A 121,896-nucleotide genomic window follows, 5' to 3' on the forward strand; every position below is an offset into this window, starting at 1 on the left:
GCCTGTTTCCTATTCGGTACATATATGGAAGCGAAGGTGTACATTTTGCTCAGTATATGTCCTTTCAGGAACAGATATCGGCCTTGGGGGTCGCTGGAGACCGCCAGCTCTTGGAATTCTAATTTTGCAGCCAGGAGGATGGCTACTCCGGCTTTGCGTTGCATCGGGTGGTTACAGAGGTAGGTCTTCGGGTAAGTTTTATTCTGAAGTTTCGGGGTATGTTCAGTCCTAAAATGCGTTTCTTGTCGTAGTGCTACTGAGATTTGTTTCTTCCTCAGGTCACGCAGTAGGTGGACTCTACGTTCCGGGATGTTGAGTCCCCTGCAGTTGAGAGTGAGGATGGTGATGGGTTCTGGTTGGTATGTCATGGTCACTGCAGTCCTAGTGGCCGTCCCTCGGACGGCTCGTCAGGGCTCCCCCTCCCTCTCTTTAGCAAGGGTTCCGCGGCGGCCCTAGTCCCTCGCCCAGGCCCGGCAGGTGGCAGCGGGAATGCAAGGCGGGTCGACTCCAGGTCCACTGGGGGGTAGGTATGTGCGTAAAAGGATAGGGAGGGGTGGGTGTAGGTTTGGGCACTGAAGAAGGTGGAGGTGGTGAGGAAATGTGGGTTAGACGAGGTAGGTAGGGATTAGTGCCCTTGGAGTAGGGCGTCACCACTGGGGTGGAGAGCAGTTTCCCAGTAGATTTTTGTCCTCTATCAGAGGAGTCCCGTGCAACAGTGGGGTACTCTAGGGGTCTGTCTCAGGTACCGGCCTGGGATGCAGTCCCCTTATGAGTTCCACCGTCCAATACAGTGCGCGGGTTTGGGTTGAGGTACGTAGCCTAGGTACAGGGCCGGCCTTAGGCATTTAGACGCCCTGTGCGAAAAATCTTCACAGCGCCCCCCCCCGTCATCCATGTATGCAGGGCCGGCCTTAGGCATTTAGACGCCCTGTGCGAAAAATCTTCACAGCGCCCCCCCCCCGTCATCCATGTATGCTGTAATGTTTGTGTTGTCTGTGTATGTGATAGTAGGTGTGATGACTGTGTGTGATATGTATGCTATGTGTGATATTTGTAATGGGTGTATTAACAGTGTGTGATATGCGTGTATTGGTTGTATGTGACACACACAGAGTCAGACGGCCATACACACACACACACACACACAGACACACAAAGGCAGACAGTCTCACACACACACACACAGGCAGACAGTCTCACACACACACACACAGACACACACAGGCAGACAGTCAGTCATACACACAGACACAGACAGTAATACACACAGACACACACAGAGGCAGTCAGTCATACAGACAGTAATACACACAGACACACACAGAGGCAGACAGTAATACACACACACACACACAGACACACACACAGTCATACACACAGACACACACAGAGGCAGACAGTCATACACACACACACACGCAGACAGTCATACACACAGACACACACAGGCAGACATAGGCTTGCGCAGCCTATTGCATTAGGGTGTGCACCCTAAAGCACAAACACACGCCGCGTGTATATGTATGTGTGTATATATATATATATAGATATATATATATATATATATTTATTTATACACACACACACACACACTGCTGTGTGTGTGTGTGCGTGTAAGGGCGCTGTGTGTGTGTGCTGTATGTGTGTGGGTGCTGTATGTGGGTGTGGGTGCTGTGTGTGTGCTGTTTGTGTGGGGATGCTATATGTGTGTGTAGGTGCTGTGTGGGTGCTGTGTGTGTGTGGGTGCTGTATGTGTGTGTGCGCTGTATGTGTGCTGTGTGTGTGTGGGTGCTGTATGTGTGTGTGCGCTGTATGTGTGTAGGTGCTGTATGTGTGTGTGTGTGCGCTGTGTGAGGGTGCTGTATGTGTGTAGGTGCTGTGTGTGTGGGTGCTGTATGTGTGTGTTTGCGCTGTGTGTGGGTGCTGTATGTGTGTGTGGGTGCTGTATGTGTGTGTGGGTGCTGTATGTGTGTGTGGGTGCTGTATGTGTATAGGTGCTGTGTGTGTGGGTGCTGTATGTGTGTAGGTCCTGTGTGTGCTGTGTGTGTGTAGGTGCTGTGTGTGTGGGTGCTGTATGTGTGTGCTGTATGTGTGAAGGTGCTGTATGTGTGTGTGTGCTGTGTGAGGGTGCTGTATGTGTGTGCTGTGTGAGGGTGCTGTATGTGTGTAGGTGCTGTATGCGTGTGGGTGATTGTGGGTGGTGGAGGTGGGGGTACATGACTCAATATCCCCCCTCCCTTCTTACCTTATGTAGGGACGGGGGATTCTTGTTCCTGCTGCCTTCCCTGGTGGTCCAGTGGAGGTGAGGTGAGGTGCCGTTTAGTTAATATCCCCCCTCCCTTGTTACCTTATGTAGGGAGGGGGGACCATGCTACCGCCATCCCTGGTGGTCCAGTGGAGAGTGAACTCTACCCTGCGGGGCTAGAGTTCTCTCGCGAGATTTGAGCGTTGCTGCGGCAATGCTCAAATCTCGCGAGAGGAACCCGGCGGAGCTGCTGGCAAGAGCTCCGCCGGTCCTCTCCTGCCTCCCTCCCTGCCTGTGGGTCGGTGGGGAGGGAGGCTGAGAGCAGAGCCGGCGCTCGGACAGCGCCGGCTCTGCATGAGCCGACAGCGGAGATCCTGAGATCTCCCCTGCCGGTCTCAATACATAGGCGTGCTGCGGGGATTAGGGTGTGCCCAGGCACACCCGGCACACCCCGTGTGCACGCCTATGCAGGCAGACAGTCATACACACAGACACACAGAGGCAGACAGTCATACACAGACACACAGACAGTAATACACACACAGAGGCAGACAGTCATACACACAGACACACACAGGCAGACAGTCATACACAGACACACAGAGGCAGACAGTCATACACACACACACACAGACACACACAGGCAGACAGTCATACACAGACACACAGAGGCAGACAGTCATACACACACACACAGACAGTAATACACACACAGAGGCAGACAGTCATACACACACACACACACAGACAGTAATACACACAGGCAGAGAGTCACACTCACCTGACAATCACAGTTACCTGTGGAGGCAGTGCAGCTCCTGGTGACTGTTTGGTGGGGAAGCAGGGACTCCTTCCTGCTTCCCCTGCATCAGTTTTCCGGCGCTTTTAGCTCCGCCCCCACCGCACGGTAAGCTCCACCCCCGCTGCAAATTTAAAAAAAAAAAAAAAAAATTTTTTTTTTTTTTTAAAATCCCGGCCGGCTGTGCGGCCGCACGGCGCCCCCTGCTCCATGGCGCCCTGTGCGGCCGCACAGCTCGCACACCCCTAAGGCCGGCCCTGACTCTGTAAATAGTGGTGAGGTTAAACACAATGGTGTGACTAGCCCTTCCTATATTTTGAACATGAAACCGGTAATGTTAAAAAGATTCGGAAGATTTGTTTTTAAAAATGCTTCAAAATGTTGTGTGTGTTTGCCCAGAGCCATATAACTAAGGTTCTGAGATGTGCTAGTCAGTCACTCTTCAGACACACAGGCAGGGCCGGCCTTAGGCATTTAGACGCCCTGTGCGAAAAATCTTCACAGCGCCCCCCCCCGTCATCCATGTATGCTGTAATGTTTGTGTTGTCTGTGTATGTGATAGTAGGTGTGATGACTGTGTGTGATATGTATGCTATGTGTGATATTTGTAATGGGTGTATTAACAGTGTGTGATATGCGTGTATTGGTTGTATGTGACACACACAGAGTCAGACGGCCATACACACACACACACACACACACACACAGACACACAAAGGCAGACAGTCTCACACACACACACACAGGCAGACAGTCTCACACACACACACACAGACACACACAGGCAGACAGTCAGTCATACACACAGACACAGACAGTAATACACACAGACACACACAGAGGCAGTCAGTCATACAGACAGTAATACACACAGACACACACAGAGGCAGACAGTAATACACACACACACACACAGACACACACACAGTCATACACACAGACACACACAGAGGCAGACAGTCATACACACACACACACGCAGACAGTCATACACACAGACACACACAGGCAGACATAGGCTTGCGCAGCCTATTGCATTAGGGTGTGCACCCTAAAGCACAAACACACGCCGCGTGTATATGTATGTGTGTATATATATATATATAGATATATATATATATATATTTATTTATACACACACACACACACTGCTGTGTGTGTGTGTGCGTGTAAGGGCGCTGTGTGTGTGTGCTGTATGTGTGTGGGTGCTGTATGTGGGTGTGGGTGCTGTGTGTGTGCTGTTTGTGTGGGGATGCTATATGTGTGTGTAGGTGCTGTGTGGGTGCTGTGTGTGTGTGGGTGCTGTATGTGTGTGTGCGCTGTATGTGTGTAGGTGCTGTATGTGTATGTGTGTGCGCTGTGTGAGGGTGCTGTATGTGTGTAGGTGCTGTGTGTGTGGGTGCTGTATGTGTGTGTTTGCGCTGTGTGTGGGTGCTGTATGTGTGTGTGGGTGCTGTATGTGTGTGTGGGTGCTGTATGTGTGTGTGGGTGCTGTATGTGTATAGGTGCTGTGTGTGTGGGTGCTGTATGTGTGTAGGTCCTGTGTGTGCTGTGTGTGTGTAGGTGCTGTGTGTGTGGGTGCTGTATGTGTGTGCTGTATGTGTGAAGGTGCTGTATGTGTGTGTGTGCTGTGTGAGGGTGCTGTATGTGTGAAGGTCCTGTATGTGTGTGTGTGCTGTGTGAGGGTGCTGTATGTGTGTAGGTGCTGTATGCGTGTGGGTGATTGTGGGTGGTGGAGGTGGGGGTACATGACTCAATATCCCCCCTCCCTTCTTACCTTATGTAGGGACGGGGGATTCTTGTTCCTGCTGCCTTCCCTGGTGGTCCAGTGGAGGTGAGGTGAGGTGCCGTTTAGTTAATATCCCCCCTCCCTTGTTACCTTATGTAGGGAGGGGGGACCATGCTACCGCCATCCCTGGTGGTCCAGTGGAGAGTGAACTCTACCCTGCGGGGCTAGAGTTCTCTCGCGAGATTTGAGCGTTGCTGCGGCAATGCTCAAATCTCGCGAGAGGAACCCGGCGGAGCTGCTGGCAAGAGCTCCGCCGGTCCTCTCCTGCCTCCCTCCCTGCCTGTGGGTCGGTGGGGAGGGAGGCTGAGAGCAGAGCCGGCGCTCGGACAGCGCCGGCTCTGCATGAGCCGACAGCGGAGATCCTGAGATCTCCCCTGCCGGTCTCAATACATAGGCGTGCTGCGGGGATTAGGGTGTGCCCAGGCACACCCGGCACACCCCGTGTGCACGCCTATGCAGGCAGACAGTCATACACACAGACACACAGAGGCAGACAGTCATACACAGACACACAGACAGTAATACACACACAGAGGCAGACAGTCATACACACAGACACACACAGGCAGACAGTCATACACAGACACACAGAGGCAGACAGTCATACACACACACACACAGACACACACAGGCAGACAGTCATACACAGACACACAGAGGCAGACAGTCATACACACACACACAGACAGTAATACACACACAGAGGCAGACAGTCATACACACACACACACACAGACAGTAATACACACAGGCAGAGAGTCACACTCACCTGACAATCACAGTTACCTGTGGAGGCAGTGCAGCTCCTGGTGACTGTTTGGTGGGGAAGCAGGGACTCCTTCCTGCTTCCCCTGCATCAGTTTTCCGGCGCTTTTAGCTCCGCCCCCGCCGCACGGTAAGCTCCACCCCCGCTGCAAATTTAAAAAAAAAAAAAAAAAAAAAAAAAAAATTTTTTTTTTTTTTTAAAATCCCGGCCGGCTGTGCGGCCGCACGGCGCCCCCTGCTCCATGGCGCCCTGTGCGGCCGCACAGCTCGCACACCCCTAAGGCCGGCCCTGACTCTGTAAATAGTGGTGAGGTTAAACACAATGGTGTGACTAGCCCTTCCGATATTTTGAACATGAAACCGGTAATGTTAAAAAGATTCGGAAGATTTGTTTTTAAAAATGCTTCAAAATGTTGTGTGTGTTTGCCCAGAGCCATATAACTAAGGTTCTGAGATGTGCTAGTCAGTCACTCTTCAGACACACAGGCAGGGCCGGCCTTAGGCATTTAGACGCCCTGTGCGAAAAATCTTCACAGCGCCCCCCCCCCGTCATCCATGTATGCTGTAATGTTTGTGTTGTCTGTGTATGTGATAGTAGGTGTGATGACTGTGTGTGATATGTATGCTATGTGTGATATTTGTAATGGGTGTATTAACAGTGTGTGATATGCGTGTATTGGTTGTATGTGACACACACAGAGTCAGACGGCCATACACACACACACACACACACACACACAGACACACAAAGGCAGACAGTCTCACACACACACACACAGGCAGACAGTCTCACACACACACACACAGACACACACAGGCAGACAGTCAGTCATACACACAGACACAGACAGTAATACACACAGACACACACAGAGGCAGTCAGTCATACAGACAGTAATACACACAGACACACACAGAGGCAGACAGTAACACACACACACACAGACACACACACAGTCATACACACAGACACACACAGAGGCAGACAGTCATACACACACACACACGCAGACAGTCATACACACAGACACACACAGGCAGACATAGGCTTGCGCAGCCTATTGCATTAGGGTGTGCACCCTAAAGCACAAACACACGCCGCGTGTATATGTATGTGTGTATATATATATATAGATATATATATATATATATTTATTTATACACACACACACACACTGCTGTGTGTGTGTGTGCGTGTAAGGGCGCTGTGTGTGTGTGCTGTATGTGTGTGGGTGCTGTATGTGGGTGTGGGTGCTGTGTGTGTGCTGTTTGTGTGGGGATGCTATATGTGTGTGTAGGTGCTGTGTGGGTGCTGTGTGTGTGTGGGTGCTGTATGTGTGTGTGCGCTGTATGTGTGTAGGTGCTGTATGTGTGTGTGTGTGCGCTGTGTGAGGGTGCTGTATGTGTGTAGGTGCTGTGTGTGTGGGTGCTGTATGTGTGTGTTTGCGCTGTGTGTGGGTGCTGTATGTGTGTGTGGGTGCTGTATGTGTGTGTGGGTGCTGTATGTGTGTAGGTCCTGTGTGTGCTGTGTGTGTGTAGGTGCTGTGTGTGTGGGTGCTGTATGTGTGTGCTGTATGTGTGAAGGTGCTGTATGTGTGTGTGTGCTGTGTGAGGGTGCTGTATGTGTGAAGGTCCTGTATGTGTGTGTGTTCTGTGTGAGGGTGCTGTATGTGTGTAGGTGCTGTATGCGTGTGGGTGATTGTGGGTGGTGGAGGTGGGGGTACATGACTCAATATCCCCCCTCCCTTCTTACCTTATGTAGGGACGGGGGATTCTTGTTCCTGCTGCCTTCCCTGGTGGTCCAGTGGAGGTGAGGTGAGGTGCCGTTTAGTTAATATCCCCCCTCCCTTGTTACCTTATGTAGGGAGGGGGGACCATGCTACCGCCATCCCTGGTGGTCCAGTGGAGAGTGAACTCTACCCTGCGGGGCTAGAGTTCTCTCGCGAGATTTGAGCGTTGCTGCGGCAATGCTCAAATCTCGCGAGAGGAACCCGGCGGAGCTGCTGGCAAGAGCTCCGCCGGTCCTCTCCTGCCTCCCTCCCTGCCTGTGGGTCGGTGGGGAGGGAGGCTGAGAGCAGAGCCGGCGCTCGGACAGCGCCGGCTCTGCATGAGCCGACAGCGGAGATCCTGAGATCTCCCCTGCCGGTCTCAATACATAGGCGTGCTGCGGGGATTAGGGTGTGCCCAGGCACACCCGGCACACCCCGTGTGCACGCCTATGCAGGCAGACAGTCATACACACAGACACACAGAGGCAGACAGTCATACACAGACACACAGACAGTAATACACACACAGAGGCAGACAGTCATACACACAGACACACACAGGCAGACAGTCATACACAGACACACAGAGGCAGACAGTCATACACACACACACACAGACACACACAGGCAGACAGTCATACACAGACACACAGAGGCAGACAGTCATACACACACACACAGACAGTAATACACACACAGAGGCAGACAGTCATACACACACACACACACAGACAGTAATACACACAGGCAGAGAGTCACACTCACCTGACAATCACAGTTACCTGTGGAGGCAGTGCAGCTCCTGGTGACTGTTTGGTGGGGAAGCAGGGACTCCTTCCTGCTTCCCCTGCATCAGTTTTCCGGCGCTTTTAGCTCCGCCCCCGCCGCACGGTAAGCTCCGCCCCCGCTGCAAATTTAAAAAAAAAAAAAAAAAAAAAAAAAAATTTGTTTTTTTTTTTTAAATCCCGGCCGGCTGTGCGGCCGCACGGCGCCCCCTGCTCCATGGCGCCCTGTGCGGCCGCACAGCTCGCACACCCCTAAGGCCGGCCCTGACTCTGTAAATAGTGGTGAGTGTTAGGACCTGCAGAGGAGATGTTACTGCAGTCCCTTGTTCCTTTTCCAGCTGCTGAGTATAAGTGACCATAGCTCCAGCAGGGGGTAGAGATGAATACAGCTTCACGACAATCCTTCCCAGTAGTTAGAGTATCCTTTCCCCAAACATGAGCCAAGACTTCATGAAGGGTGTAACAGAACTAAAGCTTTATTGAAACAGGCTGGCTTTTATGGGGGTCCTCATGCAAGAGGACCTCCCAAAACAAACAAACATATTACCAATCACTGTACAGTATTTTCTTACTACACGCCCCTTCCTCTGCCTGGAAGATAGTGAGATAAGTTAAAGGTTAAATCAATTATCTCCAGGCAGAGGGCACACATTTTACCCCAACATTGGAACACCCCTTTCCCCACAAGGTATCCCCACAAAATACATATCCCCGGATAGCCCCGATCTGGGAGGCAAACATATCCAAATTTCGCCCAGATCGGTTCAGGGGTTTTTAAAAAGTGTGGAAGTCTTAGTTTACCGACCACACACGAGGCTCCTGCCCAAAATAGTTCCACGAATTCCGTGTGTGGGGTCGGTCGCTTGGGAAAAAGGGCGCAAACTGTCAAAAGTCCCGAAAATACTCTCCTGGCTCATAGGAGCGATTGTTCCCCTGGTCCATACGGGGATAACTACCGAATGCCGCTCTTCTGGGTGTTCGGCAAGTTGGAGAACCGGCCGTCCGGTAGTTTTCAGCGGTACTTCGCACGGTCGAGTGTCCGATTTTAGTTCCGGACACTCGACGACCAAGTCCCGCTGACTCGCCTCGTGCGGACAAGATGGCCGCCGTTTTCTTTTCCTCGTGGCGTGCGGCTATACAAACAACGGCCACCCAGGGAACACTTAATTGTCGGTGATGCAAACTGCCGAACGGAGAGCTATTGTTGGCCGAAAAAGGGAATTAAACACAAAACATAGAAGAAAAAGGTAGCTGGGGTCTCTTTTCTTCACATTACTCCCCCTTAGTTCCATGGATCGGCATACCCGCCTAGACCCTGCCGGGTTGGCTAGGGGATGTCCGGGTGGTAGCATTAAGAGTCCGAGTCTGTCTGACGGGAAAGTCCATCCGCATTACCGTTCTGTTTGCCCGGACGGTACTGCAGTGTAAAATTGTATGGTTGCAACGCTAAACTCCAGCGTAACAACCGGGGATTGTCTCCCGAGACTCGGTTGAGCCAAATAAGAGGGTTGTGATCAGTTAGTAGCGTAAAAGCTCGGCCGTAGAGGTAGGGTTGAAGCTTCTTTAAGGCCCATACCAACGCCAAGCATTCCTTTTCTACGGTGGCATAGCTAACCTCCCGAGGGAGTAACTTCCGACTGAGGTATGCCACCGGGTGTTCCATGCCATCTTCCCCCACCTGGCTCAGCACGGCTCCCAGCCCAAACATGGAGGCATCTGTGTGAACGAGAAAGGTCTTATTAGGGTCTGGGGCCGCCAATACTGGAGCTTTGCTCAGAGCTGCTTTGAGACTTTGAAACGCTGCTGCACACTCCGGGGACCACGATACCTGCTTGGGTAGGGCTTTTTTGGTTAGATCGGTGAGGGGCTTGGCTAGGGTGCTATACTCGGGGACAAACTTGCGATAGTACCCTGCTGTGCCTAAGAAAGCTAGGACCTGAGTCTTAGTGCGGGGTTGGGGCCAATTTGCTATGGCCTCTATTTTGGCGGGCTCGGGCCTCTGTTTACCCGAACCTACCCGATGCCCCAAATACTGGACTTCTGCCATGCCCACATGGCACTTCTCGGGTTTCAGGGTAAGGCCGGCTTCCTGTAATTTGTGGAATATCAAAGCCAAGTGCCCCAGGTGAGCTTCCCATGTGCCGCTGTAGATGGCGATGTCATCCAAGTAAGCACATGCGAAGTCCTGCATTCCTTCCAGAAGTCGGTCCGCCATCCGCTGAAATGTAGCCGGGGCATTCTTCATCCCAAACGGCATAACCTTAAATTGGTATAGCCCGAATGGGGTGACGAAGGCTGACTTAGGGATGGCAGCCGGGTCTAGGGGAATTTGCCAATAGCCTTTACATAGATCTAAAGTAGTCAGGAAGTGTCCACTAGCCATGCGATCGAGCAATTCGTCGATCCGCGGCATAGGGTAGGCATCTGTGATTGTCCTGTCATTTAGTTTCCGATAGTCAATACAGAAGCGAGTGGTGCCGTCTCGCTTCGGTACTAACACTACCGGAGACGCCCAGGGACTCTGGGAAGCCTCAATAACCCCTAGTTCGAGCATTTCCTGGAGTTCCTTCCACATGCTCGTGCGTACTGCTGCTGGTATACGATAGGGCTGTTGTCTCAAGGGGTTTTCCCCCTGGGTCTCTACTCGGTGTACTGCGGCGGACGTGTATCCGGGTAGAGAGGAGAACAGCCCACCGTATTCCTGGAGCAGGTGCTTAGCATCGGCCTGTTGAGGGGGGTCGAGCTTGTCTCCTAATCCCACTTGTTCTACCGTCCCGGGGTTAGCCGCTAGTAGGTCTGGTAAGGGGAGTCCCTCACTATCGTCTGTAGATGGGGCGCATATGGCAGCCACATCTTCCGAGCGTCCGTGATAGGGCTTCAACATGTTGACATGAAAGGCCCGTCTTACTCTTTCATCTGAACATTTGGCCACGATATACGTGGTGTCACTAATCCGCTCGACTATTTTAAATAGCCCTTGCCAGGCTGCCTGGAGCTTGTTCTTTTTGGATGGTCTGAGGGCTAACACCCTTTGCCCTATGTCCAGGTTTCTATCTCTGGCCCCGTGGTCATACCATTGTTTCTGGCGCTTCTGGGCCGCCCGCAAGTTCTCCCGAACGGACTCGGTGAGAGCTTGTAGGCGGTCCCGAAACTCCAGCACGTATGGCAGGACTGGGACTCCCTCCTCTCCTGTGTTGCCCTCCCAGTGCTCTCGTATGAGGTTCAGGGGTCCCCGGACTTTTCTCCCGTAGAGGAGTTCGAAGGGGGAGAACCCAGTGGACGCCTGAGGCACTTCCCGGTAGGCAAACAGGAGGTGAGGTAGAAACTTCTCCCATTGACCGTAGGACTCTGTGAACGCCGTGAGCATTTGCTTAAGCGTGCCGTTAAATCGTTCACAGAGGCCATTGGTCTGTGGGTGATAGGGGGAGCTGAATAAAGGTTTAACCCCGCAGCTCTGCCACAACTGTTGCGTTACAGTTGCCGTGAACTGGGTCCCTTGGTCGGAAAGTATTTCCCGGGGAAACCCTACTCGGGAAAAGATCTTAACTAGGGCCTCTGCCACCGTCTCCGCCTCAATGTTGGAGAGCGCCACCGCCTCAGGGTATCTGGTGGCATAGTCCACCACCGTGAGTATGTAGCGTTTTCCGGAGGAGCTGGGTTTGTTGAGAGGCCCCACCAGGTCTACTGCTACCCGGTAGAATGGCTCGTCGATGATAGGTAGGGGTCTTAATTTGGCCCTAGGGTGATCCCCCCTTTTTCCTACTCGTTGACAGGTATCACAGGTTCTACAGTAAGACTGCACATCGGTGGATATTCCTGGCCAGAAGAACGTCTGGGTAAGGCGGTCCTTAGTTTTCTTGATACCCAGATGTCCGGCTAGCGGGATATCATGGCTGAGCCTTAGAAGCTCCGCCCTGTATTTCCGGGGTACTACCAGCTGCCTCTTTATCACTTGTGCTGCCCCCCTCCCCACTCCCCCGGTAACCCTGTACAGCAACCCCTTATCCCATTGGAATCCCTCGTGGTTATTCCCTTCTCTGGGTGTCCCTACTGCCTTCCTGTAACCGGCTAAGGTGGGGTCTGTTTGTTGGGTTTGGCCAAAATCTTGGGGGGTACCCCAGAAGGGGATAGGGTTAGGGGCGACTAGGGGGTTTTCAGTTCCTACCTGTGGTTCCTCGGAGTGTGTTGGTCCAGCTCGGCGGGCTTGCGCCCTAGTGGTCACTGCGCAGGCTCCGGCAGGTTCGGATTGTATCAGCTTTGAAGTTAGGCACCCTAAATCATTCCCCAACAAAACGTCGGCTGGTAGTCCCGCCATAATGCCTACTTCCATCGGCCTGTCACCATGGCCCCAATTCAGCTGTACCCGAGCAGTGGGTATCTTGTGGATGGCACCCCCGGCCACCCGTACTGCTACAGTCTTGTTGGTGCGAGCCTTGGCAGCTACGGTATGCGGCTGTACCAGCGTAAGGGTGGCGCCCGTGTCTCGGAGCCCCTCGGCTTCTTGACCGTCTACGGTGACCAACTGTCGGTGGTGGACTCGATTGTCTATTTCAGCTTGGGCTAGGTCTACCTCATGTAGGACAGCCCACTGTTCGGAGTCGGGTGTTGGCTCGCCCACCGGGGTGTGCTGATAGTGGTGAGCTGCCGCCCTCGGAGTTTGTGGGGGCCGTTCCCAGCTGGTTCGGCTCCGCTGAGGGCAGTGGATCTTGAAGTGCCCGGGCTGATTGCACTGGTGACATACCGGTGGAGGTTTCCGTACAAAACCAGGTTGGGGTGTGGGTGGTCTGGGGTTGGTCACAGGTCCTGGTGGTGGAGCACTGGACCTTACCAGAGGACGGTTCCCACTAGCTTCCCCCTTTCGGCCTTCGTGATGCTCGTCCGCCAGCTTGGCTGCGGCTTCGATGGTAGCCGGCTTTCGGTCTCTGACCCAATCCCTGGTGTCTGCCGGGGTGTGCTCAAAAAAATGTTCAAGTAAGAAGAGCTGTAGTACCTCTTCCAATGTGGTGGCTAGGCAGCCTTGTATCCAGTTTTGGGCCGCTCGATATAGCCTAAAAGCCCACTCAGTGTAGGAGTCTCGGCCACCTTTCCGTAAGGCCCGAAATTTCTTTCTGTAAGTCTCTGGGGTCACAGCATATCTAGCAAGCAGAATTTCCTTTACCTTGGCATAGTCATGTATGGCTGTGTCAGGAACTGCTCTGTAGGCCTCGGCTGCACGGCCCGTGAGCTTGCTGCTTAGGATCGATGCCCATTGCTCTGATTCCAGACCCTCCAAAGCGCATTGACGTTCGAAATCCTGCAGATATGCGTCAATCTCTGTTTCTCCGTCCGCAAAGCTTTTAAATGCAGCATAGTTAATTTTCTTTCGCTGTCCTCCATTTATAGATCCTGTTAGTGATGCGTTGTCTGCTTGGATCAAGCTGGCCTGTAGGGCACTGCGTTCTGCATTCACCTGTGCCAGGATTTGCGTTATCGCCTCCGGTGGTGGGTTCGGCCCATATAAATTTAGCCTCCACATCACCTTCCGCTGGAACTCCGCTTCCTCTCGGCTGACGTCTGTCACGCTGCTGGTTTGGTCGCCCTCCATTAGTTCGGCTATGAGGGTAGCTTTTCTTTTGTTGCTTGCCACCTGGCCTCGGGCTTCCAGTAGATCTTGTAGCGTCGTCTTTTTTAGTTTCTCGTACTGCTGGGCCATTCATCAGTTGTCTTTCTGCGTTCCATTCAATCCCGTCGCTTGCCACCAGTTGTTAGGACCTGCAGAGGAGATGTTACTGCAGTCCCTTGTTCCTTTTCCAGCTGCTGAGTATAAGTGACCATAGCTCCAGCAGGGGGTAGAGATGAATACAGCTTCACGACAATCCTTCCCAGTAGTTAGAGTATCCTTTCCCCAAACATGAGCCAAGACTTCATGAAGGGTGTAACAGAACTAAAGCTTTATTGAAACAGGCTGGCTTTTATGGGGGTCCTCATGCAAGAGGACCTCCCAAAACAAACAAACATATTACCAATCACTGTACAGTATTTTCTTACTACACGCCCCTTCCTCTGCCTGGAAGATAGTGAGATAAGTTAAAGGTTAAATCAATTATCTCCAGGCAGAGGGCACACATTTTACCCCAACATTGGAACACCCCTTTCCCCACAAGGTATCCCCACAAAATACATATCCCCGGATAGCCCCGATCTGGGAGGCAAACATATCCAAATTTCGCCCAGATCGGTTCAGGGGTTTTTAAAAAGTGTGGAAGTCTTAGTTTACCGACCACACACGAGGCTCCTGCCCAAAATAGTTCCACGAATTCCGTGTGTGGGGTCGGTCGCTTGGGAAAAAGGGCGCAAACTGTCAAAAGTCCCGAAAATACTCTCCTGGCTCATAGGAGCGATTGTTCCCCTGGTCCATACGGGGATAACTACCGAATGCCGCTCTTCTGGGTGTTCGGCAAGTTGGAGAACCGGCCGTCCGGTAGTTTTCAGCGGTACTTCGCACGGTCGAGTGTCCGATTTTAGTTCCGGACACTCGACGACCAAGTCCCGCTGACTCGCCTCGTGCGGACAAGATGGCCGCCGTTTTCTTTTCCTCGTGGCGTGCGGCTATACAAACAACGGCCACCCAGGGAACACTTAATTGTCGGTGATGCAAACTGCCGAACGGAGAGCTATTGTTGGCCGAAAAAGGGAATTAAACACAAAACATAGAAGAAAAAGGTAGCTGGGGTCTCTTTTCTTCACAGTGAGGTTAAACACAATGGTGTGACTAGCCCTTCCGATATTTTGAACATGAAACCGGTAATGTTAAAAAGATTCGGAAGATTTGTTTTTAAAAATGCTTCAAAATGTTGTGTGTGTTTGCCCAGAGCCATATAACTAAGGTTCTGAGATGTGCTAGTCAGTCACTCTTCAGACACACAGGCAGGGCCGGCCTTAGGCATTTAGACGCCCTGTGCGAAAAATCTTCACAGCGCCCCCCCCCGTCATCCATGTATGCTGTAATGTTTGTGTTGTCTGTGTATGTGATAGTAGGTGTGATGACTGTGTGTGATATGTATGCTATGTGTGATATTTGTAATGGGTGTATTAACAGTGTGTGATATGCGTGTATTGGTTGTATGTGACACACACAGAGTCAGACGGCCATACACACACACACACACACACACACACAGACACACAAAGGCAGACAGTCTCACACACACACACACAGGCAGACAGTCTCACACACACACACACAGACACACACAGGCAGACAGTCAGTCATACACACAGACACAGACAGTAATACACACAGACACACACAGAGGCAGTCAGTCATACAGACAGTAATACACACAGACACACACAGAGGCAGACAGTAATACACACACACACACACAGACACACACACAGTCATACACACAGACACACACAGAGGCAGACAGTCATACACACACACACACGCAGACAGTCATACACACAGACACACACAGGCAGACATAGGCTTGCGCAGCCTATTGCATTAGGGTGTGCACCCTAAAGCACAAACACACGCCGCGTGTATATGTATGTGTGTATATATATATATAGATATATATATATATATATTTATTTATACACACACACACACACTGCTGTGTGTGTGTGTGCGTGTAAGGGCGCTGTGTGTGTGTGCTGTATGTGTGTGGGTGCTGTATGTGGGTGTGGGTGCTGTGTGTGTGCTGTTTGTGTGGGGATGCTATATGTGTGTGTAGGTGCTGTGTGGGTGCTGTGTGTGTGTGGGTGCTGTATGTGTGTGTGCGCTGTATGTGTGTAGGTGCTGTATGTGTGTGTGTGCGCTGTGTGAGGGTGCTGTATGTGTGTAGGTGCTGTGTGTGTGGGTGCTGTATGTGTGTGTTTGCGCTGTGTGTGGGTGCTGTATGTGTGTGTGGGTGCTGTATGTGTGTGTGGGTGCTGTATGTGTGTAGGTCCTGTGTGTGCTGTGTGTGTGTAGGTGCTGTGTGTGTGGGTGCTGTATGTGTGTGCTGTATGTGTGAAGGTGCTGTATGTGTGTGTGTGCTGTGTGAGGGTGCTGTATGTGTGAAGGTCCTGTATGTGTGTGTGTGCTGTGTGAGGGTGCTGTATGTGTGTAGGTGCTGTATGCGTGTGGGTGATTGTGGGTGGTGGAGGTGGGGGTACATGACTCAATATCCCCCCTCCCTTCTTACCTTATGTAGGGACGGGGGATTCTTGTTCCTGCTGCCTTCCCTGGTGGTCCAGTGGAGGTGAGGTGCCGTTTAGTTAATATCCCCCCTCCCTTGTTACCTTATGTAGGGAGGGGGGACCATGCTACCGCCATCCCTGGTGGTCCAGTGGAGAGTGAACTCTACCCTGCGGGGCTAGAGTTCTCTCGCGAGATTTGAGCGTTGCTGCGGCAATGCTCAAATCTCGCGAGAGGAACCCGGCGGAGCTGCTGGCAAGAGCTCCGCCGGTCCTCTCCTGCCTCCCTCCCTGCCTGTGGGTCGGTGGGGAGGGAGGCTGAGAGCAGAGCCGGCGCTCGGACAGCGCCGGCTCTGCATGAGCCGACAGCGGAGATCCTGAGATCTCCCCTGCCGGTCTCAATACATAGGCGTGCTGCGGGGATTAGGGTGTGCCCAGGCACACCCGGCACACCCCGTGTGCACGCCTATGCAGGCAGACAGTCATACACACAGACACACAGAGGCAGACAGTCATACACAGACACACAGACAGTAATACACACACAGAGGCAGACAGTCATACACACAGACACACACAGGCAGACAGTCATACACAGACACACAGAGGCAGACAGTCATACACACACACACACAGACACACACAGGCAGACAGTCATACACAGACACACAGAGGCAGACAGTCATACACACACACACAGACAGTAATACACACACAGAGGCAGACAGTCATACACACACACACACACAGACAGTAATACACACAGGCAGAGAGTCACACTCACCTGACAATCACAGTTACCTGTGGAGGCAGTGCAGCTCCTGGTGACTGTTTGGTGGGGAAGCAGGGACTCCTTCCTGCTTCCCCTGCATCAGTTTTCCGGCGCTTTTAGCTCCGCCCCCGCCGCACGGTAAGCTCCGCCCCCGCTGCAAATTTAAAAAAAAAAAAAAAAAAAAAAAAAAAATTTGTTTTTTTTTTTTAAATCCCGGCCGGCTGTGCGGCCGCACGGCGCCCCCTGCTCCATGGCGCCCTGTGCGGCCGCACAGCTCGCACACCCCTAAGGCCGGCCCTGCCTAGGTACCTATCAAGGGTATGTCGTCTAGATCTGTATGCAGGTCGTGTCCGGTCTCCCCTTTTGCCCACAGGTGCATAATGTCTGCAAACTTATTAGCATTCCATAGTCAATTGAAATAGGTTAATAGCGAATATCTCGTCAAAACAGGCCGCAACAGAACAATAACAAGAAGCATTCTTCCAATAACACCCCCCCCCCTCACCCCTCCCGGCCCCCCCGCCCCCGCCCCATCACGTTTGTGTAGGTGGCTCTATTTGTGTATGAGGCCCAATGTGTTGGTTTGCGGCTGGGATCACCCTGAACCCTGAACAGTGCGGGGAAGGAGTTCCATGGACCCGGAACCTCAAGAGGGGAGTTTTTTTTTTTCAAAGTCCCGCTAGCGGTATCAGCCTTCGGGCCTGCAGCGGGATGGGGACTGGGTGTGTGTGTGATTATAAGCGTGTGTATGAGTATGGCCGCCCCTCTCCCCCCCCCTCGATAGGGGGGAGGGGGGCGCGGGCGTGTCTGTGTGTGTGTAGTTGTGTGTGTTTGTGTGCTTATGTGTGTGTGGGTATGTCCTAGTCTCCAGTGCTATGCTTGGTTGTAGTGAGTATCCCTCACGGTGTTTATCCCCCCCATCCACCCCCCCCCCCAATCGATGGTGTAGCCCAAGTCCCCCAGTCAGCAGAAGCTGGGTGCTCGTGGCCTCCAGTACGTTCAAGTGTGGGCCATCCCAGTAAGCTTCTGCTTGAGAGATTAGTTCGCTTGGTCAAAGTGAGGTCCCAGCATTCTGGTTTCAGAGCTGTCATTGCAGATGTGTCCCTTGGGCACCCCGTTCCTCCCGAACTCCCCCCCACCCCCCAGGGCACTCTAGGTGGATAGCCTGTTTACACTGGTGGTTGAGGCCTTAGTGCCTCGCGTGAAGACCGGGAAGGAAGGGACCCCAGCCGGGTGCCCAGGCCAGCAGATACGTTGTGATGATACCATCCCTTAACCGCCATGCAATCAGGGGAGGAGGTGAGGTCTTCCGGGGCAAACTGGGTCTAAGTTGCTGTCCATATTAGTGACTGGTGGGTTGGGCTGGCGGGGTTACCAGCGAGGTGGCCGGGGTCAGTGTACCGGGAGGGGTACTTACTCCGCTGGACGTCCCTGTTCTGGACGGCGTCTCGTGGGGGCCCTGGTGGAGATCCCCCTCTCCGTCTCCGGGGTATGCGCTGTGGTCTCGGTCTTTGTCCCAGCGGATCCAATATCCAGTTGGGGACCGAAGTGGGAGGCAGCCCCAGTTCCTCTAGGAGTCGTGGTACTTCTTCCGGGCTCTTAGCAGAAATCCACCCGTCTTGGTGTCGTGCCTGGAGGGCAAATGGGAACCCCCATTTGTATGGGATGTTGCGCTCGCGTAGTAGAGTGGTGACAGGTCGAAGTGCCCTTCTTGCGTCCAGCGTCATGGGAGAGATATCGTTAAACAGGGCTACTTGAGCGCCCAGGTATGGCCATGTTGGTTTTTCTCTAGCTTTGTTCATTATCATTTCTTTAATGCGGTACGAGTGAAGGCAGCATATTAAATCTCGTGGGCAGGGCCGTTTGAAGGAATTTGGGGGCCCCAAGCAAAACGGACATGGAGGCCCCCACATGCACGCTCAAGGTCTGGGCCCCCGGCGCCTGAACCCCCTGCCCCCCCCTCCCCCCCCCCGAGTCCGCCCACAGGGATGCAGTGTCTGCAGGGCCGGTGCAAGGATTTTTGCCGCCCTAGGCAAAAGTAAAGTTTGCCGCCCCCCATGTGACATCACAGTGCCCCACCCATATGATCTGCCATGTTAACTAACACAGTGCTGCAGTGCCGCCGTGTTTACAATAAAAGGCCTGCAGGGACAGGCTATAGACACCAGAACCACTACATTAAGCTGCAGTGGTTTTGGGGACTATAGTGTCCCTTTAATGTGAGGTAAATTAGAGATTAGTGCCACGAATAATATACTAGATTGCCTACTTACAACCAGATGAGGATGATGATGGGCTTCAGCTGCCGTCTGGCTCCACTGGTCTGGTGTAGAACAGGCTCTCTGGAGGCGGTTTGTAACTGTGGTCACAAAAATCAATGTTCTGGGAGAACGGGAAGCAGCTCCATTTTTTGAGGGCCATTTACACAGCTCAAGGTCTGGGTCCCAGGGTCCACCTTCATGTTCCACCAATGAGTTTGTTCACAGGGGTGTGTGTGGGGGGGGGGGGGGGGATGTCCTGATGTGTGTATGGAATGCATTGTGTGAATCTGTGTTTGTATGTGTAAGGGCTGCAAGGTGAGTTTGTGTATGTATGGGATGCAGTGTGTGTGTCTGTAAGGCAGTGTTTCCCAACCCAGTCCTCAAGGCACACCTACCAGTCCAGGATTTAAGGATTACCCAGTTTTGTCTAAGGGTTTTTTAGAAAAAAAAAGAAAACCACCTTAGACACAACTGGGTCACCCCTAAATCCTGGACTGGTAGGTGTGCCTTGAGGACTGGGTTGGGAAACACTGCTGTAAGGGATGCACTGAGTGTGTGGAAGGGGTGCATTGTGTGTTGCTGTGTGTAAGGGATGCATTGCTTGTGTATGTGTGTCTGTGTGTAATGCATTGTGTGTTTTTCTGTGTGCAAGGGGTGCATTGTGTGTGTGTGTGATGGATGTCAATCTCTCCCCCTACCCCCGTCAATTTCCTTCTTCTCCCCCCTCTCCAATTTCCTTCTTCTCCCCCCCTCCAATTTCCTTCTTCTCCCCCTCCCTCTCATTGCCTTCTCCCCCCCTCCAATTTCCTTCCTTCTCCCCCTCCCTCTCATTTCCTTCCTTCTCCCCCTCCCTCTCATTTCCTTCCTTCTCCCCCCCTCCAATTTTCTTCCTCTCCCCCTCCAATTTTCTTCCTCCCTCCCCCCTCAAGTTTCCTTCCTCCCTCCCCCCTCAAATTTCCTTCCTCTCCCCCTCCCTCAAATTTCCTTCCTCTCCCTCAAATGTCCTCTCCCCCTCCCTCAAATGTCCTCCCTTCCTCTCCCCCCTCAAATTCCTACCTCTCCCTCCCCTCCCTCAAATTTCCTTCCTCTCCCCCCTTCGAATTTCCTCCCTTCCTCTCCCCCCCAAAATTTCCTCCCTCCCTCTCCCCCCCACTCCCTCAAATTTCCTCCCTCCCTCTCCCCCCCACTCCCTCAAATTTCCTCCCTCCCTCTCCCCCTCCACCCACTCAAATTTCCTCCCCCCCCACCCACTCAAATGTCCTCCCTTCGCCCCCCCCACCCACTCAAATTTCCTCCCTCTCCCCCCCACCCACTCAAATTTCCTCCCTCTCCCCCCCACCCACTCAAATTTCCTCCCTCTCCCCCCCCACCCACTCAAATTTCCTCCCTCTCCCCCCCACCCACTCAAATTTTCTCCCTCGCCCCCCCTCCCCACCCACTCAAATTTTCTCCCTCGCCCCCCCTCCCCACCCACTCAAATTGTCTCCCTCGCCCCCCCACCCACTCAAATTTTCTCCCTCCTCCCTCCCCACCCACTCAAATTTTCTCCCTCCCTCCCCCCCACCCAAATTTTCTCCCTCCCTCCCCCCCCACCCACTCAAATTTTCTCCCTCCCTCCCCCCCACCCACTCAAATTTTCTCCCTCCTCCCCCCACTCAAATTTTCTCCCTCCTCCCCCCCACTCAAATTTTCTCCCTCCTCCCCCCCACCCAAATTTTCTCCCTCCCTCCCCCCCACCCACTCAAATTTTCTCCCTCCCTCCCCCCCACCCACTCAAATTTTCTCCCTCCTCCCCCCCCCCTCAAATTTTCTCCATCCTCCCCCCTCCCACTCAAATTTTCTCCCTCCTCCCCCCCCTACCCAAATTTTTTACCCAGCGGGCGCGCGAGGGAGCACTCTCCCTGGCTGAGTGCTTCCTCTTCAGCTCCCTCGCGCGCCGAATACTGATGCCGGAGCCGGAAGATGACGTCATCTTCCGGCTCCGGCATCAGTACGGTGCGCGAGGGAGCTGAAGAGGAAGCACTCAGAGAAGAGTGCTCCCTCGCGCGCCCGCCGGGTGTCAGCAGGGCCAGCCTCTGGGGGGCCCTGAGGTGATCGGCTGCTGGGCCCCCCAGGAGAAGAGGCTGGCCCAGTGGGAACATACCGGGGTCGCAGGGCCCCCTGCGACCCGGTATGTTCCCACTGAATGTGGGGCCCGGACGACCTGAGCAGTCCGGGCCCCCCAGGACCGCATGCACCTGCCGGCTCTGCTTGGGGCCCCGGGCCAGCTCGGGGGCCCAAGCAGTTGCTTGTTTTGCCTGTCGGCTAGCGACGGGCCTGCTCGTGGGCCTTCCTCCAGTGCGCGGGGCCGAAAAGCCCTGTGGGCCCTGTCAAATTTAAAGTGTGGTGGGGCCTCGCGCTGTAGTATGCTGGTAAACAGCGCGGATAGCAGCTCCTCTGCGTTCTCTCCGTTTTCCGATTCGGGAATGCCGCGGACTCTAATGTTGCAGCGTCTTCCCCTATTATCGAGATCCTCCATAGTACATCTCATGGTGAGTATGAGTTCACCTTGTCGGGTGATGGCCCCGTCTGTCGCCGCAATCCTGCCCGCATGTGTTGCAAGGGAAGTCTCCAGGGACTGGATGCGGCCCGCATGTGCTCCGACCTCCGTGCGGATTCCCGCTATCTCCGCCCTAAGTGCGTCTTCGCACTTAGGGCGCGAAGACGCGGTAGTGTGTGATAATAGATCCGATTTGGTAGCATAGACGTGGCTATAAGGCGGAGTTCTTCTCCGATGCGGTCCAGGGCTGATGGTTCGGTGTCGGCCGTCGAAGCTGGTGATGGCGGCGCGGGACTTGACGGGTCGGCCTCACTGTCCGGTCCCCCACGGGACTGTATGTAGCCGTCCATCGGGCCTTGTCGGGGTCTCTGTTGTGTGCCCCTCAGGGTTTGGGGGTGATCTGAGCGGCGGTTGCGGCCCATTTGTCAGCTATGTCGTACTATGGATTGCTTGTTAAGGGCTTGGTGGAGTGTGGCACTCAAATTATGCGTCCATCTTGTTCAGCTTCCAGGCCACGCCCCCCAATAAAAACAATTTTAAATAATATTAAAATAAAAAAAAATTAAAAATAATAAAAATGACACCCCCACCCAGTTCACACACACTACACAAACACACACTCTGCATTCAAACAAACACACACACTCTGCATTATATACACACACTCATACAAACACACACTCTGCATTATATACACACAAACTCATACAAACACACACTCATACAAACACACACTCTGCATTATATACACACACACACTCTGCATTATATACACACTGCATTCATACAAACACACTGCATTCATTATATACACACACACACTGCATTCACACAAAAACACACATTCTGCATTCATTATATAAACACACTGCATTCACACAAACACACACACTCTGCATTCATTACATACACACACTACACAAACACACACACACTGCATTCATTATATACACACACTGTAAATAAATATTCAATTAATGTAATTTTATGGGGATCTAATTTTATTTAGAAATTTACCAGTAGCTGCTGCATTTCCCACCCTAGGCTTATCCTCGGGTCAATATGTTTTCCCAGTTTTTTGTGGTAAAATTAGGGGCCTCGGCTTATATTCAGGTCGACTTATACTTGAGTATATACAGTAACTGGAAGAGCACCTGTAGGCACAGAATTTTCAAGCAACCCCCAACCCTCCCTAATTTAAAAATTTGCTTTCGAGCATTGTATGGTGCAATAGTGGCTTCGGGGGGCGTGGCCTGCAGTCCGACCGGCATGGACGTGTGAGTCCCGAGCTCCTCGCCACCTAGCTAACATAAGCCGCACTTAGCCCGACAGCTTACCTCAATGGGCCGCACAAAGAAGCCGGAGAGCCAGCAGACCCCCAGGGCAGCACCGCCGACGCCGTCTGTGGGACCGATGGACGGGTTCCTCCAAACCCCGCAGGGACCGAGCCGCGAGGCACATGGCTCCAAGATGGCGCCCGTTTCCCCAGCTTCACCCAGCTCGGAATCTGAGCAGCTCACACTGGCTGATATCGGAGCTGAACTCAAGAGACTGGCAGCTAACATGGTGACAAAGGCTGACATGCAGTCCCAGACAGCCACCCTCACAGCTTCCCTCACATCCGCGGTCACAGCACTGCGCACAGACCTGGAGGAGCAAGGAGGCCGCATCCAGACCTTAGAGGCACAGGCCCAGGCAGCGCAGCACCAATCTTCTGCAGCAGACACAGCCCTGACAAGACAGGGTAACATGCTACTAACACTGCGCAGACAAGTGGAAGACTTGGATAACCGGAGCCGCCGCTCAAATATCCGGGTAAGAGGGGTACCGGAGAGTGAGGGGGTGGAGAACGTGGAGGAGCTGCTTACTGCACTCTTCCTCCAAATCCTGGGGACATCAGCGCCACCAGACATACGTTTTGAGCGGGCACACAGGGCCCTAAGACCTAGAATAAGAGATGGGGACCCCAGAGACATTATCTGCTGTTTGCACTCATTTCCCCTTAAAGAACGCATCATGCAGCGGGCCAGGACCAGACCCTCTTGGCGTTATCAGGAGGCAGAAGTCTCCCTATACCATGACCTCTCCCCTGCCACATTAGAAGCGAGACGCGCTCTCAGACCAGTCACCACAGCGCTGAGGGAACGCAATATCCCATACAAATGGGGCTTCCCGTTTAGCATCCAAGTGAGACACCAAAATGAATGGGTCACCGCACGCTGGCCAGACGAAATACCGCGCTTCCTCCAAAGGCTAGACCTCCCGCCTGAAAAATATTATTATATACTTTAAATGTATTTAATGTGTTGATATAAATATTATAAGTTTTATTCGGATTGCTTCAAGAACACTGAAATTGAGAAGCCATACCTTGGCCTATAGAGTATTACAGACTTTCATTGTATAGGAATGGAGACCACATCTGGTTCACTTTAAGAGTGATGTTGAAGGGCTTGTTTATAGTAACCTTTGACCTAGCCTTGAAAGCCTGAATTCCTTTGAAGACTCACATTTCTACAGGCAATTATTCATTACATCATGTATATAGAAGTTCTTTGTCTTACATAGCTTGCCGCCAAATATAACGTATGACTTTAATCATAGATTTCAAATGATGCTAAGTAACTCCCCTTTTTCTAAGATAGCCACTTATTTTAAAGTAAGGCAATCTTATGTATACTCCCCTCTGTAACTGAATTTTAAACCCATAAAACTGATTGTAGTTTAGAATTTCGTGGCCAATACCTTTAACATCAAAAATGGATAACAACTGGAAAATTGCTCTCTGTATTGGACAAAGAATGTTAAAGACATTTGTTATTACCAGATGGATTGTTATGTTTGAATAAACATAAGTTAACTGCAAGATATTTGATTCGATTGTTATGAAAACTGATATGTGACAAACAAAGATTTCACGGAATGCCAATTTCCTACATTTAATGGTGGAGAATGCGGGCACCAACAACAGCAAACTTTTGAATTAAGCCTGAATTATGACTGCTACAAGCTACAAGAAGATTACTAGAAGAAGATAAGAAAATCACTGAAGAAAAGTTGAAATTGTTCCCTGAAGAAAAAGCTTTAGTACCCGGCTTGAAACAGGAGAAACACAAGTGACTGATACAGCAGGATGGCATCCCAAAAATCCTTTATTTAAACATTCAGTTTTACTATGCGAAAATAGAGTTGCGCAGGGGGAAAAATCGTTCGAACGTGGAAATGCTCAGTACTGACGGAAGAATATGACGATAATATATTGATAATATATTATAATTTTGACGATAATAATTGAGATGACAATCTGGATCCTTTTATCCATACTTTATTTATGAAGAAATAAATGTTATGACGAATTGCAGATCGAAGATGGCATTTCGGAGGATTCTCAAGAAATAACTACATATTCCAAAAAGTATTCTTCCATCAGATGATGCGCACACCTGTGGAAATCAAATACTTCAAGGGTATGTGTCTTTAACATGTCTGTAGAAGTTGCTCATATGTATATTGAAACAAATCGTATTAACTGTTTAGTTAATTATGGATTGGCAGCAAAAGACTGCTGTCAAATGTAACAGGATCTGTCTGTAAAAGAGTTAATCCTGAAAACGCTATTGTGTATTGAAATGGTTAGACAGATTAACTGGTAATGAGCAAAGCAATGTGGTTAAAAGGGAAAGAAAAAGTTGCATTACTGGCAAAAGGCTTTCTGGAAACTAAAGATTCTATAAAGGAATGGTGTCAACTTAAAAAGACCAGTAATTGTTATGTTTGTAATACATCGAAAAAAAAAAGAAATGTGTTGTTAAAAACAATTGAAAAATATATGTGTTGTTGCAAGGTCTAGTAATTTACCTAGCCTCTAGCTAAACTGTAAATCTCCTTAAAAGTGTTAAAAGAAGGAAATCGCCCCCATGGCTCACTTTTGAGAGTGCATTGGATGCAACATTAGTTGAAACAAAAACTCAGACTCTCGGCAGTTGTTGAAAGGTTTAAGTAATGTCAAGGAAATTAAGATTTTAATATAATGAAAGAAATGCTTAAGAATCAGACTGATCTGTTAGACAGAACCCTTAAACAATTTCTTACATGTCCAAGATTAGACTTTGTTACTAATTTTGACAATTTGCAAAAATTGCTAGTCTGGGGAATGTTACAGATATTTTGTGGAAAAATCTGAAAGATTTGGATTAAAGTAGAAGTTGTGTGAAAAGGGCAGAAGAGAAGAAAAGATATAGGAAAATGGGGAAATTGTGCAAGGAAAAGGGTCAGATGGACACTCTCAGATTAGCCAGATTGATTAAAAATGTGTCTAAATATGATGAGCAGAGAGGACCTTTTTACAATATGAGGGTTTTTGAAGGTGAAACGAATAAACAAAAATTTAGTGATGTGGTAGCCACCAGATGTCGTTTGATCTGGCTGCCAGTCTCATTAAGTGAATGGGTTAAAATTAACTCATTGATGTGTTGGAGGATAAGGAATGTGAAAAGCCCAGAGTTTAGTTGCAGGAATTGTTTCCAAATATATTGCTAATGGTTGTACAGTGTGCAACTGGTTTGAATAGTTTAGAATTTTCTATTTTTGATTAATTTAAATGGAGAAAATTATGATATACATGTTTGTGCTAATTTAAGGAATAAGGCATGGAATTGATTAATGATAAAAAAGAAAAAATAGTTTACTATGTCTAAAGAGTAACACAGGCAGAGTGTTAGTGAATATGTCTCTATAATATCAGGGTAACCAAATGAGCTAGATTAAGAGATTTTGCTGCTATGAAAATTATGAAATCCTTGCAATTGTTAAAAAGGAAAAACACAGGAATAACTAAAATGTTGCACAGACACACTTTTGTCTAGGGATACTTCAGCAGGACTGGCCCCTATTAAAAATGTGTCTAGTGAAGAAGGTAGAAGGAGAAATGAGGTTATTAATTGAATATGGTAATTTTAGAGTGAGGTTTAAGGAAAGACCACAAAATTAACAAAATTACCAGGGTACTAAAAACTATTCGGCCACACCCCAAGATAGATATTATAGGGTTTTATTAGAGTAATTCTATGGTATGCTATAATTGCAACCAATAAGGTCATGTTAGGAGATATTGTCCTAAATATGAAGAAAAAAACTTACCCAGTGAAAGGGAAAGAAAATTGAATTTCCCAGACCATAAGAATCTACAGAGAGTGGCAGCTGTAAAAACAGAGCATACATCTTCAACCAACCCCCCCTCACATATCAAATTCATGTGAAGAGTGTATACTGATGTTAAGTGCCATTGAAAGAAAGGTGTCACAAATCGACAAGTAAAATCTGCCTAAACTCACCAATAAATAGGGATGTGAAACCCCTAGCTATTATCAGATCTATCATGCTGATAACGAAGTGAAGATGGGCGACCATATATTTATGGAAGACTAGAGGGAAAAATAACAGAGTTTTATTAGAAACAGGAGCAGGAATGACTCTAATAAAACACGCTTGCCTTTAAAAATTTAAGTTATTAAATTTGGTTTTATGGCAAGCTTTAGGTGAGAGCAAAACAGGTTGAGTGGTTAAACCTAATAATTTAAGATAGTTTAGTCATGATATAACTGTAAAACAGAGTGAAGTGTCACCTTCTATACAACAAGATGATGAGGTTGTACCATATCTTAAAACTAAATACCCCACAGTGTGCTCTAAGTCTAAACAAGAGTGTGGGATAGTGAATTTGCAAGTTGTAATTGTAGTTCTAGACCCCCTGCAGTTAAACAATATAAGATCCCAAAGAATAAGAAGAAGGTGTGAATCAGGTGATAAAAGCATTAGTATCTCAAGGAGTGTTGAGAGTGGGTAATTCCAAATTTAAGTCACCATTTGGCTAATAATCAAGCCAATGGCACTTATGGTTTAATTGTAGACACGTATGTGGTGAATAAGTAAATCTCATCAGATATCATGGCGCAAATAAATGCTAATGTTAAGTACTTTCTGTATTGGATATAGTCAATGTGTTCTTTTCTATACCATTCAATCCAGATAGCTAGTATTGCTATGCTTTTACCTTTAAAAATCATCAATATCTGTTCCAGGTGTTGCTACAGGGCTTCCAATCCTCACCAGCTTACTTTCATAAAGCAATGGCTCAAGTATTGGAACCCCTGGGGTATGGGAATAAGATTTTGCAATATATTGATGATCTGTTAAGTTCAAACAGTAACAAGGGAAGAGCATGAGCAGATACTGTGTGATAATTGTCAAACACTGGCAGATAATGGGTTAAAACTGAACACATTCAAAGTGCAGATCTTGAAGGAAAGATTTACTTTCCTAGGAGTTAATATAGATCCAGAATGTAAAACGCCATGTACAGCAAGGGTTAAAGCATTGCAGCAATTGCCAAGGCCAATGACAGTGTATTATCTACAGAAATGTTTAGGCTTGATAAATGTTAGCAGAGAATTTATATATGATATGGCAGGGATAGCAAAACCCTTATGCAATATGCTAAAATATAAAAGATAAGATCATCTGGACAGGGGAATTTGAAAAGAGTTAAATCTGTTAAAAGATGCTCTCACACAAGCGCCTGTGCTAGCTGCTCCCATTGAAACAGTACCATATATTGTTCAATGTTATGCAGGTGTCTCTTCATTAATAGCAGTTTAATGCAAAGGTAGCATGAATCTTTACGAATGCTGGGATATTTTTCTAAAATTATGTATCCAGTGGAAAGATGAATGTTTTCCTATGTAAAACAGCTCATGGCTGTATGATGGGCTTTAGAAGCAACACAACAAATGGCAGGATTTGGACAGATAAATTTACAAACCCCCCAAATATCTAAAACTGTTACAAAATTGTTCTGAGTTAGGAGTATATAGCCAGTTACAAAATAAACCACCCAGGGTAGAAACCAGTAAAAGATATGCTATTCCTGATTTGATGTCAGAAGGAAATGGAAATATAATCCAGATCTCCTTTTGAGAAGCAAACAATACAAGGGATTTCTAGTTTGTATGTGGAGGGACAAGATTTTATGTTGATGGATCACATCACACAGGTTATGCCATATATGACGATTAAACAAAAGAATTGCAAAGATAGACTGCCAGGCCATATGGCTGCTCAGAAGCGGAGTTAGAGTCTGTAAAGGAAGTTCTAGAATAACAGTATATGACCCAGTGAATATAATCAGTGACAGCAGTTATGTAGTTAAAGCTTTAACACTTCACCTCCCAATATGGAGAATAGAGGAATGGTAGATTCTCAGGATAAAGCTTTAAAACATGCAGGTATTCTGGCAGAACTGTTTAATTAAGCAGAAAATAAAGGTTTAACTTGTTGTTGTGAAACAGACTTGTAGATCAGGAATCAAAGGAAACTTTGTCTGAGAAGTTGTAATACTTGGAAAATGTAATGAGTGTAACTGTTAGTAAAAGACAAATAACAAATACCCTATAAGATCAGATAGAGAATGGAAGGATGTAGCTTTCAGTATAGAAAGAATGGATCTAGATACTGAAACTGGCATGTACAGGGTTAAACACAATGAAACACAAACATTTGTACCTAGTGGCTTATTACAAGGGCTGAATGTATTCAATCATCGTACACAGGGCATTTGGGTACAGGACAACTATTTAAGGTCCTGCAAAATAAATTGTATCATCCTAATTTAAAACAAAAAGTGTATAAATATATTGCAGAAGTGTCTCATATGTGTTCAATTAATCCAAGACCTAAATACAAGAAACCAAAATTGCAGAGAGTTCCTTTGGCAAAAATACCATGGTACTCTATATAAATTAATTTCTAAATTAAAATGAATAAAATAAAATAGAAATAAAAATGCTTTAAGATAAGAGTAATTGGTTAACATATTTACCAGGAGTATTAATGTCTATTCCTGCAAATCCAAACTCAAGTGTCACCTCATGAGTTAGTGACATGTAGAACTATGTAATCACTTTCCCTAATAAACCTTTTGTTCCAAGTACATTCAACGTTACAGCAGAACATGCTGAATAGTTGAAAGTATTACAGGAACATCTATTGTTAGAATTGAAGTTTGCTACTTCGAATGTCGTCCCTTATGGTAAACTATGTGTTAAAGTTGTACAGCGCTACGGCATCTGATGGCGCTATATATGTAAAAATAAATTAAATACATATAAAGAAGTAACACAGGGAAATTATGCAGATATGTTTAAGCCAGGTTATAAGGCAATGGTAAATCATTTAAAACACCAGGTCTATGAAAAGCAAGTTGGGAAGGTCCTTATGGTCCTTATGTTAGTCTAAGAATAAAAATTAGGACAAACTGTGTTATAGGTTTAAAAAGCAAACATTGGTACAAAGTGTAATAAATCAATTCTTGTGTCTAGTGATCAATGTAAAAGAAATGTACTAAGGTATAAGAAATTTACTAATGTATAAGAAATTTACTAATGTATAAGAATAGTAAACTGCCATCTGTTTTTCATTACAGAACCAATACTGTTTTACATGGACAAAAACCTGTATGATTTTAAATAAAAGGACAAATTGTTTGGACTTTCAAAGGACATTATGGACTTTCAAAGAGACTGTGCTTGTGGATTCGATTGGAGAGGACAATATTTCATGGACTAAATCAAACCGATTGTGTTTTCTGGTTAATATAAACTGTATACAATTGCACAGCATAATAACTATGATACCGTTATTATTAATGTTAGGTAAAATCAATGCCCAAGGTAAATTAATGAATTAGTGAAAAATGTAAAGGTAATTGTAACAAGAATTTTGTTCTTAGGAGTTCAGAAATGAAAGGGTTAAAATGACTTGCTTCTCCCTCTTGGAGTGTAAAAAGCAATACAGACAACTGGAAATGGCTGTGTTAAAAGGCCTTTCCTTGTAAACTGATACTTAGATCAATATCAGAAAACAAAATTAAAATCCCATAAATAATTGGTATAAGTTATTATGATGCATTATATTTACATAAAGCATCAAAGAGGGGCTTGAAAAATATTATTATGTACTTTAAATGTATTTAATGTGTTGATATAAATATTATAAGTTTTATTCGGATTGCTTCAAGAACACTGAAATTGAGAAGCCATACCTTGGCCTATAGAGTATTACAGACTTTCATTGTATAGGAATGGAGACCACATCTGGTTCACTTTAAGAGTGATGTTGAAGGGCTTGTTTATAGTAACCTTTGACCTAGCCTTGAAAGCCTGAATTCCTTTGAAGACTCACATTTCTACAGGCAATTATTCATTACATCATGTATATAGAAGTTCTTTGTCTTACATAGCTTGCCGCCAAATATAACGTATGACTTTAATCATAGATTTCAAATGATGCTAAGTAACTCCCCTTTTTCTAAGATAGCCACTTATTTTAAAGTAAGGCAATCTTATGTATACTCCCCTCTGTAACTGAATTTTAAACCCATAAAACTGATTGTAGTTTAGAATTTCGTGGCCAATACCTTTAACATCAAAAATGGATAACAACTGGAAAATTGCTCTCTGTATTGGACAAAGAATGTTAAAGACATTTGTTATTACCAGATGGATTGTTATGTTTGAATAAACATAAGTTAACTGCAAGATATTTGATTCGATTGTTATGAAAACTGATATGTGACAAACAAAGATTTCACGGAATGCCAATTTCCTACACCGCCCATAGCGGTACCAGACTGGATACTGGAGCCGCTGGACCGGGAACCCAGGCCCCAAAGACAACCACGATATGCACGGAGGGGCCCTAGAGAGAACCGGATGCAAGAGGCGCCCCCACACCCAGCTAACCCGGAGGAATAGTCGTCCCCCGATGACATCGACCCCGACACTATGACACAGCTCGACAGTCGGTGGTCTGAAACACGAATAGTTGCCCATGGCGTTTTCCCACTTTTTACCGCTTCCAGGTCCAAGACGTCCAGCACACCGGAGTTTTTGGGGTGACCACGCACCTTGTGCCCTTCATGCTCTGGGGTGGGGATTGGGAGGGATGTAATACCTTGTTGACTACGGGGAACAGATCCGATGGCCCCTGATTTGCATAGCCTACCTGTCCACATCCAATCCCGCACTGTATCACCTGCTCACGGCTTACGGCCCAAGGGGGGGGCACCGACTCAGGACTACTATTGGGAGGGGGGAAAGCTTGTGATAGCTACATGGGAAGCCCACTAGGGCTGATTATCCTTGGGCCGGTCCGTCTGATTTACCCTACAGCCATTCCTCCCCTGGGACAGCGCAGGAAACCGGTCCGGTGCTACACAGCCTTGCTGACGGAGATCCCACGAGTAGGAGGACTCCTGCAACCAGGTTTGGGGGGGGAAGGTGGACATTATATGAACAATACGTTTTGTGACTGGGGGGGGCACAGATGGGAGGGCGGGACGCTCAAGATAGAATAAATGTACATGGGGGTTGCCATGAGTCCAGGGGGCTACAAGAAACCAAGTTCTTAGATCGACAACTCTTAAAAGGGACGTTGGGAGAGGATAGGGCCTGGGACCCCTCCACTAAACGCTTGATATAGTAGGACCATAGACATAAGGGGGGTAGCCGGGGGTTAACGTCAGCGACCCTGCCCCAAACCCAACGAGCCCAGAGGGGGTTCTACACATACTTAAAAAAAAAAAAAAAAAAAAAAAATGATAATAAATAAATAAATAAAAAAAATATATATAATTAATTTAATTAAAAAAAAAAAATGCTAAAGTTAAAAAAGTTACACAGTGATGGGATAAGGGGGAGGCACATGCGTAGTATAGGGGACATGGGGAATGTAGGAGAGGATCCATGCTCCTCTCATTTTGTGTATGTTATGTTGTGCTGTCCATGTGGGGAGGAAATGTTATACGGTATATGATATGCTTTTTGTACAGGTTGCCAAGACACCAGACACGTCAGCTCCTCTTTTGCGATGAATGGTAATGCACTCACCTCCCCCCCTGACTCTGCCCAATACCCTCTGGACGACATGACATCCGCGGCACACCGGGATCTCGCCCTGCCCTTGCTCCTGAACCTAGACCTAAACTCCACCCGAAACAGCTGTTAGCCTTGGTCGCTAACCCCTGACCGAACATGCATATGACGCCCCTGACCACTAGTCTGATTAGACGCACTAAACTACCCAACCCTCCCGACAATCACCACTCAACCCCCAGAGGGTGTAAACGAGCCCCAACTTTATTCCGCGGCCCCCCGCCCCATATTAACCCGGGAGGGGAGACATACTGGGGGACTCCACGGACTGACATACCACTCTCCGCCCCCACACGTTACCCCCCAGACTTACAACGAATAATGGCGATAATGATGATCTCTGACGACCCTAGATAGGGCCCACTGACTACACTTCCATGGGCATTACACATCCACACATTCACGTGGTGGTGGCACACCTGTTAGGTAATCTCGGACTCCTGACTCTAAAACGATATCTAGACAACACACCCTGATTGGGTATTTACAAATAAGGACACAACCACTAACCCCCGACAAGTTCGCGTGAACAAACTCAATCCACGGAGAGTTGGTAGTTGGCGGCCGTTGGACATCCCCCGAGAGGCCCGACTGCCAACTGCTGCCGTGGTCACGCGAACCAACCCTCCTAGGAGGGAATTTCGACACCTATCTTTTGGTGCCGTAACCGTCTCTCCATAGGGACGAATAACTCATCACCACTTTCTTACCCCCCGCCCCCCCCCCCCCCCCTGCCTGCACGTTCGTGCAGTCAGGAATCTCTTCACACTCCGACTTTATCACATCTCTATTCCCTACTCTATCCTTCCTGTGATTCTTATCCAGCCAACCCACACCTACCTCCCCCCCCCCCCCCCCCACCATTGCCACAGTGCCCACGGACCTCACACGGGGTACTACTCGGCAGCAGGCTTTGCCTGGAAAGGCGCACAAGCAATAGAAGACCACAACTCGCTACTCGCGCACGACACGCATGGCTTACATTCCTGATCCTCTACGAGTTACGACCATGAACTGCAGAGGCCTAAATATACCAGAGCGCAGATCGCAATTACTTCGAGAACTAGCCTCTAGACATATTTCGGTCGCTTTCCTACAGGAAACGCACTTCAGAGAAGGACATGCTCCACAGCTGAAAAGCAAACACTATCCCAACACGGCCCATAGCTATCACCCGACTGCTCGTAGGGCAGGCGTGGCGGTCCTCATCCACGCTAAACTGCAGTTCAGGGAAACGGAACGAATGGCCGATCCTAACGGCAGGTACTTATTCCTTAAGGGCGATATCCAGGATCGTAGATACACATTTGCGACACTCTATGTACCGAATACCAACCAGTCGCACTTCATACGTAGAACCATCTCCAAACTCTCCTCGTTCACGGAGGGCATATTGATAGCTGGCGGAGACTTCAATGTACCACTCATCCCCCTACTGGACTCATCCACGGGTCACAGCTGCATCTCCCAAGGAGCCCTCCGTAGTATACAGACATCACTTAAGAACCTCAGACTGGTGGACTGCTGGCGTGCAATGCACCCAGCAGACAGGGAATATACCCACTACTCCGTGATACATAAACGCTATGCGAGGATTGACTATATCTTTCTCCAGCAGGAACACCTCGACGCCATCCAAAAAGTAGACATTGATTCAGCAAGCTGGTCGGATCATGGACCTCTGACCCTCCAATTGGACTCCCCCAGAGTGCGCCCGTCCACATGGGCGTGGAGGCTGCAGGACTCTCTGCTTTTAGACCCTGCGGTGAAGGAACAGATCGCTAAGGAACTTACATCCTATTTTACATTAAACGCCACAGACGAACTGCCCGCGACGACTATATGGGAAGCTCACAAAAGTGTACTCAGAGGCACGTTGATGCACCTGGCCTCCAAAAAGAAAAGGGAATCTCGAGCACATGTGACGGAATTACTTACACGCATAAATGCCCTCGAACTACAACACAAACGCTCCCACCTTGAAGAGACATATAAGGAACTCCTGGAAGCCCGAAGATCACTGCATACCCACATAACTAATCGTTATTACGGTTCCTTACAACGCTCGAAGGCCTTCTTTTACCAACACGCCAACAAGGGGGGGAGGCTGCTGGCCAAAATGCTAAAGGGACCCCAGCATTTAGCATTTTGCAGACGGCACAACCACGCAATTCCCGGATAAAATAGCCTCCGAATTTCGCTCATTCTACGCCTCGCTGTACAACACCCCTGGACCGACACTCCCGGATGCAATAACACACAGATTAGACAAAATAAAGGACTACATCGCGTCGCACGTGGGGACACGGCTGCAGCAAGGGGAGGCAGAGATGTTAGACGCACCGATCACAGAAGCAGAAGTGGCGGAGCGATTAAGGCTGCCAAGACAGGCCGTGCACCAGGCCCAGATGGCTTCACTTTAGACTACTATAAGAAATTCCGATCCATATTGCTCCCGAACCTCACCAACGCGTTCAACGCCCTGATAAACGGTGCCCAGTTTCATCACGAGTCCCTGGCAGCGACTATAACAGTCCTCCCGAAACCGGGGAAGGACCCCGAACAATGCAGCAGCTACAGACCAATCTCACTGTTGAATGTAGACGTGAAGCTTTTTACCAAAATCCTATCCACCAGGATTGGGGGTATACTCCCAACACTGGTCCACGCAGACCAGACGGGGTTCATCCCAGGAAGGGAGGCAAGGGACAGCACCCTTAGAGTACAGTCCATCCACCACCTGGCGACGAGGTCGAACGACAAACTCCTACTATTGTCCACGGATGCGGAGAAGGCGTTCGACCGGGTCGACTGGACGTTCCTTATGACCACACTTCGAGAAATGGGCTTTGGTGAAAACATGCTGAAATGGATCGATGCGCTATACCGCTGCCCCAACGCGAAGGTGAAAGTGAACGGGGCACTCACCGAATCCTTCCAGATTCATAACGGGACGAGACAGGGATGCCCACTCTCTCCCATGCTCTTCGCCCTAGCTCTTGAACCGTTCCTAGAGGCAGTGCGCAACTCAGACGACGTCCCGGGCTTCAAAAACGGCGTTACAGCACACAAGGTAGCTGCATACGCAGATGACCTCCTATTTTTTATCACAGAACCGGAAGCGACGATGCCCCGCCTAGTTGCCATGCTCACAGCCTACGGGGAGGTTTCAGGATTCAAACTGAACATGAACAAATGCGAAGTACTCAACATTAACACACCGCCTACCCAGGTAAGCGCGCTGAAACAACAGTTCCCATTCCGATGGTGCACAAACCGCATGCGATACCTAGGCATAACACTGACCAGAGACTTAGGCGACATGTACCGGACGAATTATGTACCGCTGATGCAACGAATACAAAAGGATCTGAAGGCATGGGCATACCCCCACATATCATGGTTCGGGCGGATTGCAATACTAAAGATGAATATTTTACCGAGGCTACTATACTTATACCAGACAATCCCGCAAGCCCTACCGACAGCGTATTTTACATCACTCCGATCTGCGATGGGGAAGTTCGTTTGGAACGGGAGACAGGCACGGCTCCGACATGAGACCTTATGCTTGCCCCGAACGCGGGGGGGGCTGGCGCTCCCTGACCTCCGCAAATACCATCACGCGACAGTCCTCCAACGTGTACTGGAGTGGCATTCCCAACCGGCACACAAACAATGGGTCGACCTAGACAAGGCCCACATAGGCCCCTCCTTCCTGACATCCATCTGGAACTCAAGGAGGCTGCCAAGAGCGACTCTGGAACCGACCTCCACTGTAGCACAGACACTGAAAACGTGGGATACCATCAGGAGAGCACCGCATGTGTCTCCAACGCCGAGCCCGATGACTCAGATCCAACATAATCCTCTGATAGGAGGGGGTCTGCTGACGACGGCTCTGTCCTTCCTGGGAGAGGGAGAATCATTCCCCATACACAGAGTACTGAACAACGCAGGCATAATCCCCCTGAGGGAACTATTAGAGGGCAACCAGCCCACCAGCCTCCAAACCTTCCGTTACATGCAGCTCAGATCGTACTATCAGACGCTCCCGGGCAAGGAAACGCTACATCGGGACTTAACATGGTTCGAAACACTCTGCGACACCAAATCCACCCTAGATAAGTCGATTTCACTGTTGTACCAACACATGCTAGTGGGACACCTCACCAACAATGACCAGTTCCGCAGACACTGGGAACGCATGCTTGATACATCCTTCACCACGGCACAATGGGATAAGATCCTCATACTGCACCATAAATGTTCGTCAAGTTCCCAATATCAAGAAACCAACTATAAACTTCTCTCATTTTGGTACAGAACGCCTGATAGCCTACACAGGATATTCCCAACTATACCGGACACATGCTGGAGATGCGAGGATGAGGCTCGCCGCTACACATATGGTGGGACTGCCCACTCATTAAACCATTTTGGGAAGAAGTACAACGGAAAATAAGGGAAATCTTGGGAACGGATGAAATCCTAACCGCGGAGGCGGCCCTCCTACATTCCACAACAGACCCCATAGGGGCATACAGGAGAAGCATTCGTAGACACCTACTAAACGCGGCCAAAGCGCTGATTCCACTATACTGGAAACAGACGAATATTCCTACAATTACGCAATGGACGGAACGAGTAGAAGAGATATATAGAGCAGAATCAATACAGGCCACCCTTCTGGGTCTCGAGGATAAGAATATGGAGAGATGGCGCCCGTGGCTGCTTTATGTGGCAGACCAAAGCTCAGACAGGAACGTTCGTCTGCGGACCCGAGGAACCCCGCACCCACATCCGAATGGAGATTGAGCCAAGCTACGATCCACGCGATGCCATGGGCACGGGCAGTGGAAACCCCCACCCACCCACCCCACCCCATCTATCCCTCTTTTCAAACCGCTGTCTCATCTTACTGCCCCCCCCCCCGCCTCTGTATCTCCCCCTTCTATCTCTCACTTAACATGCCTTTCAGTACTCGGACAAAGCTCAGTGACTTAATCGAAAAACAGAAGTAGCTCGATACAACCCGAGATTACTAACGGTTGCTTCACACACTTGCATTCACTCATCAGATTAGAGACACACACCTCAGCCACGGTTTCACAAAACACGAACATGGAACAACCCCACACAGCAAATGACCACTAAATATGACCTGACTATCACAACCGCCTTATGGGAAAAGCGAACCATAGGCGGATTGACCGAACCCGAAATACCCTACAGGCTGATATAACATTCGAACTATCAGACTACCTAATGCCTACGCCACACCTTGGTCACACATGTGCCTACTCTGACGGGTTAAGCTTACTCTCGCACCATTCCTTTCTAATGCACATCGCGTCCCAATTGTTATCCATACAATATTCACTGGGAACTGCATGTTACCAATACTATGATTACCTGTTCAATTTAAAGTTACTTGTTATTATACACAGTTCAGGACACGTTCCGAAATGTCTGTGCTGAACGAAGTCGTTTTAAACTTAAAAGCAGACGAAACTCAAGCCAATTAGGCCACATGACGACATTTCATGCTTGTCTTGACAAAAGCTTTATATCGGACTTCATGTCAATGTCACTTGTTTATCCTAAGCTTTATGTTACTGTTATATGTGTTTCCATGAGACCTGCGTGTCTATTACGTTATATCTTGACCATCCTGCTGTAATTTGAACTGGAGACACTAATAAAGCTTGTTGAATACAATAGTGGCTTCGGGTGATGTGATCACATAGTGTCTCCAGTAGTGTGGAGTAGGTCGAGACCAATTGAGATCGTTTATGTTGTGTTTCTAGTGTTGTAATTTTTTGAGGTCAATCATCTGTTGTTGGGATTCCCTTCTTTTTCGTAGCGGTTAGGCGGATTTGGGTGCCTCGGATTACGCTTTTGTAGGCCTCCCAGATGGTGGTTGCTGTTAGTTCATCAGTTGCATTCAGGTTGAAGTATGCAGTCAGTTCCGCAGATACCGTCTCCCGCGTCACTGGGTCCAAGAGTAGTGAGTTTTGTAGCCACCAAGTACGTACGGTGGGTCGCATCTGTGGATGAGTCCATCGTCATCTTGACTGGGCCGCGGTCAGACCATAGAGCGATCTCGATCTCCACTGATTGTATTGTAGTCTAGCCTAGCATATCATTTATGGAGTGTCGAGTAATGGGTATATTTCTTGTCCTCGGGGTGAGTCGCCCTCCAGCAGTCTACTAGTCTTAGGAGGGATGTTTGTATGTTTTCAGTGCTCTCGTGGAACGCTGCTGTTTCCTGTGGAGGAGTCCAGCAGCGGGTGCAGAGGGACCTTAAAGTCACCTCCCACGATCAGGTTCCCCTCAGTGAATGATGAGCATTTGAAAAGGGTTCGGCGAATATATTGGGCTTGGTTATTGTTCGGCACATGTAGTGTCGCGAATGTGTATCTGCGATCTTGGATTTCGCACTTCAGAAATAGGTAGCGGCCCTGTGGGTCCACCATTCGGTCTATTTCTCGGAAGTGGATTTTCGCCGCAAGGAGTATCGCAACTCCTGCCTTTCGCGTGTTGGGGTGGTTGCTGAAGACCATAGTAGGGTATTCCCTATTTTTCATCGAAGGTGCGAGTCCTTCTTTGAAGTGGGTTTCCAGTAATAGAGCTACTGAGATGCGGCATCTGTGTAGGTCTCGGAGCAGTTGTGTTCGTCGCTCTGGGATATTCAATCCCCTGCAGTTCAGGGTGAGGACCTTGTATTGATCAGGGGTGTAGGCAGTGTGGGTATCATTCACCTGTGAGGGCCCCGTTGGGCGTGGGGAGAGGTGCGCAGGCATGTATCTTAGCCCCAGTGATGGGCCTCCCGCACCCTCAGTCTGACTATTAGGACGAGCGTCTGTTGGTCCGTCCCCACCTCCAAAGGTGGGACGGGAGGGAGGGGGAGAGAGGCCGGGGGGGGGATGGGAGTTGGCGGGAAATAGGTCAGAGGTGGGTGGGAAGTAGAGGTGTGTTGGTCGGTGTCTCAAGGGAGAGACGGCCACGTCTCCTGAGTGTTGGTGATGTGGGGGTTTGTGTGCCTGCGGTGGCAGTCGGCGACCTGGCCCACCGGTTATCAGCCAGCAGTGTCCGTCGGCGACTCCCCGCAGGGTATCGGTGCCCACACGAGCGTGAGTGGGGGAGGTGACAGCCAACGGGACGGTTACCCAATTCCCAGACAAAATCGCGACGGAATTCAGGAACTTCTATGCATCCCTTTATAATATCAACCAACCCGCCCAACGGGAGGAAGATGCAGACAAACCAAACAAGATACAAGAGTATCTGAGGACGCACATCACGAAAAAGCTCCAACCAGACGAAAGAGAGTCACTAGAGGACCCAATCACAGAAGCAGAGGTAGCTGGAGCTATAAAAGCTGCTAAAACAGGACACGCACCCGGACCAGACGGATCCACCTTAGAGTATTACAAAAAATTCAAACCCATACTCCTCCCAAAACTCACTCAAGCCTTTAACGCCCTCACAACAGGAGCCCAATTCCACCCGGAGTCATTAACAGCCACCATTATGGTTCTCCCCAAGCCAGGGGAGGCCCCCTGAATTATGTGGCAGTTACAGGCCAATTTCCCTTCTTAACGTCGATGTGAAACTCCTCACAAAAATACTATCCAACTGACTGGGCTCCCTACTGCCGAGGCTCGTCCACCCAGACCAGACCGGATTTGTACCCGGGAGAGAGGCCAGGGACAGCACCCTGAGAACACTATCGATTCAACACCTGACGCGCCATCCAAAGGCTCACACCCTCCTCCTGTCTACAGATGCAGAAAAAGCATTGGACTTAGTTAACTGGTCCTTCCTCATGAGCACACTAAAAGAATTGGGCCTGGGCGAAAACATTATGCTCTGGATTACAGCACTCTACAACCGACCAAACGCACGGGTGAGGGTTAACAGCGCCCTAACAGGCTCATTTCAAATACAGAACAGCATGAGACAGAGCTGCCCACTCTCCCCCATGCTTTTCGCACTTTCCTTGGAACCCTTCCTAGAAGCAGTCTGAAACTCGGAGGAAATACAGGGCTTATCGTTTTCGGGGCAAAATTCAACACACAAAGTGGCTGCTTATGCACATGATCTCCTTTTCTATATCACTGACCCGGAAAACATACTACCCAGACTGATGCCACTACTAAAAGAATACGGAGTACTGTCAAATTTTAAATTAAACCTGGCAAAATGCAAAGTGCTTAACCTCACGGTGCCAACACCTGTATCCAAAACCCTGAAATGCCCATACCCCTTTCGCTGGTGTTTGACCCACGTGCGCCACCTCGGAATAGCACTCACAGCAGATTTGTCAGAACTGTACCAGACAAATTACTTACACCTCCTCCAACGAATACAACAGGACCTGAAGAAATGGACATACCCCCACTTATCTTGGCTCAGCAGAATTGCGGTACTGAAAATGAATGTACTACCTAGAATACTCTATCTATGCCAAACACTACCCCTGGCCCTACTATCGGCATTCTTCTCATCTCTACGTACCGCCATGATCCGCTTCATGTGGAATGGAAACCAGGCACGAATACGACACGACCTCCTGTGTTTACCGAGAACATGGGGGGGCCTGGCACTCCCGGATATGCGCAAATACCACCAAGCAGTGGCGTACATACATGCCACTGGGCCAGCCTCTTCTCCCAGGGGGCCCAGGAGCCGGCCACCTCAGGGCCCCCCGAGGCTGGTCCTCGTGTCACCCGGCAGGCAGGCTGGCGGGCGCGCGAGGGAGCACTCTCCCTGGCTGAGTGCTCCCTCTTCAGTTCCCACACGCAGAGCACGCATGCCGGAGCCGGAAGATGACGTCATCTTCCGGCGCCGGCATCCCTACGCGGCGCGCGAGGGAGCTGAAGAGGGTGCACTCAGCCAGGGAGAGTGCTCCCTCGCGCACCCGCCAGCCTGCCCGCCGGGTGACACCACTGGACCCCAGGGAATCCCCTCAGCACTCCCACAGGTAAGGAGGCTGGGGGGTTAAATAAAAAAAGTGTGTGTGTTAGTGTTAGTGTGTGTGTGAGTGTTAGTGGCCGACAGGGTGTGTATTGCATCCCCCTGCGATACCACCAAGGTTCCTGACAGCCCCCAGCGGTATTTTATGCCATGATCCCGGAGTGACCGGGTGATGGGTGCGAATTTACGCCGTTCGAGAAGGACAGTGAAAGGCAGGTCTTCGTAGATCAAGATCCTATTGTGTGCGATCACCAGATTAGGGTTTTGCCTAGATCGTGCCATGATTGCGGTTTTCACTGCAATGTCCCTTGAGACTACAATCCTAAAGGCCGACACTAGTGGTGGCCGTTCACCTTCTGTCCGGACTCCCAGTGCCTGCAGGACTTTAGTGGCATACTCAAGTATTTTTTCGTCGGTGGCGCGTTTCCAGCGAGGTCACCGTGCGTGTAAGTAGTTGTACTTGGTGTGTGAGGGCAGTGACCCGGGAGTCGGTGTTAGTAATCTGTTTCCCTCTCTCCTCCTCTCGGGATTCTATTGCTCCCATGCGGTGGTTCAGGCCTCCTATTTCCTCCTGGACTCCTGCGAGGTCCGCTTTCCACACCTCTCTCAGGTCCCGCAGGAGGTTTTTTATGTCCCCCTTAGTGGATGGGGACTGATCGGAGTCGGATTCCGCTCTCTGGTGCACTCCGCTGTGGGTCTGATGAGTTTTATGTGTCTCATCCTCCCATGAAAGCTCCGAGTCACTTGAGCTGCGTGGCTCCGCAGGCGCCATGTTTGTTCGGGCTTGCTGCGGCGGCCTGCAGAAGGACAGCCTGATGTCTCTGTGTTTCTGACCCTCCGCTGGGGCCGTTTTTCTGTGTTTTTTGCCCATCTCACTCGGAAGGGTGTTCTAGGTGTCTAGAAGGTAGGTTTTTGGGCTCTGGCGTGATAAATAAAGTCAGATTTTGGGTCTCTGGAGCGGGAGCTCTGCAAGTATGCGACCGCTCAGTAGCTCAGCTAGCCACGCCCCCCTGAAAATGTATTTCAATTGTATGTGTAGAGAAGAAATGCAAGATATCAGGATAAAATCATGGATCCAGAAGGAACGGCAGATGAACAATCAATTTGGAAAGCACAGGTAACAGGTCTAATAATATGGAAAGTATAAACATTTACCCTTTGATTTATGACGCTGCATTAACAGCCATGCCGAGTTTTACGTTTCCTTACTACATGCAGTTCTTGTAGTAAGGCTTCTTCATCATCTTTATTAACTTGATATATTTAATACTAAATGTTTTTATTTTCAAATGAAGAAGTTAGAGAAGGAAAGGATTTAAATTAAACCAATATCAATGATGTTTGGAGTGTTCCTTTCATGGAGTTACCTTTATTTATTAATTGGAATTAGATAACACTGTAATCATAGTGTAGATGTTAGAAGGTAATTGAGGCCTACATTCTTTTATATTAGCTTCCCTAACTTCTTTGGAAATGGAATGTTGGGTTTGGAGGTTAGAAGTTTAAACTTTCTAAAATCTCTTCTCTTATTTATAAATGTGAAGCACCCTTAAGGTTATTTATTATAGTGAGAATTCATGTATGTACGTAGTGGGGAATCGTGATGCAGCCTAGAACAAAATCTAACCCTATTCAACCCCCCAGTAACGACAGACCACTTAGTATGGATGAAACAGGCCACAGCATTTATTATCACAAACTAAGTTACTGCATAACACATCCATAACTTTATTTATGAAATCTCTTCTTTTCTGTAACCAAAGCGTTAGACATAAATATACATAAATTAACATATATAACTCCACACATAGTGTTATACAGTGACCCAACCGTCCTTGCCAATAAACATAGAGTGGTTCCTAATCACCACTCCCTCTCACCTCCCCCCTCGTCATAAAAATCATATATTTCCAATGCCTGCCATCAGCCGACCTTATCCACGCTCGATGGGCACGAGACCTCAGGCAACCTAAAGTTTAACCTTTGAAGCAGGGGAGGTTTGAGACCTTAAAAAACGTGTTCATCTCATTCCATATACTTAAACGTAACTTCAAACTCAATTGGCAAGGACATACCCCCGCCGTTTTACACCTAAAATCAGCGGGGGACCCCACCACAACCAGCCATGGCCTGTTCCACCACTTCCTGCGGCGCTAGATTAACATAGAATAAATACAGCACCAGTAAATGAAATAACAATTCGGGACACACACACACACACACTTTCAAGCCATCCAATCACAGTGCTCTGTGTCATTTTACACAGCGTGGGAAAGTTCAATTTTCCCACGCTGTGTAAAATGACACAGAGCACTGTGATTGGATGGATTTCAAGCCATCCAATCACAGTGCTCTGTGTCATTTTACACAGCGTGGGAAAGTTCAATTTTCCCACGCTGTGTAAAATGACACAGAGCACTGGGTGGGGGCCCTAAAACATATAGGACTCTGAGAACTCTGGTCAGATCCTAAGCTGTCGGCTGCTTAGGGAGCTCTGTGGGTTGTGTCCCAGTGTCAGCAAATGAGAGCCCAAGCTACTGAAGGATGCTTGCCACCTTGGAAGCTTCTGAAATGTTCAGAATCCGAGATTCACGTGGTATTAAGAGGCTCCTCGGTGCTCTCCACTTGTAGGGTATTTTGTGTTTCCTCAGTCAAGGGTCGCAAGGACCTACGCCAATACATGGTGGCCTTTGAGATGTCAGGGTAGAACAGCAATGAGTGCTGTCAAAATGGAGAGGGGACTTTCTCACAAACACACCCTACTTCAAGAGTGTACGTGACGTAGTTGCAGTGGTGAAAGGTTTAAAGTTCATTATTTGTCTGCACTAGACCGGAAATAATGGCAAAATCCCACACTTAAGCATAATAATATAACTATTACTATTTTAACGCTGCCACCACCAAGACAATTTATAAATGGGGTGCCTTGATCCACCCGGTTACTTAATAAAAAAAAACACCAAATATAACTTAGCACAACATTTAAGAAATTGCAAAACACTAATTAGTCTGTTCAGGTAATGTGATTATTTACCAGACTAAGGCAGAACTTAAATTAAATAAAATAGTCACAGTGCACACAAAAATATAGATGACAATCAAATTAGTTACACCAACAACATATAAAAACAAAAGGGATACAATAACAGAAGTCCTAATCACTTACTCAGATTTTCAAAGTAAAACTTCTGCCCCAGGGGATGTCAGGATTACTGTTGATCCAGCACACAGAATAGTATCACACCTAGGACTAAGGATAACGTTTATCCGGACCTTAGAATGGCCGGACTTAACGTACCTGAGAATAGTCCAAATACTTGCCGAGGTCAGGGACACAGAAGGAGACACAACAATGGAGAAAGCCAAAAGTCAAGGATACCAGAATCCAGGGAAGTCAAGCTTAAGCTTAAGGTTTTTCCAATGCCTGCGGTCTTCAGCAGCCGCCATGCGGTGTTGTGCGAGTGTCTGGTCATGTTTGAGTGTAGCCAACTCCTATTCCAAGCCAGTAATGCGAGTCTCATGGACAGCTGTAGTTATCTCAATATCGTGGAGGCTTACGGACACACCGCTGATTTCCTCCTTGAACAAGGTGATGTCTGCCACTATATTGCAATGAGGGCTCTTCACCATCCCTAGGAGTGGGTTCATTCTCCTCCGTTCCACCAGCAAATCTTGCAAGAGACTCCTCACTAAATGTCCATGAGGGCCCATCCGAAAGCGGGCGCCATAGCAGGCCTGAGGGGATTTTGCAGATGTTTTCCATATCGGTGGTAATTGGGAGTTTATCCACTCTGTGTTTTTTGCTCTTCCACCCATACGTTTGGAAGTTGGTTTACAGTTACACACTGTGGGAAGGTTTGAGAAGTGAATAGGTAATTACAGCCATTTATTCTCCAATTGGCACGGAGCTCCGTGGAAACATGTCTTGTCAGTATGGTTGCTAGCTCACCCCCCAAGAAAGAAATATTAATTTTTTTTAAGACTGGGAGTTTTTTTGTAACTAAACATCTATATACTGGAAGCTCAGAAACAGTAAACAATTAGCAAACCTTGTAAGAAAATAGAAAACAGATAGGGGGCGCTCCCTATCTGTTTTCTATTTTCTTACTGTGTGTGTTTTTTAACTGTTTTTTTAAACACTGGAGAAGTCGCACTTAAAAGGGGAGCTATCTAAAATACCTCATCTCACTTGCACTTTGTGTGTTAAGGATTTGCTGTAATTAGCAAACCTTACTGAAACAAGATAATTATAAGGATTTCATGTCAAAATGTATACAAACTGTCATCTAGAGCTGGACGAACTGGTATTATGATGTCAAGATTAAAACTGAACAGCATTAATGACAATCATCCCTTATCACTACATCCACACATATACACGGTATCAACTTTAGATAAACTCAATTCAAGATACAAAGCAGATGGTACTGGGTAACGGAAAGATCGATGAAATTGAAGGGCGATCTTAGGGATATAGATAATTGTTATTGGAGATGTGGTAAAGACAAAGGGAGTATAATGCATATTTGGTGGAGCTGTCCACTCATAATAAGATTTTGGAAAAAAGTATTACTGTCATGCCTTAACTATAATATCCCCTTACTTCCTGGTTCCACGGAGCTTAGCCACACCTCTTCATGACTCGGTCTCCCTATTTAATCTGACTGCACCAGCTGATCAGGGCTGGATTATTGAACTACGTTCCTTACTCACAACCCGGCTACAACTTCGTTGTGAAAGCCTCTGCTACCAGACCGGACTCTGCAAAGTTCCCTTCACCTTTCCTCATCCACGGCTAAAGCTGAACTCTATCCATGCAGGATAATCTGCCTCTGAGGAATCTCGGGAACCAGTGTTCTATAAGCCGGAAGCTAAGTAAAACTTCTCTGATAAACGTTGCATCTAAAGCTGTTATTTCCTGTCTCCAAAGTCCTTCGTTAAAGCCAACCGTTACAGCTAACTTCAACACATACTTGTCTCAGTTAGCTGCATCTATCTTTCTTCAGTTAAAGTCTATGGAACAGCTATTGTAACTTCTTATCATCTAATTAACTAATACTACTAAAGGACTCTTGCTGCTTCAGTTCCGTTTACTCCTTAAAGCTACAGTGCATGTAACTGTGGACTTCATTTATCGTTTATTACTTAATGCTACAGTACCTGTAAAGTGGAATTAAAGTCTTTACCTTTTACTTTCTTTAATAAATATTCAAACTATACGAAATCTGCAGTTGTGTTCCTTCATAACAAATGTTTAAACGTGACAATTACGTTCATAGAGGATGTAAGCAGTAAGGTAATAGGAATGAGTCCAGAATTGGCCTTACTACATTTAAAGATCAACAAATTACTAAATTACACTCTTCCAATAATTTAACATGTATTAACTGCAGTTCAATTAATAATGGAAAAGAACTGGGAAAACAGGTAATATTCCAAGATTTGAGCATTTGATTGAGCAAATTTTCTGACAATGAAAAAAAAAAATCATTGTTTTTTGTGGCGAAAAATAAATTAGAATCCATTTTGAGCATATGCCATCAATATTCAACATGTAGTATAATGTAATCTTCCTTTGTGAATCTTCCTTTGTGAATCTCTCTGCAATGCTTTTCTATGGAGATTTTAATTACGTTGGATGTCCTCTAGCATCACTTAGGCGACAACATTTCGCCAAGCAAGCAAGAGGTGCCTCTAGTGGCTGTTTGATTGACTGCCACTAGAGGCAGTCTTAGTCCTGCAATGTAATAAGTCCAATAAGTGTATTAGTCCCACTTCAATAAGTCTGGGTGCCTATAGTGTCCCTTTAAAAAACTGAAATTGCCATACATCTCTTTTACAGCACTATAACTTCACAAAATAGTGTCTAAGTTATTCATGGGGCATATTGGTTTACTCAGAAGATGTAATAGAACATCATTTTGAGGATTTTATCACAGTGGCACATATCAAATGTACAAAATACCCAGCAAAAATACAACATGTATGTAAAAAATTACATTTGTTTTGGAGGGAGCATGACTCCACAAGGCATGTGACGTCTGCTCCCAGCTTTTTTGCAGCGTTCAACAGTATTTATGCGGCCTTTTGGGAGCGACTAAGGCAACAAGAGGATCTTGGATTGAAGCACCGAAAGAGTGCTGAACATGGAGCTGGGCCTGACATCCCTGCCACTTGCCCTTCGCAGGAGAGACCACAGGAGGTGGACCACCCTGGCCTACTACGGAGACTAGGCACCTGAGAAGCACAAAGCATTGAGGCCGTCTCCCGTCCCGCTCAAATCCCCCAGTTGTGAAGGGTACTGTTCTAGAGCAGGCTTATCCCGGTACACCTTCACCCACATGGAATCCCCGCCAGCTGTACATCTAGGGTGCCTGGAGGTAGTCCCCAGTGGCAGCACCGGGCTCTTTGCTGGAATAAGCCTCGCACAGGGGCATTGGCTAAATGACTCACCTTGTATGCAGTTCCTCGCCCATGTGGCAATCTCTAGGACTACCTACCCATGCATGGTATGCTTGACCTGCAACCTACCTGTTGACTTCTGGAACCCAAAAGGGGATTCAGTGCTCATTCTTAGTCTGATGTGGCTTTTTAGCATGTGTTTTTCTTTTTTTCACGTTTTACTACTATTTTACACTAATGCATCACATGCCTTGCTTACATAGTCTAGAAAATTACATGCACACTAGCACAGTATGTCTAGAATGTGGTACACAACCAGTCACTCTCACTGCTAATTCATTGCATAATCTGCTTCAGACTCACTCATATTATCTTGGAATGTTTTGTGCTTCATTAATGATTAGGCATGATGAACAATTTTCCTATTTTTTTATTTTCTTCTTATTTCTTTAAAAATGTTTTACTCGTTTCTTTTGTTTAACTAGCATGTAATTTAGTGCACATAAGCATCTCTAACTCACCAAGTCTAGTATTTTTGTTTTAGAATTCATATAGCCTTGTATTCAAACATGATAGACTAGCATGTTTATTAAATCAATATATTAAAATTGTGCTACATCATCAAAATGCCACGTAATGGGGGGTGGGGCTGGACCACCAGGCAAGAGAGATCAGCTCCTGCAGTCTATTAATCTTTAAGCTTATAACCTACGATTTTCAACCTATTTGCCGACCAGCAGCTGTGGCCCTCAATGTGCCTAACAGTGCCCTGCAAGCAGTCAGAATCTATGTGTACCAGTCCTGTAACCCACCCTCTGGACCGGTGAGAGTGATCTCAGTCTTTACTCTGTGGCCCCACTCACCACAAATCATCCAAGACTCCGCGATAATGCCATCCCGACATGCAGCCCTGGCTTCTTACCTAAAATGGCGGAGGCCATGTGCGCAAGTGGCGCTGCCAGAGGGACCACCAGCACTTCCTCTGCAGTCACCGCACTCAGCACGGCTTATTGGCACAAGCTGGCCCGATATATACAGCAGCCTGCTATATGCACGGCACATAGTGCCCCAGCACGACGCTTGCATCTGTAAACCCAGGGCAGGGCCTCGGCTCGGGAGCAGGACCGAGGCCGGCAGCAGAGTTGGCGGCCCATCAAGCCAGCGCTCAAAAAACAACGGCTGACATCGGTAACTCACCCGCGAAAACCTACACTCAAGTCGGTCCAGGGAGCCGGTTTCCAACGCCAGACACCGCATTCTCTCCCTGGTGTGCCGTACAGCACCTCCCTGTTAGCCATGATGAAACTGCGACGTACACAGACAGCCGGCATCCAGCAGCACTACACTAAGCTAATGGAGGGTATCGGCTTAGCAAACATCCAAGAGAACACTTGGCAGATATATGCCAGGGACCCACTTCCACTCAGTATGTGTACTGCTAAATCGTGAGCCCTGTGATGTGCCAACTTTACTTCACTGAGCATATCCATGATTAACTATGGTGGTCAATGGGGTGAAATCATCTCCCACAGTCATTGCAGCTACCCAGCTTATTACAAGCAAAAAGCATTGACCTCGATATCCTTCTCGATATCCTTCTTTCCCAGTGGGTATAAATGAGACGATATCCAAAGAGCCTTTTCGACGTGAAAACTAATTTCCAGCAACATAGATTAAAAACCAGCACCGGGAGAAGAACATTACACACTTTGAAAAAGACCGATAGGTTGAAACGCATTAGTGTTATTTTATTTGTTATTTGTTTTATTCTAAGCCTTTGTAGCCTGTGTTTTATTTTATTGCATTTGTTTGATTTGAAGTAACATTTCTAAATTACCTCTTTGGATATCGTCTCATTTATACCCACTGGGAAAGAAGGATATCGAGGAGTTGTGTTGATAGCCTTGATAAAAGCTATATTATTCGATTGCTGATACAGCCAGAGCCTGCTTCCTAAGGCTCAGAAAAGTGTGAGTGACCCATTGCATCTGCCATTGATCAAATTATATTGTCAGACAGTATTATGCTATGTCTGTGTTTTACACTGTTTTATTACAGATGGTCAGGAGGTCTCACACTACTAAGTATATATTATTGTGTATTTTGCACTCCCCTCACTGTGTTTGTTTTTATCTATTTATGTGGTGTCTTTGGAGTGATTTTTAGACACTGGGGGGTTGTTCCAATTACTTTCATTACTTAGTGCCAATCCATCTGTATTTTATCCAGCTCTTGGGTTTAATATCTTTTCTTTTGTAATAATATGCATGAGGAATGCTGTTGGGGTACCTCAAGCTTGTTGTAATATTTTTATGCAATACAAAAATACAAAATTAAAATTAAATACAAGTGCCACGTAATGTACCATAATTTAATGTATATGACTTCCTGCAACTTTTTATTCTATGTTGTTTAATATTCTTGTCCTGGCGGTTGTTGCACTGCAATATTCTTGCAATATTCTTTGTATACTCAAGCACAGCAAAAATAAAGAATCATTTTTTAATTTTATTTTTTATAAATTTTTTTATTTCACCACAAATTTTGACGTATATTGATGAATACATGACGGCACGGTAAGGCACATTATAAACTATATAAGATACCCTGGTGTGTCAACTTTCTCAAATGGAGTTATTCCAGCAATCGAACTGCTATAATGCCGCAAAATGAGCAATAGGCCCATCAAATCCATCTATGAAAATTTTAACCATAGAAACTACAATAGCCTGAAATTGTAGCTTGATAGAATATTAGCAAAGGTTTACAATGGGGGTATTGATGTACTTAGCAGATGTTGCTGAACTCAATATGGGGTTTTGTACAGGAATAGCACCAACTTCTAAAATAGTTTCACATTGAAATTTCACTTTACTCCTTGTATTTTTTTACCTCTAACTTTCAAATTAAACTGAAATCCTAGACATATTATATACTCTGTAAATCAAGACACATTAAATGTTTTTTTAATTACTTTCCCTAAGCTGGACATATTATGCACGCATTATAATTGCCAATGCAAATTGCAGTTAAACAAAAAACAACAAAAAGCAAAAACTGCTCATGTCCTTAACCCCTTCAGGACCGGCCTGTTTTTGCGATGTTTGTACGTTAAGGACCAGAGCAGTTTTAACACTTTTGTGGTGTTTGTGTTTAGCTGTAATTTTCCGCTCTCTCATTTACGGTTCCCATACAAGTTATATATTGTTTTTTTCACGACAAGAAGGGCTTTCTTTACATACCAGTATTTATATTATGTCATATATTGTATTTAAAAAAAATAATAAAATATGGTGAAAAATAAAAAAAAACATGTTTTTGGACTTTTACTTGAAAAATCTTTTACTTATCTACAAAAGCTAATGAAAAAAACTGCTAAATAGATTCAAAATTTTGTCCCGAGTTTAAAAACACCCAGTGTTTACATGCTTTATTGCTTTTTTTTGCAAGTTATAGGCCTATAAATACAAGTAGGAAATTGCTGTTTCAATATATATATATTTTAAATGTATCAATAGTGACATTGTTACACCGTTATCTGTCATAAATCCCTGAAACACACCTAACATGTACATATTTTTTAAAGTAGACAACCCAGGGTATTCAAAATGGGGTATGTCCAGTTTTTTTTAGTAGCCACCTAGTCACAAACACTGGCCAAAGTTAGCATTTATATTTGTTTGTGTGTTAAAAATGCAAAAAACGCTAACTTTGGCCGGTGTTTGTGACTAAGTGGCTACTAAAAAAAGCTGAACATACCCCATTTGCAATACCTTGGGTTGTCTTCTTTTGCAAATGGTATGCCATCATGGGGCTAATTCTCATTCCTTGGCTACCATACGCTCTCAAAGGCAACCTAACCAATCTGACAAATTTCAATAAAAAAAAAAAAGTAAAATCAAGCCTTATATTTGACCCTGTAACTTTCACAAACACTATAAAACCTCTACATGTGGGGTACTGTTATACTCAGGAGACTTCGCTGAACACAAATATTAGTGTATCAGAACAGTAAAATATATCACAGCAATAATATCCTCAGTGAAAGAGCTGTTTGTGTGTGAAAAATGCAAAAAACTTCACTTTCACTGACAATATCATCGCTGTGATATGTTTTACTGTTTTGAAACACTAATATTTGTGTTCAGCGAAGTCTCCCGAGTAAAACAGTACCCCCATGTACAGGATTTAGGGTGTCATAGAAAGTTACAGGGTTAAACACAGTGCTAGCAAATTAAATTATCTGGACTTTTGGCCTGGGTTGGCAGGCAGGTCCCTCAAATTGCAATCATTAAAATTACTTAATTAGGTAAAAATATTACATAAATATGCACGTAGAATTTTAATATATATACATATTTATATATTTGACGTCTACGTGTATATTTATGAAATTATTTATGTAATTATGTATGTGGACATATGTATATTTCGTATTATTTTTATTTATTTATTTATACATAGATATATATATCATTACATTCTAAGTGTATTTTGATATAAATATATATATATCAATATCAAAATACTGTTAGAATAAAACTGAATATATATATATAATTTTTTTTTAATTATTAAAAATTATTTTTATTTTTTGTTATTTATTTTTATTAACATATTATTTGTATTTTATAATAATATATATATACCATATATATAGTTATTATATATATTGTATATATTTGTGTGTAATTTAAATATAAGTGTATTTTTATAATTATATACGTATATATAAATATAAAAATACACTTAGTGTGACATTATATATATGATATATATACATATATTATATATAGGTATATATAGATATAATACATGTATATATAGCATATATATACACATATTATTTTTTTTTTTTTACACAGATTTTTTTTTTACACTTTATTTTGGATTTTTCACTTGCAGGGAGTCCCCCTGCAGGCAGACACATGGACACCTATTGCGGTCATGTGATCGAGTGATCACATGGCCGTGGGGTCCTGATCTGCCGAGGGGGGACTGCCCGGGCAGACAGGCAACCCCCCTGGACCGGGAGGAGAGCTGATCGCCGCCGTGGGACCGACGGCGATCAGGTAAGTAGCCCAAAACCGTTATGACGGTTCAGGACCGTCAGCGGTCCAAACGCACGTTTTACCGCTGACGGTCCTGAACCGTCAGCGGTCGTTAAGGGGTTAAAGGACACTATAAGCACCCAGACCACTTCATCTCATTGAAGTTGTCTAGGTGCAGGGTCCCTGTTCCCCTTAGCCCTGCAATGTAAAACAAGAGTCTATCAGCCACTAGAGGCGCTTTCGGCATTTTACCAGACTCTAGGTCGCTTAAGTGTCACTGGACATCCTCACAATCTGCACGAGGACATCCAGCATCAGTGAAATCCCCATAGGAAAGCATTGATTCAATGCTTTCCTAAAGGGAGGGCCTAATGTGCTTGCAGTGCATGCGCATTAGGTCCCCCTGTTGGATGACATCAGAGGAGGCAGAATGGCAACCCAGCGCCAAGGGAGATCGGCACTAGAATCCGCAAGGGAGAGAGGTACCAGAGGGCACTATAATGTTAGGAATACAGATTTGTGTTCCAAAGGCCATAGAATCCCTTATGGGGTTAACCCCTTAACGACGAGTGACGGACAAGGTCCGTCACTCAGGGGAATGCGTTAATGACGAGTGACGGACCTTGTCCGTCACCATTAAAATTAACCCCAGATCGCCGCAATCGCGGCGATCGTGGGGTCAATGGTGCTCCGGTCTGCCTCTGCATTAGAGGCAGACCGGGAGCACCGGATCCGGCTGTCCCAGCTCATGTGCCCGCTCTGACAGCATGTCTGAGCGGGCACATGTGCTCTGTATACTCACCTCCACCTCCCTGCACTTCCAGGTTCAGTGCGAAGTGCAGGGAGACGGATCAGTGTTGATCCTGCCCCCAGGTGACACAAAAATAAAGTTTATTTAAAATCCCACCCCCCTTTACCCCCCCTTTACCCAATTTAATAAAAAATAACCCCTTCCCTGCCAATTGATCACTGACTACAGTGATCAATTGGCAGGGATTACATTTTACTATGATCTGATTTTTTTTTTTAACCCCTGAGGGTTAATTCTTTTTTTTTTTAACCCTCAGGGGTTAAATTTATTTTATTAATTAATTTAAATATTTTAAAATTATGAATTTAGCTAGCTGGGGAGGGTGGAAGTTAGTGGAGAATTGGGGGATTTAGTATTAGGCTAACTAGGGGTTAACGCTAAAAAAAGTTTAAAAATAAGCTTTAAAAAGTTAAAAAATTAAGTTAAAAAAAGTTTTAATAACGTTTAAGTAAAAAATTTAAAAAAATAAACCCTTTACCCAGTCCAAATAAAAATTAACCCCTTCCCTGCCAGTCGATCACTGCCTACAGTGATCAAAATACAGATCACAGTATTATACTGTGATCTCATTATTTTTTTTTAACCCCTGACGATTAACTTTTATTTATTTTTTAACCCTCAGGGGTTAAATTTATTTAATTAACTAATTTAAATATTGTATAATTAAATATTTTGCTAGCTGGGGTGGGTGGGAGTTATGGGAAAATGGGGAATTTACTGTTAGTGCTGCTTACTGCTAGTTAGGGGTTAACGTAAAAAAAAAAGCTTAGAAAAATGTTAAATCTGTAAAAAAAAATTTACGAAAGTTTAGGAAACTTTAAAAAAATTAATGAGCAAAACAAAAGTTTAAAAAATAGTTTTAAAAAGTAAAAAAAATACATTTAATAACGCTCATTACCACTACACCTGGTACAAGCTAGCGGAAAAATGATCCCACGCTAAGGTTCAAAATATGCCTTTTGAAATACCCTGGGATGTCTTCTTTAAGAAATGGTATGGCTTTATGGGGTATTTGGATTATATAGCCTGGTAAAATACTCTAAAATGGGACATGGGCACAGAGTAAAAATTTAAAGTTTGAAAAAAAATGGAATGGCTGTGTCCCAAATGTGCCCCTCCGATGTCCACATATACCTGGCAAAGGTACATACGGGGGTATTTTTGTACTCAGCAGACATAGCTGAGCAACATATGAAGTATTATACAGTGGTAGTACACATATGGTTTGCAAAATATACTGTGCAAACTCACTTTGTGTGTCAAAAAGGCAGAAAAAAACGCTTATTACCACTACACCTGGTACACGCTAGTGGAAAAATTATGCCACGCTAAGGTTCAAAATATGCCTTTTGAAATACCCTGGGGTGTCTACTTTAAGAAATGGTAGGCCTTTGTGGGCTAGTTTGAATTTAAAACCTACGAAGATGCTTGGAAATTGCACATAGGCCCTGCGTCAAAATTCAAAGTTCGGTAAAAACTGATATGGCTTGGTCTCCTATATGGCACTGTAGCTTCACAAAATAGTGCCATAGACATACAATGGGGTGTCCTTTTACTCTGAAGACTTAGCTGAGCATAATTGGGGGGGTTTTAACTTAGTGGACCACATGAAATATACAAAATGCCCAGCAAAAATGCAATCCGTATGTATAAAATGCACAAAATTATTTTTTACCACATACTTTGGCATGTAATGGTAAAAAAATGGGGGCATGTTAAGGCACAATATGCACCTTATGAGATACCCTGAAGTGTCTACTTTTACAAATGGTAGGCCTTTGTGGGGTGTTTTTGAACAGTCAAACTGTTATAATACCCCAAATGGAAGCATAGGCTCATTAAATCCATCTCTCAAAATTCGACTGTGAATACTGAAAAGGACAGGTCTCCTATATGGCACTGTAGCTTCACGAAATAGTGCCAAAGACATACAATGGGGGTATCGTTGTACTCAGCAGAAGTAACTGAACACAAAATAATACTTTGTACAGGAAAAGCACACACCAACTTTACAAAATACACATGAGAAGTTCTTTGTTATAAGTTTGTGTGCGAAAACCCCCAAAAAACACAATTTTACTCCAATATTTAGCAGAGGTTGGCGGTAAGATGGCTACGTAGAAAGTGTTAAAACAACCTTAGGTAAATAGCCTGTGGTGTCTACTTTATATAAATATATACTTTTGTGTGGCAATTTTGTTTTCTTTTATGGCTATTAAGCTTACAAGACAAACATACCAAATTCTAAAATCGCTCCACATTAAAAGTTTATTTTACTCCTTGTTCTTTGTGACCTGTAACTTCCAAAAAAAACTTAAAATCCCAGACACATTATATATTCTGTAAATCAGAACAACTAAATGAATTTATTTTAATTACTTTCCTTAACCTGCACTAATTGTGCACACATTATTATTGCAAAAACTGTAAAAAAAAAACAAACTTTTTCATTTTTTTTGCATTTTTCTGTATTTTTTTTATAATAAATAAGCAAGTATATATATATATATATGTTACATCAAATGAAAGCCCTTTCTGTCCTTTAAAAAACGGTATATAATATGCGTCGGTGCCATAAATTAGTCAAATGCTAATTGCAGTTGAACGCAAACAGCAAAAAATGCAAAAAATGCCGTTGTCATAAAGTGAAAGACAAGCTTCCGAAGCTCTGTCCTTAAGGGGTTAAGAGACATAAGTGAAGATGCATTTGGGGGTTGGCAAAATGCATTATTGTCTGTGTAGCCAAACATCTTTGCATAGGTTCTGTATTTCCCATTGCTTTTTCTATTTTTCTCTATGGAATGTTTTTCAACTTGCTTGAAGGTTTCCTAAGCCAGGGTAACTGATAGGATACAGACAATTGTAAACTACTTTAAAAACAGTAAGCACCCTATGTATTGAAAAAAAATTGTCATCACAAAACAATAGTTGGAATGACAATAAATGCTACTTATTGAGGATATTTTGTGTATCTTATCCCCAATAAGTAGCATTTATTGTCATTCCAACTATTGTTTTGTGATGTATTTTTTTGTCAAAACCGACTTTAATGTCATGTGAAAGTGGTCATTGCATCTTATAATTACTGCTTGACTTTCTGATCTGTTCTTTTAAATAAAGTTTTTTTATTTTTATTTTTTAAATGCACATTTGATGGTAATGGGAGTTTGCATCCAAACTTTCTTTCGTAAAGGAGAAAATTTTAAAATCGTTTTGCAATGTGGAACTTTTGATACATACAAGCTACTTTAACAGACTTTTAATACACAGAAAAAGATGTTGACCCTCCTTTGAAAAAAAAAAAAAAAAAGATACTTCTCAAATCCTTTCCAATAAATTGTGTTTTACCGATGGATAGTTGGTATCGCCTGTCTGTAAGCCCTAATTAATGATGCTATAGGTAGAGGAGGTGGAGTATGTTTACAGTAGCCAACAGCCCTGACAACTGAGCAGCAGTGAGGAGGGAAAAGCAGGGAAAGTGCGGGAGTGGGGTCAGCCTGTGACTAGGAGGAGCTGTATTCACAGTAAATGCAAACAGCAGCTGAAACAGTGACAGTGTTTAGCCATGGCCAGCAGCAGCACACAGGGTGGACGGAGGAAAATCTCAGAACTGCAACTCAAGGTATTTAGCAGCAGAACTATTGTGTATAAACAAGAATTTTTCATCTAACTGGTGCATTTCTAATATTATTATTATTTTTAGCTACAGAGGATGGGGGCACTTTACACAGCCATGCCCTTTGTGTCTGCCAGGGGAAATTGTTAGAATAAAAGTGTAACAAAACAAAACCTACAAAGTGATTTTTGTGTGAGTTCTAAAAAAAAAAAAAAACAACAACACACAAAAAGCACGTGTTCTCATTCCCTTGCTGAATGGATGGTGCAGTGTGTAACCTGGCTGTGCTCGGTTACCATGGAGACAGGCTTGGTTTAGGCTTCCTAAGGTTGTAGTTAGTATGAAGCTCTCTCCCTGTCTATCTGTGAACCTTGCATGTTGCATGGACATTTTTTTCGTTTGCAACAGATTTTAGACTTGTTGCCTGAATAAAAAAAAGTGTGCAGGTCTCTCCTTTTAACTTAACTTACTCTATTTACAAACTGACTGCAAAATAAAACCATGAACAGGAAGGCAAAGTACAGGGCAATAGGTTAAAATGGATTCCTTTGAAATTTAAAGTCATGTTATACTGCTGGTGGATGTCACAGTGTGGGCTTTGATTGCTCTTGGTGGCATGCATTCTGTTGCATGGCAGGGCATCAAGTTTTGAAAGAAGTTATTTATTTTTTATGAAGTATATGTAAAAAATAACTTTATCCCTAACTTTAGTATATGGCAGGTTCCTACAGCCATATACATACACCTTGGGTCAGACAGTGTTTGAAAACTGACAGCCAGTCTCTGATCTTCACTGCTTCGCTCCCTGCTGGGAAGCTGGGAAGACCATAGAGACTAGCTGTCAGTTTCCATACACTGTCTGACCCAAGGTGTATGTATATGGCTGAAGGATCCCTTTATATGCTAAAGTTAGGGTTGATTTTCTCGTATTTTTTTCACAAATACTTCATTAAAAAAATAAATTTTCTCTTAAAATGTGATAAAAGGTTTATTATATTAAAAACTGTTTTGAAGTGACAGTTGTCCTTTAACATCTGTATATCTTTTTAGTACTTTTATGAAGGGTTTTCATTGGGTAACAAGGTGAGAGATTGAAAGTGAGATAGTCATGGTAAGGTCGGGCGGGACAAATGAGGAGCAGTCTCATGGGGTTTTGACGGAATGGAGGCTGGTGGGTAAGTATCGGGTTGGGGTTTGCAAAGGCAGCACGAGCAGGGCAGCGGGTGCTGTTTGTGCGGCGGGAAGCTCGTGCCTTGGGTCAGTTCCCTGATTGGAAGAACGCATGCAAGCCATCTAGCGACGGGAACCGCCGAAGTATAAATTTAAAGGCGACAAAATTAATTTACCTCAACATGCGCCAGACAATTAAAGGTTGGCTGCGTGTAAGTATTTGAGCTGCAGCCCCACCCACCCTCCCCCTTTTCAGTTATGATTTTGTTATGACCTTATTATGGTATATGAGTCACCCTCATGGGCATCACAGGAGGGTGGATATGGTTTATTTGGTTTTAATATATATTTATGGCTTCTGGCTTTAAGGGGCTGAACCTGGAAATAGTTAATGGTTTATTTGGTTTTGGTTAAAAGTTATGGTTTATTATTATTATTATTATTCTTGATGTTGATGTTTAAATTGGAATTGTGAAATCCGTAATAAAGGCCACAGCCATTCTCCAAATGTTTCAATTTATCAAAATAAACATATTAAAGGAAGTTTTTTTTTAAATTATTATTATTATTATACTTTGTATCATTAAGAATGCAACATTTAACTAACAAACAACAAAGCATACCAATTGGATGATAGTAATCACAATCTTTGGGAACTGAATAAGGATAGAAGTGGTTTTAAAAAAGTGGGGGAAGGGGGGGAGAGGGTGGATTCCATCAAGCATTCATCTGGCACACAAGGGGAAACCAATACAATTGTAAAATATTTCAAGGAACGGGGGAACAGGTTAGCATACTTATGTTTATTAATAGAAGGTTCACAAAGTTTTTTAAATTTTAGTTTAATGTAACGCTGTCACCATCCATAGACTTTGCGGAATTCGCAGTGTCCTCCGACGGTCACTTTGTTGAGGGTGAAATTATGTGTCTGGAACTGTCCCTTGCGGACGACGCCATCTTGATCACGCTGCTTTTCTCCAACTCCTGGTGTTTCAGCGTCAGGAGCCGATGTCCCTGCTGTACTCTCGCGCATGTGAGACCATAGGATCCTCCATAGACACAGTCAGTTCCTTGCAGCCATCACTGATGACGGTTGCAGGTCTCCGACTTGTGTCAGGTGGAGGAGAAATACAGAGACAAAGTAGTCTCTTTTTTGTCGCTATATATCTCTTGATTGGGATAGGATTTCAGTGAAATTCCAACACAGTCATAAAGAGTATTTCATAAAGATTCTATCTTTATGAAATACAAATTTTTAACACAGGGGTAACACTGCTGCATTAAAGGAACATTTTAGTTTGATCCTATAGTGTTAAAAACACTGTTTAGGTGGCCACTCCCCCTTAAAACAGATATGACTTACCTTTTTTCTAGCACCACACTTGCCCTGCCCTGATCCGTCTAATTGGCTGCGAGCATCAGAATTGATGACACAATCTCAGCCAATCTAATGCTTTCCCATAGTAAAACATTGGAACACTAATGCGCACACTCATTGCTTTGCGCTAGGGATGCACCGAAATGAAAATTCTGAGCCAAAACCGAAAATTCAGGATGCCCTTGGCCGAAAACCGAAACCCTACCCTAGTGTTCCTTTTCCCTTCCCTGTACCTTAGTCCCCCACCCTTAATGTTCCTCTATCCCCCCCTTTAGTGTTCCTCTCTCCTCCCTCTTTTTTAGTGTTCTTTCCTCCCTCCTTCCAAGAACCATAGTGTTCGTTTCTCCCCCCCCCCACACATCCCATAGTGTTCTTTTCTCCCCCCCCCCCCCCACATCCCATAGTGTTCTTTTCTCCCCCCTCCCCTGTCCCAAAGTGTTCTGAATGTGCAGCACTGAACCAGGAAGCACCTCTAGAGAAAAGGCAGTGTTTACAGCAAAAAACATACAGGGACTGACTATACTCACCCGAACAACTACATTAAGCTATAGTGTTCCTTTAAATAAGGTCAGCATATATAGACCTAGTCTTTATTAGTAGGTGAAGAATGGACTTCCTTAAACCATTGATACACTAAGAGGATGTGAATGGTGATGAAGGTCATATATTAACAAGTTTGGACTATTAGAATGAGTAGTATATTTTCTTCTTACATTCAAGCTGTAATGCATTTACTTAGTAACTGAGTTTGTACATTCTATTTTCTAGATTGATGAGCTACAGAACACAAACAAGGGACTGGAGCAACACATCTTACATCTCGAGGAAAACCGGGAGGTTGTAAATAATCAGGTAGAAGACCTCACTCGGAAAAATGAACACCTGTGCCTGGAGCTGTCAGAAATAGACAAGCTAGCTGAGCAGCTGGAGAGAGATAAGGACAAAGCTCTGACTGTTGCCCTACAAGAACTTGATGATTCTAAGGTAGACTTGGGAAATGGATACACAACCAAAAGTATTTAATTGCATTAATCTAAATTAATGGTTAAAAAAGTGCTTGTTTTATACACTCCATTTTCATTTGTGAACAAGTCACTGTTTGTAATATGTTTTCCAACAATAGCAAAGTGGGAGACAAAACAATGTTATTACATTGTAGGGCAGACACATTTAACACAGAAAAGCCCTGAAGTTGGCATGTTATCGTAAAGGGACACTATAGTCACCAAAACAACTACAGCTTGATGTAGTTCTTCTGGTGTGTATAGCCTGTCCCTGCAGGCTTTTTAATGTTAACTGCCTTTTCAATGAAATGGCAGTGACTCAGATGGCCACTAGAGGTGCTTCCTGTGTTATTGCTGCACAATGTGCAGCACTGACGTTTAGCGTCTCCACGCTCTGCATGGAGATGCTGAATGTTTCTCATAGAGGTGCATTGATTCAATTCATTGATGGTGATTGGTGTAACGCAGCGTTCTTCCGTGCATGTGCATTGGCCTCTAAATTGCTTTCCTATGGGAAAGCATCAGATTGCCTGAGATCATCAAATTTGACTTGGGGCGTGGGTGGCGTCAGTGCTGGAAAAAGTTAAGTTATAAAATTTTTACAGGGGCAGCCACCTAAATGATGATTTCTCTTTTATTTATATATATATATATATATATATATATAACAATAAGAAAGCACGGCACTCCTCCTCTATTTATCTATAGATCAAAACAATGCCTAGGTGCAATCCCGCGTCCAGATATAGAATACAAAAATAAAGGGAGCACTCTGGGTCTTCTCTTCAGTGAAAAAAAGTATTTACTGTATCAAATAGAATACATTACATGTGCAGAACAAATCGACGTTTCGACCCTGCTGGGGTCTTTATCAAGATCACAGTGAGGCATTGCAAATACAAACAATTTATACATATGTGTATGATAACACTTACCAATTAGACGGTCAGATTAGCAACAGGCTGAACAACCCAGGAAGTGAAAGAGCCACGTGGAGAGTGCAATCAGCTATGTGCATGTGATTAGGTTGCCTTAGCAACCTAGCAAACAGTGTCAGTTTTACAATCTAAAAATCCAGCATTTGACAAACAGAGCTACCCGGAAGTGAAAAGCCCATGTAAAGGCTGTCATGTGATGTGCAGAAATGTACATGTGACCGGGTTGCTAAGCAACTGGATACACAATCCCGGGTCTCCCACACCCAGAGAAAAACACCATTTATGGAGGAAAAGAGTCACTTTGCAGCCAGATATAGCTCGGTAGAGCTTACATAATAAACCATAGTGCCTAAGTGAAAGTGATATCTATGAATAGTGTAAATAGTGAGCACTCTAAAACCATGAAAAACAGTTGCCTTTAACGATTATATCTGGGGGCAGTAGACTCCAATATCAAATAAAATAAAATAATTTAAACCAACATGTACTATATGCTAGGTATTATATAGGGTAAATCGCTCTCCTGTTTTTTCTATCATCTGATTTTATATCCTATGGATTACTTTACTGTGTTCTTATTCAAAACAGTTATCAGGGTCACGATATCCTTGTTCAATATATATATACTAGTTTAGTTCCAACATCAGGTGGAGCATTCGGTATCTCTTTTTCCAATAGCTATGTCTATCATATTAGACTATATATACTCAAAGTATTCGGAATCATTTTACTGATTCTCTACTACTGTTTCTGCGGTTAAAGGATGGACATAAAAACTTAAGTAATATAATCAAAACAATCAAATAAAGTAAAGATTGAGTTAATAAAAAGAGCTTAGAAAAAATTAAAGAAAAATATCCATCAAAACCGTCTGAGAGAAATTAGACATAAAAATGTCCAGTTAAATCAAACCAGTGTCAAAAAAGTTCATCGAGGATTATTTTAGAGAAACATTGAGAGGACCAGATGTTCGTTTAGTCCTTTTGGGGTCACGGTATTTAAATGATGGATCCAATACGCCTCCCGTTGAAGTAGGAGCTTAGATCTATCTCCTCCTCGGGGTGGAATCGGGACATGATCGATCGCTATGAACCGGAGGGTGGGCAAATGATGTTGAGCTGATAGAAAATGCTTGGCCACTGGTTTGTCTGTTCTTTGATCTCTATGAGCTGTTGTAATAGCCGAGCGGTGTCCCCGAATCCGGTCTCTTAGCGTCATGTCGGTCTTCCCAATGTATGATAGTCCACAGGGACATGTAATCATATATACCACATGCGTGGTCATACAGGTGATATAGTGATCAATAGGAATACGTTTTCCACTGTGAGGGTGAGCAAATGTAGCGCCGGTCAACATATGGCTGCATGTGACACAGCCACTGCATTTAAAACAGCCTTTTTTCCGGATTGTGGTCATCTTGGCATAGCATTGACGAGGATCATTTTTTACTAGTAAATCCCTTAGGTTACGGTTTCGTCTGTAGCTAATGATGGGATTAGTTTTGAATTTTTCAGGGAGATTTTGGTCTACCTGGAACATGTTCCAATGTTTGTAAATACATTTTTTCAGCACAGGAGTAGCGGTGTTGAATGTAAGTGGCAGAAAAATGGTATTCTTTTTCCTAGGTTTTACTTTGTCAATCTGATTGAATTTGTTCCAAGCATTGGTTTTAGCTGTTTCCAGCGTACGGGGGTGAAACCCTCTTACTAGGAATCGATCCCAAACTTCTTGTAATTGTTGCTCTCGATTAGCTGGGTTGCTATTATATCTCATAACCCGAAGAAATTGTGAAATCGGGAGTGAGTCCTTCACATGTTGGGGATGAAAGCTAGTAGCAGCTAATAGTGTGTTTCGATCAGTGGTTTTCCTAAACAAGGTGTAGTCTAATCGATTTTCGTTTTTATATATCCTCACATCCAGAAATTCAATGCTATGCTCATTCCAATTTAGAGTTAACTTGACCGGAGTTGGTAGACTGTTGATCTGTTGGACCATCTTTTCAAGTGTGCTAATGGTGCCTTCCCATATTATGAAGACGTCATCCACAAATCTGGTATATTTTACTATATACGGTTGATATTTCTGCAGGATGTATTTCTCTTCGAACCAATACATAAAGCCATTGGCGTAGGCTGGTGCCATGGCTGCACCCATGGCAGTTCCAGATGTTTGTAGGTAGAATATGTCTTCAAATTTGAAGTAATTGCACGATAATGCGATATTTAGCCATTCCATTAGGTAAGGGATATGCGGACCGCTATATGTGTCATCTTTAGATAAAATCTCGGTTATAGCTTCCATGCCTTCTTTTTTTGGGATTATTGTATAAAGACTTTGGACATCAAGGGTAGCCAAGATTGTCTCTCTATTTGTGAGATTGATGTTTTGTATTTGACTAATAAAATGTTGTGTATCCTTCAGGCATGTTGGTAATTTTTTCACACTATTGTTAATGTGATAATCGATGAATTGAGCTATCGGCTCGATTAATCCGGCTTTGGCCGATATAATAGGACGGCCTGGTGGTTGCTCCGAGTTTTTGTGAATTTTTGGTACTGTGTACATAACCGGGTGTTTGGGGTGTTTAACAAACAAAAACTTCGCTGTTTTTTCATCAAGATACCGATGTGCCAATCCTTCCTCGATTAATGTTTCAATCTTTTTTTGGAATTTTAAAACTGGATTAAATGTAAGTGGTAGGTATGTGGACGTATCGTGTAGCTGTCGGAAGATTTCCTTCCTGTATTCTTCATAGTTTTGGATGACTATGGCTCCACCTTTATCCGCTGGTCGAACTGTAATGGTGGGGTCCTGTATCAAATCCTTTAGTGCTGCATGTTCTTCTTTTGATAGATTGTCCCTATGGTGCGGTGGAGTCATCACAATCGGGTCTATCTCATGTCTCACGACCTGCATGAATGTCTTAATTGAATGATTAGAGGTATATATATCTTTCTTATGTCGGTTAGGAAAGATATGTGTTGTAGTAGAAGTGTCATTTTTCATTACTTCATGACTATACAGTGTTCTCTGTAATTTATACAAATCAATAGCCATATCAAATTTCCTGGGTTTGGCTACTGGTATAAATGTAAGTCCTTTCTGTAGGAGTGAGATATGGTGTTGATCTAAGGTCTTGTTTGAGAGGTTAAATATGGAAGTTATTTCCGGGGCCTGGGGGGTTTTCCCATGGCTCCTATATTTCTTGTAACCCTTTTGTCCCCGTCTAATGTTTCTCTTATGTCTCTGCGGTTTTGTTCTTTTGTATTGATTAGTCGTGGTGGGTCGTTTAAATGTCCTCCATCCTTTAAAAAAGGAGCTTGTTTTTCTGCTTGAGGGTCAGTGTGCCTTTCTCCATCCGAAGCTGATTCACCCGAGCTGATGTCCACTGTTTGTAGAGCGGGTTTCCTGATACGTGTTCTAAATCTGGGGATGGGGTTACGTGTGTTAGATTCTGATCCACTTAACCACCGGTAAACCTGATGGAATTTGTAATCATGGTTTACTTTCTCCACTTTGACCTTTTTGAAACGGTAGTAGAGAATCAGTAAAATGATTCCGAATACTTTGAGTATATATAGTCTAATATGATAGACATAGCTATTGGAAAAAGAGATACCGAATGCTCCACCTGATGTTGGAACTAAACTAGTATATATATATTGAACAAGGATATCGTGACCCTGATAACTGTTTTGAATAAGAACACAGTAAAGTAATCCATAGGATATAAAATCAGATGATAGAAAAAACAGGAGAGCGATTTACCCTATATAATACCTAGCATATAGTACATGTTGGTTTAAATTATTTTATTTTATTTGATATTGGAGTCTACTGCCCCCAGATATAATCGTTAAAGGCAACTGTTTTTCATGGTTTTAGAGTGCTCACTATTTACACTATTCATAGATATCACTTTCACTTAGGCACTATGGTTTATTATGTAAGCTCTACCGAGCTATATCTGGCTGCAAAGTGACTCTTTTCCTCCATAAATGGTGTTTTTCTCTGGGTGTGGGAGACCCGGGATTGTGTATCCAGTTGCTTAGCAACCCGGTCACATGTACATTTCTGCACATCACATGACAGCCTTTACATGGGCTTTTCACTTCCGGGTAGCTCTGTTTGTCAAATGCTGGATTTTTAGATTGTAAAACTGACACTGTTTGCTAGGTTGCTAAGGCAACCTAATCACATGCACATAGCTGATTGCACTCTCCACGTGGCTCTTTCACTTCCTGGGTTGTTCAGCCTGTTGCTAATCTGACCGTCTAATTGGTAAGTGTTATCATACACATATGTATAAATTGTTTGTATTTGCAATGCCTCACTGTGATCTTGATAAAGACCCCAGCAGGGTCGAAACGTCGATTTGTTCTGCACATGTAATGTATTCTATTTGATACAGTAAATACTTTTTTTCACTGAAGAGAAGACCCAGAGTGCTCCCTTTATTTTTGTATTCTATATATATATATATATATATACAATATTTAAGATCATAGAGTTCAAGCCTAACAATAGAATATCTTAGATAGTAAATACGAGTCTCTATATGTTATAATTTAGTTATTCCAGAAACATAGAATGTGACGGCAGATAAGAACCATTCAGCCCATCTAGTCTGCCGAAGTTTCTACATACTTTCATTAGTCACTGGCCTTATCTTAAATCTAGGATAGCCTTATGACTATCCCATGCATTAAACTCCTTCACTGTGTTAACCTCTACCACTTCAGCTGGTAAGCTATCCCATGCATCCACCACTCTCTCAGTAAAGTAATACGTCCTGATATTATTTTTAAACCATTGCTCCTCTAATTTAAGACTGTGTCCTCTTGATGTGGTAGTTTTTCTTCTTTTAAATATGGTCTCCTCCTTTACTGTGTTGATTCCCTTTATGTATTTAAATGTTTCTATCATATCCCCCCCGTCTCGTCTTTCCTCCAAGCTATACATGTTAAGTTCCTTTAACCTTTCCTTGTAAGTTTTATCCTGCAATCCATGAACCAGTTTAGTAGCCCTTCTCTGAACTCTCTCTAAAGTATCAATATTATTCTGAAGATACGGTCTCCAGTACTGCGTACAATACTCCAAGTGAGGTCTCACCAGTGTTCTGTACAATGGCATGAGCACTTCCCTCTTTCTACTGTAAATACCTCTCCCTATACAACCAAGCATTCTGCTAGCATTTCATGCTGCTCTATTACATTGTCTGCCTACGTTTAAGTCATCAGAAATAATCACCCCTAAATCGCTTTCCTCAGCTATTAAGGTTAGGACTGTATCAAATATTCTATAAAAAAATATATATAATTCCGTACTCAAATGTTCTTACGTAGTAAAAATTATATTTGTTTTTTGCCAAAAAATGGTCTATTATGAAGATACATAGAAACAATATGCAAAATATCAAAAGCATCAACATAATGTGGCAAATCAGCAAATATTATATACTCTGCCCTTTGTTTGTTTTTTCGCCCAAGATGCATTATCTTGTATTTATCCACATTAAATGTCAGCTGCCACAGCTCTGACAATTTTTCTAGTTTACCTCAATCTTTTGCCATTTAGCTTATCTCTCCTGGAACATCAACCCTCTTGCAAATATTTGTATCATCAGAAAACAGACATACCTTACCATCAAGACATTCTGTAATGTCACTAATAAAAATATTGAAGAGAATCCCTGAAGTACCCCACTAGTAACAAGCCCATGCTTTGAATATACTCCATTGACTACAACCCTCTGTTGCCTGTCACTCAGCCACTGCCTCACCCATTCAACAATATTGGAATCCAAACTTAAAGATTGCAGTTTATTGATAAGCCTTCTATGTGCGAGTGTCAAAAGCCTTATTGAAATCTAGGTAAGCAATGTCTATTGCAACACCCTGATCTATAATTTTAGTTACCCATTAAAACAAATCAATACGATTAGCTTGACATGATCTTGTCTCTAATTTTGAAATCCATGTGATTTTAGATGTTCAACAATCCTATCCTTTAACATGGTTTCCATTACTTTCCCCACTACTGAAGTAAGGCTTACTGGCCGACAGTTGCCCGACTCCTCCCTACTACCTTTCTTGTGAATTGGCACAACCTTCACTAATTTCTAATCTTCTGGGACTACTCCCGTTAACAATGATTGGTTAAATAAATCAGTTAACAGTTTTGCTAGTCCACCAATACGTTCAGCCTATATATAATTGTCTGTAGAATAGACAATCTCTAAGTATGGTCTTGATTGAACATTATTGGATAAGCTTTCCAATAATATTTTTGGACAAACTACTTTAGAAACATATTAAAATATCAAAACATATATCATGTATAAAAAATATATCAAAATATAAAAATATATATATATATTTTTCATGATATTTAAAATGTCATCCAAAAATATTATACCTTTTGGAAATCTTGTCCAACAATATTTTATTAATGCCTATGCTGGAAAAGTGGACATAATTGGAACGTTCACATGGCTACAAAGCTTATTCTGCCATCAAACAGTACACTTTGGACGGTTGCAAATATACACCACGGTGCCCAAGAGGGCATTTGTACATTGAGTCCTGAGACATTTGTTGATTTATATGCTTCAATAAATTTTGGTTTCATGGGTGGATCCTAGCCACTGAGCTGTGCATTGTTACCTCTTGTTTTCCTGTTTGATTTTTCTGCTGATTAAACCATAGCAGTTTTTTATGCTTTTGCTGGTTTGGTGAATTATATTTTTATTGTTTTGGCACTGTAGTATCCACACTCCCTAATCGTTTATGTTTGCTCTCCACCATTGAGCAAGAAAATCATAGAAACATCGAATGTGACGGCAGATAAGAACCATTTGGCCCATCTAGTCTGCCCAATTTTCTAAATACTTTCATTAGTCCCTGGCATTATCTTATAGTTAGGATAGCCTAATGCCTATCCCACGCATGCTTAAACTCCTTTACTGTGTTAACCTCTACCACTTCAGCTGGAAGGCTATTCCATGCATCTACTACCCTCTCAGTAAAGAGAAATGTTGAGGAAATATCAAGTGCATAATGAGTATCAGAAGACATGTATTAAAAATAACTGGGTTATTTTTGTTCAAGGCTATTGGATCTGGCACCTGTAATTATTCTATTAATATTGATCAAGTTTCCTTAAAGAGAAACTTTGAGCACCACAACTACTGCAGCTTATTGCAGTGTTGTGATGCATCCTTCCATCAAACTAATTTCGAGTTGTGTGACTTTAAATTGGGAAATCCTTGCCCCCAATGCCCTGCACTCATCTGATAATCAGGTAATGTGGACATTTTACTCCTTATTGTGTGTCCAACGCAGTTCAACCTGAGATGGTTATGAGAGCTAAGGGCCAGCACTCATAGTGTATACACTGAATGCTCTTCTCAATGTGCCTGATTTTCTTTGGGGGCTAGAGTAGCAGTTTTTAAACTAAAGGGACTGTTATTTTTTTTTCTCTGCTTTATTTTAATTACTTTTTTTTTCTTTCAGAATGAGATTAGACTACAGCAGAAAACTGTTGAAAAACTGGAGGTCACTATTAAAAATATAATGGTGGTGAGTGTATTTAAATATAAATGAAAAATGAATGGTAGTAATGTTTCTATTCAATGAATCCCCAGTTAAAATATTCCTTTTGGCATTAACCAAATAAGAAATGATTTACGAAATTTAGAGGAATGATATAATACAGGGTTCAAAATTTCCATTTGCCCACTAGCCTCTGGCAAAAATTCAGCAATGGCAAGTAGAAATTCACTCTGGGTGAAAGTGCCATGGACCACCCAAGCTTGCAGTGGTGCGTAACTTTTAGGGATGCCTGGTATCGTAGGACTTGGAATTTTCAGCCTAATCTAGTACATGAAATCGGACATTATCAAATTATTGTATCCAACTTACTAAATTCCTAGGTTGAAGTACAAGCAAGTGTAAAGTCTGTAATTTAGACATTCTGCCCAATAGAAACATGTCCTTGCTAGGAAATATTATTGACTGTTTCTGTGTATAGAAAATGATCAGTGCACACACAAAATATACTGTTTTGAATTTTCCAAAGCTACTTCAAATATATTTAGTTTAGTCATACTGATATCTTGTTAAAATACTCCATTACTGGTGGGTTATACAGTAATTTTAATATGGAAGATAAAAGCACTAGTGGCTCCTTTACGTGCATAAAAGCAGTTAATACACTGTTTCTGTTTACTTTGTATACCATAAGATGACTAAAAGCAGTATTTTTGTTGCGTTAGACATGGGGTAAAGCTAAAGGTGGATATACAGTGTCTCACAAAAGTGAGTACACCCGTCACATTTTTGTAAATATTTTATTATATCTTTTCATGTGACAACACTGAAGAAATGACACTCTGCTACAATGTACAGTAGTACGTGTACAGTCTGTATAACAGTGTAAATTTGCTGTCTCCTCAAAATAACTCAACACATATCTATTAATGTCTAAACCTTTGGCAACGGTACATCCCTAAGCTGAATTGTCCAATTTGTACTCACTTTTGTTGCCAACGGTTTAGACATTAAAGGGACACTCCAGGCACCCAGACCACTTCTGCCCATTGGAGTGGGCTGGGTGCCAACTCCCACTACCCTTAACCCTGCAAGTGTAATATTGCAGGGTTAACTTCTCCTCTAGTGGCTGTCTACTAGACAGCCACTGGAGGGCACTTCCGGGATTCTAGCACACGCTGTGTGAGGACCTCCAGCGTCGCTAAAATCCCCATAGGAAAGCATTGAAAAGCATTTTCAATGCTTTCCTATGGAGAGGTCTCCTATGGCACATTAGGTCTACCCCCCCAGCGGGTGTGATCAATCTCCGCCACTGGCTGACGTGATGAAGGGGAGGAGCATGAGCGGAGGAAGAAGCAGCGACGTGGGACATGTCGCTGCCTCTGATAAGTCAAAACCTCTTCAGCAACCGGGGATGAAATGTGGGAGGGAGAGGGAACCTGCGGTGCCAAGAAAACAGGTTGTTTTCCTGGCACTGGAGAGTCCCTTTAATGGCTGTGTGTTTAGTTATTTTGAGGGGACAGCAAATTTACACTGTTATACAGGCTGTACACTTACTATTTTACATTGTAGCAGAGTGTCATTTCTTTAGTGTTGTCACATGAAAAGATATAATAAAATATTTACAAAAATGTGAGGGATGTACTCCCTCTTGTGAGATACTGTAATTCTATGACGCTCTTCCTTGCAAGCACTGGCATCTTCTTTCATCAGCTCCAGGTGCTTTAACTGATGTAACTGCTGTGCTTTTGAGGATATGAGATAGAACAACACAAATGGTCCAGCAGGATCCTTCATAGAACAGAACGCACAATGAACAAGAAGATGCCTGCCTCTTTTGGTAACTTTTGACAAAAGTTGATAGGGGAAGCTATTCCTTTTGTCAAACTGGACTTTCCAAATAAGTCAAACCAGTCCCTACTTTGTTTTTTGTTAGCTTTAAATGTATTGGGATGACAATAGTATTTCAATGCATTTCAAAAAATATTACATCTTTATGGAATACTCATAACTTGACCACAGGTGTTTTAATAAGGATACAACGTTATTTATGCATAACTTGAGAAATGTGTTTTTAAACAGGATGCTAATATTGCCAAAGAACATTTAGTAAAAGCAGAAAACGACTTGCGAGAGATAAAGGAGGAAAACAGATCTTTGAATACCCTCTTAGACCAGCTGCAGGAGGACAAGAACAGGCTGACAAAGAAAGTGGAGAAATTGGAGAAGACAGGTGTGGCATATGAAATAATGGAAGTTTTTTATTCACTTAAAGTTATGCTGAAAATGTATATTGTGCTGACACTGTAAAATTCCTTCTAGTATATTGCCAATATAAGCATTAAATTACACAGGAAGTGAGAGGTGCTGGAGGAGGATCCTGGCTGTCCTCCTCCTCCATGTGTGTGCTGTGAAGGCACATCATGATGTCCTGATACCGCCAGCCGGAACTCTGTTTCTCCCTGACCTCTTCCTGTGTGAAGGCACTGAGTTGTGGTTGAGCACTCACTCTGTATGTGCAGTGACTTGGAATTTTCAGCCTAATCTATTACATGAAATCTGACATTATCAAATTATTGTAACACGGCTTGGAAAAGAGCTTATACGATCACCCAAGACACCAAAAGGTGCTGGTTCTGTACCTAGGAAGCAATGCAGCCCATTGACAATCCAGCCTACAATTAAGTAAGTAGTTACATACAAATAATAAAGTCAACCACCACAATCACACTCTGTCAACCTGCGCACAATCACACAGATCACACACAGGTCTGTTGCTTACAGGGAACCCTTTCTTTGATTCTTGCACCCAGCGGTTTCTTGTTATGCCCATGAAACTCCCTCTTAGTGGAAGGACTAAAGGCAAACCAGGTGCTTTTATATGATTAAAAATGTTATCCTGGTTTCCCTTGTGATTGCTTCTTTTTAATCACATGGACCCAGAATAGCACCTTTTGCCTTAAACCACATTTACCAGTATAAAACTTTCATCTTAACATTTTCTCACAGAGAAGAACACTGTTTTAGCAAATGAGAAGAGAAGAACCACCAGCCCCTCTAAGTTGGATGCATTTGTCAAGACATTAGAGGACGAAAGAGATCATTACAAGAGGGAAGCAGATAATCTGAGGAAGATGGTCCGTGGCCGTAGTTGTAGCCCTAAGCGTACTCCCGCCCAGGTAGGCAGCACAGCATCCTTAAAATCCTACTAAACCGTGCATGAGATACCCATCATATTTTTAATTGATCTTCTTTTAAAATGGAATAGCCATCGCTGTATAATTAAACTCCAGTAAGAAATATTACTGTATTTACATCATAGACGGCTGCAGCAGAGAATTGTTCCAATTCTAATTAAAGAAAAACTGTCAACTTTTTCTTAGTTAGTGTTTAGCAGGTGAGTTTTCCTTTCATGGTCTGTATAGAAAGTGTGCAGATATTGCATTTGCCAGGCTCCCCCCTTTGCCCAGTGTGTGCAGACATTTTCAGTGATCATGGTTTGGAATCAGCCATTCTCCGACCTAAGATCACATTCTGTAAGCCAGCTGCTGCACATTTGCAACCGAGAGAAGAATGCAAGAAATAGATCACTCTGTCACCCTTGTAATTCACATCTACTCATATTTATTTTCGTATCTGTGTATATATTACTCGCCATGTCATTTTTTTAATCCTAACTTTTTCCTTCCTTCATAGCTTGAACCTGAACTTAAAAAAGCTGCCCAGGAAAGAGACGCCTTAAGAACCATGCTGGAGAAATATGAGCGTCATATGGCAGAAATCCAGGCTAATGTCAAAGTTCTGACATCAGACAGGGATAAAACCAATGTGCTGTATGACAAGGTACTTACTTAACCTCACCATCCCCTGTGCACAGCATTTAGCTGGGCATCTGCAGTAAGTCACTTTATTTCAGTTGTAGTCTACTTTCCAAGGCACAGATATATGATTCTGGGGCTTTTAAATGGAAACCATGACTTCTCTGGAAATATGATGTTCCATTTTGTTTAAAATGTATATTAAAGATTTAGGAAATTATATCACAATTCAGGTCAGTCCAAGCACAGCCAAGGCATATACTGGACTGGAGGGAAAGCAAACAGAAACACAGGGGAGATTTATGAAAGTTTTCTAAAAAATGTGTCCTTCATTTTTGGTTTCTAATCTTTTTGTATGTATTGATTCTAGAACTAGTTGACTATTGATTCTAGAACTTAATTCTACAATTTCTCACTGAAAAAAAAAATATTAGAACAGAAAGTGAAATTTAGAGCTACAAAAAAGGAGAAATAAATACTTTTCTGGAAAAGTGATGGAAAGATTGATAAAGCCATGGTATCGTAATTACTCTCTAAAAAAGGCACAAAACTCTTTGCCACACCTTGATAAACCCCCCAACCCTGATTGTCTCTCTTACTCCAACTCCCACGGACTATGTACAAAGACAGAAAAGGGCAGAACACAGTTGCAAGTATTTATTTCTACATTTAATTTTATTTTGACATATTTTTGTTAAATATAAGAATGAAGGTAAGTTTACATTAAAACTCCTGGTAACTGACAGATCCCTTTTTTAAGAACGTGCTGATTTGAGCTTAACATCAAGTGCGGTCCCAAGACATCATAGGCTCTTGAACTGAGACATTACATGTGTAATGTGTATGTAGTGTTCTTTGTAACAGATTTGTTTTTGCACAACCGTATTCTAATCCATTGTATGATGTTTTAGGCACAGCAAGAAGTAACACTGCTTCGAAAAGAGCTTATACGATCACCTAAGACACCAAAAGCATGTGTTACAGCTCAAAGCATCCTGCGACGAGTGGAATCTGAAAGGGACAGTGCTATTTCGGATTTACGCAGGATGACCACAGAACGTGACAGTCTGAGAGAGAGATTAAAGGTAAGAAATTATTCTCTGAACACAAAGATATATTTTTTAAATTCATGAATTGTATAACAGTAATGGTTTGAGATTTTATTTTTTACATGTCTATGAAGATATTGATGGCAAAAGCTGCTACACAACAATAAAACACTGACCCATAATAAAACTAATGGCTCTATGAATTAAGAGAAATGTCTCTTGTCAATGTTAAATATGGTTTAATGATTCACTTTAAGAATATCAACATTGTTTTGAATTTTAAACAGCAAGCAGCATCATAAAAACACAATAGTGGCACAACACGGTTATTGTGCTTTTTATAACGATCAGCATCATTACAGCTAATGGAATACTGTTGTATTCAGTGCTGTTATGATGCAGGGTGCGTCATTACAGCAGATGGACATTGGATGTCTAAAATCATGGGAGTCATGGAGTTCTGGGTTCTACCTAATCGCATAAGTGCTCCTTAAAAGCTAATTCACTAAAATTCTCCTGTGCTATTGCTAAAATAGTGTCACTCAAACAATACTCAACATGTAAAACTCAATTTTATTTATTTGTTATTTTTTTTTCTAAATATTATTTAAAGTTCACTTTTTAAAAAAAATTATGAAAAAAAATATATATATTTTTTTATTAATGCAGATTTCACAGGAGACATCTATTAATGACAGAGCTCACCTGGAGCAAAGAGTGGAAGAACTGCAATCATCAATTCGAATAGTAAGAATATGAATGATCTAAATATAAAAGTCTGTTTTGTATCATCATCACATAAGTGTAATACCTAAGGCAATTAAAATAACTACACTTTACACAGCATCTCAGGATGATATTGTTCCAATGACACACCCAGGGTGCTTTGCAACATATGCAAATGAGCACAAACAATACTCTTTACTTATGATATTTTTATTTGTTCCCTTAATATTAGCTTGCTATTTTTAATGTAGCCTTCAGAAACCCATACTAGCTTTGTTCACAACTTGAAATCTTCTTGACTTTATCAAAAAAGTCTTGATTGTCTGTATGTTTATAGATCTGTCTGTATATCTATCTATCTATCTATCTATTAATCCTCGTTCACAAGTGATATCCCTTTAAGTTGTAGAGTTTTAATTTGCAGAGTCTGCATGTGCAAAACAGCCACAACCCCTACACATGCAAACACACTTGTGAATATGGGTCTTCCTTTGCATTTTGCTGTAGATATGCCTGTGTGCTATTTGTACCTCAAGAGGAGGTATTCATACTTTCTTCAGGTTACAGACATATACAATATACAGTTTATATACATCAATCATTAAAGTTCAATTCTGGCTGGGTCTTTAGCCAAGTGAACAATACATGAAACAAGTGCATATAAATGTATGTGCCCTTATAAACCCAGTGCATGAATTTTGTTACAGATGGAAAATGATTGTGGCGACCACAAATCTAAGATTTCTATATTAAAAGACACAGTGTCCTCCTTGGAGAATGAAATTAAAATTCTGACTCAGAGAGCAAGGGAAGCTGAAAGTGAACTGATCCAACGCAAGTCACAATGTGACTCACTGAGGTGTGTTCGGAATTAATATCTCTCTGCTGTTACATGTCGGATATTTTTTATAGTCTGGTAGTTCTGTTGTTAAACAGGCAGAAAAAGACAAGTTCACATATAATTCCATGTTCAGTTTCAACTTCTGTATATATGTCTAATCTGTGGCTGAAACAATTATCTTTATAACGTCCAGAATTAAATGTAACTTCTGCATTTACCATTAACATTAATTAGTAGGCCTTTTTAGACTATGAAGTAGTATGGAAAAAGTCTCAAGAATTGTCATGTTATATGTTGGCAAATTGATATTTAAAGGGAGACTATGAATTGATTTTTGAGCATTCTGTGTGCTTTCACAGGTTATTTAATGAGAAAACCGAACATTCATTTGAAGAAACTCAGCGCCGCCTATCACTAAAACTCACTGAACTGCAATTGGCACAAGAAAAGATTGTAAAACTGGAGGATAAAACAGGTATGTAAAAAGCCCAGGGTACAAAAGTTCACAGTGCCATGTGATTGACAGTGCCATGTCTGCATACTTTGCGCAGTGTTTGTCTCTGAATAAATATTTCTTCAAGTAGACTGAGTGATTATATTTTATTATTAATGGGATAATACCATACATACAACCTAAAACTCATTCTCTCACATTTTCTACACAACCCCTAGTAATAGCATAGTCTCCAAATTATGGCTAATAATGTGCAAGTGTGAAGCAAACTACAGACAATCATTCACGGCTAGGGGGTTCAAACAAAATTGCATATTTTATGTTATTAAATCTCCCAACATAATAAAGTCTCCTCAAGACACATTTTGAAGGAGAAAATCTCTGTTCTATAACACATTAGTTTATAGCAAATTATTATTTTAAAAGAGTCCATTTTATTTCAGATTGTTTAATGCTACCATACGTCAAATTTGAACATGTATTCTAATATACATATGTTTTATGTTAAAGCTGAACTTACAAGCCAAAGTCTCTCTCAGCGAGACGAACTCTCCATCTTCAAGGCAACTATTTCTCAGTTGAACACTGAAAAAGATTCCTTCATCTACAGTTTGGATCAGAAGGCTGCAAACATTTCTTCACTTGAGAAGAGCATTTCTATAAAAGTAAGGCATCATAATTAAATCCGTTGCACTGGGACGGAACCACTGGGTTTTGGTTTAAAAAAAAAAATGTATACATTGATAACATCTATTTAAAAGTAAAACACAAGCTAGTTTCTATATATTTTCTAGTTAATATATATATATTTAGTTTGTGTTTTACTTTCAAATTCACAAATAATATTATATAAACATTGTTTATATTTCATGTGAATTTATACCTTGTTTTACTTTCCTTGTTTTAACATAGTTACAACATAAAATGCATTTCATTTTGGGATAGAAAGGACTTTGCCACCTGTCTTCTAAATACAACATAAAAAGTAATCCTAGCATAAAATCATGTCTGATTAGTTAATGTTTTAGGGACATTTCTAATACGAAGATCCCATTTGGAATTTCCTAGTTTACCTTTTGCCATGAAATGCATTACTTTATATATGAGGGATGTCATCTGCAATTTGCCAATACTGCACCGCCATGTACTGCATGCCAGCTCTGTCACTTCACGTATTGCATTTCAGCCCTGTCATTCAATTTATTGCATGCCAGCTCTGACACTACATTTATATCGGTGCTGCCTGGGCATGTTTGAGAGGGCAAATATTTTCTCTTTCCTTATACTCCACTCTATTGGTAAAAGTTGGGGACTTCCGTAGGCGTATACTATTATTTTCACTCCAGATTAGAGGTAGTGCAGTGCAACTGGGATATCCTCTAATCTGAATCATTCTAGGCAGACAGACACCTTAAATTTAAATTGATTAGATCCTACCCAAACTCCTCCTCCATTAGTATAAAAAGTTAGAAAACCCAAGACCCCCCAGATCGAGCACAGTGAGTAAGCTGTAGCTTAAGAGGGCTCTGGCCCATCTTCCTGCAAGAAGCAGAGCGGGTCAGGTGCTTCCTCCATCCTCTTCTTAGGTGCGTTCCACCTCTATGTCTTCTGTCTATTTTCTTCTTGCCATGTGTGATCTGCCACTAAGCTAATAATTGTTTTGGCATTTTGATTACATACTTCTTTGTTTACTTGCTATGAAACTCGGGGGAGGACGACATTAAATTGTAAAAAATCTAAAAATCTAAACTGAGCATCACCCAGTCATCGCAAATAGGTAGTTCATCATCTGTAGTAAATTAAGTGTTCTTTGAAAGTTTATTTACAATATTGCTTTATTTTGTGTATTCATTTTGGAATGTAAGTGTAATCTGTACTCTGTGTTTTTATTACTAAGGAAAGCACCATTGAAAGCTTGAGGAGTGCGCTTAGTGAAATGGAAGATTCTGCACGGTAAGCTTCACTGAAATGACATATGACAGAGTTAAATCTCAGCTAGAATACCACAAAGTGCTCATCAAATGAAATGCTTTGTCTACAAGTAGAGAGGGTAGAGTATATTATTATCAGTAGATTATTTTGGATACAAGTTTCTCATGGGATAATCAATGGATCAGTAGGTTACTGATTTGCATTGAATAGAGAATAATGTTGTTAGGGAATTCACGCTATGGACAATAACCGTTACCAGGTTAGAACTGAGTTTAGTAATTTGCTCCAACTTTCAGTGTACTTGTCATTATACTCATAGGGTTGTCATGGACTCAAGGGACCTCTCACGTTATGCCACGTTGGATCTATTTCACGCAATTAAATACCTGAGGGACTCATATTCTACAAGCTCTTGTTGGGACCTTTTGGCCAGTTTGCCGTAGAATATTTCACAGAGGATAAAATAACACTTATTTTTAGTACAAAATAAAATAAAAATTACTCTATTAAAATGTATTTTAAAATACCACAGGATGTTTTGAAATAGATCTGAAAAATAAACAAGGAATAAAATCATCGATATTTTTTTAATATTAAAATGCATCAATCTAAAATGTTTCTACAGGCAATCTGTGAAGACTGTGAGCAGCCAGGAGCAGGATATAAGCAGGTTGCGCCGGCAGATAGATGACATCAGTGATGAGCTTACTCGTACAGCAAGAGACAGGGAGCTTCTATCTCAGGAAAAATCACACCTTCAAGACCAGCTGTCTAAGTGCAAAATGGAGATACAGGTAAGTAGTAAAAACTATTTTAGGGTAAAAAAAAATCATTAAAGGAACCCTTCAGACCCCTAGAGCACATAAAGGGAAACCATATAGCTAGGAAAACCAAGTTGGGGGGACCAAACACGCATGCGCTGTGAGCGCCGTGCTCGCAATTAGGACTTCAAAAGCATTCTATGTAATGCTTTCCTATGGGGTCTTGGGGGACGGATGTCCTCATGCAAAGCAAGAGGAGGTCCAGAGTCAATTAGGCGACCAAGAGGCTTGACAACCCAGAAGTCCCTATAGTAACTGTCTGGTAAACAGCCACTAGAGGTGGGGTTAACCCAGCAAATTATGGATAGGGTAAGGTCCTCCTGGATATGTCCTCCAAATGAAAGGGCCTAACCCTGTGTATAGAGTAACGAAACAAATGTTCCCTCTGGGAACCAAATTGTTTGGAATGACATTTATGCATAGAGCTGAAACATAATAAAGAAAAATGAGACCCAATAGAAATGGTTGTGCAAAGTAAAGTGTAGTGAAAAAAATACTAAATTAGACCATACCTACACATATGAACATTTGTTGAGTTAACCCAACAAGGTAATTATTGCCGTTTTTGATAAACTGCAATAATTAAAAGTGCAGGGTTAAGGGGCCTGGGACACTGCACACAGACCACTTCAATGAGCTGAAGACCAGACCACTTCAATTAGGTGCCTATAGTGTCCGTTTAAGCTTGCTGCAGTGCTTTATGTGTGTGACGTGTGTGTCCTCTTTTTAAATTTTACAAAATGGACAGATTTCAATAGGAACAGGCACTTTTATAAATGACCCTTTTTACACATCCTTGATGCTAAACTCATTTGGTAAGCAATTGCTTAGAGCACCTGCCTTGCAAAGACTTTTTATTCAGCTGTATTGGGATGTATGTGAATGGACAGACACAGAATCTCTGGGCTGTGGAAGAAGTGCAGGGCGTGCAAAGGCTGCAGACAAGAGACCCGCCGCTTTTGCAAGCTGTTTTTAGATATACCCCAATGACAAAAATTAAAACATGCATAAATAAAAGCATGCATGTTTTCATTGTGGGGTATATATACTGAACAGTGATTTTTCTTTTTTTATTTGGGCAGTGGAATGTCTCTTTAAGTCTTTTTGACTGTTCACAAAATATCTTGTATTACTATGTTTTTTGAGACATATAATGTCTAGTACTTTTGTTAATTTTGTGTGAAAAGAAAATAATGTGCACCGTTTATGTTATAAAATGAAAATAAAAACATTCTACTTTCTGTGAGCATGTAGGATTTAGCTAAATGTCAAAGTCTATATGTGAAGATTTTTTTCGAAATTCCCATTTCCTTTTTTTTTTTTTAATTCTTTATTTTTGCACACGATAGGCAAGGCAAGAATGATACAACTTGAAGGCTTGCGCAGAAGCCAAAATACAAAAGATCAGTCTTGTAAACGTAATAATTGAAATCAGCCCATATTACAAGCCACGTTATAAATTCTATACAACTTGCCTCCCATCGAGGATTTCGTGTTTTTTATGTAGCAACAGTATTTAAATTCCTTATTTTTGCACGCGATAGGCATAGCAAGAACAGTACAACTGTGTGGCTTGCGCAAAAGCCAAAATGTAAAAGATCAGTCTTGAAAAAACACAATAATCGACATCCGCCCACAAGACACGCCTCTCCATAAATTCTATTTCACCTGCCTCCCATTGGGGATTTTTTGTTTGTTTGTTTGTTTGTTTTTGTTAAGCCTTTATTTTTCGATTCGTCAAGAGGGACAAATACACCGAACTACTTATCACGTGCTCAGAAGCCAACGGTGGTGATACAAGAAGCAAACAAAAAACACCCTTGGGTTCCCTGCTCAGATCATCTTAGTCAATTGTCTCTCATCGAAGGTTGTTTATAAGTCTCAGGCTTTTGTAATTTGGCCCAGAGGAGACCTAATAGGGAAATTTAACCGGAGAAGTCCAGGTCTCCACATTCCCCTATCACACTGATCGTGCCTGAGGAGATTTTTGTAAAACAGAGAAAATAAGGAATAAAAATAAGATAACATAAAAGAGATTAAAATAAAGTTGAAGGTAAAATTAAGAGAAGAGACCTACCCCCAAAATTCGAGAACCGAGAAAAAAGGGTGGTCGGAAAAGGAGAAAAGTAGGAAGTATAGGTAGAGAGAAGGGAAAAAGAGGTGGGGTGCGGGAACCGGGACGCGGCAAGAGCGGGATGACCAACCGGGGCCAGAGCGGGACGGGCAAGCAAAGGCCCCCTACACCCTGTCTTCCTGGTCTATATGATCAATCCACAGCGGATCCTGCTACACTATTATCCCAGGGCTCCCAAAGTTTCATGAATTTCTCTGTCATCCACTTCACTCGCGCTGTCAGGTCGTCCAATAATCGGCAATCTCGGATCCTAGATATCACGCCCGTAATCTCTGGACCTTGAGGAGAGAGCCAAGCTGTGGCAATAGTACGTCTAGCCCCAAGGGTTATTTTGTGGACTAGAGTCTGCTCTCTTTTGGTCCATCCATCGAGGGATCTGTTCAGTAAGTACACCCATGTGTCTAGTAGTAGGGGCTTGTTAAAGGTCTGTGTCAATAAGTCATCAACTGCCTTCCAGAAGCTACTTAATTTCGGGTATTCCCACCACATGTGGAGATACGTTCCCCGCGTTCCACATCCCCTCTAGCAATCGTCCTTATCCAGCTTGTGCATCTTATAGAGTTTGACGGGAGTGGTATACCACCGGAACATGGTCTTCCATGTTTGTTCCTCGAGGGTGACGCAGACAAAGGAATTTTTGTTAGCTTCCCATATGTCCTGCCAGTCTACTCCCTCTAAAACTTCTCCTAGATCTGCCTCCCACGGATCGGCGTAGGCCAACCGCCCCCATTCTTTGTTCTCCGTACTAAGGTGGGCATATAGGAGTGTTATCATGCCCTTGGGGACGGCCCCTGCCCGGCATAATTTCTCATAGAAAGTCAGCTCTTCTTGCGCAGCTCCCTTTAGGTGGGGCTTTCTAGCGAAGTCCCGGATCTGAAGGTAGCGAAAAAAATCCGTCAGTGTTAAGTGGGACTCTCGTTGAAGGTCGTCAAATTGGACTATCTGTCCATTACGGTATAGTTGGTAAATCCGCTGCAGTCCTATTCTCTCCAGATTCCGAAAATCTTTAGGGGCCATAGAAATTCCCATTTCCTAATGAGGAAACCATCATTCGGGGGTTGCACCAGGTTGCAGGCACTGCGTGGTATGCCAGATTAGGAATTTTGCTATTATATTGTTTATGTTTAGCCATTTGTGTTCTATTTAATGAGAGAAAATTTCTGCCATCCTATAACTTTTTATATACATAGAAATTAGAATATATCCAATGGCAATGGAATTTCAGTGATAACTGCAAGGGTATAATATTAATTATTATTGTCACCTCAGACAGTTGTTAAATAAAAATGTTGAATGCATAAAAAGCATCATGTTTATGTTTTCTTTCAGAATCAAGATCGCAAGTTGAAGGAATTCCAGGATGAACTGGAAGACGCAAAGCTGAAATACGAAGGTTCTCTGTCTGATATTGCACGACTGGAAAGTGCCATTGGATCCAAAGTGAGTATGATATGCCATCACTCATATATTTACATCAAATCTACCTGTTATCGGGGTAATATGAGGATCCATTATTAGGCATATCTTAATATGAATATTTTTGGTATACATGATTTCCGTGTACATGTTATGTTTTACTAGCTTAACTATTGCAAACAACACAAGGGCTCTGTAATGTTCGGATACTGCAAAGCTTTTTGATAGTACTTTAGTATGTCACTAATTACATTTACATTAAATGTATGTAATTTTTTTGCTGCGCCTACTCTTGTTAATTGTTTCAATAAAGCTTGAATATGCACAAAAAAAAAGATACATTCAGGTTCATGATCCCCCACAAGTTAGACTTATTTGTTAAAAGTATGCAGAAGTCAACTCAACTCTCTTTTGCACATAACATACGTACCCAAGAAAAACATTGTATTGTGTAAAGGATGGATTATTACAGCAAAATAATTAGTTCCTTTGGCTTTCATTAACTATGTATTGTATTGTGTATTGTATTGGGTTTTTTTTTCTTCTTGGTTGTGGCTTCATCTCTTGCTGTTCCTGCATTCTGCATTTGTTTTTCACTAATTTAAAATTATCGAAGTTATACACTAACGTGAGAATTCAAATTGAATTGAAAGTGAATTTAAAATGTAAGATCTAAGTAGCCAAACTGTAAGCATAGCTGACGTAGGTAATGTTTCATGTAATAGATTTGTCTATTTTACCTTGAATTTCAAAATTCACCTTGAATTCACTTTGAATTCCCTGTGTAAGTACTATAATCTCTGTCTTTAGTTTCATATAGAAGACAACCCTCAGCACTCCAGGTGTTGTTGACTACCGCTCATATATATTTAAAATTAACATTAAATGAAATGTACATTTTTATTGATAAAAAGAAATGTTTTCATACATGTAATCATTTTTATTCTTACCGGACAGGAAAAGGAGGCTCGAGAGCTTTTGGACAACTGTCACCGAACCAACACACAGGCAGGAATCTGGGAGAACAAGTCTCACCAGCTGGAAACGGAGTGTAGATCTGTAAAACTAGACCTTCGCAATGCAGAGTCCGAGTGTCGGAGGCTCAAGGAAACAGTTGATTCGCTACAAATGGAGATTGATCACGTAAGAAAATAATTTAATATTTTATACAGAAACTCCAAGCAGTTGTGACTAAAATATAATTTCAGATTAGCATGTATGTGTACTATCAAATATATACTGTGATTACCATTGGATATTTACACATCAGTCTGGCAATTTTAAAGTAACGGACTTGACTAGTTTAGTTCAATCTATTGATTCAATTAACCAGGCTCTTTCTATACAGTAATATTTACATGTAGCTGGCCTTTTAAAATCTGTACATTTATGTAAGTAGGGTGTAAGTTCCACAGAGAGAGGAGTATTCCAGACTTCATTGGTTTTAGATACGGTACCATACGGCTCGTGAACGCACGGAGGAGACTGAATAAAGATATCTTAAGATAATACTAAATGTTTTAGACCTTAATCATGAAAATTTTATAAGCTTGGCTAGCCTATTTGATCACATGGAAAATTATGCTCGAGGGCAAAACACCAGCATAGTAGCAGGAAATTCTATCTGGATTATAGTGAACGGTGGACTAAAAACTTAGACACACTAAGGGCACAAAAAGAACCTAGCTCAATAACATAAACGCTAAGCCTATTGCGAGTAACTCAGCCTATTCCTATGTATAACTTCTGTATCCCATGGTTAAAGAGAGTCTCTGTGATTACCAGTCCACTCCGCAAGCCCCAGGACTTTGCAAGGGCCCATATGCTGGTCCCACTGATCCGGTAGCTTGCAGCACCTGGAATAGTGCCCCGTTATTCTCCTGACTTGATGTTGAGGGTACCTTCTCCGGTAGTGTGGGATGTGCAGCTGGGTTCGACCATTCTTAGCCCTTGATCTGGGAATACGGGAGCTGTGAGCGGTCCCTGTGGCATTCAGGCAAGTATGCAGGAGTTGGGGGATTTTCCCCTTGTTTTTCAAGCTGGGCATGGGTGTAGGTCGCTCAGTCATGCATTACTGGGGTTGATGGATGACTGGAGGTGAGTCCTGTGGTGTCTTGTCTCTCTTACTCCTCTCCATAAGTGGGTTCTATTTAGTGGCTAGTCTCAGCCAGAAGTTGGCAACAATCTGATCCAGCCTCTGCATGGTGTCTTCCAGCAGGCCCTGTGTGGCTGAGGTATGCAGCACATCTGCCATTTTCTGTGTGCCGAGGAGTTGTACTGGAATGCCAACAGGTTCTCAGTATCACCCTTAGGAGTAGACAGTTGCCCGAGAGTGGGTAACAGGATATCCCTCACCAGTGGGAGGGGGGATTTGGGAATCTCTACTGCTCCTATGTGCCCCTGCAGGATGGTTGGTGAAGAGATCAGCCTCTTCTTCCCAGTCACCCCCACAGGTAGGCCTCTAAGAAAACATAGGCTTAGACCTCCAATCAAGCAGTGAGACAGCTCAATATGCGTCTCCGAGTCTCTTGGATTATCTCCAGCAAGATTAGGTATACATTTTTTGGAACCAAGTTGGTTATATTGTGGAATATCGAGATTTTATTTGGAGCTCTTACTTAGTGCGGCCGCTCAGTATGGCGGCCAAGCCCCACCCCCCAACAACTTGTGTTTTTTTTTTTTAACAATAAACTAATGTTACTTTTTCTCAGTCGAACTAAAACTACAATCATTTTATTCATAGCATGTAACCACTGAACAGTCCTACAAATCTCAGATAAACAGCTTAAACAAGGCTGCCTCAAAGATGGAAGGAGAAGCACATCAGATTAAAACTGAGAAGAGTACTGTCCTCAATGACTTGGCATCTACACGAGAGCTGTGTGTTAAGCTTGATTCCAGCAAAGAACTTTTAAACAGGCAGCTCAGTGCTAAAATTCAGGACATGGAGCAGGTATGTTGCAAGCCAGTTCAATCCCCTTCATTCAAAATCTTACTTATAACCTATATTGTGTAATAATAAAGATATTTTTTTTAATGTGTAGCTTCAGATGGAGCTGGAATCCACTCGATCAGAGCTAGAACTCCTGAGAAAGCAACTAGCAAGCGAAAGAATTGCTATAAAGAATCTGGAGTCTCTGCTGTATGGCAACCAGGAAAAAGAATATCAATCAAACATGCGGGCCAAAGAGTTGGACTCAGAACTTCAACATCTCCAAGAAAAACTAATTTTGACAGAGAGCAAGCTGTAAGTAAATGAATTAAAACAAATTGATGGGGCATTCATTTTCTATGTACTTTTTATTGTGGATTAGGTTTATGTGTAATGGGAAACTAAAGTATCTAGCGTGTTTAATTGTATGAAAGGTTGAAGAACTTTCAAATTCTTTAATTCTGTGAAAGAGCAAGTAAAGTCCACAATATCTATATAAAATATTAAGATGAATAAAATGTTTTCTGTGATCAGAGAATCATTTAATATATATCAAAAAGACGCAAACTTACACAGAGGGTAGAGCAGCGCTTAAGAAACTGCATACAATAATATATCAGGCAGCAGACCTGATAGGGGAATCCTTCAAGCCCCTAAAAAAACTAGAGCTAGTGAAACAAAGATTAGAGGTAACGCCAAGAATAAAATAATATGGAATAAAATCAGTAAAAATACACAAAAAAAAAATAAAAAACAAGAGAGTCCACAATAAAATCTGGAGATTAAAAAAAAAAAAAAAAATACCCAAAGGTAAGGCACAGTCTTAGAGATAACAGCACATCTTCAAGCTGTTGTACGATACTTTTAGGATAACTTAGCTTGGTAGCAGCATATGAAAGTTGAACCTATAGTGCAGATTAGTTGTAACAGATGCGACAAGCAACACTAAAAACAGAAGTCAACTCACATATAGTAGAGCTATAACCAGCTCTAGGAAAATCAGCATGCAGTGGTATTAAATCCCCACTTGCAGGATATCCCTCTGATGTTGATGATCAATAAATAGCAATGAAGCAAATCACAACAGGGTAACGGTGAGGTAGATCATATAAAATGAAAAAAACAGCCAATAGTGCTCTCTGTGTAGGTAAGTATTTATGAATGAAGAATGAAATGTACTTACATTAGAATGAGCAGACTAACCTGTCTGTCACAAGCGTGGGTGGTATAATCCCCACCTAGGATTCTTCAGTCGGTAGTCCACAGGAAATTGTCAGGTGAAATATAAAATCTAAAGATAAATAAAAAGTATATGGCTTCCAGCAGGTAATAGGGTAGACAGAAATACTATATACAGAAAGAAGATATAAACCACAATGCGTTTCTCCCTTTAGGGCTTTTTCAAGTGGGTAAAATGTTTTTATCCGTTCTAAGGGAATTTCCAATTTAAGGCCAAACTGGAAGCATAGCTGATTTAGGGAATGTTTCCAGTTTTGCTATTTATAACACAAATTTAAAATTCACTTCCAATTAACCTTGAATTTTTACTTTAGTAAATAACACTGTAAACTGCACACTACATATAGGAAACCACAATTACCGTTTTAACAATAGCTCCAAGGGAAAATGGCAGAATACTTCAAGTTTGAGGAGTCCTTTCTCCCTTTTCCAGACTCTGTAAAGCGTGTATGATAAGTGTGCAGGTACTGTTGATAAGATATGTTGCCCGTTATAAAGAGGGAATTTAGGCAAAAAATATTCATAGAAAATAGATGAAAATGCAGTTTTAAGTTTCAAATAAAGAATATTGTTGACACAAACGATTTTGGAAAATGTCTGCAATAATTTGTTTGTTTTGCTTTTCCTTTATCCAATCCTAGTGGAAACCAAGGACGAGAAACTGGCCATTTAAAAAACAAGCTGGCCCAGCAAAGTGCTGAACTTGAATTAACAAGGAGACACCTGTCTACTGAACAATTTGAAAGGTAAGTGCAGGCACACAGTGTAAATATTTGGCTGAATGAGAGTATGCCACGTTTAAGGAGAAGTTGTTCTCAAACTGTTATCTGTGGTTCTCCTTTCATTCTTTCCAGTGGGTCACCTGGTAACCTAGTGTGTAATGTAAAATAGAAAAAGAGAGAGTAAACCACTTGATTGCATAAACCATCAGCATATAAGTAAATCAAAGGAAGCAACGTTAATAGTGATCTACTCTCAACAAATTGGGTTCTCTTCTCGGACAAAATCACAAATACATAAAAGCTAATCGGGGGGGGGGGGGGCCTGACTGCAGAGCTGAGAGGACGCTAGCCTCAGCAGCTCCTGCAACAAACAACGAATAAAACCGGTTCCCACAGCTAAAACTACGATTAAACGTGACAAAAGAGTCACTAAAGGTGGGATAATGCCAAGAGGAGCAATTTGATACCACCCCAGTCAATGTACGAGTATAATCCGCTTTTCAAAAGTCGAAGGTCTACCCACATGGCAGGCGCGGGAGGGACAGCTGATTTCCCGGCGCCACACAAAGCCGACTCTGCAAACCTGGGTCTCTATTCCCCCCCCCTCTGGACTGGTGGGGGTTATCCCGGTCTACCTCCACACAGAGAGCATTCACCTCCGAGACACTACAAGGCACAACTTGAACCGTGCGGCACAAGGCCGAGCCAAGATGGCCGACCACCCCGCAACCCTGGCGGGCCAACAAAATGTAAGCGACTGGGCAAAGGCTTTTGAGGAAAAATTTGACGCCGTATGCAGGCGCTTCTGGGAACGACACCAGACACCAGACAAAACGAAACTCAGGTGTCTGGAACCCACTCACGTTTAGCCGGGACACCCGGCTACCCCTTCTCCACCACGGAAGCAGGGGAACTCCAAGAAGGGGAAATTACAGAGCCCTGACTCACCTCATGGAGCACCCTATACAAGACAACACCAGCAAGCACAGCAGAGGGGCACCCGGAGCAGCAGGGCAGAGACCTTCATCACAGCCGACTCGACGAGCCCCTGCAGCAATTCGGAGAAAATACCCGAGCCTATCCCACCGATATGTTGAGACCCAGCAGAGGCCTAGGCAACCAGGCGGCGTAAGAAATAAACTGCGCAAAAAGGGTCTGAAGAACTCTGCCTACCTCCGTGCAGGCGAGCACAACCCTGCGGGCCCAGGGGAGCAAGGTACGCCAGCGATTGTCCCGCTCCTACACCGCTCATCTAATGTTTACACATTCCTTTATTGCAAATTTTGTTTAATTTAGAATTTCTTATCCCCTGCTCTGTGTCACGTATTCATCCTCACCTTATGGTATTTGCAGTGGAAATTTCCTACCTGGCAATAATGGAGGTGCCGCTCGGCAGTCCTGCGCCACTGTGCCTGACTTCTGCAGCATGTCGGTGGACGCCGGCCGCTGCGGGTCCACGCCATATTGTAGCCCCACGTCTGCCCGCGGTAATGACGGCATTGACGTGCGTGTGACGTCATGCAAAAGAGGCGCATGCACGTTTTGGGGTCAAAGCCCCGTTACGGCCAATCGGCTCTGCAGGAGGGTTATTTAAACTAATTTTTCCTTTTACTCATTGCCCTGTCATGGTTTCCCTTAGATGGTTATCCGAGAGTGTGTTCCTGATTGTGTGTTTCTGTTTTTTGACTTTGGCTTCGTTTTGACTTCCCTGACTTCTTGTATCCTTTACTATTAGCTTTTCCTTATCGCTGTGTCTCGTTCTGAGTCCCTGACCTTGGCAAGTATATTTACTATTCTCTGGTACATTAATTCTGGCCATTCTAAGGTCCGGTTAGACGTTACCCTTAGTCCTAGGTGTGATACTATTCTGCCTGCTGGACCAACTGTTATCCTGACACTGTTAATAGCTTGGTAGATCTTGCAGGAACATTCTGTGTGTGAATTAAGTTAAATTTACAGAGCAGGTGATACAATCTTTTAAAGTAATTTACATCTGATTGAAAACCATTTTTGTTCCATGCAGGCCGTGTTTTCTGCATGCACAGAAACAAAAGTGATTTAACTCATAAATGGAAGGGAATTGAGCAGTGAAATTTCAGAGGTATTATCTATACACCAAAACTGCTACATTAAGCTAAAGTGGTTTTGGTGACTATAGTGTCCCTTTTAGTTTTAACAAATATATACATAAATCAGAAACCGGGCTTTAGAATGGCAGGATGTTAATATAGAAAAGTACAGGACAAACCAAGATTGGGAAATAGAAGGTACCTAAACAGTGAGACAAGCCAAAGATCAAGGTATACCAAGGTTACAATAGTCAATGAACAAACCAAGGTCAAAATACACAAGATTCAATATAAATAACACACTCTCTGATAACCAACCAGGAAATCACGACAGGGCACTAAGAAAAATTAATGAACATCATATTTTGCAAGACCTATAGAGCCATAAAAGGTTCTAGCGTGCAGTGAAAACTCTGATGGACCTTGTGGAAACTCACCGTATCTAAGTGTACCCTCCAGGTACGAGCCTGCACTTGTGCAGGAGTGCTGCCGCTCGGGGACGTGACAGTTGTGGCTAATCAATGTAGTCAGCTCAATCAACGTAGCAATAAATCATTAGAAAACTTATCAAAGTGGAATAAAAAATGTTCATATTGTTCAAAGAATTAGAATTCCCATTAGGTTTCTATTTTCAACAGAGACAAAACACTTGGGTGTGCAAGAAAAATGCATGAAATAGGGGAAGAGTGTGCTTCACACTAGTATGCAAGCTGTGATTTAAATGTAAACATTATTTTACTAGTTATTATATTGCAGGTCCCATAAAAATGGAGTAATGTTTTTTTTACAATTGTTGGAAGAAGATAAATATCCAGGAACACCTGAGGTTTCTTCTAAAAGGCAGTCTTTTTAAGTGGAGACAATGTTTTAACTCCTGTCTTTGAGACTTGTTAAAGGCTCAGAGAGGAGCCCAATTATCCAAAGACTGCCTTTTAGAAGAAACCTCAGGTGTGCCTGGGTGTTTTTCTTCCATTTGATGTCTCCAGTGATTGTCCCTCCCTTTTTGGAAACCCTGCAGGAAGTATTCCCCCTTTTCTAGTGTGTGCATTATTTTGACATAAAATTGAGTTGACAGTTAAAATTTTGGCTCCAGTCACTGATATAGAATATATTCCACCAACTATTTTTCATACTCTGCTATTCTGGTTTACATTTTTCAGCTCCATTGTCTGTTCTTCTGGATTTTCTATTTAATGGACATTGCAGTAATTACTTGAAAGCCACTGAATCAATTATTTGAAGTGGTAAAATTGTAGTATTTGGGTACCTTTTTGTTTTTGGAAATGTTGCATTCAAAATATAAATATGTGGGGGCGGAGCCTGACTGCCAAGCAGACTAGACGCACATGCCGAGAGCTCCTGAGTCTGGAGCCAAGATTCAGGGTTTATTGCCCGACCGCCTGATCACACAGCCTGCTGGACACAATATTCGTGACGAGGAGACTGCATGGCACACGGGGATACCAGTCACTTGGCTCTCCGGTGCTAGGCGGACCAAATCGTGACCAGCGGCCTGTGCGGGTGGGAGCCGAGGAGAAACGGCCGCTCTCCCGGTTCTCTGGCCGACAAGGAGGCACTCACAAATCACCTCTCCTCCCCCCCCCCTGTGGACCGGTGGGGGTTATCCCGGTCCTTGAGGACGCCCTGTGAGCCCTGCAAAACCACCACAATACGCGGGACAAGAGTCACCCAAGATGGCGGCCGCACCAGGCTCCGCAACACGAGGCCTGTCACTGACACAACAAGCCTCAGCAGGCCCTAAGACAACTACACCGGACACCCTAAGAGCTATCTTTGAAGATTTTTGGGCCATGCTACACAACCGAGCAAGGCAGGCAGCGGAGCCCGGCAGGGCACACCGTGCTAGCAACAGGAAACAGCCGGGGAAGCCTACTAGGGGCCAACAACTACCCCGCACCTACCCGACAGCAATACAGAGGGGAAAGCTGCGGAAGCGAAACTACCGGCGGAGAAAGCGAGCCACTTATAACCGTCCTGCCCACCGCTGCAGCGAGGTACCAAACCCCAACGTTTTACCACCTGCTCCAAGCCACAAGGTGATACCCATGAGGCCATTCCCTAGCCGCCTCCCTTGCCGATCAGGGCTAAGCATCCACTCACCAAGCGGAAGAGCCACGGACTGGCAGACCAACACCAGGCTTGACACTCCGGTACACCCAATGGGCATAGGCTGAAAGGGACAGACCAAGAGAGATGTGGAGCTGGGGTCATGCCTGTGCAATTAACCACATTCGGGACGTTGTATGGATAAGCGGACTGAAGCTCAGACTCCCACACCTAGTGAGCACATTATTGTTCAATCTCGCTTGCACTAACCTAGCTAAATCATACGACCCCTCAGGCACTTTTCTCTTCCTGCAAAACGTCAACCCACATAGGTGCCCATATCCTCTTGCAGCAGGAATGGCCTGTGTACAGCTGCCAGCCACAAAACACCACATTTATAACACTACACTAGTCATATACTATACAAACATGGCGTAAACTAGATGCAAGATAGTCTTAAAGGGACACTATAGTCACCTGAACAACTTCAGCTTAATGAGGTTGTTTAGGTGAGTGCTACAGCTACCCGGAGCCTTTTTCTTGTAAGCACTGTATTTTCTGAGAAAATGCAGTGTTTACATTGGAAGCTTGGAACACCTCTTGTTGCAGTCAATCAGACGGCCACCAGAGGGACTTCCGAGTTCAGAGGCCCTAAAAAGGCCTCTCGTCCGATGCATTCTGGATGAATGCATCAGACGGGCTATCAGCACACAAAGCACTGTGAACGCGCTTTGTGTGCTGATAGCCTGTCAGCACTGCTGTGGGCGTGGCTTCAGCTGACAGCTTCAGCTTCAGCTGACAGCTGAAGCCCGAACCCACAGGGACCTACTCTCCTTCCCCGGCCCCCACCGCTGTGCGGCGGGTGGGGGCCCTAAAATTATCGATAAGGGGGGGACCTATTGTCCCCCCCCGGCCCCCACCCCTGAGTGGTGGGTGGGGGCCCTAAAATTATCGATAAGGGGGGGGCCTACTGTCCCCCCCCGGCCCCCACCCCTGTGCGGCGGGTGGGGGCCCTAAAATTATCAATAAGGGGGGGACCTATTGTCCCCCCCCGGCCCCCACCCCTGTGCGGCGGGTGGGGGCCCTAAAATTATCAATAAGGGGGGGACCTACTGTCCCCCCCCGGCCCCCACCCCTGTGCGGCGGGTGGGGGCCCTAAAATTATCAATAAGGGGGGGACCTATTGTCCCCCCCCGGCCCCCACCCCTGTGCGGCGGGTGGGGGTCCTAAAATTATCAATAAGGGGGGGACCTACTGTCCCCCCCCCGGCCCCCACCCCTGTGCGGCGGGTGGGGGCCCTAAAATGATCAATAAGGGGGGGACCTATTGTCCCCCCCCGGCCCCCACCCCTGTGCGGCGGGTGGGGGCCCTAAAATTATCAATAAGGGGGGACCTACTGTCCCCCCCGGCCCCCACCCCTGAGCGGTGGGTGGGGGCCCTAAATACAAAGGGGGGGGGGACCCTAGTTAACCCTCCCCCCCCCCCCAAAAAAAAAATTATCTCCCTACCTACCCCCCTCACCCTAAAAATAATGAGGGGGGAACATTAACTAAAAACCTGTAAAAAAAAAAAAAGAGATAAAAAAACTTACCATTCGATGTTTTCTCTCTTCTAAAATCTTCTTTCTTCAGCCCAAAAAAGGCCAAATAAAAATCCATAATAACCGACGCAATTAAAAAAAAAAAAAAAAAAAAAAAACGAGCGCAAAAAAAATAATCCATCTTCACCCATGGAGGGCTCCGCGCAGACTGAGCTCCGCAGGGTGGGGAAGGCTTATAAAGCCTTGCCCCGCCCTGCAATTAGGCTAAGAACACTCTGATTGGTGGGTTTGAGCCAATCAGAGTGCTCTGTGTCATTTTACAAGCGTGGGAAAGTTCTTTGGAATTTTCCCACGCTTGTAAAATGACACAGAGCACTGTGATTGGATGGCTTGAAACCCATCCAATCACAGTGCTCTGTGTCATTTTACAAGCGTGGGAAAATTCCAAAGAACTTTCCCACGCTTGTAAAATGACACAGAGCACTGTGATTGGATGGCTTGAAACCCATCCAATCACAGTGCTCTGTGTCATTTTACAAGCGTGGGAAAATTCCAAAGAACTTTCCCACGCTTGTAAAATGACACAGAGCACTGTGATTGGATGGCTTGAAACCCATCCAATCACAGTGCTCTGTGTCATTTTACAAGCGTGGGAAAATTCCAAAGAACTTTCCCACGCTTGTAAAATGACAAAGAGCACTCTGATTGGCTCAAACCCACCAATCAGAGTGTTCTTAGCCTAATTGCAGGGCGGGGCAAGGCTTTATAAGCCTTCCCCCGCCCTGCGGAGCTCAGTCTGCGCGGAGCCCTCCATGGGTGAAGATGGATTATTTTTTTTTTTATTTTTTTTTTTTTTTTTTTTTTTAATTGCGTCGGTTATTATGGATTTTTATTTGGCCTTTTTTGGGGCTGAAGAAAGAAGATTTTAGAAGAAAGAAAACATCGAATGGTAAGTTGATTTTATCTCATTTTTTCTTTTTTACAGGTTTTTAGTTAATGGTCCCCCCTCATTATTTTTAGGGTGAGGGGGGTAGGTAGGGAGATAATTTTTTTTTTTTGGTGGGGGAGGGTTAACTAGGGTCCCCCCCCCTTTGTATTTAGGGCCCCCACCCACCGCTCAGGGGTGGGGGCCGGGGGGGACAGTAGGTCCCCCCTTATTGATAATTTTAGGGCCCCCACCCACCGCTCAGGGGTGGGGGCCGGGGGGGGACAATAGGTCCCCCCCTTATTGATCATTTTAGGGCCCCCACCCACCGCACAGGGGTGGGGGCCGGGGGGGGACAGTAGGTCCCCCCCTTATTGATAATTTTAGGGCCCCCACCCGCCGCACAGGGGTGGGGGCCGGGGGGGACAGTAGGTCCCCCCCTTATCGATAATTTTAGGGCCCCCACCCACCGCTCAGGGGTGGGGGCCGGGGGGGGGACAGTAGGTCCCCCCCTCATTGATAATTTTAGGGCCCCCACCCGCCGCTCAGGGGTGGGGGCCGGGGGGGGCAGTAGGTCCCCCCCTTATCGATAATTTTAGGGCCCCCACCCACCGCTCAGGGGTGGGGGCCGGGGGGGGACAGTAGGTCCCCCCCTCATTGATAATTTTAGGGCCCCCACCCGCCGCACAGGGGTGGGGGCCTGGGGGGGGGACAGTAGGTCCCCCCCTTATTGATAATTGTAGGGCCCCCACCCGCCGCTCAGGGGTGGGGGCCGGGGGGGGGGGACAGTAGGTCCCCCCCTTATTGATAATTGTAGGGCCCCCACCCGCCGCTCAGGGGTGGGGGCCGGGGGGGGGGACAGTAGGTCCCCCCCTTATTGATAATTGTAGGGCCCCCACCCGCCGCTCAGGGGTGGGGGCCGGGGGGGGGACAGTAGGCCCCCCCCCCTTATCGATAATTTTAGGGCCCCCACCCGCCGCACAGGGGTGGGGGCCGGGGGGGGGGGAACAGTAGGTCCCCCCCCTTATTGATAATTTTAGGGCCCCCACCCGCCGCTCAGGGGTGGGGGCCGGGGGGGGCAGTAGTTCCCCCCCCTCATTGATAATTTTAGGGCCCCCACCCGCCGCACAGGGGTGGGGGCCCCTTATTGACAATTTTAGAAAGCGAGCTGAGCTGTCAGTCAGACAGCTCAGCTCGCGAACGCGCATTCCGCGCACATGCGCGGTAAAGCGCTCAGGTTCTTCATAGGGCGGCATTCAATGCCGCTCTATGAAGAACGCGATTGGTCCAGCGCGAAGCCGTCCCATTGGGCCCCGCGATTTCGTCATTTTGACGAAAAAGGGGGCGCGGCCTAGCGGGGAGCTCGGCGCTGGAACGGAGGTAAGTTTTTAATATAAAAACACCGAAATTTTTTTTTTTTAATCAATGAAAGTTCATATAAAAGCAAGAAGGAAGGCTGGGGAACCTGTCTTTCTTGCTTTTATATGGTGACTATAGAGTCCCTTTAAGGCTCCCTGACTTGAAGCAGAGTCAGACAGCCTAGTCACAGGGAGGTCTGTGGACGCCATTTAATATAAAAAGCGGGCAACCGCGGGGTCCTCAACCAAACAAAAGCGTAGTCCCACTAAACAAGGCTATAGACACACAACGATTATTACATGCTAGGGTATAAACACCTGACAAAGCTAGGAGAGATGCCTATATCCCTCCACTAAATATGACCAACACAACGCGTAACCACACTAGCCTGATTTCTTTCCTAGCATTGAATACACGCATTACACAAGTTGATACTAGACTACCACACGCACTAACCAAGCCTACGTACAAAGCAACTTACATTAAAGTCGATGTTCTAACGTTAACAATTTTATGTTTTATCATTATAACATAACAAGATCTGATCTGAAATGCCGACTCCTAAATGATCGTCTACTCTATATCATCTTAATAAGTGCACTGTTTGTTGTTCTATGATTACTGTTTTCATGATTTGTCCTGCAACCGTTAACGGTTTCTCGCAACCTATCATAAGCTGGCATGTGTACCATTGACATGCACTGCAAGCCTAAAGAATACTTGTTAAAGTACTACTCGACTTTACACATACGTCTACCTGTTTTTAACCCCTTAAGACCGCAGGACGTACTATGCCGTCCTTATTTTGGTGGCTCTAAAAGCCGCAGGACGGCATAGTACGTCCTGCGATCTTATGTACTTACCCGGTCGCCGGCGATCCCACGCCGGCGATCGCGGTATGGGGGACTTACCCGGGAGCCCAGGGAGTCCCCCTGCGTCCTCTTCAGCCGCCCAGGGCCATGTGATCGCGAGGTCCTTGCGAGGACCCCGCGATCACATGGACGGCATAGCCGTCCAAGGCATTGCCAGCAGGGGGAGTGCCTGTAATGACAGGTACTCCCCCTGCTGTCTGAAATACAAATAAAAAATGTTAAAACAGTGTAAAAATAAATTATATATACTTAGATCATATATATATTTATTATATATATGATCTAAGTATATATATACACACATATACACACATACACATAAATATGCATACACTGTCTACGTGTATTTTAATATTAATATATACATAATTATATATATATATTAATATCAAAATACACGTACAATGATATTGATTAAATATATATATAATTTTCATTATATATATATTTATATATAATAAAAAATAAATAAATAAATAAATACGTTAAAAAAATAAATAAAAAAATAATAAAAAAATAATGAAAAAAAAATAGATAAAAAATATATAAACATGCGTAATTTCGTTCTAACTGTATTTTAAAATTAATATATATATATTGATATCAAAATACATGTAGAACGAAATAATATATATATCTATATACATAAGTATATACGTATATATCACTATGTATATACCTATATATAAATAAAAAAAATTAAAAAAAATTATGTACATATATATACACACATATATATATACACACATATATATATAATAATTCTACGCATATATTTATGTAATAATTTTACATAATTAGGTCATTTTATTAATTACAATTTGCAGGACCTGCCTGCCAACCCAGGCCAAAAGTTCAGGGAATTACATTGTCTAGCACTATATTTAACTCTGTAACTTTCCAAGACACCATGAAACCTGTACATGGGGGGTACTGTTTTACTCGGAAGACTTCGCTGAACACAAATATTAGTGTTTCAAAACAGTAAAATATATTACAACGACGATATCGTCAGTGACAGTGACATTTTTTGCATTTTTCACACACAAATGGCACTTACACCGACGATATAATTGTTGTCATACGTTTTACTGTTTTGAAACACTAATATTTGTGTTCAGCGAAGTCTCCTGAGTATAACAGTACCCCTCATGTACAGGTTTTATGGTGTTTTCAAAAGTTACAGAGTCAAATATAAGGTTTGCGTTTCAGTTTTTTCACATTAAAATTCGCCAGGTTGCCTTTGAGACCGTATGGTAGCCCAGGAATGAAAATTATCCCCATGATGGCATACCATTTGCAATAGTAGACAACCCAGGGTATTGCAAATAGGGTATGTTCAGTTTTTTTTAGTAGCCACTTAGTCACAAACACTGGCCAAAATTTGCGTTCAAATTAGTTTTTTGCATTTTCAAATATTAACACTAACTTTGGCCAGTGTTTGTGACCAAGTGGCTACTAAAAAAGACTGGACATACTCAATTTGCAATACCTTAGGTTGTCTACTTTTGCAAATGGTATGCCATCATGGGGGTAATTCTTATTTCTGGGCTACCATATGGTCTCAAAGGCAACGTAACCAATCTGGCGAATTTCAATGTAAAAAAACTGAAATATGTAACACGCTATATTTGACCCTGTAACTTCCCAAAACACCATAAAACCTGTACATAGGGGGTACTGTTTTACACGCGAGACATCGCTGAATACAAATATGTGTATTGTATTGCAGTAAAAGCAAACAGTATTATGACATTCACAGTTAGAATGTCACGTAGAACTAAAAAAATGTAAAGAATTCTTATTTTCTCCCATTTTTTAAATATTTTTTTCATATTAAATTATGTTCCATACCTAAATATTTGATGTTAAACGAAAGCCCCGTTTCCCCTGAATAAAATGATATATAATAATGGGGGGTGCATTTAATATGAAAGAGGTGAATTATGGTTGGACAGACATATAGCGCAAATGCCAGGTTTTGTTTACGTTTTTTTGGATCACTTGTACATTTGGCTGCGGTCTTAAGGGGTTAATGTTATTATTCCATTAAACTTGTCAATAAGCCTATGAAAAGTCAAATTATATAAAAAAAAATGTGCATGTTCTCTACACACCACATATCTGTTATCACTCTTTGAAAATCGAGCTTGTGAGAGCTAATGTGGCTATGCAAGCACTGTTGTAATCCCCTATGCACAACAAAAATAAAGAATTAAAAATATATATATATATAAATATGTAAGACCATAACAAGAATGTGAATTTGCTTCTTGTAATTGTTTCCAGGTTTTCAATGTTTGTCTTTAGGTATTTATTTGCGGGATGAAATTAATATGTTCTGTGTATATATATTATGTGTTTGTCAAGTATCATTATGTGTTTTTTCTAAGTTCCATATGACCCATTTTCTTTATATAAATAGTTGCAATTGGAGAAGTTGTTTGTTACTTAATGCAACAAAAATATTTTCTTGTAGGGAACGTGCAGTAAAGGAACTTCAGCGGCACTCTTATCCATTTCAAACAAGCTCTTTCTTAAAAAACTCTCCTTCAAGGAGTCCTTCAAGGCTCTCACCAGGTCGTTCCTTTCAGTCTCCTGAACGCCGCTCCAGGTCTCCTGGAAGATCCCTTGAAAGGTGTGTTTCTGGTTATGTTTCTCAGTCAACATGTGAAAGCAGTTAAAGGACCACTTCATCTCACTGTAGTTGTCTGTGTGCATTGGCCCTGCCATTTTTCTACCACAATGTAAAACATTGCTTTGTTGTAAGTACAGTAATGTATTCATGGTGTGGAAAAACATTTCTCTAGTAGCTGTCTTCCTGACAGCAAGTAGATGGTGCTTCCGCATTGAGAACTGAGCCTGACTAGGTTCTTCATTGATAGAATGCTGCACATGCACTTTAAGTCTGCAGTGCTTCTGAATGAGAAGGATTTCATTTGGCAAAATGGCCACCAAGCCCGATTACCTCAGTAGAGGAAGACCGATGCTGTGTCAGCGCTGGATAACAGGTACGTACCGGGTTAATTTAACAATTTTTTTAGCAGAAAACTAGACTCTGTGAAATCTAAGAAGCTCAACTAATACTAGGGGCTAAAAGTTAAAATTATGTCCACCCCCATAGTGTTCATTTAATAGTGGCCTAATACCATCACACATAAAAATTTGTTACCATCAGCGCTGTCATAATAAAATGTAAAAAATAAATGTTATTTTTTTTGTGTTCCAGGAGTCCAATATTTAGACATTTCTAGATATCCTGAAAGAAAGCACCAAAGAGTTAACGACTTGGAATACACACCTGATTATCACATAGCTTGGAATCCAATAAATTAATTCCATAGGTTTGTCCAATATTGTGATCTTTATCAATTCAGAAAAAGTATTTATATGGGTGACCACTGTGAAAATGCTCTGCAGAAATCATATCATAAACTAACACAATTCCATAGGTTTTTATTTATTTATTTGTTAATATATTTATATGTGAGCGAGTGCTTAAACGCATTAACAGAAAAAGTAATAAACAAGTGAAAACTAAATGTATAATTAAATGTGACAATCCAAAAGGTAATATTTTTAAATACATTGCTACGTAACATTTTTGTTTTATTATTTTGTTAACCTTCCTTAATGTTGCAGTGTTTTGGCAGATGTATTTGTTTTGTGATTTAGGAATAATTTGAATTACTAAGCCTAGCCCACTTGGAGAATACATGTTGGTATTTTTTTGTCTGAAATATAGCTAAAACCTGTACTCTTATTCGTATTCTACTTTTGGCCAGGGAAATGACTACAAACAAATAGTCTAACTGAAGACCAAACCAGTCCACCAGTGTACTCCATTGCACCCCCTTCTTAATTTTAAATGAAATGTTCTATTCTCATACAGCAGTGTTGGAGCAAGGTATCTAATTAATTAAAAATTGTGTATATTTAATACCACAGCCCAAAAGCCCAAATACAAAAGGATTACAAATGAAACCCATGCTGGCTGGGTTAGTAATTTACTAGACTCCTTCATGTTTCTTTTCTCTGGTAGCACATTGGTGAGCCTGCCTCTTTTCATTTAATCAAGAAAAAGATTGCATAGTGATGCTGCAGCACGTGATAATATTGTCCCCTTATGATATTCCCACTTAATATCTGGCATTAATGACAATGTTAATACATATATAATAAAAACAAATGTGCATTTCTGTTTGCAGTTATAAAACATACATCGAAACCCCCCCAAAATATACAAAAGGCAAAATGTAGCAATTTTAGCAAAATTATTTTTAAAAGTTGCTTAATTATTTTACCACTGAAGTTAAAAAATGTTGATTACTCCATATTTTTATAGGATATTTATAAATAAAATGTATGTTTGATGTTTGCAGTTTCTTACAATATATGTGTTTTTATACAATTTTGGAAAATATTATTTCCATAAATTAAAGCTATTAAAATACCATATGGCGTAATTATTTATAATCTGATTTATACAGTACAATGTAAATACAGTAACACAATATAAACAATGCTAAAGTATTTAATAAGTAAAGGAACATTGCGATTTTTCTTGTTTAGTTTACAAATATGTCCTGGGTACTATATATAATTGTGACACAGCCTACTTTTATGTGAAGGACCTTAGCAACGTTGATATTACTTTCTCCAAGTTTAAAAGAAGTCACACAAACATATATATTCTTAACAAGTAATTTCTCTACATTTTTTATTTTGATTTGTTTTTGCACACCGGAGAACAGCAATAAGGTGAAGTCACAGGTCCAAATTTGAGATCAGTTTAATTTTCAAATCTGGAAGTGTGGCAACCATCATATGGTTTACATTGTACCTTTTTGTAGAGACATATTTTTCTCAACAATATTGTTCACATTTTTATATTGATGCTTCAGTTCATACATGCAAGTTGCAATTTTGCTGTATATATACCAACCTGATGTGTGCTAATGTTTGTGACCTTTAAGGGAGGGAGTCTGTACCATGGCTGATTGGGTCTTCCTTACCTGTTCTCCGGGATACTTTAGTCTGCAAGTTCAAAGCAGAGCAGTGGTGGCTCAAGTGGTACCACTTTTGCATCCAGTGTCAATAATGAATAACTCCTGCATCTCTAGCAGATCAGAAAATGCATGTCAAAATTACAGGAGTGCTCAGTATACTTTGTTGTGGAGACACCACCATTCCTGTCATACACATGCCTGACCATGACTTTTAAAATCACAGAGCACACTTCAATGAATGATCTGTTACTCTGTTGCCTTTGTGCCTGAATCTTAGCTTTCCACTTTTGTATTTGCATTGTTTGGACCCCTCCTTTGTTCCCGTGCCCGCCTGGTGCCCTTCCTAATCATAATTTGGACTACTAGTTACAAAGCATCTGGACTTTGTGTACTAACCTACATTTAATGTATATACTTATTTGGTGACTAATTACATGTATGGCTATATTAATATCATTAGGCTCAGCCACACTAAAGGCTGACACAGCATCATGGGAAATGTAGTTCATAAACATCTGCAATGCCAGGGTTACCCCAAATGGCTGTACTTTTAACATCAGTATAACTATCCAGGACCCTCAATTCTAGACATATGCTTTTGGCTTAAAATATCAGATTTTTATGGGGTTAGTCACCATATTCTACATTGTACCAGATTAAAAACTGAACAAAATGTAGGCTGAAAGTTGTGACTATAGCCAAGTTGGAGATTTTTTTTTCAGATCAACTATTTTGCTTAAAGGGACACTCCACTCCCCAAATAGAAAAAAAATACAAATCATGCATTTATTTACTGGGGATATAAACAACAGCCTTTGCAAGACCTTCTATCTTTCCACGGAAGATACTAACAGTCTTTTTGCAGGGAAATAGCCTGTCAGAGGCTACACATTGAGAAATCTCTGAAGATTCCCTCTGTGCACTCAAGTAGCTCAGAACCAGAAGATAAACCTCTCTGCCTGTCTGACAGTCAGGAAGGGTTTCATTAATTAATTATAAATGTGCTGATTTCTCATTAAAATGAGCACTTTTGTAAAGTGAATTTGAAAGAGGATACTCCTCTTCCCTCGAGCCCTGCAGCAAGCTGGGTGTGGAATGGTCTTTTAAGTTCTGCAATTTGGTTTTACATCAGGTGTACAATTCATAATTTCAGGAACTTAATAACTCTTTAGTCCCCATTTAACCTTTAGATTGTAAGCTCACTTGATATCTGTCGAAGCACTGTATAAAAGAGCTTCAGTGGCTAGGTAGGTCTATGTATATTGTACGGTTTTGTTTTTCTCTCCCCTACAGTGCAGCGGAATATGTTGGTGCTTTATAAATGCTAGTAATAATAATAATGATAATAATAATGAAGGGATAGCTAAAATATTTTTGCCTAGGACATCAACACTATAACTGGCTCATCTCATCTCAGTCCCCTAGTGCCATCCCTTCATGCAGTGCTATGCAAGAGTTCCCAACGTGCTGCTCAGGCCAATCAGGAAGCATTAGCTTGGATACTAATGGGCAGCTGTCAGCGAAACCAGTCTCAGCCTATCGCAGTATGGCTAGAATAAAGTTTGTGATCCAAACCTCCACTCGGAGCAGGGATTTGGGAAGCCAGGGAACCTTATTTAGTGTTATATGGTTTAAAACAGAAGGGCAGTAACAGGGACTACAACCAATTCAATGAGATGAAATGGTTATAGTTAGGATTACCAGATCCACCATGTTTTTAGGGACACACATAGTTTTGTCATATTTATTAAATCGCATGAAAAGGGTTTCCCTGCAGTATGTATAATGCATATTCTGCAGGATTCTTCATTGCCTAATTAATCTTATACACATTCTTCTGAATTCTACATACTATAGGGCAAGCCTTTTTTTTTTTTTTTTTTTTTTAAATTCTTTATTTTTGTTGTGCTTTGTAAGGTGCACAACTTGCCATAAGACATGTCATCAACAGTGTAACATTGGTCATTGCATTGTAACCAAAACATATCAGTTATACAGCACGTTTTATAATATGTATAATAATCTCACTTGTACAGTACAGAAAGAGTAGTCAGCCGCCTGCAAAGGGTGTTTAATACCTACAAACTTCTGGGTTAATAGGGGAGGGGGATTACTTGGGGTGCCTATGTTATACTGCCGTGGTCATAACTGTATTCTCGTCCTCGGTCTGCCGGCATTGGTAAGGAATTGTACTAATTTTAAAATCACAATCAGATCTAAGGTAATAAGTGGTTGCTGTCGGCCTGTGTCACGCAGCGTCTGCCTGTTGGTGGGAGCTGCTGGTCGTATTAGGCATGGTGGATAGGTTAGTGGGGGGGGGGGTATACAACTCTGCAGTATTCGTGTAGCTACTACTGATGGAGCCAATTTAGAATAAGATCTTAAAAGCATAGATAAAATAAAAAAAAATTAAAGTGTGTAACAATCATAAAACTATAAAACCAGGAAACAATATTCAGTGTCCATGTTAACACCTGGAGAGAAGGTGAGCTCGCAAGCAGCTTGTGTGGTGAGATGGACGAGCTTTTGCGTTAGTCCTTGTCATGGTGGCGGGTCGCGGGTTCCCCTTGCGGCTTCTCTTGGGACAAATGGGGTAATGTGGTCTACTGACCAGGAAGGTTGTTGCGGCAAGGGAAAGGTGCTCACGGGCAGTCCCAGGTCTCAGAGGAAGCGGTGAGATTCAGATAGGTGAGTGAGGGAGTGTATCTTGCCCCCTCTTTCTACCGTCAGCTTGTGTATTCCCCATTTATATGGTACTTTGTTTTCCTGGAGGTGAGGCGTAAGTTGACGTAGTGACCTTCGCCATGTGATGGTATGTCGGGATATGTCCCTATAGAAAGTCAGTTGGTGCCCCTCAAAGGTAGTGCTGGGGGTATCTCTGGTTGCTGTTAGGATAGCACCTCTGTCTGAGTCCCGTACCAGCTTTACAAGGATATCTCGTGATGACTCTGGGGGGGCTCTGGGGGCCTTAGGCAGGCGGAAGCATTGATCCATGACCACTTGTTTTGCATGCTTTGGGGGAAGGAGTGTAGCAAGGAGTCTCCGGATGAAATGTGGCAGTTCACCAGTGGTTATGGCCTCAGGGACTCCCCTAATTCTCACGTTTCTTGCTTTCATCCTGTCCTCCATATTGGCCAGACGGTTAAGCACGTCCTCATTGCTCTTCCGTAGTGAGCCTAGGGCACTATCCGTGGCTGTTTGGGCCACTTTCGTCGTGTCCATGTCATCTTCCAATCTTATAACCCTGTCTGTGAGGGTGGCCACTTCTTCCCTCACCCCAGCCACATCTGCTTGAAACATGGCCCTTATCTCGTGCAGAAGGGCTTTGATGTCTGCTTTAGTCGAGGGGGCAGTATCTCCCTCTTTTGGGGGCTGGTGGGTGGTGGTAAGTACCTCTGGGAAGGTGGATAGTTCCTCCGGTAAGCTTTCTGCCTCAGATGAGTCGGAGGTGGAGGCCGCCGCCGGCGCCATCTTTGCTGGTGCGGGCCTAGTCGGCTGCTGCAGTAATATGCTGATATCCCGGGTTCCTGGGCTCCTATCTGCCCGCAATTTTTTGGAGCGTTTCCCCATCGTGTGGGGTGCAGGTAAATCCTGTTACCGGGCACCGGTTGTGGGTCTGACGACCGATTGTAGCTTTTAGCGGGTCTATCGGTCCGGAGCTCCCGCAATTTGCGTCCGGCTCGATCGGCAGTTGGCTCCGCCCCCAGGGCAAGCCTTTTATGTGCTGCCCCTCAATATATATGTGTCCTGATACAAGATGGATATGGTTACCCTAGTTATAATGCCTTTAGTGTCCCTTTAAAAGTGGCTTCATCGAGTCTTCCCTTCATGAATAGCTACACATCCACTATAGACAGATCACACATACTTATCTGCCTCAATATTTGGAATCATTAAACTTTTATTTAAATTGCAATGCTGATAGATATGCAAAGCTTTGATATGACCTTTTCTCTTGGAACCGCTTTGTACAAATGAAGGTGCTAGGACCTACATCTACCAATAGATGGAGCCAAAGAATTAGGTTAAAAAACACAAGGCAACTTGGCAACTTTAAACTAAAACATTTTTTTAAAAAAGTGAGCGCTAATAGGGCTATAGATAAATCGAGCTGCCATTATAAGCCTTGGCTAGAAAGGGCCCCTAAAATTAAATTCTTGCGACTTCGCAGAAATTGCTCTGAAATCAATGACTTTAATGAACAAGCAGACCTTTTAAAAAATAAATTTATTGAAAAAAATGATTCAGAATCAGATTTAAATGATACAATCAATACAGTAAAACAAAAAGAATGCAAAGACCTCCTGATCTACAAAAACAAAGAAAAAAAATGAATCTATATCCCTTCCGGTTATTTTTAATTTCAACAATAAAAGTAATAATGTCCAAAAAATAATAAAAAAAACATTGGCATATACTCAAACATGATGATATACTTAATCCTATTTTACCGACACACCCAAATATTGTTTTTAGAGGAGCACCCAATTTTAAATTAATTCTAACCACCAATTTTACTAAGAAATCCCCGATTAAATATTTATATATATATATATCTTATATATATCTTCTTTATTTCCTCAGACAAAGGGCTTTTTTAAATGTAAACAATGTGTAGTATGCAGATCCACAGACCCTTCTGTCCCATCTAAAGTTACTCAATTTATGTCTAATATAACCAATAATGTGTATAATATTTATGATTTTGGGAGCCTGGGACTGAACCCGACCAGACGCCATCTCCGTCGGCTCTCGCCTATAACAAGGAAAAACGGCATAAAACTTCTCACCACTCCGCTCCACGTTTACGCCACGACCGCTAACCGACCCGGGGTGCAGAGAGGAACAGGCGGATGCCCTTCTTTCAGCCCCCAAAGACCGGGAAGGTCAAGCGCCAAACCAAGGCCTACCTCCAGCCGACCCTCCGCTCCCTGGAGACGTACCTTGAAGGCTACCGGGGATACAACGAACCGGGAGACGAGGAGGTGAGTGCTGCGGTACCCGCACACACGCCCGTGACGATGAAGCGCCGCACACAGAAGGGCCAGCAACACCCACCAGCAGAACAACCCGATATTGGGGAAATGCTGCAACGCCAGACACAACCCAAGATGGCCGCGGAGGAAGCCTCCTCCGCACTAATGCGGCCTATACAGCCAGCCCAAGCCTCAGCAACGCACAGCACTGAGCTTCCAGCCCTCAAAGCTGTAGGGGAACATAACCTGGCCACCAAACAAGACCTCCAACTCTGGAAGCATGAGATCCAAGAATTGATAGCCAAAGACATAGGCAACATAAAAACAGAGGTGCGCCAAAACACTGACAAAATAAGCGCAGTGGAGGAGACAGTAGCAACGACTAGGAGTGAGGTGACCCAGCTTAAAGAAGCAGTGTCCACATTGCAAGCAGCCCACCAAGCACTAGCGCTGCAGGTCGCCAACCAAGGTGATCGCCTGCGCCGCAACCACATAAAGCTCCGTGGAGTGCCCGCGACAATCACGCAGGCCGAACTCCCTCACTTCCTCAGGAGGCTCCTGTCCACAATCTTAACGCCAACAGCAGCCCGGAAAATCACGCTAGAAAGCTCATACCGACTACCAGCTGGACCCAACTCACCGCCTACAGAAGCACGAGACATCATCATATGCTGCACCACGACACAGGACAGAAGTGCCATAATGACGGCGGTGAAAGGCAAGACGCCCCTGGCGTTCGAGAACGCACATCTACTTTTCTTTCAAGACCTGACGAGAGCAACGCTGCAGTGGCGGAAAACAATGTATGACCTAACCAGCCGCCTGAGAACGGCAGGAATACAATACCGCTGGGGGGCACCCAGAGTTATAACGCTCACCCACAATGGCAACACATACAGAGTCACATCGGAGACTGAAATCCCTGCAATTTTAACTGCACTGGGACTCACAGACTTACCCAAGACTGGAGCCACGAACAACCCGTCTCAGATGGGAGACCCTGCCACGACGAGCTCGTTCACGCCCCGAACCCATGGAGGCACAACCACAGCGCCCTGACAGGGACTGCACAACGCAGCTGGGCACAGCTGGCACAGCACCTTGGGACTCAGAGATATACGGAGGGCGCTGACGTTATCCATGTTAGATGCCACCTATATCCTCGAGATGTTGTTTGTTTTTGTTGGGATTTTTCTTTACTGCCCATGTTGATACACGTTTTCATGCCGTAGAAAACATGGTAGGGTTCACCAGCCAACACGTAACACTCTCCACGTTAATCCCCCCCCCCACAAGCCCCCTTGGGTTAGGGGCACCCACTACCACGCAACAGAACACCTAGCTAACGCAAAATTTTACACAGCGCGGCGACCCTTAACCTCCACAAGAGCACACAGACGAAAGCTGCCTTCCCCATAACACACACCAAAAGTTATACGCAACCATGCAAGACCCCGGGAGGCACGAAACCGCCATGAGGCAACAAACCAATGCGAGCAACACCTAGAGCTAACAAAAGGGTAGCGCGCGCTAAAACCCGTACCAATAGTGTACCGCAACTTGTTAAAAAATTACAAAATGTGTGCTAACCAATGTGACGAGCTAAATAATCTGTCTTATATCATGTACCATGCTTAACCTCTGTCACTGCTTTTGAATTGTTGACAAGCACCTTTAAAATAAAGAATAATATTTATGATTTTATCTGTTGCAATACGAAAAATGTTATTTATCTGCTTGAGTGCACTTGTGGTCTCCAATATGTATGGATGACCACAAGGTGCTTAAAGATAAGACTGAGCGAACATTGCAGAAATATTAAAAATGGATATCTGAATCATACAGTATCCAAACATTTTATTATGCACAATAAAGACCCACGGTTACTTAAATGTATCGGAATAAAAAAATGCTCTAGCCCCTGGCGTGGAGAAGATATAAAAAAGATACTTGGAAAAACAGAAATGGAATGGGTGTATAACCTTAAAACCCTTATACCCCATGGTCTTAATGCAGACTTTGATTTGCACAATTTTTTATAATTATATACATTATACTTTTATATGAATCTGCCTTTTATATGTATATACATAACCTGTCTTATAATTGCATAATACTCTTTTAGTCTTTATAATGATTCTTTTATTTTTTTATTATTTATTATGTTTCTTAGTTGTTTAAATTAGGTTGCTACCTCTTTAATTACTTTTATTCTATGTTATTATCCAATGTGTTTTTATTTATATATAATATCGAATTCTTAGCTGCCACTTTTAATATGGCTTCTTATATATCCCCTTTTTTTTATCTGTTTTTTTAATAATATCAAATTTCTATTGCTCTAATCTATTCGCGGCCGTTTTTCACTACATTTCCCAAGATGCTGTGCGGTCTAACTCCCGCAATGCGGAAGTGCCGCAAGTCACGTGACAATTTTTAAACACTAAATTTTATACTTTCCCACGCTCGTTTTCATTAAATTTAAAGCCCAAATAGGTTGGGCTACTATAAAGAATCTAGCTAAAGTATTAAATATGTGTTTTAAACTTGTGTTATTTAATTTTGTTTTAACTGATTCTCATTGGCTGGTACCAATTTTGGCGCCAAAATTCAAATCACCTATGTTCTTATATAATACCATGTGCCAGGTAGTGTTTGTAATTCCATTTGATAAAGTCTGTTGACGAAACGTGTTATGGAAACTTTTGTGTATTTTAAATATTAAAGTATTTTGGTCATTTATTTGTGCCAATTACCTTTTTTTTTTTTTTTTTTTTGTAAATATAATTTTTATTTTTATTTTATATTTCAATGCAGGAAAAAACAGTGAGACTCGCAGGTCTCTTCTTTAGCATAGGTATAATCAAAGCGGAAGAAAAACATAATAAGTTAGGCTAGGTAAACGAACATACGTTTGGGCGCGTAGGCCCCCAGTATTTGAGGGCTCGCAGGCCGCTTTAGTCATATATATTGTCATAGCCGGATCATCGTAGGGGCTGATGGAGCTGTAGCTCCAGGCCCAGGCCCACGGAACAGGTCCATGTTTGTGAGTATGATTTTTATTTATTTATCCGGTTTGCTAGTATCGTTGCTCAATGAGACACGTAGGTCTCTACAGTGTATTACGTCATATGATATCATTTTAGGCTCGCAGGCCCTCGATGTAGGAGGACTCGCAGGTCTCCGGTAATTGGTGGTATCCGTGTCTGGGAATAGTAGTTATACAACATTTTATAAACAGGGTGAACTATATTCTAGGCAACCTTATTATTTCAAGTTAATGAGCCCGTGGTAAAGTGTCAGTGTCTGTGGAGTGAACTCCATTTCCTGTGCCATTCACATGCGTGGGATCTTTAATGTGGTGGTGCCATCAGTGTGTCGGTGTTACCCCGGTATCTTGTCGGGGCGCACATTGCTTTAGGGGCCTGGTTTATGTGAGAGCCTAGGTATGTAGGCCTCCCTTGTGTTCCCTGTCGTCGACTTTTCATAGAGCCCTGCGTCTCAGGCCTGGTGGCATTGGTTGTTGTGGGTGTATGTTTTCCCCGTTGTTGCCGTCATTGTTTCCCGTGTTTATCCAGGGAGATGGCAGTATTGCGGGCATGAGGTATGTTTTTGTTGGATGTGTGGTTGCGGTTTCAGTAGTGTTTCCAAATAAGGGTAATGCTTGGGGTGTTTTTAGGGGAAGGGGGGGAAAGTGTCGGGGTGGGAGGAAAGTGGTGAAGGTTCCGTTCAGGTCGTCTGTCTGTAGTCTTGTGGTGTCCGGTGTGCGTGTTTTGAGTTCTATCTGTCGGTGCGGTGGTGTTCGTCAGTGTGAGGTCTGAGTTCTAATTGGAATTCCTCTTTTGCCGTCTCTAGAATCCAATGCGTCCAAATGTTCATGTAGGCAGTGGGTGTGGAATTAGCCATCATGGTTAGTTCCTCTATCGTCCTTAGGTCCTCCATTTGGCTGAACCAGGCCGTAATTGGGGGTGTCACTGCTTGTTTCCAGTATTGGGGCAGCACTCGTTTGGCCACATTTAAGTATCCTGATAGTCATGGACTTTTTGTATCTAGAGTGTGGAACTGTAGTGTGGTGCAGGAGCATCGCTGCCGGTTCCAGGGGGGGGGCGCGTCCGTAAATCTCTCCAACATATTGTGTATCCTCTTCCAGTACGGTTGGATCAGTGTACAGTCCCACCAAATGTGTTTCGTGGTGCCTACCTCTAGTTCACATCTCCAACACAGTCTGGAGTGGTCTGGGTTTACGTGGTGAAGGAGGTGCGGGGTCCTATACCAATGTGTTAGAAGCTTGTAGCCCGTTTCTTGTGTTTTGCTGTGAGTGGAACAGTGGTGTGTAAGGTAGCAGATGGATTCCCATTCTGCGTCTGTGAGCGTGTAACCCAGGGCGGCCTCCCATTTTCCCATGAAGCGGGGGCTTTCGGACGGGGTCTCTGATTGGAGCATGGAGTAGAGGAATGACACTCCGTGTGGGAGTGGGTCTGGGTGGGAGCTGACCTTTTCAATTGTGGTTCGGTCCCTGATGAGTGCTGGTCCTTGGGGCAGGGAGCGGACAAAGTTGGCCAGTTGGGTATACCGAAAGTGGTGCATAAAGGTCGGGAGCGTCTCTCCCATCAAGTCTGTTAGCTTTTTACATTTCCCTCCTTGGAGGAGGTGGTGGAGGCGTGGGGATTTGTCCGGGAGAACGTGCCTAAGGGCCTTTGGGTCTAGTCCCGGCGGGAAATCTTCGTTGTGTGTCAGGGGTAGAAGGGGGGAGGGGTACGGTGCCATGTTCCCCTTCCTCGCGACCCTCCGCCACACTCTCATGGTGTGTCTCGTGTATATTGACATGTCTATATTGACTTTGTCAGTTACGTCTCGGCCCCAGGGAAGGCCTGAGATCGGTCTGCCCGCCTCTGTCTCCTCCACTGACTTCCATAATTTGTGTACCCCATCCTTAGACCATTCCACGATTCTCTGTAGGTGTGTGGCCACGTAGTACTGGTGAAAGTCTGGGAGGGCTAGTCCCCCTTTGTCTTTAGGGCGTGTCAGTGTGGAGAGCTTCACTCTAGGCCTCCCCCCATTCCATACGTATTTTATCATTTCTGTTCTGAGCGTGGCGAAAAATGGGCCCGGTATGGCGATGGGAATGGCCTGGAGGAGGTATAGAAGGCGTGGAAGGAAATTCATTTTTATGACCTGTACCCTCCCGAGCCACGATATGTGCGGGTAGGACCAGTCCCTCAGGTCTCTTTGGAAAGTGCGCAGTATGTCGGCGAAGTTGTCCCTATATAGGTCTCTGCTCTGTCTCGGCAGCCATATTCCCAAATATCTAATTTTGTGTTCGGCCCATTGGAAGGGGAAACTACGGCGCAGGGGGTCCGCTCGTATGGTGGGGACACTAACGTTCAGGATGTAAGATTTACTATAGTTAATTTTTAAGTTAGAGATGGCACCAAATGTCCGTAGGCCTTTCTGGATGTTTGGAAGGGTGATTTCGGGGTTGGTTACCACAAAAAGTAGGTCGTCCGCGTATGCCGCTATTTTGTGTTGTACTTGGCCTGTCGTCAGGCCTGTTATGTCTGGGTCAGGTCGGATGTGCGTAAGGAATGGTTCTAGTGCGAGTGCGAACAGAAGTGGGGAAAGAGGGCACCCCTGTCGCGTGCCGTTATATATGGTAAAGGCTTCGGTCAGCGCCCCGTTGACTAGCACTTGTGCCGTCGGTCCTCGGTACAGAGCCTCTATCCAGCGTCGCATGTGTGTTCCCAGCCCCATATCTGCTAACGTTTCAAAGAGGTAGTCCCAGTTTACTCTGTCGAAGGCCTTCTCCGCGTCCGTGGATAGCAAGAGAAGGCCCCCGTCCGCATCTCTCCCTCCATGCATGAGGGTGAGTGCTCTGATGGTGTTGTCGCGTGCCTCGCGCCCTGTCACGAATCCCACCTGGTCAGGGTGGACCAGAGATGGGATATGCCTGGTAAGACGCGTCGCTAGGATCTTGGCCAATAGCTTAATATCGCAGTTGATAAGCGATATTGGCCTGTAGTTCCCGCAGTGCTCCCTATCTTTGCCGTCTTTGGGTATGATTGTGATATGGGCCGTTAAGGCTTGTGTAGGGATGTGATTCCCGTCTCGTATCGCGTTGAATGCCTCCACCATGGGTGGGTAGAGGTCCTCGGCGTAGGTCTGGTAATATTTAGTCGGTAGACCGTCCGGTCCCGGGCTTTTGCCCGGTTTAGTAAGTTTGACCGCCAGTGCTAGTTCCGCAACTGTGATGGGTTCATCAATGAGGTCGGCGGCTTCTGCGTCCAGGGTCGGTATCGGGTATTTAGTCAGGTAGTCATGAATCGAACGGCGAAGACGTGTCTTCGCCAGTTCGGTTGTCGGTTGCGGAAGTTCATATAGTTCAGTGTAGTATGAGCGGATCGTTCTCATGATATCAGTCGGGAGGCGGTGTAGGGTCCCCTGTTTGTCCCTAATCTTGTCGATGTAGGTGTGTTGTCTCTGTTTCCTCAGCATCGCTGCGAGGAGCTTGCCACTCTTGTTCCCATGTAAGGTAAAGAAGGCCTTATTTCTGAGTGCTTCCCTGTGGTGTTTGGAGTGTAGTAATGTCGCTAAGTCCCTCCTCAGTTGCAGGAGTCGAGTTTGGTGTGCACGGTCTGGGTCGCGCTTGTTTTGTTCGTCAGTTTTGTGTATGTCCTCTAGTAGGTCAGCCAGTCGGGCTACGGTTTGTCTTTTTAGTATCGCCCCCTGTTGAATATAGTGACCCCTTATCACACTTTTGTGCGCCTCCCAGCGTATCGTTGGTGATGTCTGTTCCGTCGTATTGGTGGCCATGTATTCTCTAATTTTGTCGCCTATGAGGGTCGTAACTCCCGTGTGGGAGAGTAGGTATTCATTGAGTCTCCATTTCGGAGACGTGGGGCGGAATAGTGGTGATTTTATTGTAAGGGATACAGGGGCGTGATCCGACCATGTGGCTGTGCCGATCCTGACGTCGGTCACTAATGAGAGGTTGTAGTGTGTGGCGTATATGTGGTCTATTCGGGAGTATGAGTTGTGTGGATGAGAGTGAAAGGTGAAATCTCGTGCGTCTGGGTGGTGGGCCCTCCAGCAGTCGACCAGTCGGTGGTCGCGGAGTAGGGATTTGATGTCCCTGAGTTGTTGAGTTGGGATATGGGAGGCGCCCGTTGAAGTGTCCCAGGTTGGGTCTAATGCGACATTGAAGTCCCCCCCTAATATGAGAGTCCCTTCTTTGAACTCCTGAAGTTTGTGAAGTGTTCGTTTGAGGAAGCGGTAGTGTTGTGTGTTAGGGGCATATATGGTCGCGAATGTGTACTGACGGTCCGCTATTCTCCCTTTGAGGAACAGATATCTGCCCTCGTCGTCCGTTAGGCAGCCCCCCTCCTGGAACGGCACTCTCTTATGTAAAAGTATTGCTGTCCCTCTAGCTTTACGGGGTAGTCACTGTAGTAGCCTTGCGTGTAGTGCTGGTTAGTGAGTTTGGGTCTGGCCCCCTTCTTAAAGTGTGTTTCCTGCAGCATGACTATCCCGGCCCTTTGTTTGTGAAAGTCTCGTAGTGCTCCAGATCTCTTCTCTGGCTTGTTCAGTCCTTTAGCATTGATCGTGAGAATATGCAATGGTGCGGGGGTCAGTGTCATGTTGTCTGGTCAGGTAGTTATTGGTGTGTGTAGTACGGGTGTCGTCGTCCGCGGAATATGCGGTATGTGTGTACCTAACGTGTTCTATGAGTCGTGGTCAGTGTGAGGTCGGGGCGTCAGGGTTTAGGGTGGGGTAGGGAAGGGAAGGGGGGGGTAAGGTACCTTGGTGTGTGTAGATATTCCCTGTAGTCTCCAGTGGTCGTGTTCCGGTCGCGTGACCGGTAGGTGTAGACGTCAGGGAGCCTCAGTCCACGGTGCCACCAGTGGCGCTCGTGGGTAACTCTCCGTCTGGGTGACGTCTCCCTCGCAGGGCAATGGTTGGGTGTCTCAGTGGAATGTGTTGGTCTTCCCCGCCTCGGGGTGTGTTGGCTCGAGAGCCAGTGTGTGTGTTGCACAACAGGTACAATCAGGTTGCTGTAATAAGGCAGAAACAGTAACATTAACATATAATTTCATTTCACAACAGGTAATAACAAGTAGCTGGCAATTCCATTATGGTGTAAGGTTTTACATCCACCCCCCCAGTCCCTCACCCCCCCCCATTAGCTGGCCTGGTTAGTGTGAGTTGACCCCTCACGCGACCCCTCCCTCCCTCGGTTAGGGGCCCCCCAATCCATGGTCCAGGTGTGTGCTCTAGCAGGGGCACTGTAGTCGTTCCGGCTAGTCTAGGTGTGTCTGCTTGGGTGGTCACTCGTGTGTTTATGTCCCCCCCCTGTCCCTTACCTATTGTGAGCGGCTGGACTACAGGTGGGTTGGAGTATGTGGCCCTGTGTCCGCCGGTCCCCCCCCTCTGTGATCTGTTGGTGCCCCCACCCCGGGTGTGCCCCGCCGGCGCCACCCCCCACCTGCTCCCCGGAGTTCATCACAGGGCAGGTAAGCAGCGGCGGCCGGGCCCAGCCGGGGGGGCGGGCACCCCCCCTCTTAAACCCAAGTGTGCGGACCAGACATTACTAGACTCTCATGTGCCTCTTGTATTATTAAGAGAAGTTCAAAATTAGTCCAGTAGGCTACAGGGCTCCGCATGGCCGGGCTCCTGTGCCGCAGGCGCACCCCCCGGTGCTTTTCTGTTAGTGTGGCTGGATGTGTCTCCCGTGGGAGGTATACTTGCGGTTCGTAGGGGTCAGCTTGGTGTGTTCTCTGTCTTTGGTCTCGATAGTTCGGGAGGGTAACGTGCAGTTAGTTCACGGGTGGGGTGAGGTGGGGTCCTGGGATGGCAGGTGGGCGATGCATTGTCCCCTACATGTTGGCGCCCGTAGGGCGCGTGGTTTGCTGTCTCGTTCTTCTCGGTCTGGTGGGCTGTTGCGTTTGGCGGTTTGCTTCAGGTGAAAACTCGTAGAAGGTCATCGGGTCCGGCCATGTCAGCTGCACGTGCGGTAGTTGTAGTTCCCGTATAATGTCCCTCAGGTCTCCGTCGTTCTTCACCGTGAAGGAGCCAGTGCTCGTGGTAATTTGTATTCCAGTGGGGAAGCTCCAGCGATATCTGATCTTGTTGGATTGTAGTATGCGCGTGAGAGGGCGCATGGCTCGGCGATATGCCAGCGTCGCCGGGGATAAGTCCGGATATAGTTGTATTTCTGCGCCATGGTGGAGGATTTGTTTTTTATCTCTAGCGCTTTTCAGGATGTCTTCCTTTACTTGAAAGTGTAATAAGCAGCACACCACGTCCCGTGGAGGGGATTCCGGTGGGCCTTTGGGTCTGAGGGCCCTGTGTGCCCTTACGAATTCAATAGGTGTTGTGTTCGGCCGCTGTAGGAGGGAATTGAAAATTTCCGTGAGTGAATCACGTATTGGGGTGGTCTGGTCCAGCTCCTCTGGCAGACCCCGTATTCTGATATTCTGTCGCCTTCCTCTATTGTCTAGGTCTTCCATATGGAGGGCCATTTGGCGCAGTTGGGTAGCCTGTTGCTGTATTACACTTGTAGTGGCATGTTGTGCCGATGTCACATGGTCACAGTCTGCCTCTAATTGTGCCAGCTTGTGGTGAATCCCCTGTATGTCCTCCCTTAATGCATGGAGTTCCCCTGCTATGGATTTGTGGAGGGCGGCATTTGCCTCCTTTAGGTCAGCTTTCGTGGGTAGGTTGTTTAGCAGGGATGCCCAGTCCAGCTGGGATGGGGGCAGATCGGGTGTGGGTGGTACCTGCTCTTGTTGTCTGCCGCGTGGTGAGGCCGGGCGGGCCAGGCCCGAAGCCTCCGAGTCACTGGAGGCCTGGGAAGCGTGGTCTGCCTGAGTAAGGAGGAATTGCCTCATGCCCGTCGTCTGGGACCCCCTCGGGGTGTTGGCGGTCGGTGCCGCTTGCTGCTGCTTGTTGGATTTGCCCATATTGTGCGTTGTGGGGCTGGTGAGGCGGGTAGTGGAGCTGAGCCTGCAGGGAGCTACTGGTTTACGCCGCCATTCCGTCCGGCATCCAAGCCACGCCCCCAATTACCTTTTTTAGATACACATATATATATATATATATATTATTTTACTCATATTCTATCCTGGCCTTTTATTACTACTTTAATATTTTTTATTGGTTTTAAATATCTGCCTGGAAGGTTCCTGTATTTAAAGAAATCCTAGGTGGGGATCAATCCACCTATGCTGACATCATAGAGCAGTCGGTCTGCTCTCTATATGTAAGTACGTTTTATTTTTCACCTATACCGACATTGTTATACGGTGAGCACTATTGGCTGCTTTCTTTCTTTATTCGAGAATTGGACATCAGAAACGGAGAGATACCCACGACATATCCCACAAGCGGGGATTATACCGCTGTACGCGCTGTACCCCAGAGCTGGATTAAAGCTCTTGTAAATGTGAGTTCTCTACCATCATTACTTTGTATGCCCATTTTTGAGCCATACATATTGCACTATTATTTGTCCCTGTCTTTTATTTTTCATATAAGTGGACACGCTATCACACTTGAAGATCTAAAGATCATATGTAAGGATTAACCATTTGGACTGCTTTTACTTGGACTTTGCTATCTTTTATTAAAATACTTTTTAACTACTACTTTTCCATTACTTAAATTTTTACTTTGTATTTTGTGGCGCAACCTTTTTTACTATTGTTTTACATCTGTCTTGTTTTAAAGGGTTTTGAGGGATTCCTTTTAAAGGGTTGCTGCCTATAAGTTGACCAGCACTGTCTCATTGTTTTATTTTTTCAACTTGTTTAATTGTCTGAATACCACTTATTGCTGCCATAAAAATAGCCGTAGTCTGTTTAGCCAACCTGTATATCTGTTCAGTATCAGTAAAAAAACATCTGATTATAGGCAGCAACAGTAAATGAGGGAACAGTCGAAGGAAGAGTGGTTGACCAGTCTACATACAGTGATGCCTTATTACTCATAAGCAATGGCCTCCGGTTCAGTAATATTCTCGAGTTTGCATGCTGTAATGAAAATAAAAACTTCTACCGCACTCCAAAAGATGATGCAAAAGAAGAAATATTTTATTCAATCGAAGCTTAAATATGTGTGATATCTAAATCCGATAAGTAACTAGTACCTCGTAATGGGGATATAATATAAATATTTCAGTTTTCACTTTTAACAAAAAAATATATAGACCAAAGGGTAAACACCAATATATTGAAGTGCTATGACAAATACCCCTAATCCATGTAAAAAAAAAATAATACATTATGCAAAGTTCTGTGCAAAAATAAAAATATACAGTTTGTTTAAATAGGTTTTATTTAAAAAATGCCATTTGGGGTCATACATTCTACTAACTGTGAAAAAAGGTTTTTGGTTGCCTACGCAGAGGCATAGCAAGTCAACATTAGGCAATACTGCCTTGAGGAGCCTTCGCAGAGGCTCAGGACAACAATAATAAGAGACAAAGCGTAAAAGTATTTGACTGCCCCATATAAAATCTTGTGGCAAATACATTCAAAAGGAGCATGTAGTGAACCAGCAACATAAGCCTTTGTTCGGAAACAGAGTCGAGAAAATCATACCTTGCAGGTGAGACTATGTTATAGTGTAGCTGTATAGTGGCTAGAGCAGGTGTCATTGCTAGGTATGTGACTTGTATGGTATATGGGTCCCAAATTAACAGTACATCAAGCAGTTGGATTGAAAATGTTTCATAAAATAATGATCCTTACAGTTAAAAGTAACAGTTGAGATACTGGATGAACAGAGCAGTAGTGATATTAATAATACCATATTAGCTAGAGCGTATTGTTGCGATCCCCATATTCCCTTATTAGTAAGGCAGACAAGTAAAAGTATGCCGTCTGCAAACAGGTTTCATACTGTGTAGCGATTTGCCAACAGACAGGTTAACCCCATGTAGCTAGATTATACGAAGTAAGGTTAAAGGGAAATCTTGCAGTGAGTGAAAATATATCAAGGTGTTACAGTATTGCTGTTATGCTAACAAAATCAATATGTAGGCAGGAATAAATATACAGAACAGAATGAAGTCTAACAGTATTACAGCATAATATATGTTATGCATACTTAAAATCTCAGAGGCATTAGATGACGTCATAAACAAAAATAAAATTAAATGTAAGTATCCCCAGATCAGGAGACATGCAGTAAGTAGCAGGGCTTATTGGCCAAGGTGTCTGGTGTAAAAATAAACAAACAGAATTTTTTATTTTTTTTTAAATGCACCTTTATAGTGGCAGATCCCCCGCGAAACAGGCGGGTTAGAGAAAAAGGAGTGAGGCCTATTACGTGAAGACCCTCTTTCGGGTGTCTATGGGAGTGTTTCCCCAAACCCCCAGGGATCTCGTACCAAGCACGTTCAGCCTGACATTATGGGAATGTAAAAAATTAGTAAAAATAAAAAAAACTCAAAACAACAAGAAACATACTTTTCATTGCAACTCCAACCAAGGGACCCCCCACCCCTGAGGTGTTCCCCTTCATGAATTTACTCAGCTTGAAAGCAGGTAAGCATTTAATTTGTTGCCTTTCAGCTTTAAGGCCGGAGCTGTGTAAGATGGCTGCCTGTCAGCTCGACGGCCTAGCCCAGCCCCGCCCCGCCCCGCCCCCCCCAAATATACACAGTTTGTAGCCTAAAGTCCTTATTATGAAGTAGATCAATCCACCTAAGAAGTCCTGGTCTCTGCAAAAATATTGTTCCTCATTTAAGTTAAGGGAATTGGTACCCTCAAAAATTGAAAAAAAAAAATATTTTCAAAAAAGAAAAGAACTCAGTACTCAGAAGTTTCTACCATTTCCATTATTTGTGAAATTCTGTAACGGAGGGCCAGTAGAGTGTATGCAGATTCTGGTGTAACTAGAAACTAGATAGTGAACAGCAGAGGCATAGCAAAAGGGGGGCACCCGGCACCGGGTGCCTGTCTGATGGGCACTCTGCTGGCCTTAGAAACCAGCTGTCTGTAGCAGTCATAGGGATTAGGGAGGGGGCCATAGCTCTCTGTAGTAAATCAGAGAGATGCCACGGGTTACAAAGAGCTTCAACGCCCTGCAATGCAGTCTGTACTCAGTGATGGTGTAGACCAGGGGTAGGCAACCTTCGGCTCTACAGATGTTGTGGACTACATCTCCCTTGATGCTTTGCCAGCAATATGGCTGTAAAAGCATTATGGGAGATGTAGTCCAAAACATCTGTAGAGCCGAAGGTTGCCTACCCCTGGTGTAGACCAAATACTGAGCCCACCAGACCATCAGAGATTTTTTCCCTCTCCCTGGCCCAAGGTAAGCAAGAAGTAAGTGGGAATAAACCACACCTATATTCTATCAAAGCCACTCTAACTCTTTGGGCCCCGGCGTCATCAGATAACATGTCACCCACTTTCTACAGTGCCAGCTTTGCCCACAATAAGTTATCAGTGCCATCTTTGTGCTGAGCTTCCCAGTGCCATTTCTGTCACCATACAGCTGCCCAGTGCCATCGGTTTCCCACAATAGCTAATCTTTGTTTCAGCATAGCTAATCAGTGCCATTTTTGTGCCTAAATAGCTTATCGTGCCAGGGGCAGACGCAGAACTTAATCTCAGGAGGAGCACTGGTAGTGGGCTATGGTGGGATGATAGGGGCTGTAATTGAGAAGGGATGTAGTAGGTGGTTAAGGTCTGTAGTTGGTGGCAGGGGCTGTAGTGGGAATAAGTGACTGTAGTAGGGGGGTTGGGGCTGTAGTGAGGGAATAGGGGCTGCTATTGGGCTAAAAGAGCTGTAGTAGGGAGTAAGGGGCTATAGTAAAGAGTAAGGAGTTGTAATATTGTATGGGGTCTGTAGTAGGGTATATGGACTGCAATTGGGCTGTAGTGGGGCATAAGGGCTGCAAATGGGGGAGTAGGGGCTGAAGTAAAAAAAAAACACTAGTTTATACCTCTCTCCCAGAGACTTACATTGACCACAGAGAGGGGAATCCTGATCCCTGGTGGTCCTAGGCGCCAACTGTGATAAGTGGAGCCTATTACAAGAGGTGGGGCTGAATGTAAAGGGTGGAGCCTCGCACCACGATGTACCTCTATCTGGAGAGCACCTAGGTGCTGTGCACCTGCCCTGGATCGTCCCTCATGCCATACTACACTACTACACTTATTTCCCCCTTTTTACCATAGCACATATCTCACCACACTACAGTACCTAGCCCCAACACCACAGCCACTACTCATTATACTAAACCTCCAACACTTTACACTTGAACCCCTATCCTCCACATCCTCTCCACTACAGCCCCTGTCCCCCACTACAGTGCAGCCTGTCTACCTTTACACTGCAGCCCCGTCCCCCTATACTGCAGATCCTGTGCCCATTTTGCACTACAGCTTCTACATCCACCCTACTCTATAGTCCCTATTGTCACAAAAGTATTGTCACCCCCTTACACTACTGCTCCATCCTCCAACACTAAAGCCCTTATCCCCCTTTTCACTACAGCTCCTAACCTGCCTACAATACAGTTTCTATACTACACTACAGCTCCATTTTTTGCGCTACACACCTATTACCCACAAACACACACTATCGCCCCTATCCAGATTCACTCACAAACAGATTACAACCTCTATCCCCTCCACATACAAACACACACAATTCATCACAAATGGCTTTCTCTAAACACTCAACATCACAAGCAACATTTCACCACACACAACCGCATAAGCAGCATACCTACAAAGATGCAACAGCATAATCCCCACACACACTGACTCACACTTACCAGCAGCTGCCTGGAGGCCTCTGTGCAGAGCTGAGCTTCCTCTCCCTGTCTCTCCCCTGTGCTGCTCACTATGACCCAGGAGGAAGTCCTTCCAGTACAGTGCCCCCTCTGGCAGCACGTGGGAAAAGGGTGCAACACAGTTCCACAGGGACAGTGACTGCTTTGCTAAGTGGCGCTTGGGATCCTCCCTGGCCCAAGGTAAGCTTCAGTGAGAATTCCAGCCGTTAGCCCTGTTACAACCCTTAAACCCCCTACCTCAGCGTCTTACCACTACAGCCACTAACCCCACTACTACTGCCCCTTACACTACAGTACCTAGCCAGTACAGCCCATCAACCCCCTACTACAGCCCCTTACCACTACAATCCTTATACCCACCATTACTACATCTCCTTACTCTCTAAAACAGCCTCCAACACTCTACTACACA

At 44.1% G+C, this 121,896-nt stretch overlaps 1 protein-coding gene across 1 annotated transcript; it reads left to right on the forward strand.

The window, feature by feature from the left end:
* Positions 1–57,663: 57,663 nt before the first annotated feature.
* TSGA10 (testis specific 10) lies at positions 57,664–100,285 on the forward strand. Its single transcript, XM_063444648.1, has 20 exons — positions 57,664–57,746; positions 61,057–61,272; positions 69,745–69,810; positions 71,863–72,013; positions 72,790–72,959; positions 73,477–73,623; positions 74,510–74,683; positions 75,317–75,394; positions 76,081–76,232; positions 76,574–76,689; positions 77,179–77,333; positions 78,566–78,621; positions 79,226–79,394; positions 82,885–82,995; positions 83,929–84,114; positions 85,715–85,924; positions 86,016–86,218; positions 87,784–87,888; positions 99,176–99,334; positions 99,926–100,285. Exons 1-20 carry the CDS (start codon positions 57,690–57,692, stop codon positions 99,948–99,950), a joined length of 2,706 nt encoding a protein of 901 aa, XP_063300718.1. The 5' UTR covers positions 57,664–57,689; the 3' UTR covers positions 99,951–100,285.
* The last annotated feature ends 21,611 nt before the right edge of the window (positions 100,286–121,896 follow it).

This window comes from Pelobates fuscus, chromosome 1 (genome assembly GCF_036172605.1).
Source record: "Pelobates fuscus isolate aPelFus1 chromosome 1, aPelFus1.pri, whole genome shotgun sequence".
In the NCBI taxonomy this organism is placed as follows: domain Eukaryota; kingdom Metazoa; phylum Chordata; class Amphibia; order Anura; family Pelobatidae; genus Pelobates; species Pelobates fuscus.

What these genes read in the sequence shown, in the direction of transcription:
- TSGA10 (XM_063444648.1), top strand. Translation starts at nt 57,690, where the DNA reads ATGGCCAGCAGCAGCACACAGGGTGGACGGAGGAAAATCTCAGAACTG. An exon ending in TGCAATCATCAATTCGAATA is followed by an intron (nt 75,395 to 76,080) that starts GTAAGAATATGA and finishes ATTTTGTTACAG; the next exon opens with ATGGAAAATGATTGTGGCGA. An exon ending in AGTGCAAAATGGAGATACAG is followed by an intron (nt 79,395 to 82,884) that starts GTAAGTAGTAAA and finishes GTTTTCTTTCAG; the next exon opens with AATCAAGATCGCAAGTTGAA.